Here is a 144,179-nt window from a genome sequence, read left to right as displayed (position 1 = left end):
TAGAATTAACTAAGCTATGTTCTAGTGATTACAAGTTTATAACGTTGAATAAGACAGCTTTTTATGTATGAATCGAATGATGTTATGAACATCATTACTACCTAAAGTTCCTTGGATAAACCTACTAGAAATTATAAAATTGGATCTAGCTTCAAAGGATCCTTGGATGGCTTGAAAGTTCTTGAAGCATAATCATGACACGAAAACAATTTCAAGTAAGATTTCCACTCGAAATAAGATTGTTATAGTTATAGAAATCGAATTAAAGTTTGAATATGATTATTACCTTGTATTAGAAAGATAACCTACTGTAAGTAACAAAGGTTTCTTGATCTTGGATGATTACTTGGAATGGATTTAGAAAACTTGGAAGTAAACTTGCAATCTTGGAAGTATTCTTGATTTTATAAAACTAGAACTTTTGGAATTTATGAAGAACACTTAGAACTTGAAGATAGAACTTGAGAGAGATCAATTAAATGAAGAAAATTAAAGAATGAAAGTGTTTGTAGGTGTTTTTGGTCGTTGGTGTATGGATTAGATATAAAGGATATGTAATTTTGTTTTCATGTAAATAAGTCATGAATGATTACTCATATTTTTGTAATTTTATGAGATATTTCATGCTAGTTGCCAAATGATGGTTCCCACATGTATTAGGTGACTCACATGGGCTGCTAAGAGCTGATCATTGGAGTGTATATACCAATAGTACATACATCTAAAAGCTGTGTATTGTACGAGTACGAATACGGGTGCATACGAGTAGAATTGTTGATGAAACTGAACGAGCATGTAATTGTAAGCATTTTTGTTAAGTAGAAGTATTTTGATAAGTGTCTTGAAGTCTTTCAAAAGTGTATGAATACATATTAAAACACTACATGTATATACATTTTAACTGAGTCGTTAAGTCATCGTTAGTCGTTACATGTAAATGTTGTTTTGAAACCTTTAGGTTAATGATCTTGTTGAATGTTGTTAACCCATTGTTTATTATAACAAATGAGATGTTAAATTGTTATATTATCATGATATTATGATATATAATATATCTTAGTATGATATATATACAGTTAAATGTCGTTACAACGATAATCGTTACATATATGTCTCGTTTCGAAATCATTAAGTTAGTAGTCTTATTTTTACATATGTATTTCATTGTTAATACACTTAATAATATATTTACTTATCATTTAACATAATTAACTAAGTGTATCAATATCTTAATATGATTCATATGTACCTAGTAAGACGTTGTTATAACGATAATCGTTATATATATCGTTTTCGAGTTTCTTAAATTAATAGTCTCATTTTTATGTATATAACTCATTGTTAAAATACCTAATGAGATACATACTTATAATAAAATCATGTTAACTATATATATAACCTTATATATGTCATCGTATAGTTTTTACAAGTTTTAACGTTCGTGAATCACCGGTCAACTTGGGTGGTCAATTGTCTATATGAAACCTATTTCAATTAATCAAGTCTTAACAAGTTTGATTGATTAACATGTTGGAAACACTTAATCATGTAAATAACAATTTCATTTAATATATATATAAACATGAAAAAGTTCAGGTCACTACAGTACCTACCCGTTAAATAAATTTCGTCCCGAAATTTTAAGCAGTTGGAGGTGTTGACTTATCTTCTAGAAATAAATGCGGGTATTTCTTCTTCATCTGATCTTCACACTCCCCGGTGAACTCGGGTCCTCTACGAGCATTCCATCGAACCTTAACAATCGATATCTTGTTTTGTTTAAGTCTCTTAACCTCACGATCCATTATTTCGAAGGGTTCTTCAATGAATTGAAGTTTTTCATTGATTTGGATTTCATCCAACGGAATAGTGAGATCTTCTTTAGCAAAACATTTCTTCAAATTTGAAACGTGGAAAGTGTTATGTACAGCGCGCGAGTTGTTGAGGTAGCTCTAGTTGGTAAGCTACTGGTCCGACAGGATCTATAATCTTGAATGGTCCAATGTACCTTGGATTTAGTTTCCCCCGTTTACCAAATAGAACAACGCCTTTCCAAGGTGAAACCTTAAGCATGACCATTTCTCCAATTTCAAACTCTATATCTTTTCTTTTACTGTCGGCGTAGCTCTTTTGTCGACTCTGGGCGGTTTTCAATCTTTGTTGAATTTGGATGATTTTCTCGGTAGTTTCTTGTATTATCTCCGGACCCGTAATCTGTCTATCCCCCACTTCACTCCAAAAAATCGAAGACCTGCACTTTCTACCATAAAGTGCTTCAAACAGCGCCATCTCAATGCTTGAATGGTAGCTGTTGTTGTAGGAAAATTCTGCTAATGGTAGATGTCGATCCCAACTGTTTCCGAAATCAATAACACAAGCTCGTAGCATGTCTTCAAGCATTTGTATCGTCCTTTCACTCTGCCCATCAGTTTGTAGATGATAGGCAGTACTCATGTCTAGACGAGTTCCCAATGCTTGCTGTAATGTCTGCCATAATCTTGAAATAAATCTGCCATCCCTATCAGAGATAATAGAGATTGGTATTCCATGTCTGGAGACGACTTCCTTCAAATACAGTCGTGCTAACTTCTCCATCTTGTCATCTTCTCTTATTGGCAGGAAGTGTGCTGACTTGGTGAGAAGATCAACTATTACCCAAATAGTATCATAACCACTTACAGTCCTTGGCAATTTAGTAATGAAATCCATGGTAATGTTTTCCCATTTCCATTCTAGGATTTCAGGTTGTTGTAGTAGACCTGATGGTTTCTGATGCTCAGCTTTGACCTTAGAACACGTCAAACATTCTCCTACGTATTTAGCAACATCGACTTTCATACCCGGCCACCAAAAATGTTTCTTGAGATCCTTGTACATCTTCCCCGTTCCAGGATGTATTGAGTATCTGGTTTTATGAGCTTCTCTAAGTACCATTTCTCTCATATCTCTAAATTTTGGTACCCAAATCCTTTCAGCCCTATACCGGGTTCCTTCTTCCCGAATATTAAGATGCTTCTCCGATCCTTTGGGTATTTCATCCTTTAAATTTCCCTCTTTTAAAACTCCTTGTTGCGCCTCCTTTATTTGAGTAGTAAGGTTAGTGTGAATCATTATATTCATAGATTTTACTCGAATGGGTTCTCTGTCCTTTCTGCTCAAGGCGTCGGCTACCACATTTTCCTTCCCCGGGTGGTAACGAATCTCAAAGTCGTAATCATTCAACAATTCAATTCACCTACGCTGCCTCATATTCAGTTGTTTCTGATTAAATATGTGTTGAAGACTTTTGTGATCGGTATATATAATACTTTTGACCCCATATAAGTAGTGCCTCCAAGTCTTTAATGCAAAAACAACCGCGCCCAATTCCAAATCATGCGTCGTATAATTTTGCTCGTGAATCTTCAATTGTCTAGACGCATAAGCAATCACCTTCGTCTGTTGCATTAATACACAACCGAGACCTTGCTTTGATGCGTCACAATAAATCACAAAATCATCATTCCCTTCAGGCAATGACAATATAGGTGCCGTAGTTAGCTTTTTCTTCAATAATTGAAACGCCTTTTCTTGTTCATCCTTCCATTCAAATTTCTTCCCTTTATGCGTTAATGCAGTCAAGGGTTTTGCTATTTTAGAGAAATCTTGGATGAATCTTCTGTAGTAACCAGCCAATCCTAAAAATTGACGTATATGTTTCGGAGTTTTTGGGGTTTCCCACTTTTTAACGGTTTCGATCTTTGCCGGGTCCACCTGGATACCTTCTTTGTTCACTATGTGACCGAGGAATTGAACTTCTTCCAACCAAAATGCACACTTTGAAAACTTAGCGTACAGTTTTTCTTTCCTCAATACTTCTAGCACTTTTCTCAAATGTTCTTCGTGCTCTTGATCATTCTTTGAGTAAATAAGTATGTCATCGATGAAAACAATGACAAACTTGTCAAGATATGGCCCACACACTCGGTTCATAAGGTCTATGAACACAGCTGGTGCATTAGTCAATCCAAACGGCATAACCATAAACTCGTAATGACCATAACGCGTCCTAAAAGCAGTTTTTGGAATATCATCCTCCTTTACTCGCATTTGATGATATCCAGAACGTAAATCGATCTTCTAATAAACCAACGAGCCTTGTAGTTGATCAAATAAGTCATCAATTCTCGGTAGTGGATAACGGTTTTTGATGGTAAGTTTGTTCAACTCTCTGTAGTCAATACATAACCTAAATGTACCATCCTTCTTCTTGACAAACAAAACAGGAGCTCCCCATGGTGATGTGCTTGGTCGAATGAAACCATGTTCTAATAGTTCTTGTAGTTGGCTTTGCAGTTCTTTCATCTCGCTGGGTGCGAGTCTATAAGGAGCACGAGCTATTGGTGCAGCTCCTGGTACAAGATCTATTTGAAATTCAATATATCGTTGTGGAGGTAGTCCCGGTAATTCTTTCGGAAATACATCGGGAAATTCTTTTGCGACGGGAACATCATTGATGCTCTTTTCTTCAGTTTGTACTTTTTCGACGTGTGCTAGAACAGCATAGCAACCTTTTCTTATTAGTTTTTGTGCCTTCAAATTACTAATAAGATGTAGCTTCATGTTGCCCTTTTCTCCGTACACCATTAAGGGTTCTCCTTCTTCTCGTACAATGCGAATTGCATTTTTATAACATACGATCTCTGCTTTCACCTTCTTCAGCCAGTCCATGCCAACTATTACATCAAAACTCCCTAACTCTACTGGTATCAAATCAATCTTAAATATTTTGCTACCCAGTTTAATTTCTTGATTCCGGCATATATTATCTGCTGAAATTAATTTACCATTTGCTAATTCAAGTAAAAATTTACTATCCAACGGCGTCAATGGACAACTTAATTTAGCACAAAAATCTCTACTCATATAGCTTCTATCTGCACCCGAATCAAATAAAACGTAAGCAAATTTATTGTCAATAAGAAACGTACCCGTAACAAGCTCCGGATCTTCCTGTGCCTCTACCGCATTAATATTGAAAACTCATCCGCGGCCCTGTCCATTCGTGTTCTCCTGGTTCGGGCAATTTCTAATAATGTGGCCCGGTTTTCCACATTTATAACAAACTACATTGGCATAACTTGCTCTGACACTACTTGCTCCGCCATTACTCGTTCCGACACCATTTGTTCCTTTCGTTCTGTTAACCCCTGGTCCGTAGACCTCACACTTCGCCGCGCTATGACCATTTCTTTTACACTTATTGCAAAATTTGGTGCATAACCCCGAGTGATACTTTTCACACCTTTGGCATAGCTGCTTCTGATTGTTGTTGTTGTTGCGGTTGTTATTGTTGTTGGGATGATTGTTGTAGTTGCTGTTGTTGTTGTTGTTGTTGTTGTTGTTGTTGTTGTTGTTGGGCCGTTTGTTGTAGTTGCGATTGATGTTACGATTGTTGGGATAATTGTTGCGATTATTATTGTAATTGCTGTTGTTGTTGTATTGGTGATTCTTATCACCGTTTTCCTCCCACTTTCTTTTGACTTGCTTCACATTGGCCTCTTCAGCCGTCTGTTCTTTAATTCTTTCCTTATTCTGGTTCACTAGTTTGTGAGCCATTCTACATGCCTGTTGTATGGAGGCGGGCTCGTGTGAACTTATATCTTCTTGGATTCTTTCCGGTAATCCTTTCACAAACGCGTCGATCTTCTCTTCCTCATCTTCGAATGCTCCCGGACACAATAGGCACAATTCTGTGAATCGTCTTTCGTACGTGGTAATATCAAATCCTTGGGTTCGTAACCCTCTAAGTTCTGTCTTGAGCTTATTGACCTCGGTTCTGGGACGGTACTTCTCGTTCATCAAGTGCTTGAATGCTGACCACGGTAGTGCGTACGCATCATCTTGTCCCACTTGCTCTAGATAGGTATTCCACCATGTTAACGCAGAACCTGTGAAGGTATGCGTAGCGTACTTCACTTTGTCCTCTTCAGTACACTTACTTATGGCAAACACCGATTCGACCTTCTCGGTCTACCGTTTCAATCCGATCGGTCCTTCGGTTCCATCAAATTCCAAAGGTTTGCAGGCAGTGAATTCTTTGTAGGTGCATCCTACACGATTTCCTGTACTGCTAGATCCAAGGTTATTGTTGGTATGTAGCGCAGCCTGTACTGCGAACATATATTTCATAGCATTATTCCTCAAGAAAGACAAGCTTTTAGTTGCAATTGTTCTATTTACAAGTGATATTCGTTTAAATAATAAAAGGTGAAGACAAAAGACAGATTCGACGAATTGAAGAAGCAAACGACCAAAAAGCTCAAAAGTACAAAAGACAATCAAAGAGGTTCCAATTATTGATAAGAAACGTCTCGAAATTACAAGAGTACAAGATTCAAAACGCAAAGTACAAGATATTAAATTGTATGCAAGGACGTTCGAAAATCCGGAACCGGGACATGAGTCAACTCTCAACGCTCGACGCAACGGACTAAAAATTACAAGTTAACTATGTATATAAATATAATATAATATATAATTAATTATATTAATTATATATATATTATATTTATAAATAAATCGTCGGCAAGAAAGACTCCAAAAGGGACTGAGCTGTATTTTTAATCTCCGCGACTCGAGGAGTTTGAAGGCAAAATGTGCCGCGAGTCGCGGAGCCCCAAGTTTTGAAACTCCCTATAAAAGCAACCGAATTCTGAGCATTTTTAACAAATATATATCATTCTATCTATCTATAACGTATATATTTATATTTATATTTTAATTTTAATTTTAATTTTAATTTTAATCCTAATAATAAGGGTATGTTAGCGAATGTTGTAAGGGTGTAAGTCGAAATTCTGTCCATGTAACGCTACGCTAATTTTAATCATTGTAAGTTATGTTCAACCTTTTTATATTAATGTCTCGTAGCTAAGTTATTATTATGCTTATTTAATCCGAAGTAATCATGATGTTGGGCTAATTACTAAAATTGGGTAATTGGGCTTTGTACCATAATTGGGGTTTAGACAAAAGAACGACACTTGTGGAAATTAGACTATGGGTTATTAATGGGCTTTATATTTGTTTAACTAAATGATAGTTTGTTAATGTTAATATAAAGATTTACAATTGGGCGTCCCTATAAATTAGCATATACACTCGATCGGACACGATGGGCGGGGTATTTATATGTACGAATAATCATTCATTTAACCGGACACGGGAATGGATTAATAGCCACTAGAATAATTAAAACAGGGGTGAAATTATGTACAAGGACACTTGGTATAATTGATAACAAAATATTAAAACCTTGGGTTACACTCAGTCGACATCCTGGTGTAATTATTAAACAAAGTATTAAAATCTTGTTACAGTTTAAGTCCCCAATTAGTTGGAATATTTAACTTCGGGTATAAGGATAATTTGACGAGGACACTCGCACTTTATATTTATGACTGATGGACTGTTATGAACAAAAACCAGACGGACATATTAAATAATCCAGGACAAAGGACAATTAACCCATGGGCATAAAACTAAAATCAACACGTCAAACATCATGATTACGGAAGTTTAAATAAGCATAATTCTTTTATTTCATATTTAACCTCCTTTATTTTGTATTTAATTGCACTTCTAATTATAGCACTTATTTATTGTTATTATATTTAATTGCACTTTTAATTATCGTACTTTTTAATTATCGCAAGTTTATTTTATCGCACTTTTATTATTCGCAATTTCATTATCGTTATTTACTTTACGCTTTAATTTAAGTCTTGTATTTATTTTTAATATTTTACATTTGGTTTTAACTGCGACTAAAGTTTTAAAATCGACAAACCGGTCATTAAACGGTAAAAACCCCCCTTTATAATAATAATATTACTTATATATATATTTGTATTTTTATAAAAGTAAACTAATATAGCGTTAAGCTTTGGTTAAAAAGATTCCCTGTGGAACGAACCGGACTTACTAAAAACTATACTACTCTACGATTAGGTACACTGCCTATAGTGTTGTAGCAAGGTTTAGGTATATCCATTTTGTAAACAAATAATTAAAACTTGTGTAAAAATGTATCGTATTTAATAGTTTTTCCTAGTAAAATATAAACTATTTCGTACCCCCACGCTACGACAACAAGTTTTTGGCGCCGCTGCCGGGGACTAGCTTAAAAGCCGGAAGCGCAACGCTACATAAAAAAAAAGATTTTTAGTTTACTTTTATTAAAATTCATTTTTATAAAAGTACGTTTTAAATATTCGAAAATATAAAAAGAAAAACAAAAATTTATATATTTTTAAGAGTTTGTTAAAAGTTTTATAAGTTTATTTATTTTTATTTTAGTTTATAAAAATATAAGTTTTATTTAAATATCTTTTATTTATATAAAAACAGAAAATTAGAAAACATAAAAAAATAAAAAATAAAAACGCGTCGAATTTTTAAACCTGTCAGTTGAATTTTGAAACCCCGCGAGTCGCGGGGTTCGCTGCATCGAATACCGCAAGTCGCGGAGATAACCTGACACGCCGACAGAACCCTAATCAGGCATTAATTACGAATTATTATTATAATTATTAATATAAAACCCTAATTAGGTTTTAATTAAATATGTATTTTAGTTTTTATTAATATTTTGTTTAATTAGTTTAATTAAATTGTAAAATTAATAGTTTTATAAAATAAATAATATAAAAATAATATTTTTATAAAAAAAAAATTGTACTTTTTACAACTTTTTGTATATTTTTATATTTTATCCCTTTTTAATTGTTTTAGCGTAATATTTGTATTTTTAGCTCATATTTAGTTTTAAACTTAGTTTTTGCAATAGTTATTTTTACCTCTAGATTTTTAGACTTTGCCGTAAAATCCCTTAAGTGCTTTTTCTTTAGACTAATATTTAGGTACTTTAGAATTTTGCCTTTTTAAGTTTTAGTTTCTTTTTAAGTTATTTCCATTTGGGATTTAGTTTTCCTGTAAGCTTTAATATTTTTAGACGACTTTTACCTATGTATCAATTATCATTCCAATTAGTAATCTCAATTTGCGATTATAATTTTAAGTTAGTTGTAGTAATAAGGTTAGGTTAGTCAAGTATTTTTAAGTTTTATAAGTTTCTTTAATTTTTCCGTCACCTTTTATTTTTCGACCATTTTTCTTTTTCGACCTTTTTCGACGAACTCTTTTTCTTTCTTATTTCTCGCTATTCTAGTTTTAGGACATAGATTTTTATTCTACTTCTTATCTAAATTTCTTAAAATTACGAAAATGTGTTTTAAGTGGTTAAATTGATAGACATCAAAATTTTCTGGTTCGTAGTAATAGTTGGATTTGTACGTGGACCGGGTTATTGGAGCCAAACAGTCCTCAATTATATTGAGACCAAACGAATCCTGCCCCTCTGCTGCATCTTTTGGCTATTCAATACGTGGGCAAAATCAGAAAAGTCTATTGATTGGATAACTTATTGTAATTTTTCTTTCCTTTTAAAAACTAATAGGATATTCAGTGAATGCACCGAGCAAGACGTTCAACACCTTTTGTACGTTCACCACCTGTAACTAGATCAAGACATTTAGCAAATATTACTGCCGTTGATTTTTCTTTAGAATCGTCATCCAGTCGACCAAGTACTTCAGTTCAAATTTCCGATAATCCATTTTTTGAACCCGACCTCACAATTGAGAATCCGGAGAATATTCAGGAACGATTCGTAGATCCTGAACCACTAAACTTTCCTTCGGAACCACCAATCATTCAAACAGAGATTTTTGAGGAACGAACCATTAAATCAGAATCCTCTAGTGATTCCGATTCAACAAATTCAATTATGGAGAATCTGGAACCTTTAAGTATGGAAGACCGAATGAGAGCTAAACGCACTGGCCAAGGTCACGCAATAACTCATCCAGACATTAATGCACCAGATTATGAAATCAAAGGACAAATTCTACACATGGTGACTAATCAATGCCAATTTAGTGGTGCGCCGAAGGAAGATCCAAATGAACATTTACGAACCTTTAATAAGATATGCACACTATTTAAAATCCGAGAAGTGGAGGATGAACAGATATATCTTATGTTATTTCCCTGGACTTTAAAGGGAGAAGCCAAAGATTGGTTGGAATCGTTACCTGAAGGGGCGATCGATACATGAGACGTTTTAGTTGAAAAATTTCTTAAACAATTCTTTCCGGCATCTAAAGCCGTAAGACTTCAAGCAGAAATTGTTACGTTCACACAAAAGCTGAATGAAACTCTATATGAGGCGTGGACTAGATATGAAAAGTTATTAAGAGGATGTCCGCAACATGGTTTAGACACCTGTCAAATAGTACAAATATTCTACCAAGGATGCGACATCACTACAAGAAAAGACATAGATATAGCAGCTGGTGGTTCTATTATGAAGAAAACCGAAACTGATGCTTACAAAATTATTGATAACACGGCTTCCCACTCACATGAGTGGCACCAAGAAAAAGATATCGTTAGGTCATCTAAAGCAGCTAGAGCCGATTCTAGCCATGACTTAGATTCCATTTCTGCAAAGATAGATGCTGTGGAGAGACGAATGGAAAAGATGACTAAAGATATTCACTCAATACGAATTAGTTGTGAGCAGTGTGGAGGACCACATTTGACAAAAGATTGTCTCAGTATTGAATTAACAATGGAACAAAGAGAGAATATTTCATACATAAACCAAAGGCCTGGAAATAATTATCAGAATAATTATCAACCGCCAAGACCAATTTACAATCAAAACCAGAATTATAACCGAAATATTCCATACAACAACCAACAAGGTCCTAGCAATCAACAAGTATCCAATAATACTTACAATCAGCAAAGACCTAATTTTCAAAACAAACCACCACAACAAACCGATGATAAAAAGCCGAATTTAGAAGATATGATGACGAAGCTAGTTGAAACTCAAACGCAGTTTTTCACATCTCAAAAACAAACCAATGAACAAAATGCTCAAGCATTTAGAAATCAACAAGCTTCTATTCAAAATCTGGAACAAGTAGTAAGTAACCTAGCAAGGTTAATAGGTGAAAGAAAACCGGGAAGTCTACCTAGTGATACAAACGCTAACCCCCGGAATGAAACAGCTAAAGCCATTACCACAAGAAGTGGTACAACACTTAAACCACCTGAAATACCTGTAACTTCTGATGAAGCTATTCCTACTCTACAAGAACAACAACCTGATCAAGATAAGGAAAAAGAACCGGTAGTTGAAAAGGTTAATGAAGATAACACAGCTAAGGATAAACCTTATGTTAAACCATACCAACCACCACTTCCTTACCCGAGTAAAATGAAGAAAGAGAAACTTGAAGCCGAGCAATCCAAATTCTTGGATATGTTTAAACAGATAAATGTAAATCTTCCTTTCATTGATGTGATTTCAGGAATGCCTAGATATGCTAAATTCTTGAAAGAACTAATCTCAAATAGAAAGAAAATGGAAGAACTCTCGGCTGTTACTATGAATGCTAATTGTTCAGCAGTGCTGTTGAATAAGATACCAGAAAAACTATCTGATCCAGGAAGTTTCACAATTCCATGTTTTCTGGGTAGTCTTAGTTCAATAGAAGCATTGGCAGACTTAGGTGCTAGTATAAATCTAATGCCGTATACACTATACACTAAACTAGACCTCGGAGAATTGAAACCAACCAGAATAAGCATACAACTAGCCGATAGATCAATAAAATATCCTAGAGGGATAATGGAGAACATGCTAGTTAAAGTTGGTACTTTAGTATTTCCAGTAGATTTTGTTGTTCTGGACATGGAAGAAGATTCTCAAGTTCCTCTCATATTAGGAAGACCATTCTTAAACACGGCTAAAGCAATGATAGACGTGTTCGGTAAGAAATTGACCCTAAGTATAGAGGACGAGAGTGTTACCTTTTCAGTTGATAGGGCAATGCAACAACCGCAATCTGCAGATGATACATGTTATTTTATTCAAACTATAGATGCACATGCAGAATTATTAGAAGAATTTCCAGAATTACAAGGAACAGGAGAATGTTCTTTAGGAGAAGGTAATGAACAAATTGATGAAGCTGAAATGTTAGCTACACTTATAGCTAATGGATATGAACCAACAACAGAAGAAATTCAAATGCTAAAAGAAGAAGACAGATATCGATATAAATCATCGATAGAAGAACCTCCGAAATTAGAGTTAAAGCCACTTCCAAACCATTTGGAATACGCTTATTTACATGGTGAATCTGAATTATCTGTAATAATATCGTCTTCTCTTACTGAAAATGAGAAATCACAACTCATTTCTGTGTTGAAAGCTCATAAACCAGCCATTGCATGGAAGATTCATGATATTAAAGGAATAAGTCCTTCGTATTGCACACATAAAATCCTTATGGAAGAAGGTCATAAAACGTATGTGCAACGCCAACGAAGACTAAATCCTAATATGCAAGATGTAGTTAAGAAAGAGATTATTAAACTGCTAGATGCAGGTTTAATTTATCCAATCTCTGATAGTCCATGGGTAAGCCCAGTTCAATGCGTGCCTAAGAAGGGTGGCATGACTGTCATTACAAATGAGAAAAATGAGCTTATTCCTACTAGGACTGTAACAGGATGGCGTGTGTGTATTGATTATAGAAAATTAAATGACGCCACCAGAAAAGATCACTTTCCCTTACCTTTCATAGATCAAATGTTGGAAAGATTAGCCTGAAATAGTTACTATTGTTTTCTAGATGGATTTTCCAGATATTTTCAAATTCCAATAGCACCCGAAGATCAAGAGAAAATCACATTCACGTGCCCTTATGGTACTTTTGCTTACAAACGCATGCCATTTGGACTTTGCAACGCCCCTGCAACCTTTCAAAGGTGTATGATGGCGATTTTTCACGACATGATAGAAGAATGCATGGAAGTATTCATGGATGACTTTTCAGTCTTCGGTGATACATTTGAATCATGTCTAGCTAATCTTGAACGAATGCTAATTAGATGCAAAAAATCAAATCTAGTACTTAATTGGGAGAAATGCCATTTCATGGTTAAAGAAGGCATCGTTCTTGGACATAAAATTTCAAAAGAAGGAATTGAAGTGGATAGAGCTAAAGTAGATGTAATTGCTAAACTTCCACATCCCACCAATGTTAGAGGAGTTAGGAGTTTTCTAGGGCATGCCGGTTTTTACCGACGTTTCATAAAAGATTTTTCTAAAATTGTCACTCCTATGAATAAACTCCTAGAAAAGGATGCTCCATTCATCTTTTCCGATGAGTGTATCAAATCTTTTAATATTTTTAAAGAGAAACTCACTAATGCGCCGATCATGATAACACCAAATTGGAATCTACCATTTGAACTAATGTGTGATGCAAGTGATTTTGCAATGGGAGCCGTTTTAGGACAAAGGATTGAAAAACGATTTCAACCTATATATTATGCTAGTAAGACGTTACAAGGAGCACAAACGAACTATACAACTACTGAAAAAGAACTCCTTGCTATTGTCTTTGCTTTTGACAGATTTCGATCATATCTCGTTCTAGCAAAAACGGTGGTCTATACCGACCATTCTGCTCTTAGATACCTATTTTCAAAACAAGATGCTAAACCAAGATTAATCCGTTGGATCTTACTCTTACAAGAGTTTGATATTGAAATCCGAGATAAAAGAGGAGCAGAAAATCTCGCCGCTGATCATCTTTCTCGTCTTGAAAATCCCGAATTAGAAGTTCTAAATGAATCGGCCATACAAGACAACTTTCCTGATGAATATCTATTGAAGATAGATTATAAAGAAATTCCATGGTTTGCAGACTATGCAAACTACTTAGTTTGTGGATTCCTTGAAAAAGGATTATCGTACCAAAGACGAAAGAAATTCTTCAGTGATATAAAACACTATTTTTGGGAAGATCCACATCTGTTTAAAAGTTGTCCCGATGGAATAATACGCCGATGTGTATTTGGAAATGAAGCCAGTAAAATATTAAACCATTGTCACACAGGACCAACAGGAGGGCATTATGGGCCTCAACTAACAGCAAGAAAAGTTTATTATGCTGGATTCTATTGGCCTACAATTTACAAAGACGCACACCTTCTTTGCAAATCCTGTGATGCTTGTCAAAGGGCCGGAAAAATAAGTCAACGTGATGAAATGCCACAAAATGTCATCCAAGTATGTGAAGTATTTGACATTTGGGGTATTGACTTTATGGGTCCATTTCCAAAATCTCATAATAATCTATATATACTCGTAGCCATTGATTATGTATCTAAATGGGCGGAAGCACAAGCTCTCCCAACTAACGATGCACGAGTTGTAGTCAATTTTTTAAAACGTCTTTTTGCAAGGTTTGGAACACCGAAAGCTTTAATAAGTGATCGGGGTACTCATTTTTGTAATAATCAACTTGAGAAAGTTCTTAAAAGATATGGAGTAACTCAAAAAATCTCCACCGCATATCATCCACAAACAAGTGGACAAGTTGAAAATACCAACCGAGCTTTAAAACGTATTCTAGAGAAAACCGTAGGATCAAATCCGAAGGAATGGTCCATTAAATTGGAGGATGCACTCTGGGCTTTTAGAACAGCCTACAAAACTCCAATTGGAACCACACCTTTTAGACTTGTTTATGGAAAAGCATGTCATCTTCCAGTAGAAATTGAACACAAAGCATTTTGGGCTTTGAAGACATGTAATCTTGATTTACATGAAGCTGGACGTCTACGATTAAGTCAACTAAACGAATTAGAAGAATTAAGACATGAAGCATACGAAAATTCGTTAATCTATAAAGAAAGAACGAAGAAATGGCATGATAAAAGAATCAGAAGTTCAAAAGAATTTAAAGAAGGAGACAGAGTTCTTCTTTTCAATTCACGATTCAGGCTATTTCCTGGAAAATTGAAATCAAGATGGTCTGGACCATTCATAGTCAAAAGAGTTTTCCCATACGGAACGATAGAATTAATAAATTCAAATGGGATTGAATTTAAAGTTAATGGTCACAGAGTTAAACATTACATACATGGTCCGATGGAAGTCGACAACGAAGTTAATCATAATTTCGACACCACAGCTAACGAAGTGTGGGGAGAATCAAGTCTTTAAAGGATAATATGTATTTCTGTTAGAGTTAGATTGTCTGTTTTCGTGTAGTTCTCGAAAATGGAACCCGAATGGTCTTTCCCTAGCAGACCCTAAAGAACTAGTCTTCTTCCCCCATTCTGAATTTTTATTTTTTTTAGGAAATGAAGACTGCCTGTGAACTAAACCATGGTCTAATGCTACACGCTTTGATCACTAAACGTAATAATGACACACTACCAAGTGAAATAGTATCAGTAATCAGAGAAAGAATGGACGGAGTTAGAAAAGAATCCAGATGTGAAGATAATAAGTTACAATTTGGTAAAGGAAAATCAAAATCCGCAGCGAAAAGAAGAGCACGACACCTATAAAGATGTCACAAATGCGGAAAATGGTCACATGGAGGTAAATGTTCAAATAATCAAACCTATTCAAATACCGAATTTGTTACTTTATGCAGAGACGGACCGTTCATATGTTTAGAAGAAAAGACACTGAATGCTCGAGGTTACGCCTATGTAGCCATGGAAAACCAATTAAACCAACTATCTTATGAATGGGATAGATCATATAACTAAGAAATCTATTTCACAGGTAAGTCTGTACAGTTTTTATTTTATTTTATTTTTTTTATTTTTAACCTTTTGATAATAAACGCTAATTTGTTCGCTAAAAAGTATTAAATTGGTATTGAATAAAATTAGGTTTGGCGACCGAAATTATTGATATCATACAAAAATTTATTACATCACTGCGAAATTTAACGTTTATTCTTAAGGTATAAATATCTTTAATCAATCAACCCAAAATATTTCAAAAATTCGTCATGAGTTAAATTAGGTTTTGGAACCGAAATTACTTTACCGAAAAGAGGGGCGCATATTTTTGATAATATTTGATTGATTAAAGTGGGATAAAAAGCCAAAAAGATTTTTAATTTTATTTTTACCATGTTTTTAAAATTAATATTTAAATCTTAAATTAATATTGTAAACTTTGTAAAAACAATATTTTTAAAATTGTAAATATTTGAATTTTTAAATTAAGTTTGGTGTGAATTTATAATATTTGAATTTTTAAATTAAGTTTTGTGTGAATTTATAATATGAATTTTTAAATTAAGTTTGGTGTGAATTTTTAAAATATGAATTTTTAATTTTATGCATTTTAAATTGTAAGTTTGGTGTGAATTTTTAATATTAATTTTGAATTTTATATTTAAATTGTGTGAATTTAAAACAAAAATTTACTTTATCTCATTAAGTTAAAAATATGATTTTTAAAATTCGTCGTAAGTTGAAGACTAGGTCTTTGAACCGAAATTACTTTACCCAAGGGAGGGACGAGAATTTTTATTATCATTATTTTTAATCTTATTGAATTAAAGTATGCCAAAAACATAAAAAAATCCAAAAATCTTAGCTTTTAAAACAATCGCCACAAAAAGACAAATTTTAAAATTTTGTCGAAGGACGGACTAGGACATCGATCCGAAATGACCTCGTCCTAAATAACAAGGGAAACAAAATTTTAAATTAATTAATTAATTATTTTAATTAGTATAAGATGTTAAAAAAAAAAAAAAAAAGCAAACTCCGCGACTCGCGGAGTTTGAAGCTTTAAACACCGCGAGTCACGGGAGGATCGGATTACAGAAAAAAAAATAAGAGCTGAAACAGCTCAGTCCACACAACCCACAACACAAAACACTGCGAACAAAAACCCGAAAAATACACCCCAAAATCACAATTTTTAACCGTTAATCATCAAATCTTTTACTAAAATCATGTTGAGAAGGATGCTATCTAGGAATTACTCAAGAAAAACGGTAAATTTCTACACCTAAACACCATTTAATCCGAAATTTGTGTTCTAGAGCAATTTTTTTCCCAATTTGATTTTGATGCTTTTTAGTGTAATTAGGCTTAAATTGTTTATGTATTATGCTTGTATAACCTAGATTGATGCTATTTAACATGATTATAAGCCTTAAACTTCAAATTTTGAGTAATCTAGGGTTTGTGTTCTTGAGCAAATTTGGAGCTTTTTGATTTAAACAGGTTATGGCCGATTTTTGTCATGAATTGTTGCTAAATTAAGTAGTGTAACATGTCTAGGTAGATAAATGATCCAAACTTTGAGCCTAAACATGATTTTGAAAATTAAAGTGGACTTTTTCAAGTCTAAAATTCATGAACTTGATTTTTGAGAGATAATGCCATTTGAAACTTGTTTAATTGCTAGTAATGATTATTTTGACATGTTATTTGAGTTGAATGCTTATGAACTTGGCGAACATTTTCGTATATGCTTATTTGAAAAAGTGTAGATTTGATAAAAATGTGAAAATGAGCTTAAGTTTGATATAAATTGATCATGTCATTGTAATTATTTTGATTGATGATTTTGCTGACACTAATGCATATTTGGATGCACAAAAATTGTGTTTGATGTGTTTTGCAGACTGAAAGGGGTGAATCTTCATCCCAAGCTCGCAATGCTCCTGCTGAGAATGCGGAACAACAGGAGGTGGATAACTACTACAAGCAGGATATACCTCATCCAGTCATGACCGTTTCTGATATGCACTTGGAAGAGTTGCACCCGAACCTGAGATTTGACAGACTTTGGATAGATTATCCAAAATACCAAAGGGGTTTGCATACTCTTCATTCTAAGGTTGTTGAGGTACCGAGGGTCATAGAATGGGGACCCTTAGAAGCTGTAGAATTGGCCGGGCCAATTAGGGAATTACTTGTACAGAGGTATGGTAATTCTACTTTTAATGACTGGGTACGTTTATTCACCATGCGTAGACCTGTATATAAAGTATGGTGTGAAGAATTGTTATGTAGTATAGAATTAAATGATCGGGTAGCTAGTTTAACCGATCGATCATTTATTAGATTTTTGTTAGGAGGTTCGATGCGCCACATGTCTTTACTAGACATGGCTCAGGCTTTACGTATATATACGCCTGAGGAGTTAGCATCTGCCGATTGTAGAGGGTTGATACTAAACGGTAGAAAGATAGATGAAAATTTTGATACACACGGTGTGTGGAGTCAAATGACAAGCCATCACCGTTTCAAAGGGGGAAATTACTCTTATTTGGATATAGATAGAGCTGAATTAAGAGTAATTCATAGGTTTTTAGCTAATTCGATTACACAAAGGGGTAAGAACAAGGAAAAGGTAAATGAACAGGATTTGTTTTACCATATGTGTATTCGAGACCCACAAAGCGCTGTAAGTATACCGTATTGTGTGGGTTATTATTTATCAGCTATGGTTAGGGGGATGAGACCGCATAGCATAATAGGAGGTGGTATTTTTATTACTTTGATTGCTGAATATCTCGGTGTGGATATAAGTCGGGGGGATTATTAGTGGAAGAACCAGAACCCCGCGATACAATAGGTTTAAATGTATACCATGGTGCGAAAGTTTTGAAGAGGCAAAATAACGCTGCAGTACCATACCATGGTAGACATCCACAGGTTGAGAGAAACCAACAGCAAGGTAATGTAGGAGGGGGAAATGAGATGCAATAAATGCAAAGGTTTATAGCTTCACAGGAGTACGAAAATGCTAGACAGAGAGTATTTGAAGATTGGCAAGTTCATCAGAACCAAATCATAGCTCATTGCCAACATATAGGTAGAAACTATATTCCTACACCGAAACCCATATTCCCTCCCTGGTCTATAGAGATGCAACCACCATATCCTACATATAACCCTGCCGAAGCATTCTATAGCACCTATGGTTATGCTTGGAACCCCTATTGGTATCAATATCATCCCTAGTATACTTAGTTTTTTATTTATTTTGTAATTTGTAATGTTGATACGATTAATACTTATGTTAATATTGTAATAGTTTTTATAATTGTCTAACTTTTATTCTTAGATTTTAATAATTTTTGAATGTGGGGTAATATACCAAACTTCAAAAATATGTATATATGTTTGCAGTTTATCTTATGTACACAACAGGGTAAAACAACGCATTTTCAAAGACTGGCATTAAGTTCAGCAAAAGCAACTAATTTTGACGACAAGATGCAAAATTTATGTGAAATAACAACAAGACGGAATGAACAAATGATGTGCACCATTTATCATTCAGCAAACAAACGCCAATATATTTGAAAACTTTTGTAAAAATTTAATCATTTTCACACAAATCACCCTCAATAATTTAAATTGTTACTGATTTCTTGCAAATGAGGGCATTGCAAGATCTTAAGTGTGGGAAGGGGTTAAATTCTTTCGGATTTTAAAATTTTTACTTTATACACTTGGTTACCATTAAAAATACTAGTAAAGCAGTAGTTGTATTAGAATCTAGTGCTCTCTGATAATAAAGAACAACCCTAGTCTTATATACTGACTACCCAATTCTAGTAAAATTTTTAAAAATTTTCAATTAAATGAACTCAAAATCATGTTTATACATATTTATGAACGATAAAACTAGGTTTTAACACCAAAATTATTGTAACCTCGGAAAGGACATAAATTGAAAAACAAACCAAAATGTTAAAATTCATTTAAAATGGAATAGAGGACGATAAAAAGGAAAATAAAAGCCAAGTGTGGGAAAATTTACCAAGTTATTCAAAACATATATCACATATTTTTTTACAAATAACTGAAAATACTTTTGCTTTGGACTAAACTAAAAAGTTTTTACCTGATTTACTGTAAGAAAGATGGATCTACACGATGAATCAATTCCATCATTAAAATGAAGTAAAGTCTTCCGAAAAAGACACGCGCTTCTTGATTTAGGTCATGAAGTTGTCGTCCAGACCAGCTGTAGGTTGACGAAAAATCTAGAAAAGTCATCACTAAAATCAGCAGGAAATCCACGGACCTCAGCATTAAACAGGGTCGCCAAGTGGTCAGATTTATCCTAACCATGAGAAGGATATATCTCGTACAATGGGGGGCACCATGCAAATTAGCTGAATAAGACTAATGAATCAGATCCCCAGAAAGGATAATCTCCTTAAAAGATCAAAAAATCAGCTTTTAAGACTGATATTACTCAATCCTAGAGATTGACCTTAAAGATTGAGAATTACAAACTCATGGAATTCAATGATATCTAAACTCGAGCTTGAACGAGAAAATATTTTGATCAAAATTATAAACCGATTTGTTTTCTGAAAACCCTATTTTCAATGCGTTCATTACCATTGAACGTAAAATCCTAGGAATTCACCTGGAATTCATTAGGTCACCTGAACTAAATTGGGTGTCAACCGTAAGAACGGTGGTTGCATAGCATGGTCAAAGATAAGACCTTGTGCCAAACCGAAAAATTATAAGGGTGAGCTTTACTATTGCTCCTACCAAGGATAGTAATTGCGTCCGACACGTTATAGACCATAATTAAAAGCATGTCAGGGGACATTGCCTTAACAGTTGCTTGTTCAACGCTTTCCTTTACAACCGGACGGTAGTTTACCGAAAGGTAATATACGGGACAAGTAAACTGGACGTGTTGCTTTCCAAATACAAGGTTAGCAAGTGGGTGACACAAAACCGCAAGTTTTGAGCTAAAATTTTCAAATCTGAAACCCACCAAACCCGCAAAAATATTTTGCAAACACCGGTGAAGGGTTATTCCGGAAAACTTATCTAGGGTAAAAACTAGATTTAATTTTCAAAAGATCAAATGTTTTCATAAAGATCCAATTTCCTTAATGGATCTAAATTTTTATAGTCATGTGGGACTGTAAACCATATCGTTACTACCATTGTTTATACCGCCGTATAGAAATCACTGATGTACAAAGTGTGAAGAATAAAGAAGTGATTCTAGTATTTCAAGACGATATTGCTTGAGGACAAGTAACGCTCAAGTGTGGAAATATTTGATAATGCTAAAAACGAACATATATTTCATAGCATTATTCCTCAAGAAAGACAAGCTTTTAGTTGCAATTGTTCTATTTACAAGTGATATTCGTTTAAATAATAAAAGGTGAAGACAAAAGACAGATTCGACGAATTGAAGAAGCAAACGACCAAAAAGCTCAAAAGTACAAAAGACAATCAAAGAGGTTCCAATTATTGATAAGAAACGTCTCGAAATTACAAGAGTACAAGATTCAAAATGCAAAGTACAAGATATTAAATTGTACGCAAGGACATTCGAAAATCCGGAACCGGGACATGAGTCAACTCTCAACGCTCGACGTAACGGACTAAAAATTACAAGTTAACTATGTATATAAATATAATATAATATATAATTAATTATATTAATTATATATATATTATATTTATAAATAAATCGTTGGCAAGAAAGACTCCAAAAGGGACTGAGCTGTATTTTTAATCTCCGCGACTCGCGGAGTTTGAAGGCAAAATGTGCCGCGAGTCGCGGAGCCCCAAGTTTTGAAACTCCCTATAAAAGCAACCGAATTCTGAGCATTTTTAACAAACATATATCATTCTCTCTATCTATAACGTATATATTTATATTTATATTTTAATTTTAATTTTAATTTTAATTTTAATTTTAATCCTAATAATAAGGGTATGTTAGCGAATGTTGTAAGGGTGTAAGTCGAAATTCTGTCAGTGTAACGCTACGCTATTTTTAATCATTGTAAGTTATGTTCAACCTTTTTATATTAATGTCTCGTAGCTAAGTTATTATTATGCTTATTTAATCCGAAGTAATCATGATGTTGGGCTAATTACTAAAATTGGGTAATTGGGCTTTGTACCATAATTGGGGTTTGGACAAAAGAACGACACTTGTGGAAATTAGACTATGGGCTATTAATGGGCTTTATATTTGTTTAACTAAATGATAGTTTGTTAATGTTAATATAAAGATTTACAATTGGGCGTCCCTATAAATTAGCATATACACTCGATCGGACACGATGGGCGGGGTATTTATATGTACGAATAATCGTTCATTTAACCGGACACGGGAATGGATTAATAGCCACTAGAATAATTAAAATAGGGGTGAAATTATGTACAAGGACACTTGGTATAATTGATAACAAAATATTAAAACCTTGGGTTACACTTAGTCGACATCCTGGTGTAATTATTAAACAAAGTATTAAAATCTTGTTACAGTTTAAGTCCCCAATTAGTTGGAATATTTAACTTCGGGTATAAGGATAATTTGACGAGGACACTCGCACTTTATATTTATGACTGATGGACTGTTATGAACAAAAACCAGATGGACATATTAAATAATCCAGGACAAAGGACAATTAACCCATGGGCATAAAACTAAAATCAACACGTCAAACATCATGATTACGGAAGTTTAAATAAGCATAATTCTTTTATTTCATATTTAATCTCCTTTATTTTATATTTAATTGCACTTCTAATTATAGCACTTTTATTTATTGTTATTATATTTAATTGCACTTTTAATTATCGTACTTTTTAATTATCGCAAGTTTATTTTATCGTACTTTTATTATTCGCAATTTCATTATCGTTATTTACTTTACGCTTTAATTTAAGTCTTGTATTTATTTTTAATATTTTACATTTGGTTTTAACTGCGACTAAAGTTTTAAAATCGACAAACCGGTCATTAAACGGTAAAAACCCCCCTTTATAATAATAATATTACTTATATATATATATATATATATATATATATATATATATATTTGTATTTTTATAAAAGTAAACTAATATAGCGTTAAGCTTTGGTTAAAAAGATTCCCTGTGGAACGAACCGGACTTACTAAAAACTATACAACTCTACGATTAGGTACACTGCCTATAGTGTTGTAGCATGGTTTAGGTATATCCATTTTGTAAACAAATAATTAAAACTTGTGTAAAAATGTATCGTATTTAATAGTTTTTCCTAGTAAAATATAAACTATTTCGTACCCCCACGCTACGATAACACATATTCACGGTGTGTCGAGTAGTTGGTGCCATTTCCTTCAAAATAGTCAAATGGAACAAGTTAATCATACAGAATATTTAGAGTAGTTAAGAGTATTTCGTAGCATAATATGAACTCATTTATAGAAGCTTTTTCTTCATATTAGCGTTTTATAAGTTTAAATTCGGGTAGTACCTACCCGTTAAGTTCATACTTAGTAACTAATATACAATTCAACTACTACAATTCTATATGAAAAACTGATTATAATAATATTTCGCGTTCAAACTTTTATACAATATTTTACAAACTTACAATACCGCTTATTTTACATAAAGCATGAAATATAGCACACAATAACTTTGATACAAGATAGTTGTGAAGATAATTCTAGCTAGTACACAAGTCGTTCAGCAAAGGCAATAAAGACACGTAATTCATACGTCCAGAAACAAGTCATGCATTCTGGTTTTACTAGGACTACTTCCCATCCTTGGTCTTGTGGAACATAACCGTTATGGCCGTTGATAAGACAGCGTGTTGTAACGTCGTCAAAGGGACGAGGGTTACGTAATGACCAACAGTCTCGTAATAACCTAAAAACCTCATTTCTTACCCCAATTACCTACTCCGTCACTTGTGGGAACGTTTTGTTTAATAGTTGTAGCCCGATGTTCTTGTTCTCACTTTGGTAAGAAGCGAACATTACTAACCCGTAAGCATAACATGCTTCTTTATGTTGCATGTTAGCTGCTTTTTCTAAATCACGAAGTCCTATATTCGGATATATTGAGTCAAAATAATTTCTTAACCCATTGCGTAAAATAGCATTTGGGTTCCCCGCAATATATGCGTCAAAGTAAACACATCGTAACTTATGGATTTCCCAATGTGATATCCCCCATCTTTCAAACGAAAGCCTTTTATAAACCAAGGCATTCTTGGAACGTTCTTCGAATGTCTTACAAACTGATCTCTCCTTAAATAGTTGTGTCGAGAAATTCTAACCGACTCTAGACAAGATTTCATCAATCATGTCTCCGGGTAGGTCTCTTAAAATATTAGGTTGTCTATCCATTTTGTGTTTTTATACTGTAAAATAGACAAGAGTTAGATTCATAAAAAAAAAATACTTATTAATACAAGCAATTTTTACATATATCATAAAGCATAAGCACACTATATTACATATATTACACCACACGAATACAACTATCTTATTCCGACTCGCTAGTTTCTTCTTCTTCGATTTTGGTTCGTTTTGCCAAGTTTCTAGGGATATATGATGTTCCCCTAATACGAGCTGTCGTTTTCCACAACGGTTTAGAAAAACCTGGTGGTTTAGAGGTTCCCGGGTCATTGTTACAACTTAAGGGCTTCGGGGGTTGACGATACATATAAAGTTCATCGGGGTTGAATTAGATTTCTCTATTTTTATGCCCTTTCCCTTATTATTTTCTTTTGCCTTTTTAAATTCAGTTGGGGTAATTTCTATAACATCATCAGAATTCTCGTCGGAATCCGATTCATCGGAGAATTGGTAATCCTCCCAATATTTTGCTTCCTTGGCGGAAACAAAATTGACCATAATTAACCTTGGTCGGTTGGTTGAGGATTTTCTTTTACTTAACCGTTTTATTATTTCCCCCACCGGTTCTATTTCCTCCTCCAGTTCCTCCTCTTCCAGTTCTGATTCTTCTTCCGGTTCCTCTTTGGGAACTTGTGAATCAGTTCAATATATATTCGACTCTTCGTTATTATTAGGTGAGTCAATGGGATTTGTGCTAGAGGTAGACATCTATCACACAATATCAAACATGTTAAGAGATTAATATATCACATAATATATACATGTTAATAATATATAGTTTCCAACAAAAATGTTAAGCAATCATTTTTAAAGAAAACACGGTCGAAGTCCAGACTCACTAATGCATCCTAACAAACTCGATAAGACACAGTAATGTAAATTTTCTAGTTCTCTAAGACCAACGCTCGGATACCAACTGAAATGTCCCGTTCTTATTGATTAAAAACGTTCCATATTAATTGATTTCGTTGCGAGGTTTTGACCTCTATATGAGACGTTTTTCAAAGACTGCATTCATTTTTAAAACAAACCATAACCTTTATTTCATAAATAAAGGTTTAAAAAGCTTTACGTAGATTATCAAATAATGATAATCTAAAATATCCTGTTTACACACGACCATTACATAATGGTTTACAATACAAATATGTTACATCGAAATCAGTTTCTTGAATGCAGTTTTTATACAATATCATACAAACATGGACTCCAAATCTTGTCCTTATTTTAGTATGCAACAGCGGAAGCTCTTAGTATTCACCTGAGAATAAACATGCTTTAAACGTCAACAAAAATGTTGGTGAGTTATAGGTTTAACCTATATATATCAAATCGTAATAATAGACCACAAGATTTCATATTTCAATACACATCCCATACATAGAGATAAAAATCATTCATATGGTGAACACCTGGTAACCGACATTAACAAGATGCATATATAAGAATATCCCCATCATTCCGGGACACCCTTCGGATATGATATAAATTTCGAAGTACTAAAGCATCCGGTACTTTGGATGGGGTTTGTTAGGCCCAATAGATCTATCTTTAGGATTCGCGTCAATTAGGGTGTCTGTTCCCTAATTCTTAGATTACCAGACTTAATAAAAAGGGGCACATTCAATTTCGATAATTCAACCATAGAATGTAGTTTCACGTACTTGTGTCTATTTTGTAAATCATTTATAAAACCTGCATGTATTCTCATCCCAAAAATATTAGATTTTAAAAGTGGGACTATAACTCACTTTCACAGATTTTTACTTCGTCGGGAAGTAAGACTTGGCCACTGGTTGATTCACGAACCTATAACAATATATACATATATATCAAAGTATGTTCAAAATATATTTACAATACTTTTAATATATTTTGATGTTTTAAGTTTATTAAGTCAGCTGTCCTCGTTAGTAACCTATAACTAGTTGTCCACAGTTAGATGTACAGAAATAAATCGATAAATATTATCTTGAATCAATCCACGACCCAGTGTATATGTATCTCAGTATTGATCACAACTCAAACTATATATATTTTGGAATCAACCTCAACCCTGTATAGCTAACTCCAACATTCACATATAGAGTGTCTATGGTTGTTCTGAAATATATATAGATGTGTCGACATTCTATGGTATCTCAAGATTACATAATATACAATACAAGTTGATTAAGTTATGGTTGGAATAGATTTGTTACCAATTTTCACGTAGCTAAAATGAGAAAAATTATCCAATCTTGTTTTACCCATAACTTCTTCATTTTAAATCCGTTTTGAGTGAATCAAATTGCTATGGTTTCATATTGAACTCTATTTTATGAATCTAAACAGAAAAAGTATAGGTTTATAGTCGGAAAAATAAGTTACAAGTCGTTTTTGTAAAGGTAGTCATTTCAGTCGAAAGAACGACGTCTAGATGACCATTTTAGAAAACATACTTCCACTTTGAGTGTAACCATAATTTTTGGATATAGTTTCATGTTCATAATAAAAATCATTTTCCCAGAATAACAACTTTTAAATCAAAGTTTATCATAGTGTTTAATTAACTAACCCAAAACAGCCCGCGGTGTTACTACGACGGCGTAAATCCGGTTTTACGGTGTTTTTCGTGTTTCCAGGTTTTAAATCATTAAGTTAGCATATCATATAGATATAGAACATGTGTTTAGTTGATTTTAAAAGTCAAGTTAGAAGGATTAACTTTTATTTGCGAACAAGTTTAGAATTAACTAAACTATGTTCTAGTGATTACAAGTTTAAACCTTCGAATAAGATAGCTTTATATGTATGAATTGAATGATGTTATGAACATCATTACTACCTCAAGTTCCTTGGATAAACCTACTGGAAATGAGAAAAATAGATCTAGCTTCAAAGGATCCTTGGATGGCTTGAAAGTTCTTGAAGCAGAATCATGACACGAAAACAATTTCAAGTAAGATTTCCACTCGAAATAAGATTGTTATAGTTATAGAAATTGAATTAAAGTTTGAATATGATTATTACCTTGTATTAGAAAGATAACCTACTGTAAGTAACAAAGGTTTCTTGATCTTGGATGATTACTTCGAATAGATTTAGAAAACTTGGAAGTAAACTTGCAATCTTGGAAGTATTCTTGATTTTATGAAACTAGAACTTTTGGAATTTATGAAGAACACTTAGAACTTGAAGATAGAACTTGAGAGAGATCAATTAGATGAAGAAAATTGAAGAATGAAAGTGTTTGTAGGTGTTTTTGGTCGTTGGTGTATGGATTAGATATAAAGGATATGTAATTTTGTTTTCATGTAAATAAGTCATGAATGATTACTCGTATTTTTTTAATTTTATGAGATATTTCATGCTAGTTGCCAAATGATGGTTCCCACATGTGTTAGGTGACTCACATGGGCTGTTAAGAGCTGATCATTGGAGTGTATATACCAATAGTACATACATCTAAAAGCTTTGTATTGTACGAGTACGAATACGGGTGCATACGAGTAGAATTGTTGATGAAACTGAACGAGGATGTAATTGTAAGCATTTTTGTTAAGTAGAAGTATTTTGATAAGTGTCTTGAAGTCTTTCAAAAGTATATGAATACATATTAAAACACTACATGTATATACATTTTAACTGAGTCGTTAAGTCATCGTTAGTCGTTACATGTAAATGTTGTTTTGAAACCTTTAGGTTAACGATCTTGTTGAATGTTGTTAACCCATTGTTTATTATAACAAATGAGATGTTAAATTGTTATATTATCATGATATTATGATATATAATATATCTTAGTATGATATATATACAGTTAAATGTCGTTACAACGATAATCGTTACATATATGTCTCGTTTCGAAATCATTAAGTTAGTAGTCTTATTTTTACATATGTATTTCATTGTTAATACACTTAATAATATATTTACTTATCATTTAACATAATTAACCAAGTGTATCAATATCTTAATATGATTCATATGTACCTAGTAAGATGTTGTTATAACGATAATCGTTATATATATCGTTTTCGAGTTTCTTAAATTAATAGTCTCATTTTTATGTATATAACTCATTGTTAAAATACCTAATGAGATACATACTTATAATAAAATCATGTTAACTATATATATAACCATATATATGTCATCGTATAGTTTTTACAAATTTTAACGTTCGTGAATCACCGGTCAACTTGGGTGGTCAATTGTCTATATGAAACCTATTTCAATTAATCAAGTCTTAACAAGTTTGATTGATTAACATGTTGGAAACACTTAGTCATGTAAATAACAATTTCATTTAATATATATATATATATATATATATATATATATATATATATATATATATATATATATATATATATATATATATATATATATATATATATATATAACATGGAAAAGTTCGGGTCACATAATTCAAATCACATAATATGGATTTCTCAACCGATTCCTCGAGCTCCAATGGCAGCGTAATCGGAACAAACGAACCAATCAGCCATCATCTATTTCGGATGAATTGGGGATGGGTTCATAGTAAACTTAATCAATGGAGACAAGAAGAAGGTAATCCCTTCCACCAACCGAATTCACCTCTTGGTGAAGAACCTGAAGCAATTACCGGCGAACCCGTTCGGAACACTATTTTCACCCTCATTTTCAGGATATTCAGTCACGAATATATAATATCTAAAATTCTAGATCTTATTCATCCACTTGTCAGAACCGCCAATCATCCCGGAATAATAGAAGAAGTCAACGAGCTTCGCGCTCGAGTGGTGGCTCTGGAGAATATGGTGCGAAACCTACGAACACCAGCAGCAGCACCAGCAGCATAACCAGTACCATCAGCATCACCACCAACAGCATCAGTTTCACCAACAACAACATCCGCATCCCACGCCTCAACATCACACTCAGTACCTCGAACATCAACATCATACGCCCCATAGATACCAAGGAATATTAGTAATAATGAGTTAAGATGTATTGACTCATTCTTCCTGAAGAACTATATATGTATAGTTTATATATATGGATTGGAACAATAATAAATCTTTTCGTACTAAGCTATTACGTGTGAATCTTAACTAGTATGTACTAATTGGTTAATTCATATCACAATATGCTATGATGTATATCCTTTGTTAACGACTTAACAATCGTTAATCACGGCTTCAACACAATAAACTCTGTTTCATAATAAACCAAGTGTATTACTCAAATACAAGATTGATTGTATACTTCCATTTTTGATATATTCGAAACTTTTTAGAAAACCATTATTCGTGTCTTGTGAATTTCACAAGGATTACACGAGCACCAACATCATACACCAAGGTATATCTATAACAATGAACGATGAACTATTGAATCATAACTTCATTAGCGAAATATTTCGAGACAATTATGAAATCTCTAAGATTTTGGAGATTATTTACTCTCGTTTCAACAGCAAATTAAATGAGTTTAATATTATATTACTCATTAAACCTATCTGAAGAATACATATATGAACTATATATCTTCATAAAGATTGTAATTCTTTTGTACAAACTGTTAATTGTGAAAATATTTTAACGGGTAGATAATACCTGAGAAATATTTAGATTTCACATTAATATGTTACACCGTACATTCTACAAATTCTGATCCAATAATCAGTAACTATATCTTCATAAAGATTGTAATTCTTTTGTACAAACTGTTAATTGTGGAAATATTTTAACGGGTAGGTAATACCTGGTCTAAAACTTTGGATATTATTTATAAACCTGTGAATTTCACTCAACCTTTTTGGTTGACACTTTAAGCATGTTTTGTCTCAGGTGATGATTGAGCTAGCTGTTTGCAACTTTGTGATGATAGATTTGATGCTTGCATGGAGTCCACATCGCATATTATATTTTAGTTCATAAACATTTATTTTACGTTTTAATAATAATGTAAACATGTATTACTGCTTCCGCTGTTTTATTAACAAAGGTTTTATTTAAAAAGTCTCATATAGAGTCGTTCTCGTTTATACAACTGTGTTATGATATGATTGGTCACAATTACCCCTGGTCTATTTTGGGGGGTGTGATACTACTGGCCTTAAACTCGTCCATAAGTGAAATTACCAAAGAGCCCTTCAAAATATCTCAATAAATGAAACAGAATCCGGCTACAGTAAAGAGTGCGCCACGCGCACCCCTATGTGTGCGCTGAGCGCACCAAGCTCAGATCACTCTCTGACCTCTGTTTAAATACACAAGGTCACCCACACTTCATGTACCCTATTTACATCTCTGTACAATAAATATTAGGGTCTTACATATTATCATTATTATTATTATTATTATTATTATTATTATTATTATTATTATTATTATTATTATTATTGTTGTTGTTGTTGTTGTTGTTGTTGTTGTTGTTGTTGTTGTTGTTGTTGTTGTTGTTATTATTAGTATTATAATTATAATTAAACAAAATTAGTATTATTATTAAAATGAACATTTTATTAAAATTATCATTTTTATTAAAATTATCATTATTATTATTATTAGAATTATCATAATTTTTATCATAATTATAATTATTTTTAAAATTATTATTATTAATATTACTAACTATTATTTTTAAATGTATTTTGTATATAAAATATAATTATATTTTTATGATCTTAAACTAAAAAGATAGATATTATAAGTTAGATACAAACATTAGATATATAGGAGTATATATAATAAGTATACTACTTTTGCTAATAAAATACTTTTTATTCATTTACGTTTTAATATAACTCAAATTTATTAAAAATATTATCATAGTAAAAATTATGAGTACTTAAAAATATTAATACTAAGTATTTATTCAAAATATTTTAATAAAGTATATAACAAATTATTATGTTAAATTAATAAAATATATAAAATAAATATATTTAAGTAATTATTAATATTAAATATAATATCACAAGTATATTACTAATATCAAAATATATATTTATTTGAATATTATTATATGTGTTAATATACATACATGATATAGGTTCATGAATCCGAGGCCAACCCTGCAATTGTTCAGTTCAGTCGTATGCATATTTTTACTACAGAATATCGTATTGTGGGTTTCATTTGCTCCCTTTTTAAATGCTTTTGCAATATATATTTTTAGAACTGAGAATACATGCGTTGTTTTTACAACTGTTTTACGAAATAGACACAAGTACTTAAAACTACATTCTATGGTTGGATTATTATACCTGATATCACCCTTTTTAGCTTGGTAGCCTAAGAATTTGAGAACAGACCCCAAAATTGACGCGAATCCTGAAGATAGATCTATGGACTTTGACACGTCCCATCCGGGTTACGGATGCTTTAGTACTTCAATTTTATATACGTATGAATGTACCTGTATATTTGGGGATATTCTAGATGCATTTGTTAATGTCGGTTACCAGGTGTTCACCATATGAATGATTTTTGCAGATGAGTGTTCATGCAGTTAACTATAAAACTGAAATCTTGTGGTCTATTAAAATTATGAAAACGATTGATTATGATAAACTAATGAACTCACCAACCTTTTGGTTGACGCTTTTAAGCATGTTTATTCTCAGGTATTAAAGAAACCTTCTGCTGTGCATTTGCTCAATTTAAAGATATTACTTGGAGTCATTCATGGCATATTTCAAAAGACGTTGCATTCGAGTCGTTGAAGTCATTTATAGTTTGGATATATTGGGAAATGGGATGCATATTGTCAACTATCGTTATAATGAAAGTTGTCTTTTAAAAACGAATGCAATGTTTGTAAAATGTATCATAAAGAGGTCAAATACCTCGCAATGTACCATATGTTATTGTATTCGTCCTTATGGATTAGGACGGGTCGCTTCAAATCTTTCCTAATTCGTTGAGCTTTGTCTTGTAGATCCACTTGACACCAATGCACTTACTGTTGTGAGGTAAGTCGACTAGAACCAATGTGTTTTTTGTTTTTATAGAGTTCATATCTTTATCCATAGCCATCTTCCAGCTCTCGTGTTGTGCAGCTTCGTTATAGCTCATTGGATCCGACGAAATCATCAACAACATATTGGCTTCATCTTCAACAGAGTACCCTTCACTGCTGATATAATCATGAGACCCAACAGGAGGTTGCCTATGCTTTTGTGGCCTGCCCTCCCTTGATGTAGAAGTCTCTGGTTGTATGACCGGTTGAACATAATTATCATCATCTCTTGATATGATTAGATCTGTCATTACAGGAACTTCATCATTATCATGATGTTCGAGATTGGTTTCACCCCAATCTAACTCTTCTGATGTGGTAAACTCGCTGTCTTCATTCCACTCCCACGCTAAATTTTCATCAAAAACCACATCCTGACTTACTATAACTTTCTTAGAAACCGGATCAAACATGCGGTAGCCCTTTTATTCTGAGCTAAAACCAAGTAAGAAGCATCAAACACTTTTATCTTCAAGTTTGCTTCTTTTGACATCAGGCACATGTACATAACCAACGAACCCAAACACACGAAAATACTCCACATCAGGTTTCAAACCACTCCAAACTTCTTCCAGTGTCTTATGCTTTACAATGAGAGTAGGTGACCGATTGAGCACATGGTTCACCCATCTCACAGCCTCGGGCCAAAAGACTTTAGGAACATGTTTCTCGGTCATAATTGATCTTACCAGATTCATGATGGTACGATTCTTACGCCCGGCAATATCGTTTTGTTGCGGGGTATATGCATTTGTAAGTTGTCTCTTGATTCCATGTTCTTTACAAAATTCATTGAACTCTCCGGAGTTAAATTCACCACCTCTATCCGTTTGTAGGCACTTAATAGTGGTGCCTGCCTCTTTTTCCACTCGCATTTTAAACAGTTTGAATTTAGAGAAAGCTTCGAACTTCTCTGAGAGAAAAATCGCCCAACATTTGCGTGAAAAATCATCTATAATACAAAAGATGTACCTCTTGTTGCTATTTGAAGGTGATGAATGGGTCCACAAAGGTCGGCATGGAGCTGCAAGACTTTTCACTAGCCTTCCAGGAAGTCTGATTTGGAATGGGATTCCTATGTTGTTTACCTTTCATACACGAATCACAATGAATTTCTTCATCTTTATGGGGCGGTGATAGCTTTAAGACCAAAACGTGTTTGTTTAAGTGGGATTTGGAATGCACTCCAAAAGAGTTTAGCGGGCTAGGCATTGTTCCTCTCCGATTAAAACCTTATCCTTGCTTGCTAAATGGTGGTCAAAGTTTAATGCTAATGACAAGGCTTAATGGAAATCAATTATCATCAAGTCTTTTGACCCTTCTTTGAGTTAAGCTAATGGGCAACGTTTCTTCTTTGAGTTTCCGATACCGGGAGACTTAATTTATCTCCCACACGAAGATAAAATGGTTGTTATACTAGGCCCAACTTGTTTGCGCTGGAAACTTAGTAATTGTATGCAAGTCTCCTTTTGGAATGATGTGTGGATCGAGAATTATACGCTTAGAGATCGTTTTCCGTCTCTTTATCATTTCTGTTTGTAAAGAAGTGTTTGTTAGAAGCTTCCTATAATGCGGAATGAAAGGATCGATGGCTAAATAGAAAAGATAGATATTAAACCTTCTCGGTTTAAATAGGACACAACCTTCTCGGTTGAACAAAAAGACCTTCGCGGCTTTTTTTTTATTCCACGTAACTTTTTATCATAAAACAAAAACTAAACTTTACAATTAAAACCGAAGTCCTTTTATAGCCTCAACCAACTATCCGGCTAAAACAAAATAACAAACTAATTTTTTGATAAACTTCAAGCTAAACAAATTAAAATTATTTATAGATAAACAATAAAACCAATAAAATAGGAAAACTAGTTGGACACCAATTCTAATTCATACTCCGTTTTTCTTTTGCACCATGTCAATCCGGCTCCCTGGTCCATCTTTTCAAACTTGGCCCACTCCTTGAAACACAATCATTAATTGGGCCCATGAAATATCCATCACCATCTTCACGTATATCTGCATCATCCTCCCCTTCTTCAAGAAGACTCGTCCTCGAGGCTAGATCATCGTCACCTTCACCAACATACGGGAACAATTCCGCAACATTAAAATTGGCTAAAATATTGTAATGATCCAGGACTTCAATTTTGTATGTGTTAATTTTTTTCAACACACAAAAAAGATCAACCGTCTCATCTTCACTCTCATGATCGATTGACATTTTTAACCCGTCCTCTTGTGACTCGTCTTCCTCTTCCTCACCGTCGGTATCATAAATAGGGACAGTATCTTCAACCACACAAAGATCAGAAACGTACTCCATGTTAAAAAATTGATCAACCGAATTAACAAAGTCATCTGGTTGAAGCTTTCTTGAAAATTCAAGATTTTCAAGCTTCATCTCTATATTACGCAAGAGATGTTGTATGTCTTCCAAATCTTGAATCTTGCGATTCAATCTCTCGAACTCAGCTTGTTTAGCCATGCTTAAAATCTGATACCACATAATGCGGAATGAAAGGATCGATGGCTAAATAGAAAAGATAGATATTAAACCTTCTCGGTTTAAATAGGACACAACCTTCTCGGTTGAACAAAAAGACCTTCGCGGCTTTTTTTTTATATTCCACGTAACTTTTTATCATAAAACAAAAACTAAACTTTACAATTAAAACCGAAGGCCTTTTATAGCCTCAACCAACTATCCGGCTAAAACAAAATAACAAACTAATTTCACATAATGCGGAATGAAAGGATCGATGGCTAAATAGAAAAGATAGATATTAAACCTTCTCGGTTTAAATACGACACAACCTTCTCGGTTGAACAAAAAGACCTTCGCGGCTTTTTTTTTTATTCCACGTAACTTTTTATCATAAAACAAAAACTAAACTTTACAATTAAAACCGAAGGCCTTTTATAGCCTCAACCAACTATCCGGCTAAAACAAAATAACAAACTAATATTTTGATAAACTTCAAGCTAAACAAATTAAAATTATTTATAGATAAACAATAAAACCAATAAAATAGGAAAACTAGTTGGACACCAATTCTAATTCATACTCCGTATTTCTTTTGCACCATGTGAATCCGGCTCCCTGGTCCATCTTTTCAAACTTGACCCACTCCTTGAAACACAATCATTAATTGGGCCCATGAAATATCCATCACCATACATAGAAGACGTGTTTCCTGATAATGTTTCTATTTAGTGCATATGGTGCTCTGGTTCGGAAGAATTGGTTGACCAACTTTTATTATATTACCCGTGGGTCTTTCAATATTTGGACGGCTCTTTAAATCGTGGAATACTAGATGGTCATCCCGACATATTTGGCTCAATTCACTTATGATTGGTTTTCCGAATGTGCTTAAATGATCTGAAGTTTTGCGGATTTATTGGTCTGGCGACTTTTTGGGCCAGTTGGAATGCAAAAACTAATTTCATTTTCTACTGGAAGCTCTCGTGTTGGTCAAGCATCGTTCGATTCATCAAGTGTTCCTTTGCGCGTCTATCAACAAATTATGTCAGAGACATCAATATTATATATGGGATAATCCATGGATGCTAATTCGTAGCGCTTAATTGTTGTGTTGTACATTTTATGACCATCCTTCTTTGGATTGGATCTTGTAATTCCTTCATCTCTTTGATGAAGTTTTTCTATTTAATACAATTGACCCACTGAACAAAAACGCCATGAAGCATATATTCCATTTAGATTATATTAACCAAAGTGCACTTTCACATATACTTTACATAGCAAACATTGACACCACTCTTGTACTACTGTAAGCAATGTAAATTGACCCATGGAGCAAAATACGTAATATAAAATCATACACAACACGACACCAAGATACGACTTAGATGTGAACCTAATCCCGTACATTTAGAAGCGCTTTGAGGATAGTGTCGGCCATCCCATCAGCAAAAATAAACAAGTGACCAGCACGTGGGAGCTCGTGGTAATTGATCCATGGGAGTTGTTGTGCAATATAACGTTGCAGTTTCACAGGCGTAAACCGATCATCATCACCTTGCCATACATGAACTGATCCTTCACCATCCGGAAATGGGTTCTCGAGTTCCATTGGATCAAATTCCCACTTGCCAAATGCAATCATCAAATCGCGATGAAGTGACTCGTATTCTCCCTGCTGTCTTGGTTGTGTCTTTAACACATTTAAAAAAATAGCACAAGGCAAACTAGCTAAGTAAAATTATACAAAAGCAAATAACTTCCATACTACTATTAATTAAAAAACAACTTGTGATTCAAAAAAATAAAAAAAAATATATATATATATATATATATATATATATATATATTCTAACTGCTGATTTTGACCGTTAAAGAGATTAAAAAGAAAAACCTAAATCCGCCCATTTATAAATTAACGGGTCGAAATTGCTAACACTAATAATTGACGACCCAAAATCTGCAAAGTAGTATAGAAGAAAAGTACCTTTTGTGCTTCGGTTTGACCCTTCAGTTTTGACAAAACCTCCATGTCTGGGGGAGAAAACATTTTAAGGGAATTAGAAGCAACAGCAGAAGCGGGGAACCATTTTTGAGTGTTCCACCAATATGTCAGCCATGGTAGGTGGTGAACAACACGCAGACACCACTGGTCTTGCGTAAACAACTCAGAATATACTTCACTAGATATGTTCAAAGGGAAGCTAGGCCACCAATGATTAACTACCGGAGCAATAAGACCTGCTCCTGCTAGTCTGTTAAATTCACAAATACAACATAAACAAAATTGTAACAACTTCCTACAAAAAAGAATACAAAATGTATCAAATTGAACCCATCTTTTGGTATTTTTGACTTATTACCCAAACTGCCCGACCCAACAATACAGTCACCTCAAATAACATGGTTAAAATGTATTCGGAATTCAATTTACATCACCTGTGAGGGATGTACTTAAGAACGGGCCAAACTAGTTCGCCACCCATAGACATTCCAACTACATAGAACTTAGATCCAAGTTCAAGCTGATCAGCGAGCTCCTCTATGTCCAAAACCAAACTCTTGAGAGTTCGATTGGGATCTGGATCACTCTCTCCGTAACCAGGCCGGTCAAATGCAACAGAGTACACACCTAAATCCTTAATAAGATCCTGTAATATTACACGAAATATATGACCTACAGTTAAAAATGATTAGACATCAAATTTTACACGAAACTGTTTCAAGCAAGCAGATGTGTCTACTATACAACTTTAAACCTTGTAAGAGCGTATATTAAATATGTAAAAAAATAGAAAACAGGAAACGTGTGTAAATCTAACTCATTTGTTGTACAAAAAGTGAAACCTTGAAATAAACAAGTAAAAGATGGATAGATCTCTACCGGAGAGGCAGCAGCAGCAAGAAGATTATGAAGTTTTGAATTAGCAAAACCATGCAAAAAGATGATTTTGTACTTGGCCGTCTCTTTCGGAACACCGTATTCTAGATACGACAAATGTCTTCCGTCACGAAGCTTTATCCTTGGTGATGTAATAGGTGGACCATTGGGAGATCCACATATCTTTGGAGGTGGTGGACGTGTTGCTTGATACGCCCATGCCAAAAACCCCGTGAAAAATACAAGCAGCAATTTCTTAAAAATCCCTAAGTAGTTCACAGAGGACCAGGAATGTTAAGAATTGGATATGTTAACAACAGAGATATGACTTCAAAATTGTTTATGTTAAGTTTTTTGTAAAGGAATACGAGTTCAAATAGTCCTATTTTTTAACCTAACTTCTCCCTTATAATAACTACAGTATATATTAAGGCAGGGTCAATGTTAAGGTTCCATTGTATGTATAATCAATGTATGTATGATGTATCCAACTTTGAAAGTTTCCACTGTATATATCAACTTTCAATATCTGCTATTCTACGTATTCAATGACATCAGCTTCTACATCAGGTAACAGATGATTTTTGGATACCTGGCAGAATAAGTTGCCGATTCATACACCAGACCACTGGTTGACAACTCATAAAAGAGGTCAAAAATCAGATACATACAACATCAAACAGCAATAAATAAATTTTAATAATAAACTTAACCCTAAATCTAATTATGCATAATTGCATATCATCTACGTTCTGTATAACAGAATAGAACCTATATATTCATTAAAATTTCTCATGAACATGCTCAAAACTTTGAAAACAATCATAAATCCTAGTTTCTGAATCAGATTCGAATAATAAATATAATCCAATAATAATCTACTGTATTCAATAATAATCTAGAAAAATCGGAAGATAAAAGAACCTTTTTGAAGAAAAGAAGTGGAATTGGATGAATTGTTCTTCCTGGTGTGTGACCTTGCTGATGCAGCAGAAATCTTTGCCATGTGTGTTGCGATTTTGATGTGAACAAAATAACAATAAATCTAATTTTATTTTATTTATTTTATGTGCATAATCAATTGAACCGGACGACAGTATTTAGGCTTTTGCGCTGGCCACATACTCATCATCTTGACTAGCCGCAGTTGCACGAAAAACTGTTTGAAACAAAATTACAAATATCATCCTTCAACTTTATTTGTATCTACCCCTTACTCCCCAAAGCTTATAATTTGTATATGACAAAATTGCTGAAATAGTCCCTGTGGTTTGTACTAAAATGCTAGTTTCGTCCCTGTGCTTTTTTTTTGATGGATTTGGTCCCGGTGGTTTGTAAAAGTTGCTGATTTAGTCCCTCTGACCGACGGCCGTCAAAAAATGCCGTTAACTCCAGTCATGTGCCAGACATGTGAGGGTATTTTCGTCAGTTTCTTTCCTTTATTTACAATATTGCTGAAATGGTCCCTGTAGTTTGTAACAAAGTTGCTGAATTAGTCCATGTGGTTTGTAACAAAATCGCTGGTTTCATTCCTAGGACCATTTCAACAATTTTGTCTTCCCCACCTTCATCTTTATCCCCAAAAAACTATGAACAAACCCTAATTTTTTCATTTTATTCAATCAGTTTAATTAACATGGTAAAATTAAACCCACCAATTCTTCAAACACTTTAAACAACATATAAATATAAACTTTTTCAAAAACATCCTAAAACCTGCCATTAAAAAAAACATCCGAAAACCAAAAATTAAATAAATTATTATTCAATTCTTTTATTCTTTTCACCATACATATAATATACAAATCAAGAATCTGGGTGTTTTTCTTGAAAATGAACAAAGCAACAATATCCAATTTACAAAATCAAATTACAAAATCTAACTTCATGTTACAAAATTAATTTCATGAAAACTAGATCCAAAAATATATAAATATTGAAATTTTCATTAGCAGCAAGCAAACGAATTAATTCATTTATTTTGATTAAAACAAAATTCACACTACATTACACATGTTCAGACACATATCTATTCAAATTCATCAAATTAGTTGGGTCATTGATTTATTATCCAATCGTAAAAGATAAATCAACCCGGTCCTTCTTAAATGCAATTTGTATCGGATCTGAAACGTGATTCATTGTAGATCTAAAAAAACATATTGGTACCCGAACCGAAACCAGTTTCAGATCTAGTCGGAGTTCTTTCCATTCGCATAAGATACATTAGGATGATGATGATGTCTCGGACCTTGTTGCCGGAACCCATCACTGTCATACTCGAACCGAGTTCAACAACCGCCACCACCTGATGTTGGTCTGATATGACCCAGATCCACCGAGTCTTAAAAAATTTAAGGATTTGTTGTATAAATCATAAATTATACGATCGTAAATAAATTACGTGAATGGATTCGCTAAAACAGAAGTTGAGTTAATCTATGGACGATTGAATTTGTAACTTAATATTGATTTTGATTTTGGGGAAGAAAGTGTTGGGAATGAGTTGAAGAAATTGTTTGTAATGAATTGGTGGGTGAGATTTAAGGTATTTCAGCAATTTTGGGGATAAAGATTTCAGCAATTTTGTTACAAACCACCGGGATTAATTCAGCAACTTTGTTACAAACCACGGGGACCATTTCAGCAATATTGTAAATAAAGGAAAGAAACTGACGAAAATACCCTCACATGTCTGGCACATGACTGGAGTTAACTACACTTTTTGACGGCCGTCGGTCAGAGGGACTAAATCAACAACTTTTACAAACCACCGGGACCAAATCCATCAAAAAAAAAGCACAGGGACGAAACTAGCATTTTGGTACAAACCACAGGGACTATTTCAGCAATTTTGTCTTTGTATATATTAGCCTATTTCTTTTATGCTTATATATACTCAAGAGTGAGTTAAATGAAAGGAAAGGTCAATTTATTTTTGTATTACAATAGAATTTATTTTTGTATTGTATTGTACTCCGTATTAAAAGAAAGGTCAATTTAGTTTTACTTGATAACAATCAACTTCACTTCATTCAATTCTACACATTCACTGTGATTTTTTAGAGTATATTTTCGTTTTTAATTCTTCTATGTTCTATGACAACAATACTACTCAATTTTACCGAAAGTGGGGCATGAGATAGTCATACATTTGTCCAAATGATGGATTGAATTTTTGTATTTACCTAAATAAATCAACTTATGAATGATAAAGGTATAAGAAGCTTCTAAAATTAATCATTGACGATGATAAAATTAAGCACTATGTCCTCTTGTCAAAACAGCATTATATTGTTTTAAAAAGTAGTAGTATTTGTAATACTAACAAAATATTTGCAACCATGGAAGCACAAGGTCCTTCACCTCCCCTCAATCAAGGTGGCTGGATCACCTTCCCTTTCTTCATAGGTTTCTCGATCTCTATCTCTCAATTTGTACACATGCATGCATGCTTAGAGACTTTTTTAAGGCAATCTCTCAAAGTACAGAATTATGAAACTTCTATTGTTTGTTGATTAATTTACATATGCAAACCGGTTAAATTATAACAATACTACAATTTTCACTTGAACTTTAGATAACTGAGTTGTCCATTAAATTTTTTTAATCACGCAAGATGTTACAGAGTAGCTAGTAGCTTGATGTAATTAACCATGCATAATTTAGTTGTATATCTTAAACTTTGGCTGATTGTAGCAACAATGGCTGGTTTGACACTCGCGGTTGGAGGATGGAGTAACAACATTATAGTTTATCTGATAGAAGAGTTTAACTTTAAGAGCGTTGATGCGGCTCAAATTGCAAACATTATCAATGGTTTGCATCAATCTTTTCCCAATTGTCGGCGCAATCTTTGCAGACTCATTTCTTGGTTCTTTTGTTGTCGTCATCATATCATCTTCGTTGTCGTTGGTGGTATGTATTACAATTCGGTTCGATAATAGTAACCTTTGGTTAAATTATATAGTCTTATTTTGAAATAATTTTTTGGCAGGGTGTGATGCTACTGACCCTAACCGCGATACTAGATCCACTAAAACCTCCATCATGTGAAAGTGGATCAAGTTCGTGCCGACAACCTTCAAAACCTCAACTCTTCGTTTTATACACAAGTCTTGCAAGCATAGGAGCCGCAGGGACACGGTTCACATTGGCAACAATGGGAGCTGACCAATTCAATAACACAAATCATCAAGGGGTTTTCTTTAATTGGCACTTTTTTACGTTTTATGCTGCGACACTTATAAGTGTGGTTGGGATCATATACGTCGAAGACAAGGTGAGTTGGGCACTTGGGTTTGGTCTATGTGTTTTGGCTAACCTGTTTGCTTTAGTTATATTTGTGTTGGGAAAACGATATTATCGCTTTCTCAAGCCACAAGGAAGCCCCTTTACGAGGCTCGCGTGTGTTATCGTGGCGGCTTTTCAGAAAAGAAATGTTTTGTTATCATCCAAGTTGGAAGACTATTATCAAGAGCCACAAGAGAGACAAAATAAGATGGTGGAAACAATTACAAGCCCGTCAAACAACTTCAAGTAAGCATCTTTTAATTTGCAGATAACCGACATAGCCTAGTTGTTGGAGATAACCGACATAGCCTAGTTGTTGGAGTTCTTATATTCTCACAAAGTATCTTAGTTAAAACCTCACTAACAGTTTATCACATTTGTGCTTTGTGGTTAGCTTGAACATAAAATACCTTATCCGTTTTTTAGGGTGTGAATTGATTTTTTCCTTGGGTTAATATAGAACAACATAGAGACCAAAAATATTTTTGGATGTTTTGAAAAATACATCATCATATATTATCACTTGTTTTTTGCTCGAAGTTTTGGGATCCTTTGAAAATGAAATAGAAATATTTGCGAAAACTCGAGAAACGACAACTCCTTTTTACAGAGTATATATAGGGGATTTCTAATGAAACAATTAGTACTATTGTGAGTAATTTCCTTATAATACTAACTAGTTTTGGAGCCCTCGCTTCGCGCCGGGGGCTCCGTTTTGAATGCGAGTTAAAAAAAAAGTCTTGATCTATTTTGTAAAAAAGAATTTTTTTTGACATAACATTGAAGGGTTGTTCCTTTTGTGAAAGTTGCTTCTTTTAGCGTTCGGGTTTTATTTAAAAAAAAAAAGTTAGTAAAGTGGGGGTTCGATTTGCATTTTAATAAAAGTTAGTGGGTTAAGTTTGTGAAATTTGAAAAAAATTTACGTATAAAGTGGGGGTTCGATTTGTATTTTAATAAAAGTTAGGGGTTAAGTTTGTGAAAATTGAATATTAGTTAAAAAAAAAGTTAGTAAAGTGGGGGTTCTATTTGTATTTTAATAAAAGTTAGGGGTTAAGCTTGTGAAATTTGGAAAAAAAATATACGTATAAAGTGGGGGTTCGATTTGTATTTTAATGAAAGTTAGGGGTTAAGTTTGTGCAAATTGAAAAAGGAATAGTGCTACTCATTTCCACTTTACCTTAAAAAAGTTAGTAAAGTGAGGGTTCGATTTGTATTTTAATAAAAGTTAGTGGGTTAAGTTTGTGAAATTTGAAAAAAATTACGTATAAAGTGGAGGTTCGATTTGTATTTTAATAAAAGTTAGGGGGTTAAGTTTGTGAAAATTGAATATTAGTAAAAAAAAAAAAAGTTAGTAAAGTGGGGGTTCGATTTGTATTTTAATAAAAGGTATGGGGTTAAGCTTGTAAAATTTGGGGAAAATATACGTATAAAGTGGGGGTTCGATTTGTATTTTAATGAAAGTTAGAGGGTTAAGTTTGTGAAAGTGAAAATTGAATATTAGTTAAAAAAAAAAAGTTAGTAAAGTGGGGGTTCGATTTGTATTTTAATAAAAGGTATGGGGTTAAGCTTGTAAAATTTGGGGAAAATGTACGTATAAAGTGGGGGTTCGATTTGTATTTTAATGAAAGTTAGAGGGTTAAGTTTGTGAAAGTGAAAATTGAATATTAGTTAAAAAAAAAAAGTTAGTAAAGTGGGGGTTCGATTTGTATTTTAATAAAAGGTATGAGGTTAAGCTTGTAAAATTTGGGGATAATATACGTATAAAGTGGGGGTTCGATTTGTATTTTAATGAAAGTTAGAGGGTTAAGTTTGTGAAAGTGAAAATTGAATATTAGTTAAAAAAAAAAAAGTTAGTAAAGTGGGGGTTCGATTTGTATTTTAATAAAAGGTATGGGGTTAAGCTTGTAAAATTTGGGGAAAATGTACGTATAAAGTGGGGGTTCGATTTGTATTTTAATGAAAGTTAGAGGGTTAAGTTTGTGAAAGTTGAGAAAGAAATAGTACTATTCATTGCAACTTGACCTTTAGATATAGGTATATAATATAATATAATAAAAGGTATGGGGTTAAGTTTGTAAAATTTGGGGAAAATGTACCTATAAAGTGAGGGTTCGATTTGTATTTTAATGAAAGTTAGAGGGTTAAGTTTGTGAAAGTTGAGAGTTAAGTGTATAGGTATATAATATAATATAATAAAAGGTATGGGGTTAAGTTTGTAAAATTTGGGGAAAATGTACGTATAAAGTGGGGGTTCGATTTGTATTTTAATGAAAGTTAGAGGGTTAAGTTTGTGAAAGTTGAAAGTTAAGTGTCACTATTCATTGCTAGTTGGCCTTTAGATAATAAAATAAAAAATAAATAAATAAATAAATAAATAAATAAATAAATAATAATAATAATAATAATAATAATAATAATAAAATAAAATAAAATAATAATAATAAAATAATAATAATAATAATAATAATAATAATAATAATAATAATAATAATAATAATAATAATAATAATAATAATAATAATAATAATAATAATAATATAATATAATATAATATAATATAATATAATATAATATAATATAATATAATATAATAATTGGCACCGGTGTTTTGGTCGTACGGCGCCCATGATTCACCAAAACCACATTTAACACCAAATCAAACAAATCACCCCTCTAAACTTTATTCAACATACAACTTCAACCCTCAACATAGGGAACTCAAATGTAAAATTATAATTTAATTAAAAATATTTAAATCAACCCCACCCAACAAGTGTTTTGGTCGTATGGTGCCCATGATTCACCAAAACGACATTTAACACCAAAACAAACAAATCACCCCCTAAACTTTATTAAACATACAACTTCAACCCCCGAACTCAAATGTAAAATTATAATTTAATTAAAAATATTTAAATCAACCCCACCCAAATTTTTAACGGATCCTTATAATACTAATTGGCACCAGTGTTTTGGTCGTATGGTGCCCATGATTCACCAAAACGACATTTAACACCAAAACAAACAAATCACCCCTAAACTTTATTCAACATACAACTTCAACCCCCAACATAGAGGACTCAAATGTAAAATTATAATTTAATTAAAAATATTTAAATCAACCCCACCCAAATTTTTAACGGACCGTATCTTCCCGCTCGATGAGAATTAAATTTCTCCGACGTCACCGTTCAAGTCGAAATAATTTTATGAACACAAGGTAACTAACTATACGCGAAACGGACGCTTTTCAAAAAACGTTAAATATTCCGGGTTATCTTTCATACATACAGATACACGTACAATAATAAACAACTCAAACTAACTACATCATATTGATGGTACCGTCCTCTTTTTTTACGCGATATTCTTGTCGTTAAAAATGCGCAGGCCATTAGGTATATTATGTACTAACCACGTGTATCCAAACACACGCGTAACAACGCGTTTTTAATTCTGTGAATACATAGCGCAACGTTAAATATGAATATGCAACCCGAAAGACCCCGCCGCATCGCACGGGTCGATATTTTTCTAGTTTTGACTATTTTTGACCGCTCAAAATGATGATGTTTTAACTTAAGACATATTATTACTAGAATATCATGATGTTAACTACTAGATCATGTTTTTCATTAATAAGGTAATTAAATGATAAATTACATCAACATCAGTTTCATCAAATAGGGATAATACACGACACTAAGTGTCCAAAGGTATGATGCAAATCAATTATATGAATCTCCACTTCCATTAAATATCATATTTAGTATCAACACATGGATGGGACACCACACTTTTTATGCCAAATTTAGTTGGACAATATCTTATCTTATCAGATTATAAAAATATAAAGATTATTTATTAAAGTTTATCAAATCACAATAGTTGATTACATCGCGAGGTACTTGACCTCTATATGATACATTTTACAAACATTGCATTCGTTTTTTAAAAGACAAACTTTCATTATATCGAAAGTTGACAGACATGCATCCCATTTCATAATATACCAACTATCAACGACTTAATAATAATCTTGATGAACTCAACGACTCGAATGCAACGTCTTTTGAAATATGTCATGAATGACTCCAAGTAATATCTCTAAAATGAGCAAATGCACAACATGCTTTAAAGTGTCAACCAAAAGGTTGGTGAGTTCATTAGTTTAACATAAATAATCATTTCCATCATTTTAATAGACCACAAGATTTTCATTTTCAGTTCTCATAAATATACGTCTCATGCATAGAGACAAAAATATCATTCATATGGATTGAACACCTGGTAACCGACATTAACAAGATGCATATAAGAATATCCCCTATCATTCCGGGAAATCCTTCGGACATGATATAAAACAACATCGAAGTACTAAAGCATCCGGTACTTTGGATGGGGTTCGTCGGGCCCATAGATCTATCTTTAGGATTCGCGTCAATTAGGCGTGCACTAATTCTCAAAATTAGTGATGTTCCCTAATTCTTAGGCTACCAAGCTAAAAGGGGCATATTGGGCTTCAATCATTCAACCATATAATGTAATTTCGATTACTTGTGTCTATTTCGTAAAACATTTATAAAAATTGCGCATGTATTCTCAGCCCAAAAATATGAAGGGTAAAAAGGCAAAGGAAACTCACCATACTGTATTTTGTAGTAAAAATACATATGACTATATTGAACAATGCAGGGTTGGCCTCGGATTCACGAACCTATATCAATTGTATATCTATTAAAACTTATAATAGAAAACTCATAATCTCATTTATTAATTATATAACATTTATGTGTTTGTAGTTATATGAATTTAATATTAATTTTTATTTTATACATATACTTTGTTTATATGTATTATAACTTAAATTATATGTTATATATCTATTTTGTATATATATACATTGAAAATAATTAATATTTATTCATTTAGTTATATTAATATATCTATATATATTTATATATGTTTTAGTATTATATAAAAAAAATATAGTTTGTTATATGTATTTTTGATAAAAAGATAATTTCAATATAATGGTAGTGATAATCATATTAATAAAAATGATGATAATATTAATGATAATACTTTATGTTAATAATTATAATAATATTAATAGTAAAAATAACAATAATAATTATAACTTGATATTAATACAATACTAGAGATAATAATAATAATGATAATAATAATGATACTAATTATAATAACTATCTTAATAATAATAGTGGTAATATAATAATACTTACAACAATGATAATAATAATAATACTAACAATTGTAATTATAACGATATTACTAATATTTAATAGATTTTAGTATGTTAGTAATCATAATAGTTAACTTAACAATACTAATAATAATAATAGTAATACTTACTAATAATAACATTAATAGCAATAGCAATAGCAATAGCAATAGCAATAGCAATAGCAATAGCAATAGCAATAGCAATAGCAATAACAATAACAATAACAATAATAATAATAATAATAATAATAATAATAATAATAATAATAATAATAATAATAATAAAATTTAATTTGAAAACTACCTTTAGAAAGCCCATTTAAAAAAAAAATGCACCAAGCGAGGATTGAACCCGAGACCTCTCGAAACCCGCAAACCTCCTAAACCGTTCCTCTATTCTTGTTTTTCTAATAATAATCCCTACCTCTATTTATTTATCTCGTTTATTATGTTTTTTTCCCATTTCTTCTTCATCTTTTACAAGCAATTCGACCAGAGCAATTTATAACTCGTAACCAAATTATAATTCGTTTGTTTTAAAATACATAAACGAAACAGAACACTCATACATGAGGTATTTTAATTTACAGCAACGAAAAAAAAAAATAGCTGCAGTTTATCGAAGAACATATGAGTTCCAAAAATCGATTTTTAAAATCTAGACAGTTTTGATGTTAATTTCTACATGAAATAGGTAGTATATCCTTCATAGAAACTTCCTCAATCATCAGTTGATCCAATAACATTAAAACGATTTTGAATTTTAGGATGAACAAATTCTTTGACTTTTTAAAATTAAACCTTTGACTCGAAAATTTGTAATCAAAAGAAAGAATTAACATCTGGGATTTTACAGATTGTTTAAACAAATTATTCCAAACAGAACCTCATTATTACATTTTGGAATTTCACTCGATTTCGAAGTTTTTTAAAAAAATAAGAACAACAGAGGTAGCGACCTGTAAAAGATAAAAAAAATAAATAAATTCTCTTTTAATTCAACTGAAATAAACTAGCAATTGATATAGTCAAATTTTGGTGTGATACTCGACTGCCCTTCTGTCAATTTGTTTGTTTTATGCACAAAGTCGACCCTCAGAACAAAAGAAGGACAGAAAAAAATAAAAAAATAAAAAGGGGATTGCAACATCTAACAGAATTTGATCGTATATGATTTGGATTCGAATTTTTAGAGACAAGAAACAAAATATAGATACAGTTTCGATGGCTACATGTAACTGAATTGGATGCTATCGTACATATGATCTTTTTTTTTTATATATATAATTATTATTTGATAATTAAAAAATTATAATTGTATTAATTAAAATAATAATAATAATAGTAATAATAATATTATTTTATCTTTATAATATTAATAATGTTTTCCTAATATATATCTGTATTTATATCCGGATTTGTATATCTCTTATACTTATATATTTATGTTTTATAGGTTATAATTTATCTTATTAATAAATATAATAATAATAATGATATTCTTAATATCATAACAATAATAATACAAATCTATAATAATATAATAGTAATAATAATATTACTAATGATAATCATAACAATTACTATAAGATATATAACGATAATATTTTTAATAACAATAATACTAATAATACTAATATTATTAATAATAATAATACCAGATCAATCTATATATCAATTTCATATCTTTAGATTATATATTTAGATGATATTAATAACACTAATATTGGTATTAATATCGAAGGTAATAACAATATTATTATAACAACTATATTTATACTTGTATTATATATATAAATATCATTCCTTATATTATATAATAACTTTTATTGAATATTTATTGTTTATAAATTTTATCTATAATATACATATAATAGTAATTATCTATAGAAATCTTTCATATTTATATATAGATTCATTTTAAATTACATCTATTAATTTTTGTATCCTATTTTACCTATTTAATTCTAATGTTTAAATTATATTTAATAATTTCAAACTATTTTATATATTCACATATATATATATATATATATATATATATATATATATATATATATATATATATATATATATATATATATATATACATATATATACATATATATATACATATATATATACAAACAATTGTTCGTGAATCGTCGGGAATAATCAAAGGTCAATGAATATATTAAACACAGTCCAAAGTTTTTAAGATTTCAACATTACAGACTCTGCTTATCGTGTCGGAAACATATAAAGATTAAGTTTAAATTTGGTCGGAAATTCCCGGGTTGTCACAGTACCTACCCGTTAAAGAAATTTCGTCCCGAAATTTGAGTGAGGTGGTCATGGTTAACAATAAAAATGTTTTCATGACGAATATGAGTTGATAGATAGATTTTTATCATCATTGAGTAATATGGATAAAACAACTCGATTATTCAAAGAGCACGAATGAAAGCTATCACAAAAGAGTGAAATGAGTATATGCAGGTTTGTCCTAACCGGTGACGTAGTCACTGTTGATTTTAGAAAATAAGGTGCGTCTTAACTTTTGACGTAGTCTTGGTTGAATTTAGAAAATAAGATGCGTCTTAGCTTTTGACGTTGTTTTGCTTGAATTCCGGAATTCAAGGGATTTAAAGAAAATCTCCGAGATCTAAATAAGATCTGATTTCCTAGGGATTAAGGAAATTAGGATCTCTCTAATTAAATGCAGAAATCTGTCTTGGTTTCTTTATCGATTATTTTACTATAAAGTAACTTCTTTCGTTCCATTATTCTCACCATTCCTATACTTTCCTTCTTAGTTCATACATCCAAAAGATTGTGAAAATGCTTAGTCCCATTCTAATCCTTGATATTTTTCTAATTATCACTTCTGTCATCCTTCTTTTCAATCTTTCACCAGAAAAATCTGTTTACTTCTACTATTACCTTGGGGTGATACTATTCTTAATTATACCGTGTCTTTATATTGCTATTCGTATTAATATCCATGGTTTGTAACCTCCGTGTTGTTATTGGGCTTCATATTTTCTCTTATATTTTGGAGCTCTTTGCCTTTTTATTATCCTCTCGATCTCTAGTAAAGCGAGTAATGGTCCAGAATTCGTAAGTATGGAGTTTCGAACGAACTTAATGTTCTAAACGAGAAAGAGCGTAATAGCACGATTTGATTTGTCAAATTATCAGAATCATTGAGAATAGACTATCAGGAATATACTTTCTTGATATGTTCAGAAGTTAATCAGAATGAAAGAGTTATGTAACATGACACATGATGACGTTATAATCTGTGAATCATCATGTTCCATTTAGAAACTCAGCATGTGATAGTGCTCCAAATAAATATATATTTTGTAGAAATATCCTCCCAATATGTAAATTATTTAGTTGTAATTGTCCTATTTTAAGTTGTAATCGTTTATATTAAATAAGTGCGAAGATAAAAGGCGAAAACGACGATTTGAAGACACAAATGACCAAAAAGCTCAAATGTACAAGATACAATCCAAGTGGTTCAATTTATTGATGAAAAACGTCTAAAAATGACAAGAGTACAAGTTACAAAATGCAAAGTACAAGATATTAAATTGTACGCAAGGACGCTCGAAAATCCAGAACCGGGACATGAGTCAACTCTCAACGCGCGACGCAACGGTGCAAAAATTACAAGTCTACTATGCACAAGAATATAATATAATATATAAATATAAATAATTATATTAATTATTTATATTTTATATTTATATATTTATTATGTCGACAAGCTAGGAGCCAAAAGTTTGTGAGCTGGATTTTCAAACTTCACGACTCGCGGAGTTTGAAGGCTTAAAACTCCACGACTCGCGGAGCTGTCAGAAATCAAAATTCCTATAAAAGGCCACGAATTCTGCAAGTATAAATAAATAATAATAATAATACTCTGTAATAAATAAATAAATAAATATATATATAATATATATAGTATAGGGTAGTTTTATATTAGATTAGTTCGGGTTATGTAAAGGTTATTTTACGGGTTTTTGAAGTCGAAATTCTGTCCGTGTACTACTACGCGATAAATAATCAATGTAAGCTATGCTCTCCTTTTTAAATTAATGTCTCGTACTTAAGTTATTATTATGCTTATTTGAGCCGAAGTAATCATGATGTTGAGCTAAATATTGAAGACGAGGTAATTGGGTTTTGTACCATAATTGGGGTTTGGACAAAAGAACGACACTTGTGGAAATTAGACTATGGGCTATTAATGGGCTTTATATTAAATTAACGATACCTCGTTAATTTAATATAAAGGTTATGATTTGACGTATCTATATAGAACCACATACGCTTAATCGGACACGATGGGCGGGATATTTATAAGTACGAATTATTGTTCATTTGACCGGACACGGGGATGGATTAATAGTCAATGGACTCATTAAAACAGGGGTGGATTACATTCAAGGGTAATTGATGTAATTGTTAACAAAGTATTAAAACCTTGGTTTACACACAGTCGATAACCTGGTGTATTCATTAAGCAAAGTATTAAGACCTTGTTACAGTTCGAATCCCCAGTTAGTTGGAATATTTGACTTCGGGTATAAGGTTAAATTTGCCGAGCAGTTTATAATTATGACCGATGAACTATTATGGACAAAAACCAGATAGGTTTCAAATGTAGTGACCCGAACTTTTCCATGTTTATATATATTAATTGAGATTGATATTTACATGATTAAATGTTTCCAACATGTTAAGCAATCAAACTTGTTAAGACTTGATTAATTGAAATATGTTTCATATAGACAATTCACCACCCAAGTTGACCGGCGATTCACGAACGTTAAAACTTGTAAAAACAACTTGACGATATATATATGGATATACATATGGTTAACATGAGATTATGATAAGTAAGTATCTCCATAATTATATTAACAATGAGTTATATACATATAAACAAGACTACTAACTTAAGGATTTCGAAACGAGACATATATGTAACGATTATCGTTGTAACGACATTTAAATGTATATATATCATATTAAGATATATTAATATATCATAATATCATGATAATATAATAATTTAACATCTCATTAGATATAATAAATAATGGGTTAACAACATTAATTGAGATCGTTAACTTAAAGGTTTCAAAACAACACTTACATGTAACGACTAACGATGACTTAACGACTCCGTTAAAATGTATATACATGTAGTGTATTTAGATGTATTAAAATACTTTTGGAAGACTTCAAGACATATATCAAAACACTCATACTTAACGAAAATGGTTACAGTTACTTTCCCATTCTTTTCTTTCATCAAGAATTCTAGTCGTATTCTTACCCGTATTATACACAGCTTCAAAACGTACTTACTATGGGTATATACCAATAGGAACTAGCATGGGATTCCACTCTTGATTATGTCATGTATGACTAATCAATTTTAACTTCTACCATGAGCTAGTCAACTAACTAGAACTCCTTTTAACCCCACTCACCACTCACCAATTAACACTCATCATTCACTCCATTTCACTTCCAAATCTCTTTCTAATTCTCTCTCAACACACCCACACTATTATGAACGTATTTTTCCAGTAGTTAATCATCATCTTCATCAAAAATCACTTCAAGAATCAAGCTATAATCATCATAGGAAGAACACTTCAAGAATACTTCAAAAATCCCTTCAAGTTTACTAATTTACTTCCAAGCTTTCTAATCCATTCCAAGTAATCATCTAAGATCAAGAAACCTTTGTTATATACAGTAGGTTATCTTTCTTATTCAAGGTAATATTCATATTCAAACTTTGATTCAATTTCTATAACTATAAACTATCTTAATTCGAGCAAAAATCTTACTTGAACTTGTTTTTGTGTCATGATCCTACTTCAAGAACTTTCAAGCCATCCAAGATCCTTTGAAGCTAGATCATTTCTTGTCACTTCCAGTAGGTTTACCTACTAAACTTGAGGTAGTAATGATGTTCATAACATCATTCGATTCATATATATAAAACTATCTTATTCGAAGGTTTAAACTCGTAATCACTAGAACATAGTTTAGTTAATTCTAAACTTGTTCGCAAACAAAAGTTAATCCTTCTAACTTGACTTTTAAAATTAACTAAACACATGTTCTATATCTATATGATATGCTAACTTAATGATTTAAAACCTGGAAACACGAAAAACACCGTAAAACCGGATTTACGCCGTCGTAGTAACACCGCGGGCTGTTTTGGGTTAGTTAATTAAAAACTATGATAAACTTTGATTTAAAAGTTGTTATTCTGAGAAAATGATTTTTATTATGAACATGAAACTATACCCAAAAATTATGGTTAAACTCAAAGTGGAAGTATGTTTTCTAAAATGGTCATCTAGACGTCGTTCTTTCGACTGAAATGACTACCTTTACAAAAACGACTTGTAACTTATTTTTCCGACTATAAACCTATACTTTTTCTGTTTAGATTCATAAAATACAGTTCAATATGAAACCATAGCAATTTGATTCATTCAAAACGGATTTAAAATGAAGAAGTTATGGGTAAAACAAGATTGGATAATTTTTATCATTTTAGCTACGTGAAAATTGGTAACAAATCTATTCCAACCATAACTTAATCAACTTGTATTGTATATTATGTAATCTTGAGATACCATAGACACGTATACAATGTTTCGACCTATCATGTCGACACATCTATATATATTTCGGAACAACCATAGACACTCTATATGTGAATGTTGGAGTTAGCTATACAGGGTTGAGGTTGATTCCAAAATATATATAGTTTGAGTTGTGATCAATACTGAGATACGTATACACTGGGTCGTGGATTGATTCAAGATAATATTTATTGATTTATTCCTGTACATCTAACTGTGGACATGTAACAACCCAAACCAAACCACGTCAAAACCCCGTTAATTTTCACAACATAAAAAAAATTTTCTGGTGCAGTTCATTCGCGCGGCGCGCCAGGTGGGCGCGCGGCGCGCCAAATCACCTGGACAGCCCGCTGTCCCCGGAAGTCAATTTAACGAAAATGTTTGACTAGTTCCCGACACATTTAGCCAAAACGCTTTTAACCGTACATTAATATATGTAAAACTAGCACATAACTAAGGTTTGAGCGAGTTTTACAAAGTGGGGCCCACACGTGCCCAAATTACCCTTTAAGTATAAAAATACAATTTTAGACCATAAGACTCTTAATACAAGACAAAGCCGAGCATGGCGATTGGGGGTACGCTACCCAATCCTAATAAATCCAAAAGCAAGCCTTCTACGCAAACTATGCAAGTCCTCTAATCCTTGCGCTTACCCGAGCCACCATCCGCATGCAATCTATAAAAAGAGTCAACAACGAGAGGGTAAGCTAACGCTTAGTGAATGATAATATACTACATACATATATATGTATAAAATGAATACGCCACACAAACAAATACCGCATACCGTAGCATCCAATTATAAAGCAACTACACTAAGCATACCGTACAATCTCTAAGCATCAAGCTAAAGGTACAACAACAAATATGAGTCCACCAACGACAAAGTGAACATCTCCAAATAGCTACACCCGGGGGGGGGGGGTTAGCTACAACACAACAATACATTAATATATATAACAATATAAACGAACAAGGTTAACACCTTAACCCAATACCGAGAACCAAATACCACAATGAAGATTGGCCGAACTACACGAGCCTTAGTAATCCGAACCACACGAGATTACTATCTTCACAGCATCGAGGTTGGCCGAACCACACGAGCCTTAGTAATCCGAAACCACACGAGATTACTACCTCAACAAGATGACCGAACTACACGAGTCACCATGAATCCGAACTACACGAGATTCATTCGATAAGATGACCGAAACTACACGCGTCATCGTGAATCCGAAACCACACGCGATTCACTTCTCCAACTCAAACCCACGGTCACGGGATTATAAAATCCACCACATCGGGGCCACAGCATCCAAATCACAATCATGTGTGATAACGTACCACGAACGAATACTTCGCCAAAGATGGTCAACCAAAACGCACAACCGTGCCAATTGGACTCATACAAAAGTCCATCAAGTCCACCTACATGTGAAGTGAGCTCTATAGCCGAGAATCACTTCACCCGACCCGCACCCATCCTACACATACATATGTACATAGGATAATATCACTCACCTTGAAGTCTTGAAGAGTGCTTCCAAGTAATCCGCAACTCGCCAATGGAAAATACCTATTCCATTATCACAATTACAACAATACAATTAGGATGGATTTACAAACCAACCCAATTCAACACTTAGTGCAATTTCGACCCAATTGCACTTCCAAGCACAAACCGTGCCCGAACTAACCAATAATCACTAACACAAGTGAGAATGGTCCTAATAAGCCAATTAAACCCGAACTCAAGTGTCAAACACGTGTCATACCCATTTAGACACTTAAACCCTAATTTTGACCCATAAAGGTCAAAATCTCGTCCTTTATAAGTTTTGACACCAAAACACATTTAACTCGGTTTAATATTCCAACTTAATCCATTTTAAGTTCATAAACCTCATTAAGTCACCAAATGGGTCATAATCACCACCAAACCCTAATTTGACCCAAAGTCACAATTAGTCAACCAAATACCCTAAATGGGTTTCAACACTTCCATAATCACTAACTTAAGTGATTAAACTCAAATTAAAGTTCTAAACATGGCCAATTAGTTCACCAAACCCAAAATCCACCAACAATTAACAACAAACCCGATTACTAGCTTCACTAAACCCATTTCATCACATAAAAGGGTTTTACAACTAATTAACTCAAAACCCTAACTTGAATATCAAATTAAATAATTGAAATTCGGAGTTTGAGCTTACCAATACTATCACCGTGTAGCCGAGAACGAAAGGAACAACTTTAAAACCCGAGACTTTGAACGATTCGAGCTTCTTCCTCACCAAAACCTCCAATCTCTCTCTAAACTCTTACTCTCTCTCTAAAAATGGATGAAGATGATGAGTGGATGTGAATGGGATCCAAAACTGATCCAAACTAGCTCATAAGCCTCACAAATCCGGCCTCAAGTGAAATTACCCATTTGCCCTTCATTTAAACCAATTAAAAACAAGGGATTCTGTCAGCAGCAAACGGCGCGGCGCGCCGAATCCCCGCGCGGCGCGCGACATAACTGAAACAGATTCTTTTGCATTTTAACTCCCATAAATAGCCAACGAAACCCAATCTCGAATGTTATAAGTACACGAACAAGCAAGATAAATATTCGGGTCTTACAACTCTCCCCCACTTAAACTCGATCACGTCCTCGTGATCCTCATCACTTAACCAAGTGGACCTCACCCTACGGTCCTCGACATAAGTCCCAATCCGACTTTCCTAAGCAATTCCTTCCCAACGAATCGCCTTCCACAACTAAATCGTCACCCGCGATTTATTCAAATCACCATCCGAGCACTAAAACCATGCTCATTCCCTAACATCAGGAAAACTCAACCAATCTCGTACCGAGATATAAATCCCTTAGCGTACTATTACCGAGTACAACGCTAAAAGCAACCAAGTCTCAACCTAAGGTCAACAACCCGAAACGATGAAGACCGAACCAAACGAATCCTTACGGACAACACCAACCACTAACATCCCTTGTAGTGCGCAATACGACCAAAGCGCAACTACCGTAACATCATAACAAACGGCTAAAACCGATAGCGTCCAAAACGATGATGGCAACGCTAAACCAAGGTGTACAAAATCGACTTTCGTCACACCCGTAACAACATGTGAGCGAAACACGGCTATCGCATCACTAATCACACAACATGGTCCTCACGACCCCACCATCGGTGTATCAAACAACCGATAGATCAAACAACACGGTCCTTACGACCCCACCATCGGTGTATCAAACAACCAATGGATCACACAACACACGAAGGCTGGCCGAAAACACACGCGCCTTAGTGAATCCGAACTACACGCGACTCACTACCTTCAACACAACAACAATCGGGAATGGCCGAACTACACGCGCCATAGTGAATCCGAACTACACGAGAGTCACTATCCCGGAGGAATGACCGAACTACACGAGTCAATTGTGAATCCGAACTACACGAGACTCACTCCTCAATACAATGACCGAAACCACACGAGTCATTTGTGAATCCGAAACCACACGCGATCCACTTCCACAATATGATGACCGAAACCACACGCGTCATCGTGAATCCGAAACCACACGCGATCCACTACTATGGCGAAGTCAGCGGACCCGAAGATCATGCTTCACCAAATCTCAACACCGGATAAAGTCAGCGGACCCGAAGATCATGCTTCACCGATCACGTACTCCCGTGATGAAGTCAGCGGACCCTAAAGATCATGCTCCATCACTCAACCGTACCATAATGAAGTCAGCGGACCCCGAAGGTCATGCTTCATAAATCATCAATACCACGATGAAGTCAGCGGACCCTAGAGATCATGCTTCATCGATCACATACGCACTTTCGGCCTCAAACAACGAGTAGTGCAACATCGCGCCCTGCTACACTATAGTGAATCCTAACGGATACCACTAACCATCCCCACAATCGAGCAAGAACCACCTATATCAAACATAGGTACCAAACAATGATTCCCCAAAAGAGAATCCGACACACACCTCCCTTAACCGAAGGATTTCACCTTGCTCACCAAACACGTCCATTATCTCTCAACGAGATTTACCACATTACCACCTCAGTGGTAATTCCAATCCAATATCATAAGTACAATTTAACCAAAATTGTACTCTACCACAAGTTGACCAAAACTAGGTCTCGACGAAATTTCCGGATCTACTAATAGCATCATCCGAAATCTCACACTAAAACTTCCTCGTGCGGGAGTGTAACTCCCCCACTTAGAACCACGTTCCATATCCACAACTCGTACAACCGCACAATGCTACCACAGGTAGACTTTACCAACAATTGGGGTCACACGACCCATTACCACATCTTGCTCCAACCTTGAGCACACGAAGGATTTTAACCAACCCTTAAACACTTTGTACGAAAAGTGTACCGCAACACAATCGGAGTCGAACACCACGCTAGTAGGTATAAAAGAGGCACCTAATGTCGCGTCATAAAGACTCCATTACCAACACACATCGAGATTTAAAACACTCGATCTCAAGGGTTCCAACCAACCGACGAACCTCATGATTCGTCACTTCAACATAAAAGCGAACACGCGCTTAACAACCAAACACCAAAACCATTTCCGTGGCTTGGTAGAAACGTTTCCCAAATACTAAGGAATGCTTGGTTGCACTAAGTCTTACGCCCTTCGCCCGTCAATCAATCATCAACATAGGGTACTTCCATTAGGAACGTCACCCATAGCATAACATGCACAACAAAGGCACGCAACTCAAACTCAAACGGCATTTAATAAATAATCAAAAGACATATTTATCAAAATTAAACGTACCTTAACGTCTCCTGGCCGCACCCGTCCCCGCTAACTTGGGACATTCCGACTTACGATGTCCTTCTTTTTGGCAATTGAAGCACACCATACCATCACCCTTTGGTACCGAACATTCCCAAGACTTGTGACCCCTCACGCCACAATTGTAACATCTGGCCGCACTAGAATCCGATATACTCGTTCGCGTACCACCCGTGCTCACACTCGGACCCTTAGCCCTCTTACTCGGAGCACCATAAGAAACGACCCTTCGCTCACTTGAAGGTTCACCCTTTTTCGATCGTGAATACGACTCGAAACCTCTAGCCAAGTCGAATAATTCCGAAAACGATTTCGCTTGACCCCGGCTAATTTTACCCTTCAAGTCATCGTTCAAGGTCCGATAGAAATCCCCCATTAACAAACGATCATTCCCCAAATACTCCGGACAAAAACGAGCCTTCGCCATAAAGGTCGTCTTAAGAGTACTCAAATCCATAGATCCTTGTCGCAAATTTCTCAACTCATTACGCAATTCCCACAAATCGGCCGAAGTCCGGAACTCCTCGAAGAATTCCTCCTTAAAGTCGTCCCACGATAAAGCCATAAACGTCTCGCCACCGACAAGATCAATCTTACCATCCAACCAATCCCTTGCCCTACCCCGCAACAAACTCGTAGCGAGTCTCGTCTTTCTCTCGGGAGGGCAATCAATAGTACGGAAACACCCTTCGACGTCCGAAATCCAAGTTGTGCTTACCAAAGGATCCGGCTTTCCGTCATACATCGGGGGTTTAGTCCTCATGAAGCTTTTAAGATAACGCTCCATTTCACTACTACTTTGAAGTTCGGAATACTTCCTTTCCATTCTTTCTTCCAACCCACGCATTTGCTCCGCAACGGCGGCCGCAACTCTAGCGTTAAACTCTGCGTCGTTCGTTTCGATCCCACTTCTCGTCGCCATTCTAAGGAATGCAAAACGATTAGATCACGAACGTATAAGTAAACACGCACAACCCCGACCCATCTTGCTAAGCACTCGTCGTACATCACTCGTTAGACACGATTTGCACCCGTAATAAGGTCTGCAAGTTCTTATTACGCACACACGCCGCATCGACTTGTTAGTACAACGACCGCCTCGCTCGATGATATAAACAAACACAACCAAAATTCTACGCGGTACAAACACACGCGAGAATTACTATCACAACACAGGAGCATATTAATAATATCCGCATTACTAATATAAACGTTAGTCAACCTATAAACAAGGCACTAACTAAACCCATTCCGACCCGTAATCCTACAAGTCCCGCAACAAATTAAGCACACACAAAAGTCTAAGTCTAGGCACCTATCTCAAGTCACCTAAATCCCTTAGACCATGCTCTGATACCACTTGTAACAACCCAAACCAAACCACGTCAAAACCCCGTTAATTTTCACAACATAAAAAAAATTTTCTGGTGCAGTTCATTCGCGCGGCGCGCCAGGTGGGCGCGCGGCGCGCCAAATCACCTGGACAGCCCGCTGTCCCCGGAAGTCAATTTAACGAAAATGTTTGACTAGTTCCCGACACATTTAGCCAAAACGCTTTTAACCGTACATTAATATATGTAAAACTAGCACATAACTAAGGTTTGAGCGAGTTTTACAAAGTGGGGCCCACACGTGTCCAAATTACCCTTTAAGTATAAAAATACAATTTTAGACCATAAGACTCTTAATACAAGACAAAGCCGAGCATGGCGATTGGGGGTACGCTACCCAATCCTAATAAATCCAAAAGCAAGCCTTCTACGCAAACTATGCAAGTCCTCTAATCCTTGCGCTTACCCGAGCCACCATCCGCATGCAATCTATAAAAAGAGTCAACAACGAGAGGGTAAGCTAACGCTTAGTGAATGATAATATACTACATACATATATATGTATAAAATGAATACGCCACACAAACAAATACCGCATACCGTAGCATCCAATTATAAAGCAACTACACTAAGCATACCGTACAATCTCTAAGCATCAAGCTAAAGGTACAACAACAAATATGAGTCCACCAACGACAAAGTGAACATCTCCAAATAGCTACACCCGGGGGGGGTTAGCTACAACACAACAATACATTAATATATATAACAATATAAACGAACAAGGTTAACACCTTAACCCAATACCGAGAACCAAATACCACAATGAAGATTGGCCGAACTACACGAGCCTTAGTAATCCGAACCACACGAGATTACTATCTTCACAGCATCGAGGTTGGCCGAACCACACGAGCCTTAGTAATCCGAAACCACACGAGATTACTACCTCAACAAGATGACCGAACTACACGAGTCACCATGAATCCGAACTACACGAGATTCATTCGATAAGATGACCGAAACTACACGCGTCATCGTGAATCCGAAACCACACGCGATTCACTTCTCCAACTCAAACCCACGGTCACGGGATTATAAAATCCACCACATCGGGGCCACAGCATCCAAATCACAATCATGTGTGATAACGTACCACGAACGAATACTTCGCCAAAGATGGTCAACCAAAACGCACAACCGTGCCAATTGGACTCATACAAAAGTCCATCAAGTCCACCTACATGTGAAGTGAGCTCTATAGCCGAGAATCACTTCACCCGACCCGCACCCATCCTACACATACATATGTACATAGGATAATATCACTCACCTTGAAGTCTTGAAGAGTGCTTCCAAGTAATCCGCAACTCGCCAATGGAAAATACCTATTCCATTATCACAATTACAACAATACAATTAGGATGGATTTACAAACCAACCCAATTCAACACTTAGTGCAATTTCGACCCAATTGCACTTCCAAGCACAAACCGTGCCCGAACTAACCAATAATCACTAACACAAGTGAGAATGGTCCTAATAAGCCAATTAAACCCGAACTCAAGTGTCAAACACGTGTCATACCCATTTAGACACTTAAACCCTAATTTTGACCCATAAAGGTCAAAATCTCGTCCTTTATAAGTTTTGACACCAAAACACATTTAACTCGGTTTAATATTCCAACTTAATCCATTTTAAGTTCATAAACCTCATTAAGTCACCAAATGGGTCATAATCACCACCAAACCCTAATTTGACCCAAAGTCACAATTAGTCAACCAAATACCCTAAATGGGTTTCAACACTTCCATAATCACTAACTTAAGTGATTAAACTCAAATTAAAGTTCTAAACATGGCCAATTAGTTCACCAAACCCAAAATCCACCAACAATTAACAACAAACCCGATTACTAGCTTCACTAAACCCATTTCATCACATAAAAGGGTTTTACAACTAATTAACTCAAAACCCTAACTTGAATATCAAATTAAATAATTGAAATTCGGAGTTTGAGCTTACCAATACTATCACCGTGTAGCCGAGAACGAAAGGAACAACTTTAAAACCCGAGACTTTGAACGATTCGAGCTTCTTCCTCACCAAAACCTCCAATCTCTCTCTAAACTCTTACTCTCTCTCTAAAAATGGATGAAGATGATGAGTGGATGTGAATGGGATCCAAAACTGATCCAAACTAGCTCATAAGCCTCACAAATCCGGCCTCAAGTGAAATTACCCATTTGCCCTTCATTTAAACCAATTAAAAACAAGGGATTCTGTCAGCAGCAAACGGCGCGGCGCGCCGAATCCCCGCGCGGCGCGCGACATAACTGAAACAGATTCTTTTGCATTTTAACTCCCATAAATAGCCAACGAAACCCAATCTCGAATGTTATAAGTACACGAACAAGCAAGATAAATATTCGGGTCTTACAGGACAACTAGTTGTAGGTTACTAACGAGGACAGCTGACTTAATAAACTTAAAACATCAAAATATATTAAAAGTGTTGTAAATATATTTTGAACATACTTTAATATATATGTATATATTGTTATAGGTTCGTGAATCAACAGTGGCCAAGTCTTACTTCTCGACGAAGTAAAAATCTGTGAAAGTGAGTTATAGTCCCACTTTTAAAATCTAATATTTTTGGGATGAGAATACATGCAGGTTTTATAAATAATTTACAAAATAGACACAAGTACGTGAAACTACATTCTATGGTTGAATTATCGAAATCGAATATGCCCCTTTTTATTAAGTCTGGTAATCTAAGAATTAGGGAACAGACACCCTAATTGACGCGAATCCTAAAGATAGATCTATTGGGCTTAACAAACCCCATCCAAAGTACCGGATGCTTTAGTACTTCGAAATTTATATCATATCCGAAGGGTGTCCCGGAATGATGGGGATATTCTTATATATGCATCTTGTTAATGTCGGTTACCAGGTGTTCACCATATGAATGATTTTTATCTCTATGTATGGGATGTGTATTGAAATATGAAATCTTGTGGTCTATTATTATGATTTGATATATATAGGTTAAACCTATAACTCACCAACATTTTTGTTGACGTTTTAAGCATGTTTATTCTCAGGTGATTATTAAGAGCTTCCGCTGTAGCATACTTAAATAAGGACGAGATTTGGAGTCCATGCTTGTATGATATTGTGTAAAAACTGCATTCAAGAAACTTATTTTGTTGTAACATATTTGTATTGTAAACCATTATGTAATGGTCATAATGGTCGTGTGTAAACAGGATATTTTAGATTATCATTTTTTGATAATCTACGTAAAGCTTTTTAAACCTTTATTGATGAAATAAAGGTTATGGTTTGTTTTAAAATGAATGCAGTCTTTGAAAAACGTCTCATATAGAGGTCAAAACCTCGCAACGAAATCAATTAATATGGAACGTTTTTAATCAATAAGAACGGGACATTTCAGTTGGTATCAGAGCGTTGGTCTTAGAGAACCAGAAAATTTGCATTAGTGTGTCTTATCGAGTTTGTTAGGATGCATTAGTGAGTCTGGACTTCGACCGTGTTTTCTTTAAAAATGATTGCTTAACATTTTTGTTGGAAACTATATATTTTTAACATATGAATATTATGTGATATATTAATCTCTTAACATGTTTGATATTATGTGATAGATGTCTACCTCTAGAACAAGTCCCATTGACTCACCTAATAATAATGAAGAGTCAAATGTAAATTGGAATGATTCGTGAACTGATTCACAAGTTCCCGAAGAGGAACCGGAAGAAGAGTCAGAACCGGAAGAAGAATCGGAACCGGAAGAAGAATCGGAACCGAAAGAAGAAATAGAACCGGTGGGGGAAATAATAAAACGGTTAAGTAAAAGAGAATCCTCAACCAACCGACCAAGGTTAATTATGGTCAATGGTGTTTCCGCCAAGGAAGCAAAATATTGGGAGGATTACCAATTCTCCGATGAATCGGATTCCGACGAGAATTCCGATGATGTTATAGAAATTACCCCAACTGAATTTAAAAAGGCAAAAGAAAATAATAAGGGAAAGGGCATAAAAATAGAGAAATCTAATTCCAACCCCGATGAACTTTATATGTATCGTCAACCCCCGAAGTCCTTAAGTTGTAACAATGACCCGGGAACCTCTAAACCACCAGGTTTTTCTAAACCAATGTGGAAAATTACGGCTCGTATTAGGGGAACATCATATATCCCTAGAAACTTGGCAAAACGAACCAAAACCGAAGAAGAAGAAACGAGCGAGTCGGAATAAGATAGTTGTATTCGTGTGGTGTAATATATGTAATATAGTGTTCGTATGCTTTATGATATATGTAAAAATTGCTTGTATTAATAAGTATTTTTTATGAATCTAACTCTTGTCTATTTTACAGTTTAAAAACACAAAATGGATAGACAACCCAATATTTTAAGAGACCTACCCGGAGACATGATTGATGAAATCTTGTCTAGAGTCGGTCAGAATTCCTCGGCACAACTATTTAAGGCGAGATCAGTTTGTAAGACATTCGAAGAACGTTCCAAGAATGATTTGGTTTATAAAAGGCTTTCGTTCGGAAGATGGGGGATATCACATTGGGAAATCCATAAGTTACGATGTGTTTACTTTGACGCATATATTGCGGGGAACCCAAATGCTATTTTACGCAACGGGTTAAGAAATTATTTTGACTCAGTATATCCAAATATAGGACTTCGTGATTTAGAAAAAGCGGCTAACATGCAACATAAAGAAGCATGTTATGCTTACGGGTTAGTAATGTTCGCTTCTCACCAAAGTGAGAACAAGAACATCGGGCTACAACTATTAAACAAAACGTTCCCTCAAGTGACGGAGTCGGTAATTGGGGTAAGAAATGAGGTTTTTAGGTTATTACGAGACTGTTGGTCATTACGTAACCCTCGTCCCTTTGACGACGTTACAACACGCTGTCTTATCAACGGCCATAACGGTTATGTTCCACAAGACCAAGGATGGGAAGTAATCCTAGTAAAACCAGAATGCATGACTTGTTTCTGGACGTATGAATTACGTGTCTTTATTGCCTTTGCTGAACGACTTGTGTACTAGCTAGAATTATCTTCACAACCATCTTGTATCAAATTTATTGGGTGCTATATTCCATGCTATATGTAAAATAAGCGGTATTGTAAGTTTGTAAAATATTGTGTAAAAGTTTGAACGCGAAATATTATTATAATCAGTTTTTCATATAGAATTGTAGTAGTTGAATTGTATATTAGCTACTAAGTATGAACTTAACGGGTAGGTACTACCCGAATTTAAACTTATAAAACGCTAATATGAAGAAAAAGCTTTTATAAATGAGTTCATATTATGCTACGAAATACTATTAACTACTCTTAATATTCTGTATGATTAACTTGTTCCATTTAACTATTTTGAAGGAAATGGCACCGACTACTCGACACACCGTGAATATGAATGAAGAGGAATTCCGTACTTTTCTAGCTTCAAACATAGCCGCAGTACAGGCTGCGCTACATACCAACAATAACCTTGGATCTAGCAGTACAGGAAATCGTGTAGGATGCACCTACAAAGAATTCACTGCCTGCAAACCTTTGGAATTTGATGGAACCGAAGGACCGATCGGATTGAAACGGTGGACCGAGAAGGTTGAATCGGTGTTTGCCATAAGTAAGTGTACTGAAGAGGACAAAGTGAAGTACGCTACGCATACCTTCACAGGTTCTGCGTTAACATGGTGGAATACCTATCTAGAGCAAGTGGGACAAGACGATGCGTACGCACTACCGTGGTCAGCATTCAAGCACTTGATGAACGAGAAGTACCGTCCCAGAACCGAGGTCAATAAGCTCAAGACAGAACTTAGAGGGTTACGAACCCAAGGATATGATATTACCACGTACGAAAGACGATTCACAGAATTGTGCCTATTGTGTCCGGGAGCATTCGAAGATGAGGAAGAGAAGATCGACGCGTTTGTGAAAGGATTACCGGAAAGAATCCAAGAAGATATAAGTTCACACGAGCCCGCCTCCATACAACAGGCATGTAGAATGGCTCACAAACTCGTGAACCAAATTGAAGAAAGAATTAAAGAACAGACTGCTGAAGAGGCCAATGTGAAGCAAGTCAAAAGAAAGTGGGAGGAAAACGGTGATAAGAATCACCAATACAATAACAACAGCAATTATAACAATAATCGCAACAACTATCCTAACAATCGCAACATCAATCGCAACTACAACAAACGGCCCAACAACAACAACAACAACAACAACAGCAACCACAACAATCATCTTAACAACAATAATAACCGCAACAACAACAACAATCAGAAGCAGCTATGCCAAAGGTGTGAAAAGAATCACTCGGGGTTCTGCACCAAATTTTGCAACAAGTGTAAAAGAAATGGTCATAGCGCGGCGAAGTGTGAGGTCTACGGACCAGGGGTTAATAGAACGAAAGGAACAAATGGTGTCGGAACGAGTAATGGCGGAGCAAGTAGTGTCGGAGCAAGTTATGCCAATGTAGTTTGTTATAAATGTGGAAAACCGGGCCACATTATTAGAAATTGCCCGAACCAGGAGAACACGAATGGACAAGGCCGCGGAAGAGTTTTCAATATCAATGCGGCAGAGGCACAGGAAGACCCGGAGCTTGTTACGGGTACGTTTCTTATTGACAATAAATCTGCTTACGTTTTATTTGATTCGGGTGCGGATAGAAGCTATATGAGTAGAGATTTTTGTGCTAAATTAAGTTGTCCATTGACGCCTTTGGATAGTAAATTTTTACTCGAATTAGCAAATGGTAAATTAATTTCAGCAGATAATATATGTCGGAATCGAGAAATTAAACTGGTTAGCGAAACATTTAAGATTGATTTGATACCAGTAGAGTTAGGGAGTTTTGATGTGATAATCGGTATGGACTGGTTGAAAGAAGTGAAAGCAGAGATCGTTTGTTACAAAAATGCAATTCGCATTATACGAGAAAAAGGAAAACCCTTAATGGTGTACGGAGAAAAGGGCAACACGAAGCTACATCTTATTAGTAATTTGAAGGCACAAAAACTAATAAGAAAAGGTTGCTATGCTGTTCTAGCACACGTCGAGAAAGTACAAACTGAAGAAAAGAGCATCAATGATGTTCCCATTGCAAAAGAATTTCCCGATGTATTTCCGAAAGAATTACCGGGATTACCCCCACAGCGATCCGTTGAATTTCAAATAGATCTTGTACCAGGAGCTGCACCAATAGCTCATGCTCCTTACAGACTCGCACCCAGCGAGATGAAAGAACTGCAAAGCCAATTACAAGAACTTTTAGAGCGTGGTTTCATTCGACCAAGCACATCACCGTGGGGAGCTCCTGTTTTGTTTGTCAAGAAGAAAGATGGTACATTCAGGTTGTGTATCGACTACCGAGAGTTGAACAAACTTACCATCAAGAACCGCTACCCACTACCGAGAATCGACGACTTATTTGATCAACTACAAGGCTCGTCTGTTTATTCAAAGATTGACTTACGTTCCGGGTATCATCAAATGCGGGTGAAAGAAGATGATATTCCAAAGACTGCTTTCAGAACACGTTACGGTCATTACGAGTTTATGGTCATGCCGTTTGGTTTAACTAATGCACCAGCTGTGTTCATGGACCTTATGAACCGAGTGTGTGGACCATACCTTGACAAGTTTGTCATTGTTTTCATTGATGACATACTTATTTACTCAAAGAATGACCAAGAACACGGTGAACATTTGAGAAAGGTGTTAGAAGTATTGAGGAAGGAAAAACTGTACGCTAAGTTTTCAAAGTGTGCATTTTGGTTAGAAGAAGTTCAATTCCTCGGTCACATAGTGAACAAAGAAGGTATTAAGGTGGATCCGGCAAAGATAGAAACTGTTGAAAAGTGGGAAACCCCGAAAACTCCGAAACACATACGCCAGTTTTTAGGACTAGCTGGTTACTACAGAAGGTTCATCCAAGACTTTTCCAGAATAGCAAAACCCTTGACTACATTAACGCATAAAGGGAAGAAATTTGAATGGAATGATGAACAAGAGAAAGCGTTTCAGTTATTGAAGAAAAAGCTAACTACGGCACCTATATTGTCATTGCCTGAAGGGAATGATGATTTTGTGATTTATTGTGACGCATCAAAGCAAGGTCTCGGTTGTGTATTAATGCAACGAACGAAGGTGATTGCTTATGCGTCTAGACAATTGAAGATTCACGAACAAAATTATACGACGCATGATTTGGAATTAGGCGCGGTTGTTTTTGCATTGAAGACTTGGAGGCACTACTTATATGGGGTCAAAAGTATTATATATACCGACCACAAAAGTCTTCAACACATATTTAATCAGAAACAACTGAATATGAGGCAGCGTAGGTGGATTGAATTATTGAATGATTACGACTTTGAGATTCGTTACCACCCGGGAAAGGCAAATGTGGTAGCCGATGCCTTGAGCAGGAAGGACAGAGAACCCATTCGAGTAAAATCTATGAATATAATGATTCATAATAACCTTACTACTCAAATAAAGGAGGCGCAACAAGGAGTTTTAAAAGAAGGAAATTTAAAGGATGAAATACCCAAAGGATCGGAGAAGCATCTTAATATTCGGGAAGACGGAACCCGGTATAGGGCTGAAAGGATTTGGGTACCAAGATTTGGAGATATGAGAGAAATGGTACTTAGAGAAGCTCATAAAACCAGATACTCAATACATCCTGGAACGGGGAAGATGTACAAGGATCTCAAGAAACATTTTTGGTGGCCGGGTATGAAAGCCGATGTTGCTAAATATGTAGGAGAATGTTTGACGTGTTCTAAGGTCAAAGCTGAGCATCAGAAACCATCAGGTCTACTTCAACAACCTGAAATCCCAGAATGGAAATGGGAAAACATTACCATGGATTTCATCACTAAATTGCCAAGGACTGCAAGTGGTTTTGATACTATTTGGGTAATAGTTGATCGTCTCACCAAATCAGCACACTTTCTGCCAATAAGAGAAGATGACAAGATGGAGAAGTTAGCACGACTGTATTTGAAGGAAGTCGTCTCCAGACATGGAATACCAATCTCTATTATCTCTGATAGGGATGGCAGATTTATTTCAAGATTCTGGCAGACATTACAGCAAGCATTAGGAACTCGTCTAGACATGAGTACTGCCTATCATCCACAAACTGATGGGCAGAGCGAAAGGACGATACAAACACTTGAAGACATGCTACGAGCATGTGTTATTGATTTCGGAAACAGTTGGGATCGACATCTACCGTTAGCAGAATTTTCCTACAACAACAGCTACCATTCAAGCATTGAGATGGCGCCGTTTGAAGCACTTTATGGTAGAAAGTGCAGGTCTCCGATTTGTTGGAGTGAAGTGGGGGATAGACAGATTACGGGTCCGGAGATTATACAAGAAACTACCGAGAAGATCATCCAAATTCAACAACGGTTGAAAACCGCCCAAAGTCGACAAAAGAGCTACGCTGACATTAAAAAAAAAGATATAGAATTTGAAATTGGAGAGATGGTCATGCTTAAAGTTGCACCTTGGAAAGGCGTTGTTCGATTTGGTAAACGGGGGAAATTAAATCCAAGGTATATTGGACCATTCAAGATTATTGATCGTGTCGGACCAGTAGCTTACCGACTTGAGTTACCTCAACAACTCGCGGCTGTACATAACACTTTCCACGTCTCGAATTTGAAGAAATGTTTTGCTAAAGAAGATCTCACTATTCCGTTAGATGAAATCCAAATCAACGAAAAACTTCAATTCATCGAAGAACCCGTCGAAATAATGGATCGTGAGGTTAAAAGACTTAAGCAAAACAAGATACCAATTGTTAAGGTTCGATGGAATGCTCGTATAGGACCCGAGTTCACCTGGGAGCGTGAAGATCAGATGAAGAAGAAATACCCGCATCTATTTCCAGAAGATTCGTCAACACCTTCAACAGCTTAAAATTTCGGGACGAAATTTATTTAACGGGTAGGTACTGTAGTGACCCGAACTTTTCCATGTTTATATATATTAATTGAGATTGATATTTACATGATTAAATGTTTCCAACATGTTAAGCAATCAAACTTGTTAAGACTTGATTAATTGAAATATGTTTCATATAGACAATTCACCACCCAAGTTGACCGGCGATTCACGAACGTTAAAACTTGTAAAAACGACTTGACGATATATATATGGATATACATATGGTTAACATGAGATTATGATAAGTAAGTATCTCCATAATTATATTAACAATGAGTTATATACATATAAACAAGACTACTAACTTAAGGATTTCGAAACGAGACATATATGTAACGATTATCGTTGTAACGACATTTAAATGTATATATATCATATTAAGATATATTAATATATCATAATATCATGATAATATAATAATTTAACATCTCATTAGATATAATAAATAATGGGTTAACAACATTAATTGAGATCGTTAACTTAAAGGTTTCAAAACAACACTTACATGTAACGACTAACGATGACTTAACGACTCCGTTAAAATGTATATACATGTAGTGTATTTAGATGTATTAAAATACTTTTGGAAGACTTCAAGACATATATCAAAACACTCATACTTAACGAAAATGGTTACAGTTACTTTCCCATTCTTTTCTTTCATCAAGAATTCTAGTCGTATTATTACCCGTATTATACACAGCTTCAAAACGTACTTACTATGGGTATATACCAATAGGAACTAGCATGGGATTCCACTCTTGATTATGTCATGTATGACTAATCAATTTTAACTTCTACCATGAGCTAGTCAACTAACTAGAACTCCTTTTAACCCCACTCACCACTCACCAATTAACACTCATCATTCACTCCATTTCACTTCCAAATCTCTTTCTAATTCTCTCTCAACACACCCACACTATTATGAACGTATTTTTCCAGTAGTTAATCATCATCTTCATCAAAAATCACTTCAAGAATCAAGCTATAATCATCATAGGAAGAACACTTCAAGAATACTTCAAAAATCCCTTCAAGTTTACTAATTTACTTCCAAGCTTTCTAATCCATTCCAAGTAATCATCTAAGATCAAGAAACCTTTGTTATATACAGTAGGTTATCTTTCTTATTCAAGGTAATATTCATATTCAAACTTTGATTCAATTTCTATAACTATAAACTATCTTAATTCGAGCAAAAATCTTACTTGAACTTGTTTTTGTGTCATGATCCTACTTCAAGAACTTTCAAGCCATCCAAGATCCTTTGAAGCTAGATCATTTCTTGTCACTTCCAGTAGGTTTACCTACTAAACTTGAGGTAGTAATGATGTTCATAACATCATTCGATTCATATATATAAAACTATCTTATTCGAAGGTTTAAACTCGTAATCACTAGAACATAGTTTAGTTAATTCTAAACTTGTTCGCAAACAAAAGTTAATCCTTCTAACTTGACTTTTAAAATTAACTAAACACATGTTCTATATCTATATGATATGCTAACTTAATGATTTAAAACCTGGAAACACGAAAAACACCGTAAAACCGGATTTACGCCGTCGTAGTAACACCGCGGGCTGTTTTGGGTTAGTTAATTAAAAACTATGATAAACTTTGATTTAAAAGTTGTTATTCTGAGAAAATGATTTTTATTATGAACATGAAACTATACCCAAAAATTATGGTTAAACTCAAAGTGGAAGTATGTTTTCTAAAATGGTCATCTAGACGTCGTTCTTTCGACTGAAATGACTACCTTTACAAAAACGACTTGTAACTTATTTTTCCGACTATAAACCTATACTTTTTCTGTTTAGATTCATAAAATACAGTTCAATATGAAACCATAGCAATTTGATTCATTCAAAACGGATTTAAAATGAAGAAGTTATGGGTAAAACAAGATTGGATAATTTTTATCATTTTAGCTACGTGAAAATTGGTAACAAATCTATTCCAACCATAACTTAATCAACTTGTATTGTATATTATGTAATCTTGAGATACCATAGACACGTATACAATGTTTCGACCTATCATGTCGACACATCTATATATATTTCGGAACAACCATAGACACTCTATATGTGAATGTTGGAGTTAGCTATACAGGGTTGAGGTTGATTCCAAAATATATATAGTTTGAGTTGTGATCAATACTGAGATACGTATACACTGGGTCGTGGATTGATTCAAGATAATATTTATTGATTTATTCCTGTACATCTAACTGTGGACAACTAGTTGTAGGTTACTAACGAGGACAGCTGACTTAATAAACTTAAAACATCAAAATATATTAAAAGTGTTGTAAATATATTTTGAACATACTTTAATATATATGTATATATTGTTATAGGTTCGTGAATCAACAGTGGCCAAGTCTTACTTCTCGACGAAGTAAAAATCTGTGAAAGTGAGTTATAGTCCCACTTTTAAAATCTAATATTTTTGGGATGAGAATACATGCAGGTTTTATAAATAATTTACAAAATAGACACAAGTACGTGAAACTACATTCTATGGTTGAATTATCGAAATCGAATATGCCCCTTTTTATTAAGTCTGGTAATCTAAGAATTAGGGAACAGACACCCTAATTGACGCGAATCCTAAAGATAGATCTATTGGGCTTAACAAACCCCATCCAAAGTACCGGATGCTTTAGTACTTCGAAATTTATATCATATCCGAAGGGTGTCCCGGAATGATGGGGATATTCTTATATATGCATCTTGTTAATGTCGGTTACCAGGTGTTCACCATATGAATGATTTTTATCTCTATGTATGGGATGTGTATTGAAATATGAAATCTTGTGGTCTATTATTATGATTTGATATATATAGGTTAAACCTATAACTCACCAACATTTTTGTTGACGTTTTAAGCATGTTTATTCTCAGGTGATTATTAAGAGCTTCCGCTGTAGCATACTTAAATAAGGACGAGATTTGGAGTCCATGCTTGTATGATATTGTGTAAAAACTGCATTCAAGAAACTTATTTTGTTGTAACATATTTGTATTGTAAACCATTATGTAATGGTCATAATGGTCGTGTGTAAACAGGATATTTTAGATTATCATTTTTTGATAATCTACGTAAAGCTTTTTAAACCTTTATTGATGAAATAAAGGTTATGGTTTGTTTTAAAATGAATGCAGTCTTTGAAAAACGTCTCATATAGAGGTCAAAACCTCGCAACGAAATCAATTAATATGGAACGTTTTTAATCAATAAGAACGGGACATTTCAGTTGGTATCAGAGCGTTGGTCTTAGAGAACCAGAAAATTTGCATTAGTGTGTCTTATCGAGTTTGTTAGGATGCATTAGTGAGTCTGGACTTCGACCGTGTTTTCTTTAAAAATGATTGCTTAACATTTTTGTTGGAAACTATATATTTTTAACATATGAATATTATGTGATATATTAATCTCTTAACATGTTTGATATTATGTGATAGATGTCTACCTCTAGAACAAGTCCCATTGACTCACCTAATAATAATGAAGAGTCAAATGTAAATTGGAATGATTCGTGGACTGATTCACAAGTTCCCGAAGAGGAACCGGAAGAAGAGTCAGAACCGGAAGAAGAATCGGAACCGGAAGAAGAATCGGAACCGAAAGAAGAAATAGAATCGGTGGGGGAAATAATAAAACGGTTAAGTAAAAGAGAATCCTCAACCAACCGACCAAGGTTAATTATGGTCAATGGTGTTTCCGCCAAGGAAGCAAAATATTGGGAGGATTACCAATTCTCCGATGAATCGGATTCCGACGAGAATTCCGATGATGTTATAGAAATTACCCCAACTGAATTTAGAAAGGCAAAAGAAAATAATAAGGGAAAGGGCATAAAAATAGAGAAATCTAATTCCAACCCCGATGAACTTTATATGTATCGTCAACCCCCGAAGTCCTTAAGTTGTAACAATGACCCGGGAACCTCTAAACCACCAGGTTTTTCTAAACCAATGTGGAAAATTACGGCTCGTATTAGGGGAACATCATATATCCCTAGAAACTTGGCAAAACGAACCAAAACCGAAGAAGAAGAAACGAGCGAGTCGGAATAAGATAGTTGTATTCGTGTGGTGTAATATATGTAATATAGTGTTCGTATGCTTTATGATATATGTAAAAATTGCTTGTATTAATAAGTATTTTTTTATGAATCTAACTCTTGTCTATTTTACAGTTTAAAAACACAAAATGGATAGACAACCCAATATTTTAAGAGACCTACCCGGAGACATGATTGATGAAATCTTGTCTAGAGTCGGTCAGAATTCCTCGGCACAACTATTTAAGGCGAGATCAGTTTGTAAGACATTCGAAGAACGTTCCAAGAATGATTTGGTTTATAAAAGGCTTTCGTTCGGAAGATGGGGGATATCACATTGGGAAATCCATAAGTTACGATGTGTTTACTTTGACGCATATATTGCGAGGAACCCAAATGCTATTTTACGCAACGGGTTAAGAAATTATTTTGACTCAGTATATCCAAATATAGGACTTCGTGATTTAGAAAAAGCGGCTAACATGCAACATAAAGAAGCATGTTATGCTTACGGGTTAGTAATGTTCGCTTCTCACCAAAGTGAGAACAAGAACATCGGGCTACAACTATTAAACAAAACGTTTCCTCAAGTGACGGAGTCGGTAATTGGGGTAAGAAATGAGGTTTTTAGGTTATTACGAGACTGTTGGTCATTACGTAACCCTCGTCCCTTTGACGACGTTACAACACGCTGTCTTATCAACGGCCATAACGGTTATGTTCCACAAGACCAAGGATGGGAAGTAATCCTAGTAAAACCAGAATGCATGACTTGTTTCTGGACGTATGAATTACGTGTCTTTATTGCCTTTGCTGAACGACTTGTGTACTAGCTAGAATTATCTTCACAACCATCTTGTATCAAATTTATTGGGTGCTATATTCCATGCTATATGTAAAATAAGCGGTATTGTAAGTTTGTAAAATATTGTGTAAAAGTTTGAACGCGAAATATTATTATAATCAGTTTTTCATATAGAATTGTAGTAGTTGAATTGTATATTAGCTACTAAGTATGAACTTAACGGGTAGGTACTACCCGAATTTAAACTTATAAAACGCTAATATGAAGAAAAAGCTTTTATAAATGAGTTCATATTATGCTACGAAATACTATTAACTACTCTTAATATTCTGTATGATTAACTTGTTCCATTTAACTATTTTGAAGGAAATGGCACCGACTACTCGACACACCGTGAATATGAATGAAGAGGAATTCCGTACTTTTCTAGCTTCAAACATAGCCGCAGTACAGGCTGCGCTACATACCAACAATAACCTTGGATCTAGCAGTACAGGAAATCGTGTAGGATGCACCTACAAAGAATTCACTGCCTGCAAACCTTTGGAATTTGATGGAACCGAAGGACCGATCGGATTGAAACGGTGGACCGAGAAGGTTGAATCGGTGTTTGCCATAAGTAAGTGTACTGAAGAGGACAAAGTGAAGTACGCTACGCATACCTTCACAGGTTCTGCGTTAACATGGTGGAATACCTATCTAGAGCAAGTGGGACAAGACGATGCGTACGCACTACCGTGGTCAGCATTCAAGCACTTGATGAACGAGAAGTACCGTCCCAGAACCGAGGTCAATAAGCTCAAGACAGAACTTAGAGGGTTACGAACCCAAGGATTTGATATTACCACGTACGAAAGACGATTCACAGAATTGTGCCTATTGTGTCCGGGAGCATTCGAAGATGAGGAAGAGAAGATCGACGCGTTTGTGAAAGGATTACCGGAAAGAATCCAAGAAGATATAAGTTCACACGAGCCCGCCTCCATACAACAGGCATGTAGAATGGCTCACAAACTCGTGAACCAAATTGAAGAAAGAATTAAAGAACAGACTGCTGAAGAGGCCAATGTGAAGCAAGTCAAAAGAAAGTGGGAGGAAAACGGTGATAAGAATCACCAATACAATAACAACAGCAATTATAACAATAATCGCAACAACTATCCTAACAATCGCAACATCAATCGCAACTACAACAAACGGCCCAACAACAACAACAACAACAACAGCAACCACAACAATCATCTTAACAACAATAATAACCGCAACAACAACAACAATCAGAAGCAGCTATGCCAAAGGTGTGAAAAGAATCACTCGGGGTTCTGCACCAAATTTTGCAACAAGTGTAAAAGAAATGGTCATAGCGCGGCGAAGTGTGAGGTCTACGGACCAGGGGTTAATAGAACGAAAGGAACAAATGGTGTCGGAACGAGTAATGGCGGAGCAAGTAGTGTCGGAGCAAGTTATGCCAATGTAGTTTGTTATAAATGTGGAAAACCGGGCCACATTATTAGAAATTGCCCGAACCAGGAGAACACGAATGGACAAGGCCGCGGAAGAGTTTTCAATATCAATGCGGCAGAGGCACAGGAAGACCCGGAGCTTGTTACGGGTACGTTTCTTATTGACAATAAATCTGCTTACGTTTTATTTGATTCGGGTGCGGATAGAAGCTATATGAGTAGAGATTTTTGTGCTAAATTAAGTTGTCCATTGACGCCTTTGGATAGTAAATTTTTACTCGAATTAGCAAATGGTAAATTAATTTCAGCAGATAATATATGTCGGAATCGAGAAATTAAACTGGTTAGCGAAACATTTAAGATTGATTTGATACCAGTAGAGTTAGGGAGTTTTGATGTGATAATCGGTATGGACTGGTTGAAAGAAGTGAAAGCAGAGATCGTTTGTTACAAAAATGCAATTCGCATTATACGAGAAAAAGGAAAACCCTTAATGGTGTACGGAGAAAAGGGCAACACGAAGCTACATCTTATTAGTAATTTGAAGGCACAAAAACTAATAAGAAAAGGTTGCTATGCTGTTCTAGCACACGTCGAGAAAGTACAAACTGAAGAAAAGAGCATCAATGATGTTCCCATTGCAGAAAAGTCTATTAATTGGACAACTTATATAAGTTTTTCTATTTTTATAACTAATAGGATAATTAGTAAATGCACCACATTGTAGCTAAAATTTGGCCATCGCAATAAAATGGAAAATTTTGAAAACAAGGCTATGGAAACTCTTTTTGATATCCAAAATCAATTAAATCAATACTCTCAAACGGGTGTTGATGACAATTCGTTCGGTCAATCTTGGATCACGAATGACGAAACAATAACTGGTTGTGAAATCTGTGGAGATTATCACTCAACATGGGAATGTTATTATTACATTCCTATGGAAAATTACGCACCCACGGAACCTGAATGGAACGATTATGAAGAATACAATTCAAATTGGGATTATTTCCAAGAATATATCCAAACTCAACAACCAGAAGACGAGGAAAATTATGTGTCGGAAAATTCTTTAGATTATATGAAAATCAAACTCGAAGAACTCGATGCTCAAAATGAACAAATGAGAGAGTTTGTAAATAGACAAGCTGAAACTCTATCAGATTACACACCTGTTGATCTGAGGAGTATTGTGCAAGAAAATCTAATATCATCGAATTCTGATGAATTCGAGAGCTCCGAAATCACCAACTATCCCGATGATACTTTTTATTCAGTTTTACCAATTTCACAACATATCGACACATTAGCCTCTACCCACGAAATCATCGATCCATCAATGGATGAAGAAGAAGTAAGGGTGACAAATTGGTACTCATGGGAAAACGATAACGTTGAAAATTTTACCCCCGAGACCAAAATGGTGGGACCGATTAATGAAGAAGAATTTGCTTTGATCCCGAAATTCACCATTCCACAACCTTCCAACTCAATATTCTCAATAGACAAGTCATCTACCAAAGATGAACTACAAGCTGTAATAGATATTGACACCTCAAATTTCACCCAATTGGGTAATAGAGGTGAAACCATTAATCCCGAGAATAAAAGGAAGGAAATGTTAGGAATTGTCCATCCTATAATATATATGTCGGTGTATATCGATCCATTTGACCAAGAACCAGAAAAGAGATATATCCATTTACTAAAAGCTACACTTAAAAAAGAATTAAGTAGTGACAATCGGGCGAGTCTAAACTTTAAACCCATTTATATATTTTATACCACCCGAGATGTAAATAACTGGCTCACTATTCTAATTCGTGGAACTTATTCTACCGACTTCACATGTCGTCAGCTAAGTGTGGGGGAGTCTAACCCCACTTAACGTTAAATTAGGGGTTCGGGTTAGTGCATAACTCGTTAATAAAAATGCATGATGAGTTAGGGTAAAAGATGTATTTTCAAATATTAGTAAACAGTTCAGAAAAGCAGCCGTTTTTGAAGAAAAACATGTGTGATAAAACAAGAAGGAATGAACGATGAGGTGCACCATCTATCATCCTACAAATCTATGGTATCTTTAACTACTTTTCTACACTAATCACCCTCATGAATTTATAATTATAGTCTGATTTCATGCAAATGAGGGCATTGCATGATCTCAAGTGTGGGGAAGGGTTATAAATTCTCCCGGGTTTATACTTAGTTTATTTGCCAAATTTTGTGAAAATTTGAAAAATTTTCAACTAAATGAAGTCAAAATCATGTTTATACATATTTATGAACGATGAAAACTAGGTGTTAATACCGAAATTATCGTTACCTCGGAAAGGACGTAAATTGAGAAACACCCTAAAACGATTGAATTCATTTAAAATGGAATAAAGGAGAATAAAAAGGCAAAGAAAGAAACTAAGTGTGGGGAGAATGTACCAAGTTATTCAATTAAAAACTATCTATCACATGTTTCTGTAAAGTTATTGCAGGTACTTTTGTTTTGGACGATTTTAATCAGTTTTACCCGATTTACTGTAATATATTTGAAAGAAAAGATGGATCTACACGATGAATCAATTTCATCATTAAAAGGAAGTAAAGTCTTCCGAAAAAGAAACGCGCTTCTTGATTTAGGTCATGAAGTTGTCGTCCAGACCAGCTGTAGGTTGACGAAAAATCTAGAAAAGTCATCTCTAAAATCAGCAGGAAATCCACGGACCTCAGCATCAAACAGGGTCGCCATGTGGTCAGACTTATCCTAACCATGAGAGGATCTGTCTCGTAAAATGGGGAGGGCGCCGTGCAAATTAGCTTGATAAGACTAATGAATCAGACCCCCAGAAAGGATAATCTCCTTAAAGATTAAAAATCAGCTTTTAAGCCTGATATTACTCAATCCTTGAGATTGACCTTAAAGATTGAGAATTACAAACTCATGGAATTCAATGATATCTAAACTCGAGCTTGAACGAGAAAATATTTTGATCAAAATTAAAACCGATTTGTTTTCTGAAAACCCATTTTCAATGCGTTCATTACCATTGAACGTAAAATCCTAGGAATTCACCTGGAATTCATTAGGTCACCTGAACCAAATCGGGTGTCAACCGTAAGAACGGTGGTTACATAGCATGGTCGAAGACAGGACCTTGTGCCAGACCGAAAAATTATAGGATGATCTTTACTATTGCTCCTACAAAGGATAGTACTAGCGTCCGACACGTTATAGACCATAATCAAAAGCAAGTCACGGGACATTGCCTTAACAGTTGCTTGTTCATCGCTTTCCTTTACAACCGGACGGTAGTTTATCGAAAGGTAATATACGGGACAAGTAAACTGGACGTGTTGCTTTCCTAATACAAGGTTAGCAAGTGGGTAACACAAAACCACAAGTGTTGAGCTAAAATTTTCAAATCTGAAACCCACACAACCCACAAAAATATTTTGCAAACACCGGTGAAGGGTTATTCCGGAAAACTTATCTAGGGCAAAAGCTAGATTGAATTTTCAAAAGATCAAATGTTTTCATAAAGATCCAATTTCCTTAAGGATCTACATTTTCATAGTCATGTGGGACTGTAAACCGCCTTTCAAATGTGCACTTTGCTTTGGAAACCGAAAGTAAATCGGCTATTTGATTGCAAGTGTCATTGACCTAAACCCGAGGCAACTGTGGATGACACACCCACCTTTAACCATGGTTCTATCGTTACTATCATTGTTTATACCACCATATCAAAATCACTGATGTACAAAGTGTGAAGAATAAAGAAGTGATTCGTGTGATGTAGTATATTATTTCAAGTTATGTATTGCTTGAGGACAAGCAACGTTCAAGTATGGGGATATTTGATAGTGCTCCAAATAAATATATATTTTGTAGAAATATCCTCCCAATATGTAAATTATTTAGTTGTAATTGTCCTATTTTAAGTTGTAATCGTTTATATTAAATAAGTGCGAAGATAAAAGGCGAAAACGACGATTTGAAGACACAAATGACCAAAAAGCTCAAATGTACAAGATACAATCCAAGTGGTTCAATTTATTGATGAAAAACGTCTAAAAATGACAAGAGTACAAGTTACAAAACGCAAAGTACAAGATATTAAATTGTACGCAAGGACGTTCGAAAATCCGGAACCGGGACAAGAGTCAACTCTCAACGCGCGACGCAACGATGCAAAAATTACAAGTCTACTATGCACAAGAATATAATATAATATATAAATAATTATATTAATTATTTATATTTTATATTTATATATTTATTATGTCGACAAGCTAGGAGCCAAAAGTTTGTGAGCTGGATTTTCAAACTCCACGACTCGCGGAGTTTGAAGGCTTAAAACTCCACGACTCGCGGAGCTGTCAGAAATCAAAATTCCTATAAAAGGCCACGAATTCTGCAAGTTTAAAAATATAATAATAATAATACTCTGTAATAAATAAATAAATAAATAAATATATATAATATATATAGTATAGGGTAGTTTTATATTAGATTAGTTCGGGTTATGTAAAGGTTATTTTACGGGTTTTTGAAGTCGAAATTCTGTCCGTGTACTACTACGCGATAAATAATCAATGTAAGCTATGTTCTCCTTTTTAAATTAATGTCTCGTACTTAAGTTATTATTATGCTTATTTGAACCGAAGTAATCATGATGTTGAGCTAAATATTAAAGACGAGGTAATTGGGTTTTGTACCATAATTGGGGTTTGGACAAAAGAACGACACTTGTGGAAATTAGACTATGGGCTATTAATGGGCTTTATATTAAATTAACGATACCTCGTTAATTTAATATAATGGTTATGATTTGACGTATCTATATAGAACCACATACGCTTAATCGGACACGATGGGCGGGATATTTATAAGTACGAATTATTGTTCATTTGACCGGACACGGGGATGGATTAATAGTCAATGGACTCATTAAAACAGGGGTGGATTACATTCAAGGGTAATTGGTGTAATTGTTAACAAAGTATTAAAACCTTGGTTTACACACAGTCGATAACCTGGTGTATTCATTAAGCAAAGTATTAAGACCTTGTTACAGTTCGAATCCCCAGTTAGTTGGAATATTTGACTTCGGGTATAAGGTTAAATTTGCCGAGCAGTTTATAATTATGACCGATGCACTATTATGGACAAAAACCAGATAGGTTTCAAATACATCCAGGATAAAGGACAATTAACCCAGGACAATAGATTAAAATCAAAACGTCAAACATCATGGTTACGGAAGTTTAAATAAGCATAATATATTTTATTTCATTTTTCCTCGTACTTTTATTTATTGTCATTTTAATTATTGTTATTTATTTTATATTGTTATTTAAATATCGTCATTTACTATACGCTTCGCTTAAAATATAAATCGACAAACCGGTCATTAAACGGTAAACCCCCTTTTATATATTATTATATATAATTATATATATTTTGTACAAATATAGTTGTTTAAAAATATAGTGTGCAATAAGCCCGCTCCCTGTGGAACGAACCGAACTTACTAAAAACTATACTACTCTACGATTAGGTACACTGCCTATAGTGTTGTAGCAAGGTTTAGGTATATCCCATTTGTAAATAAATAATTAAAACTTGTGTAATTTGTAACGTATTTCGTAGTAAAATATAGTACTATCACGTACCCCCACGCTACCACATCAGCATGACTTATTGTAATATAATCACGTTGATCAAGTGTCATTATATTATACTAACTCATGCATCAGTTCCCAACATTACTTCAATAACATTCATATTTTAAGCTCGAAAGTTTACAGAATATAGAAACTAACAGTTTCTATATGATGTAACACTGATAGCACGAAGAGATTAATGATTTCTGATAAGAATAGTTATGAAAATATCTTCAGAAATATGGAAGATATTTATAATGAAAGATACGATGATATCTTGGAATTTATAATATCGAAGGATGGTGAGGAAAATTTGTCCGCAAGAGTTTGGAGTCAGAAGCAAGGTATTCGCTAAAGATTTCATCAGAAACAGAATCATCAGGATTCTTAATGTACAAGTTTAGTCCTTGTGATTTGTTCAGAGACACCTTCGTAGTTTGCTCAATCAGTTTTTCAGTTTCAAACTTTTTCTGAGCTTTGCCAACATACAATTCTTTATCATCAACTTTTTGCTGTTGAGGTCGTTTACAATTTTTGTTGCTTCATTCAACTTTTCAAAGTTCAGAGTATTGATTCGTAGACTGTGTGCTTTTCAGAATTTCAGAATGAAATATCATAATTCTAAGAGATAAATGTTATATGTATACATTTAACTGTTGATGTAGAAACGCTGCGAGATTAAAGATGCTGATTGATGCTTCCCGGTATTTGATAGGGCAATCATCGTCACATATACTGATGAGTACATGATAGGGTTTTAATGAACGGATATAATAGTTCTTCGGAGAGACTTAAGCTAATAAGTAATGAAGTTGCTGGCAAGTTTACTGCTAATGTGGTGGGATATAAACGATTCCCCGGTAACAATGATGACAGGCAAACTTATATATCGAGGTTATAATAAGGCTAATTCAAATGGAAGTCGAAGTTGATTTGCTGAAGCTGTGACAAACTTGGCTAATTTGAAAAAGAGTTGCAATGTTATTTTTGGTAATAACAATGCCAAAGGAGCTGGCACAGACACGTGTTAAACATTTACACAGGTTCCGAGTGTTTTCAAGTGCATAACTATATGCATCAATCTCTTTTTACGTAGATGAAGTGCGGTTGGTTCATTCTCTCGATTGAGGTGTTTTCAAGAATCATGAAAGGTTTGAATGTAGATTGTAATCGTCAAGATACAAATGAGGTTTAAGATGAGATCAAGTGGCAAACTTGAAGAAATGTTTAGTTTCATATGTTATAATCAATATTTTAATTCATTTTAATTGTCCAATGTTATTAGTCCACAGTCGATAGTCCACAGTCGATAGTCCAATAATTCATATATAGTTTAATATATAATATTTGAATTAATTAATACGTGTCGTGACCCGTGTACATGTCTCAGACTCGATCACAAATCAAAGTATATATATTATTGTAGAATCAACCTCAACCCTGTATAGCGAACTCGATCATTACAGCATATAGAGTGTCTATGGTTATTCCAAATAATATATATAGATGCGTCGATATGATATGTCAAAACCTTGTATACGTGTCCCGATATGTAAAGTGCGTAAAAATAAATAACAGAAATCAAATGACGATAAATAAAATTGCGAGAATGTAAATTGCGATAATTAAATTGCGATAAATAAAATGTAATCAGTTAGCTAGGAGCAATTAGCTAGGAACAGTTAGCGTGGATTCTTAACAAAATTTCTCATAGTTAATTTGTTTGTTTCTAACAAATTTTATTTTTGTCAAATGTTTTCTTCATTATGCCACTTGTTGGATTCTGATAAATCAAAATCCAAATATGAAATTGGATGAAAAGGGTTATTCTGCGGTGAACGGATACGTATATCGGTGGTTGTAAATAGGATAGTAAATGACTGTTGAATTAGATTCGAAGAATGTACAGTGTAACTTATTAATGTGAAATCTAAATATTCCTCGGGTATTACCTACCCGTTAAAATATTTTCATCATTAACAGTTTGTACAAAAGAATTTTTAATTACAATTTTTACGAAAACATATATTTTCATATATATAATTTCTTCAGATGTAATCATGGATTTAATGAGTTAACATAATATTAAACTCATTTAGTTTTCGGTTGGAACTAGAATAAATAATCTCTAAAACTTTAGAGATTACATATTCGTCATGTCGAACGAAGATAAATGAGGTAGAACGATACGTAGAACGAAGATCATACTCGAAGTACAGATGGTGATATTGAGGCATGGATTGTTGATGGTACTGGTGCTGTTATTGATGGTACTGTTAGTGCCGGTGATGTTGCTGAAGCTGGTAGATTTTGCACCATATTCTCCAAATTGATTACTCGAGCGCGAAGTTCGCTAACTTCTTCAATTATTCCGGGATGATTATCGATCGGAACGAGCGGATGAATAAGGTTTAGAATTGTGGATAGAATATAATCGTGTCGAACTACTCTGAAAATGAGGCTGAAAATGGTGTTTCGGATAGATTCGCCGGTAGGTGCTTCAGGTTCTTCGCCAAGAGGGCAATTTGGTTGGTGGAAGGGATCACCTTCTTCGCGTCTTCATAGATTAAGTCAACTACGAACCCATCAGATGAATTGGGGATGGCTGATTGGTTGATTCATTCTGGTGACACTGCTTCCGGAGCTTAGGTGAACATCCATGTCGGAATAGCTGTCGGAATTCGAGGGACTTGAACTAGTTGTGAGTTCCATCAGGTACGGTTAGATAAAGGGTTTTTGATATGAAATAGTTTTCGCATATCGGATGATATTCTAATTACATAGAATACCTGTCTATAGTACAAAAGATCCCGTAAATTACGGAGGGAATTAAGGAAACGTGTCAGATAAAGTCTACAGTAACAGGTATGCTAAGATATGGATTAGCAGATACGCTAAGTTATGAATTTGTCTATACACTATTCATGCAATCAATGCAGTAAGATGTGTCTAGATTAAGAATGATAAGCAGGTAATTTCCTAAGGAGGATAAGCAGATGATTTCCGACTAGAAATGATAAGCAAAACTTTTGACATGCAGACACGGTCGAAGTCCAGACTCACTAATGCATCTAAACAACTATCAGTTAGACACACTAATGCAAGACCTGGTTCGCTAAGACCACCGCTCTGATACCAACTTTCATATAGTTGGGGACACCACACGTCCCACCCAGTGCCTTCCCAGCTAACCGCCTGGTGACCACTGAGTGTACCTCAGACACTGATTTTACGGCCATGCCTCTCGGCAAAGCCAACCATATTCGGACCGCGAGTGGTAAGTGAAATGTCCCGTTCTTATTGATTAAAAACGTTCCATATTAATTGATTTCGTTGCGAGGTTTTGACCTCTATATGAGACGTTTTTCAAAGACTGCATTCATTTTAAAACAAACCATAACCTTTATTTCATCAATAAAGGTTTAAAAAGCTTTACGTAGATTATCAAATAATGATAATCTAAAATATCCTGTTTACACACGACCATTACATAATGGTTTACAATACAAATATGTTACAACAAAATAAGTTTCTTGAATGCAGTTTTTACACAATATCATACAAGCATGGCCCAATAGAAAATGATATAAATTTCGAAGTACTAAAGCATCCGGTACTTTGGATGAGGTTTGTTAGTCCCAATAGATCTATCTTTAGGATTCGCGTCAATTAAGGTGTCTGTTCCCTAATTCTTAGATTACCAGACTTAATAAAAAGGGGCATATTCGATTTCGATAATTCAACCATAGAATGTAGTTTCACGTACTTGTGTCTATTTTGTAAATCATTTATAAAACCTGCATGTATTCTCATCCCAAAAATATTAGATTTTAAAAGTGGGACTATAACTCACTTTCACAGATTTTTACTTCGTCGGGAAGTAAGACTTGGCCACTGGTTGATTCACGAACCTATAACAATATATACATATATATCAAAGTATGTTCAAAATATATTTGCAACACTTTTAATATATTTTGATGTTTTAAGTTTATTAAGTCAGCTGTCCTCGTTAGTAACCTACAACTAGTTGTCCACAGTTAGATGTACAGAAATAAATCGATAAATATTATCTTGAATCAATCCACGACCCAGTGTATACGTATCTCAGTATTGATCACAACTCAAACTATATATATTTTGGAATCAACCTCAACCCTGTATAGCTAACTCCAACATTCACATATAGAGTGTCTATGGTTGTTCCGAAATATATATAGATGTGTCGACATGATAGGTCGAAACATTGTATACGTGTCTATGGTATCTCAAGATTACATAATATACAATACAAGTTGATTAAGTTATGGTTGGAATAGATTTGTTACCAATTTTCACGTAGCTAAAATGAGAAAAATTATCCAATCTTGTTTTACTCATAACTTCTTCATTTTAAATCCGTTTTGAGTGAATCAAATTGCTATGGTTTCATATTGAACTCTATTTTATGAATCTAAATAGAAAAATTATAGATTTATAGTCGGAAAAATAAGTTACAAGTCGTTTTTGTAAAGGTAGTCATTTCAGTCGAAAGAACGACGTCTAGATGACCATTTTAGAAAACATACTTCCACTTTGAGTTTAACCATAATTTTTGGATATAGTTTCATGTTCATAATAAAAATCATTTTCTCAGAATAACAACTTTTAAATCAAAGTTTATCATAGTTTTTAATTAACTAACCCAAAACAGCCCGCGGTGTTACTACGACGGCGTAAATCCGGTTTTACGGTGTTTTTCGTGTTTCCAGGTTTTAAATCATTAAGTTAGCATATCATATAGATATAGAACATGTGTTTAGTTGATTTTAAAAGTCAAGTTAGAAGGATTAACTTTTGTTTGCGAACAAGTTTAGAATTAACTAAACTATGTTCTAGTGATTACAAGTTTAAACCTTCGAATAAGATAGCTTTATATGTATGAATCGAATGATGTTATGAACATCATTACTACCTTAAGTTCCTTGGATAAACCTACTGGAAAAGAGAAAAATGGATCTAGCTTCAATGGATCCTTGGATGGCTCGAAGTTCTTGAAGCAGAATCATGACACGAAAACAAGTTCAAGTAAGATCATCACTTGAAATAAGATTGTTATAGTTATAGAAATTGAACCAAAGTTTGAATATGATTATTACCTTGTATTAGAATGATAACCTACTGTAAGAAACAAAGATTTCTTGAGGTTGGATGATCACCTTACAAGATTGGAAGTGAGCTAGCAAACTTGAAAGTATTCTTGATTTTATGAAACTAGAACTTTTGGAATTTATGAAGAACACTTAGAACTTGAAGATAGAACTTGAGAGAGATCAATTAGATGAATAAAATTGAAAAATGAAAGTGTTTGTAGGTGTTTTTGGTCGTTGGTGTATGGATTAGATATAAAGGATATGTAATTTTGTTTTCATGTAAATAAGTCATGAATGATTACTCATATTTTTGTAATTTTATGAGATATTTCATGCTAGTTGCCAAATGATGGTTCCCACATGTGTTAGGTGACTCACATGGGCTGCTAAGAGCTGATCATTGGAGTGTATATACCAATAGTACATACATCTAAAAGCTGTGTATTGTACGAGTACGAATACGGGTGCATACGAGTAGAATTGTTGATGAAACTGAACGAGGATGTAATTGTAAGCATTTTTGTTAAGTAGAAGTATTTTGATAAGTGTATTGAAGTCTTTCAAAAGTGTATAAATACATATTAAAACACTACATGTATATACATTTTAACTGAGTCGTTAAGTCATCGTTAGTCGTTACATGTAAGTGTTGTTTTGAAACCTTTAGGTTAGCGATCTTGTTAAATGTTGTTAACCCAATGTTTATAATATCAAATGAGATTTTAAATTATTATATTATCATGATATTATCATGTATGAATATCTCTTAATATGATATATATACATTAAATGTCTTTACAACGATAATCATTACATATATGTCTCGTTTAAAAATCATTAAGTTAGTAGTCTTGTTTTTACATATGTAGTTCATTGTTAATATACTTAATGATATATTTACTTATCATAGTATCATGTTAACTATATATATATCCATATATATGTCATCATATAGTTTTTACAAGTTTTAACGTTCGTGAATCACCGGTCAACTTGGGTGGTCAATTGTCTATATGAAACATATTTCAATTAATCAAGTCTTAACAAGTTTGATTGCTTAACATGTTGGAAACATTTAATCATGTAAATATCAATCTCAATTAATATATATAAACATGGAAAAGTTCGGGTCACTACAGTAAGAGCCAATGCTTCGTCACAGGTAACACCGTGAGAACCCCTCTACGATTAAGCCGACGACACAGCTTAAACCAGCTCTGATACCACCTGTAGTTATGAATAGTACTATTTAATTTTTTATTTTTTACAAACCAACCCCCTAACTTTCATTAAAATACAAATCGAACCCCCTACTTTATACCTATAATATAAATTATTATTTATCCCATCACTAACACCACAAACACCCACCACGCTTTACCGACTTCTACACTGCGCTCAAACAGTAGGACCCACATAGGCCACTACTGTGCTACATTTTTTTTTTGTCTCCAACGATAAAAGAAACAATTTTCTTAAAAGGAACAACCCTTCAATAACTAGGATTCAATAATTTTACTAAACTCAATAAAATACATAAAAAATCGAACTCCCGGCGCGAAACGAGGATTCAATAACTAGTATTAACTAATAGAAAAAAGTTATGAATAGTACCAGGAGCATTTTCGACTTTTCACCTTTTTTTTTAATTTTAACTAAATTTCATTTTACCAACAAAGGCCCCCACATTTTTTTGAAAAATTCAAATCGACCCCCTAAACAGGGGGGTAAAGTGTCAAATAACCATTTTTATAAAAAATCTTAAATAAACTCCACTCAAATATTCAACGGGTTATATCTTCTCGCTCGCAACGAGTTAAATTTTTCCGACACCATCGTTAAACTCGAAATAATTTTAGGAACACAATGTCACTAGCTATACGCAAAACGGACGCTTTTTAAAAAGGCTAAATATTTGGGGTACTTTTCATACACATTGATTTTGCGTTAAATTTTTAAAAGTCGACAATTCCATAGCGAAACGCGGAGATGCACATATATTGTTAATTTAAAATAACATTTAAATCTCTCACGGGTTATACCTTTTAGTTCGACTCGAGTTGCGTTTCAACGACATCATCGTTAGCCACAAAATAATTTTACTAAACTCAATAAAATACATTAAAAATCGAACTCCCGGCGCGAAGCGAGGATTCAATAACTAGTTGAAACTAATCCTCAAGAGAACGTAATGTATATATAGACTACAAATCATAAACGGGCTGATGGCCCAAGACTAAATAACGTGAGATATATAAAATTATAGTTAAGTTCTCATCATATGATATGATTATGCATTATTTTTTAGAACCGCAAACACGTACACCTAATTACAAATAGTCCGTACTCGAACTCATAATTTTAAAGTAGATGAGTTACGTCAATTTATGCTAGGCCAAATGATCTTTGGTATGATTATGCATTATCTATAGTTTCTATTATATTGCTAAAATGATGATGTCATTAGGCTAATTCTTTTGTTAAGAAAAAATAAAAAAAAGAAAAAAATCTAAGCATGGTGGGTGATGTCATTAATCTAAATAATTTTGAAATAAAATTAAATCTTATTAATTAATTATAATTATTAAATCTTTTTAATAATTATTTTAATTATTAAAATTAAATAATTTTAATTAATTATTTAAAAGTTATGAATAGTACCAGGGGCATTTTCGATTTTTCACCTTTTTTTTTAATTTTAACTAAATTTCATTTTACCAACAAAGGCCCCCACATTTTTTTGAAAAATTCAAATCGACCTCCCAAACAGGGGGTAAAGTGTAAAATAACCATTTTCATAAAAAATCTTAAATAAACTCCACCCAAATATTCAACGGGTCATATCTTCTTTCTCGCAATGAGTTAAATTTTTCCGACACCATCGTTAAACCCGAAATAATTTTAGGAACACAATGTCACTAGCTATACGCAAAACGGACGCTTTTTAAAAAGGCTAAATATTTGGGGTATTTTTCATACACGTTGATTTTGCGTTAAATTTTTAAAAGTCGACAATTCTATAGCGAAACGCGGAGATGCACATTTATTGTTAATTTAAAATAACATTTAAATCTCTCACGGATTATACCTTTTAGTTCGACTCGAGTTGCGTTTCAACGACATAATCGTTAGCCATAAAATAATTTTACTAAACTCAATAAAATACATTAAAAATCGAACCCCCGGCGCGAAGCGAGGGTTCAATAACTAGTTGAAACTAATCCTCAAGAGAACGTAATGTATATATAGACTACAAATCATAAACGGGCTGATGGCCCAAGACTAAATAACGTGAGATATATAAAATTATAGTTAAGTTCTCATCATATGATATGATTATGCATTATTTTTGAGAACCGCAAACACGTACACCTAATTACAAATAGTCCGTACTCGAACTCACAATTTCAAAGTAGTTGAGTTACCTCAATTTATGCTAGGCCAAATGATCTTTGGTATGATTATGCATTATCTATAGTTTCTATTATATTGCTAAAATGATGATGTCATTATTAGGCTAATTCTTTTGTTAATAAAAAATCAAGAAAAAAAAAAATCTAAGCATGGTGGGTGATGTCATTAATCTAAATAATTTTGAAATAAAATTAAATCTTATTAATTAATTATAATTATTAAATCTTTTTAATAATTATTTTAATTATTAAAATTAAATAATTTTAATTAATTATTTTGAATTAAGTACGAGAAGGTATAAAATTTAGGCAGAAGAAAAATCAATTCTACATTTATTTTTGATTTACACTTTTAAGATAAAATGACAACCAATATTATCTCTTATGATTGGATGTGGATGGTAAATATGCATTTTAGGTGTTTGATGAAATGTTCAGCTGACGAGTTTCTTAGTCGGACTATGTGGTTCCACGGGTCATAAAGTTAAATAATTTTAGCATTTACGTTCACTTAATATCTATCATTAAACTGTTTCGTTTAAAAAAATCGTGGTTCCACATGTCATTTCACTAGTTTACATATGAATAACTTTTAACAACATTCATTCTACTTAATAGCATGATCTCACACAAATATAAGTGAAAAAAGAATGTATGAGCTAACTTTTTTGTGCTACAGGTTCTTAAATCGTGCAGCTCTAATAAAGGTAAGAGATAACAATTTAACTAGCGGGATTAAAAAGCCGTGGAACATATGCACATTGCAACAAGTAGAGGACTTGAAAACTCTAATTAGAATCTCCCCACTATGGTCAACTGGTATTCTACTATGCACTCCAATAGCTATCCAAATAAGCTTAATAGTCCTTCAAGCTTTAGCCATGGACCGCCACCTTGGGGCCAACTTTCAAATCCCAGCCGGGAGTATGATTGTGTTTGTAATGATCACAACCTCCATTACTCTAGCTATCATTGACCGCTTCTTAATTCCCATGTGGCAAAAGGTATTTGGACGATCCCTTACCCCTCTACAACGAATAGGCCTTGGTCACGTGCTAACCATATCTAGCATGGGTGTCTCTGCACTGGTTGAATCCAAACGGCATAATGCAGCTCAAAGCCATAAGCTTACTGGCAATTCGGTTGCACCCATTTCTGTACTCTGGCTTGTGCCTCAATTGGTTCTAGTGGGTGCAGCAGAGGCGTTTCATTTTCCAGGTCAAGTGTCACTGTACTATCAGGAATTTCCAAAATCACTTAAGAGCACTGCAGCAGCAATGGTGGCCTTGTTTATTGGGATCGCGTTTTATTTGGGTGCAGCAATGGTTGATTTGATGAGGAAAACTACAGAGTGGTTGCCAAATGGGATAAACGACGGGAGAATGGATAATGTGTATTGGGCGTTGACCGTTATTGGTATAGTCAACTTCGGGTACTATCTGGTTTGTGCTTGGTTGTATAAGTACCAAAATTTCGAAAAGGCTGAGCATAGTGAATCTAATTCTAGCTAAATGAACCTACGTATGTACTACTAGTTTTGTAGCTAAATGAACCTACGTCTAAAGTAGCTACTGCTAGTTTTTCACAAGTTTGAATAAATCAATAGTTCAAATATTTAGCTAATCTTAACACTCTTGTTTTAACTTTAATGATTCATGAAGCATTCGTCTGTAGATATACAGCAATAAGTTTTGTAGTTTAATCGATCAAAGCCATTTGTGTCTATTTTTACTTGCTCAAAAACGAATTGAATAGAATTCAGTAGGTGCTCCTATATATGTTCTTAAAAGCTTGAAACTAATTTACGAATTAAATAGTACTGTCGTAACCTTTAAACTTCGGTTTACATTCGTTTAATATTTTAGCCCGATCTGCATGTAGTCTCACAATAAAAACTGATACTCCGTATCTTTTTTCCAACCTACACAAAATAAAAACTGATACTCCGTATAGAAATATTTTGTATCTTAACTAATATAGGTGAATAATTTCAAATTATAATGCAAATATTCTAACTTTCTAACCTAACTTATCTATAAAAAGAAAGCTAAAATTAATAGCAACAACAACAACAACAAAACCTAATATCACATAAGTGGTGTATGGGAGAAGTAAAATGTAGACAATCATTTCTCTATCCGAGAATAAAGACAAGTCATTTCTCCAAACAGAGTGAAAAATACTCTCAAAAGTAAAGAAAGTCATCTCTCTATTCGACGGATAGAGAGATTGCTTCCGGGTGGAGAAATGTAGACGATCCTTCCCCTATCCAATAATTAAGTAAACCTATTTAATCTCAATCGCTAAATGCTTATTAAAAAAATTGCCAGTGATTTTGGTAAAATATTTTAATCATTGATTTGAATTTCAACCATTAAATTTAAATTTTAATCATGATAACGCAAATAAGTTTTACTTTCTTATCAAACTAAATTATTATTTATTAAATTAATAATGAAATAGTATTAACCAGGATACAAAGCCCGCGCTTCGCTGCGGGGTAGTTTTAGTCGGTTAAAAAAATGTTAACGGGTCGGTTAACGTTACAGTTGATTGAACGGTAAAAAACGATTAGCGGTCGGACTATTAAATGTTCAAAAATTAAATGAGTAAAAAGTAATGGTAAAAAGTAATGGTAAAAAGAAAGTAATAAAAATTAGGTTTAAAAGTTTTCTTTTATAAAATAAAAGTATACCAAAATACCCAGTGTTGTAAAAAACCCGATTAGTCGCCGATTAATCTCCGATTAATCATTTTTAAGAGCAATCCGTTCCGATTTCTAAAAATCCGTTTAATTAAACAATGAACGTCAATTGATGGGTCAAAATCGAATTTGGTAACCAAAATCGGTCAAAGTAAAAAATGATTAACATTTTAAGATGAATTTTAACTAGAACTTTATAGTTTTAAAGCAAAATGAACAATTAAAGACAATTATGTTAAAGTTTATTTTTATATTTATGATTTTTTTTTCGATATTTACACATATAATTTTTAAAATTTAATATTTAAATGTATACAGTACAATCCGATTAATCCTCGATTAATTCCCGAATTGCCGATTAACCTTTCCAAAGTCCCGACCGATTAATCTCCGAATAGCGAATTTTGCAACCTTGAAAATACCTCCAAAGCTGGGGTATTTTCAATAATGTCACCATGAACAGTAAATGAGATTTAATATATTAGTTAATTTTGAAAACTCACAAGATATAAGTAATCGCAAATTTTTACAACGAAAAAAGGTAAAAATAAAAACAATATCTTACGATAAAGGTAAAAGTAAATATAATACTACGTATAAGAAATCAGGCCGGATAAAGAAAAAAAGTGAGGCGCCCGCTTTTATATGGGAGTCAGTAAATGCTATATCAGATAGTGTCTTAAAATTAATATGGTTGAAATTCAAATCAATGAATAAAATTCACTAAATGTCGAAGGACAAGGGTTTGTCAGCAAAAAAGAAAATTGAACGAGAGTGTGAATGTTGTTTCAGGTTCTGATGTTTCCCAATCGAAGGGATTGGAATCGAAGAGTTTGTTGGAAAATTTGACATGTGTAGCTACGGGTAAAGGTGAGAGTTATTGTCGAGAGGGGATATCGAGTAGAGTTCGTGGGCCCGGAGTGAAGAGATTTGGTACTAAAGGTAAGTCAAAGGATGTGGTAAAAAAGAAGATAGCATCGGGTAAGTCGTCGAGTTTACGGAACAACGTTGAAGATGATGATGAAGAAGGGATTGCGATTCAAAATGCTTTTAGAAACGCTCCGGTGGGAGAGTCTTGTAAGTCGTCTTTGGTGGGTTCGCTTTCGGTTCGTGTGTTTAAAAATTGTGGTTTTTTTGATGAGTATAGATTGCATGGTTTGGGGTCCCTACATTCGGATACTACCGTTGGAGTTGGGATCGGAAAGGGTTCGTCTTTTTCTTTCAAAGTGGGTACGAGCAATGGTGTCACCAACAACAACTTAGGCGATGAGGGTTCTTTGCCTTCTCCCACGGGTATGAAGGAGGATGACTTGGTCGGTTATCGGACGTGTCCCTTGTTGTTCCGTGTGTATCTTCTTTTCGGGCGTGTCCCTTGTTGTTCCGTGTGTATCTTCTTTTCGGTAGTTTGTTACATTGTGTTTTATTGTATGTTTGTTTCTTGGTGCGTGGGAGGCTCGGGCTTAGTTTTCTTTCTTTGGATAGTTTGGTAGGCTTAGTTTTATGTTTTCGAGCATCCTCGTGTTTTTGTTTGACGTAGCTCCTCGAAGTTCTTTTTCTCTTTTCGAGAAAAAGCTTTCGTATAAGGTTTTCGTTTTTCGCCAAAAAAGAAAAAAAAGTAATAATAATAATAATAATAATAATAATAATAATAATTATTATTATTATTATTATTATTATTATTATTATTATTATTATTGTTATTATTATAATAATAAACTTAAAAGTTTTAAAACTTACAAAAAATTAGTGGGAAGCCTAGAGACAATCTGGACCCCCACACCTCTAGCAATAGCAAAACCTATCCTAGTAAAAATATGAGCAGCAGCCCCGGCACCAATATCTTGCGCCATCGAACTCTTCTGAACCCGCTTTAGCAAAGAAACAGCCTCCTTCTCTAATTCCCCAAGGGAAGAAAATGAGAAAGGAATGAAACCATAACCAATCGCCAGACAACTAGATTCGTACTTGACCCGCTTTCGACGAGCCGCATCAATCACAGCACGTCCAGGGACAAAGTCAGAAAGCCCAGACTGTGTCAAAGGAGAAGACCCTGTCAAGTCAACACAAACATCGCGACCACAATCCCAGGAATAAAGTAACACATCTGCAGGTCTGAGGGCCCTGTCGTTCCCTCCAGACAACCCAATGTCAACCTCCTTTCTCGCTGAAATCCCAGAGCGATAACAAACATCAACAAGGGAATCCCGGACAATATTATGTCGATGCTTAATACCCACCATACCAGCACAAGACACCGCGTGATCCCCGAAAATATCCCCAGTAAAAACCCTTGAACAGGCAGAGCATGCCGTCGAGATAGAGAACAATGGAACACCTAACCGGTAGCACAACACACATCGGTAAGTCTTTGCGTTCATCGTCTGACCCAATCCCAAAATAGGGACGACCCTTAGCCAAGCAGAGGTGTGATCACTCTGCTGTGATTTCCATAAGGCCGATTGTCGGGGGGATAACGAAAAAGTGGATTCTGCAGAAGCGGTAACCTTTGTGAAATAAACATCTGCCAATTTCTTCATGAGTATTGGGGCAGCGACCTCACTCGGATTACCTAAAATATCAAACCCAACTGTTTTATTAAACAGGCCCAATGCATCTTCAAAAGCACGACCAAGACCAACAATACTCGCATGACGTAGGAGCTTGGTCTGCAATCCAGCAGACTGTAATCGAGAAGCCAGAAAAGCATAATGACGAACATCTCCCACAAAATAAACACCAAGCCCTCCAAATGCAAATGGCAAGGTGGCAAGCCGCCACTGCCAATCACCAAACCCAGGCCCTGAAGTAGTAACAATACGCTCCAAGGAAGATCGAAGGGCTCCATCGAAAGCGCGTTGAGCCGCCTCAAATATACTAGGAGGACAAGTACGCAAGGAAAAGTAGAGTTTAGAAACTCCCGTACATGCCCTAAGCAACAACAACTCACACTGAGGATCATCAATCTTAGCAACCTTATCCATAAGCGCAATGGACTTGGTCACCCTTTGCATCACCAGTTCACTACTAAAACCAGGATCGGAACTTGCGGGGGCCCCAAGCAACTTAACACCATTTAAAGGCCGAGCAATATTAGGAGGAAAGACACCTACTTGCCTGCTGCGAGGGTCCTCCGTAGGCCAGAAAATTTCTGTTTTTTCAACGTTGAGATGCAGCCCAAAACGAGGCCCATCCTCCATAATCAAATGCAAAACTTTCCCCACCACCAAAGTGTCCCCAATAATAGTACCATCATCCAAATACCACGCCTGAAGACAAACCTCAAAATTATCTCTGATTTTAGAAACCAAGGGTTGTAGGACCAAAGCAAAAAGCAGCGGACCAAGGGGATCACCCTGTTGCACCCCCTGAGAAGACCATAATGTGTGGTTCCCATAATACAATCTGGCAGGATTAGAGTAGCAAAATTCAACCCACCGAGAAATGCTCGGACAAAGGCGGCGAACTTCACGTAACATGACCGTACGATCAACCAGATTGAAGGCATTTTGAAAATCAACTAATAACATAGAGAGGCCAACATCAGAGCCACGATCCTCAATCAGCCGATTCACAGCATGAAGAATAGCCTCACCACCTGAAGAAACACCAACACCAAACTGAAGACCATCGAAGTAACTTCCCAAAGACTGGCCAACCATAGCAGCGCCAACCTTCGAAACAAGACGTCGCCAAACAGTACCCACAGCTATAGGACGAAGACCACCGCCGGGCTTGACAAGCGGTGTGAGGGGAGCACTAGCAATATACTCTCCTATTATTATTATTATTATTATTATTATTATTATTATTAATTTAATAAAACATAAATAAATAAATAAATAAATAAAAACATACGGAGTAAATAAGTAGATAGTACAGTATATCTTACAGTTAACGTTTTTGCTTCAGGCTAGTAGTATATATACAACGTTGATCCATATTGTGAATCCAGAAAAAGAGTCGTCATCGTCATCCTGTTTGATGCGACTCCGATAACACCATAAATTGTTCTCTATCCCTAATTCCATTGCAACAGCAACAACAATGAGCACCATTATAAACCCCCCTATCCACCTTACAACAACAACAACAACAACAACATCTATTTATTTCAATCAAAACCACTTTTCACCTTCCAAATCAATCAATTTCACCCCTTTCACCATTACTGCCTCCGCGTCATCATCCTCCTCCTCATCCTCATCATCCATTCAACGTGGCCACACCGACGGAAAAAACACTTCTCTTCCAAGTAACAACCCTAACATTCTTTTTTAATTGGTTACCTGTTTTAACGGCATTTGGAGTTTATTTGTTTATTTATTTATTCATTCATTATTATAGTTTGTTTGTTTGTTTGTGTAATTGTAACGTTGTTAGGGCCTTTGACATCTACTGATTTAACTGGATTGCCCTCTGAAGGTTCCAGAATTCGTGTTGCTTATCAGGTTACTTAATGATTTTATTATCTGTATGATAGGTTTCACAAAAACTAAAATGAATTAGGGTTTAATTTTATTGATTAACAAACGAGTCCAGCTTTAATTTAGCAATTTTGGCTTTTATTAAAAGCCAGCTTAAACATCGAGCTCGAAATTTATATTCAGCCTGGCTCACCTTTAATACTGCTAGACTTTTCGACATTATTTTGAACCTTGTATAAAAACTCCATATCTAGCTCAGCAACTTGACATTATAGGGTGTAACTGACGAGTGTTTCTAATTCATGCAACTGCACTTTGGAGTGCAGGCGGTCGTTACACATGTTCATATAGGATCATATGAAATCATAGACCGCACGAGGAGTAAAGTGCAGTTGACAGCAGACAGCATTTACTTCTATAGATTTTATTCCGGTTATAGCATTACTCAGATAGTCAGACATGTTTATTCTGTGTCATAATGGCAGGGAGTTCCAGGGGCTTATAGTGAATCTGCTGCAGAGAAGGCTTACCCTAATTGTGAAGCAGTTCCTTGCGAACAATTCGAGACTGCTTTTGAGGTACTATTTATCACAAACATGATTTCATACTATCAATTCTTAAGAATTATTTGTTCTAAAGACACAACTCAGCTAGAAGAGCAACTGGATGGTAGGTTGTTTAACTCATTACAGAATCATGTTTTGTAAAGATAATTTTCATTAACTATAAATTTAGTAATTTACACTTATTTGTAAAGTAGACTAACTTAGATACTGCTGTGTGAAACTTGACATATTGAAAAACAGAAAGTGTCATTGTTGTAGAATCATTTACTTAGAAGCGTCATTGGTACCTATTGGTTCTGGATTAGTAGCTTGGTTATATAAAAATCATGTTGGTTCAAGCTGAGTTTTCACTGCTGCCTGTTTGCTTTATTTACATTTGTAAAGGGATTATACTCATTTGGTCATACCTAACAAGTGATACTTTTGCTTCATAAACTAAGCTAAGTGCTTAAGTAATCTATTGTGATTTGAAGTATGGGTTTATTATTATTTTTGCTTACCCCCCCTCTATGTCTCTTGACTTTATAAATGAAAACTTGTAGCATAGGTTAATATACATCTTTCCAGTGTTCATAAATGGGGTCCTGAGTTAGTTGGATACTTTACATTTGTTGGATTATTGGGATTAGAGATACATGAGTAATGTAGTCTTGGAACCATCCAAAGTATTTTGACAGGACTGGACTTGTTTATTATTTTTTTTTCTCTTCAATTAGAAATATCTTTTGGTAATAATAGTACCGAATTTTCATTTTGGCTTCTGCTGAACAGCTTTTTTGTAGACCACTTTTGTGTTCAGTATTGTTGAAACATATCATATGATCAAAGTAAATCAAAACCACTTCCCTAACAATTACTACACGGGCCTTTAGTATTTTAGTTTCCCAAAAATAAAATGTAGAATTTTTGCTGAAGAAAGTGTCTTTTAACAAAAATGAAAGCATTAGAGTTCCTCCATCGTTGACATACATTGGAAAACTGCAAGTAAGTTGTCGCTGTAAGTTAATTATGCAATCATATGCTCTTAAAAAACATTTAATGTGCGTGGAAAGTGGAAATGAAGACTAATATATGCTTTTATCATTACAATAATTTATGTGTGTTTTACACCTTTGTAATTGTATTTGTTTCCATGCTCTAGACGTTTTACTTGAACTCTGTTATTTTAGAAAATTCCGTCTTCATATCAACATGGTAATCTGAAAAGTACAAAAATTCATGTGTCATAAGTAATCATGGTTTAATTGGTAATTTATGTGTGGCCATTTCACTGACCTGTTGCAATCTATACAGTCTTAAGAGTAGATTAAGCATTAAATTAAAGTGTTCCTAAAACGAACATGATTGGGGTGCATGAGGACATGATGACAGAAAACCTTTGTTTGTTTTACTGTAGGCTGTTGAGCGGTGGTTAGTCGATCGAGCAGTTTTACCTATTGAAAATTCCTTAGGGGGTAGCATTCACAGGAATTACGATTTGTTACTTCGACATAGATTGCATATTGTTGGTGAAGTGAAACTTTCAATCCGGCACTGTTTGCTTGCTAACCATGGTGTTCAAGTTGAAGATCTCAAAAGGGTTCTTAGCCATCCACAGGTATCTTAATTTTTATTGTATTTATCTATTATTTAATAATTTATTTTTGCATTTTTTTAAATTGTACTTCAATGATTGTACAGGCTCTTGCTCAGTGCGAGAACACATTAACAAGATTGGGAATAGTAAGAGAAGCTGTTGATGATACTGCTGGTGCTGCAAAGGTTGTCACAATCTCCTTCGTTTTTTTATGCTGCTAGCAAAAAAGTTTACATAACACAAAAGTTATAACTGTTTCTGACTTTCATTCACTCAACAAATGGAACAAATTTCAGTACCACTAGAATTGTTAAGACTTTTATATGTACATAACTCATACATTTGAATTTTGATGATGCTTTAGTTGTCTATTACAGTAGTCACCAACTCACCATTTTACATTATAATAATTAAATGATTATTAATTTTATTTTTTGTGTCTTCTAACCTTTTAATGGCAGCATGTTGCTCTAAATGAACTCAGAGATACTGGAGCAGTTGCAAGTGCTGCTGCTGCTAAGATTTATGGTTTAAATTTGCTTGTTCAAGATATTCAGGTGACTCTCAAAGTTGTACGATATATATGTATGTATATGTATATGTATATATTTGTGAATTTTATTTGATTGTAAATCAAACTTGTTTGAGTTTTCTTTTCCAGGATTATTCTGATAATGTGACTCGGTTTTTAATGCTGGCAAGGGAACCTATAATACCCCGTACAGATAGACCATTTAAGGTTTGTATAGTGGGAGTACCTGAAAAATTTTGCTATTTTATTTTCTGCACTTATGCCCGTCTAACAAATGAAATTTACTTGTCAGACAAGTATTGTTTTTTCGCTTGACGAGGGTCCGGGGATGCTTTTTAAGGCACTTGCTGTGTTTGCTATGCGACAAATCAATCTTACGAAGGCAAGTTTCCTTCTTTTTTATCAATCACAAGTTACGTTTATTTCTCACAACGTATAGCTGATCATTCAGAATTGATTTTTATCTCAAAGTAGATTGAAAGCCGTCCTTTGCAAAGGCAAGCATTACCTGCACATACTGAAAGTACCAATGGCTTCCCTGGGTATGTAAAAGTACATCTTTATCTTTTTAACATTATTTTTCTTTCAGTTTTATCAAAGGTTGTATAATAAAAATACATCAGTGAGTAACGACCAGTTCAACCTATATGACTCCTTTTCTTTTAAGCTATTTCGGTTTAATATTTTGTGTTTGATCAATTAAAGATAAAGAGAACCTGAACTGACACATTCATAAGTAAATGGGCCAAAATTAACACCTCTTTTATTAATATTTAATGTGTTTCACTTGCCGGTGCTGATATTTGTTTTAATCACATGCAAAATTCATCTATAGGTCATTCCCTTACCTTTTCTATGTTGACTTCCAAGCATCTATGGCAGACCAAAGGGCGCAGAATGCTCTTTCGCATCTTAAGGTTCATTTTGTGTAAATTTAAGTGTTGATTTCAATTGGTAACATCACTGAGTGATTGATTATAATATGTTGCAAAACATTGGCAGGAATTTGCTACTTTTTTAAGCGTGCTAGGAAGCTACCCTGAGGATGTCACCATATGATATGTCCATAAATTGTGCAAGGTAAAGAGTTTACAACCCAACTATAAGTCAATGGTCAATTTTTTTTTTTTTTTTTTTTTTTTTTAACTCTACTGCTCATAAAGGGTAAATCGGGTTGGGAACATGCCATAAATGGCCTAATAAGGACTAGTAAGATGAAGCTACTGAAATTTTATTTCATTTGTTAGCTTATTTGTATCTTAGGAACTCATGTAGGTTTTTCTTTCTTATGTCCTGTTTCTAGGCCTACCCTAAAGACTCACATTCATTATGACAGAGATGATGCCAGAAGATGGAAATGTGACTAACATTCATTCATTACTAGTATGAAAGTCGTCATATTATCAAGAAACGTGTGGAACTATAAGCAATCGAGAACTATTTGAAACTTTTATAGATCAAATAAGACCTTAAAATTCAAGGTTTTTTTTTACCAGTATAGAGAGGTTGCTTTTGTTGATTTCATTTCATTTGAAAGGATTATTAGTTTGTGTACTTTTTGAGTATGCCCAATTGCACCTGTGAGAAAACTGCATAGAAAGGTACGGAGTAGTTTAGTTAGTTGTTGGGAATCATGTACAAGTACACTAGTAGAACTTGCAATTGAAGGTTATTTGGTGTTGTTCAGCCTTCTTGTTCTTTATTTAGTTTGCAAGTAAAGCAATTTTGGACAAACCAGAATACCTTGAAATTTTTGTCATTTATAAATTTATAAATATATAAATAAATAAATAAATATGAAAATGTATAAAACACCCCGGGCATTAATATATCCCTACTATCTTTTTTGATATCTATGGTAATTATGCAATATCAAGTTGTACAATACTTACTATCATAATTATGCAATAACATAATACAACATATTAATATCTATTCCCTTATCTCCTATTGATCAAAGTAGACACTTGCCTCTCATTGGTCAAATTTTTTTTTTTTTGCTTGATTTTGATTGGCCTTTGACTATTCATGTATAGTGGTCAAATATCCAACGACCCATGAACCGACCCGTGCACCGACCCGTGAACCCTTGAACCAACCCGTATTATAACAACCGGTATACCCTTTTTTCCTCACAAAAGTATAAGTCTTGCACCCATACCTCCCACCTTCCTCTCCATCCCTCCCATCTTCTTCAGACATGAACCCATCCCTCCCATCCCCATACCCTTCTCTTCTTCATCTATTAGCTCCTAATCTCTCCCCAAAATATCCTACAGGCTTTAATCTAAAGGTGCTGTAATTGTGAGCTTCTTTGCAGGTAGCATTCAAAATTGACACTAATTCTCCTGCTAACAAGGTAATTGGCTTAATTTTAACTGATTTAGGGCCCAAATTTCTCTCTTTCGTTCTTAATTTCTATACATGTGTTGTTCTAATTTGGGCACTTTTTTTCAGTCTCTTTCAATTGCGGATTTCTTTCTTTCCATGTATGTAATTCCGGTCTTTTTTGTTCTTTTTTAATTCTTCCTTGTATTGTTGACTGCCGTATGTATTCTTCTATGGTGTGGCCTTTTTTTTTAATTTTTCTTCACTTGTGTATAGTGCTGTCTTTTTTTGTGTTCATAATTTTTTTTGGCTAATTGTGGTAATGAGTGGTTCGAGAAAAAGGAAAAAATTTAATTGTAATCTGTATGTGTCTGGTGTTACTGATGTTGAGGGGTTTGGTATGTCTCCGGGACAAGTTGCTAGAAGAGCGTCTCTAAGTCGGCGTGATAATAGTGCATCGTTAGCAGTTGCTTTACATGATGATAATAATACATCATCTTCGATTGTCTTTGATGATCATTACCTCGCTTATGTAAGAGGTATGTACACCTGTTAATGTTCTCATGTTTAGCCTTTATTAATGTTCTCATGTTAATGTTCTCCTGTTTAGCCTTTGATGATCATTACCTTGCTTTTCATCTGTTTAGCCTTTATTAATGTTCTCCTTATTGTGAAATTACTCTAGATGTTGCTGCATGTACACCTGTTATAGCCTCACCTTTACCGCCCCTTTATCCGCCCGCAGTCCCGGCATACAAAACCTCAAGTAAGTTAACCATTGCACCTATGAGTTTCAATTCATATTAAAAAATGGGGTTTTTTTATCTTCATAGTAGCTGCATTTAAATGTCACTAAAATATATGTGTTGTTAACTTCTTTGTTACTAGTGGTGATGCGATACAGGTAACCCTCTGGAACGAGATTGCGACTTCCTTCGACGTGGAAGCTTATGATGCCATGGATAAACCGGTAATCCTTGCGGTTACCTCGTGCCGGCTCAAAATCTATCGCGGTAAACCCCCCCAACTATTTATTTTATTTTTCAAATACATGATACTGTAATTTCACTTTCGATTGAAAAGTTGTTAATTATCATATGAAGGGGAAGTTCAACTAAATGGGACACAAGCGACCCACTGCTATTTCAATCCACCAATTCCAGAGTTTTTCGATTCGATAAATGAGTAAGTAAAAAAACTTTCAATTCGTTCAATACGCAGAGGTCAGTTGCATTTTACATTTGGCGCCCGCCGTTTTAAATGTTAACATATTTCCTTTATATAGGCACACAGAGAGGTTTCTTGCACACCCACCTTTGATAATCAACAGACAAAGATCAAATGACATGGCGATTGAGCGAGTGCGCAACAGATACCCGATTGCAGATCTACTCACACATAACTTACACAACTATAGGGTAAGTATAATATTAAAAAAAAAAAAAAAACACACATGGCTTAAACATCTGTAGGGTGACTTTCATGTTGGAAAAAAAAACTTAAATCCTGAATGCTACTTATATACATCATACACTTGCAAAATGAGAAACTCAACATGCTGCAAACACCAGAATTACAACAACAACAACAACAACAACAATACCCAATCCAGCGAAAGTGGGGTATGGGGGAGGTGAGTGTAGACAATCATTCCTCGTACCCTAGATTAGAAGGAAGTCACTACTCCACCCGCGGGTATAGAACCCGCGCCTAGATAAGGTCGTCCCTCCCTCTACTCTAGCGCAAAAGAGATTGCTTCCTAAAGGACCTCCGGCCCGAAAAGCTCATAAGAACGAAATAGAGAGGGCAAATGATACGTACCTGTACGAGTAATGAGCGCCTAGCAAGAAGCAACCATACACAGTAACCATAAAGGGGACACATATAGCAGTAATGCACAACAGTAGGGCAAAGAGCATGAATAAAATAGTGCACAAAACCATTTAATTTCAGGTAGACATACAGACAAACAAAATATATACATACATACATACATACATACATACATACATACATACATACATACATACATACATACATACATACATACATACATACATACCCACCCACACAGACACACACACCGATATATATATACCACACGAAAGCATGAAAAAATATTTAAAAAAAAAAATTACTGTAAAAGTTCGTTAAACTTATTACCACCTAGACAATTAAACGACCATCAACAGGTACACATGTTTATTGCATCTACCCTGTCATATGAACAACCGACTAAAATTTATCTACTTTTGCAGTCCATCGATTTTACTTCTGAAGCTACCATAGAGCAGGTTGGTGGAAACAGAGATTGGTTCTATAAGAGTTGCACCGAATGTTCGTTCAAAGTCGTTGAGGACCCAGATGAGCCAAACAGCTACACATGCATGACCCACAAGAGACAATCAACCTACAGACCCATGTGAGCACAATGAACTATGTTATAAGCATTTCTGCCTTTTTCGAGATACGAATCGTTAGGCATTAAAAAAAATTTATTCACATAACGATGATTAGCAAATTATTTAACATTGCAACACAAATTCCATCTTTGGTAGAAAAAATATAAACTGCTTAAATATAGTTATGAAGGTCGAAAGGTTTGAGCTTTTACTGCCCCACTACTAATAGATAATTAAGATTTGGAGTTGTTAGTTAATTGTGTTTGTAAATTGAGATATTCATGAGAATTTGATGATTAGTCAGCCCTGAAAATTGGCTTTTATTTGCTGGATTAGGGTCTGCGTTAGAAAAATATGTTAACTGTTGTTTTCCTCGGGTACTGTTTCAAGGCAATTGTCAGCGACACATCAACAACAGACTTTTTTATGTTTTTCTCCGAAGTCGGGAATGAAATTGTAGGCCACACGTGCAAAGAGCTGGTAACAGTTAGAGGATTCGATCAGGCTCATGAATTACCTCCGCTCATTGAAGCAATTCAAGGTCAGACGCACACATTTAAGTTTCGTTACAACCCACTATCAAGGCAACAATATCCAGAATTTACTGTCGTGAAGCTACTAGACGCAATCCCCACTCAAACTGCAACCGCAGGTCATCGGCTGACCCCACAAATACCCAACCCTTGGATACAGGTTAGGTTTCTAAATTAACCTTCTGCTTCTGTAAATGATAAAACTGTGTCGCCTTCATTGATTTCCAGATACAAGTATTTATACACATTGTGAAAAGCTAATTGTCCACTATTGTAGCTAACTAACTATGCTGCTATTCTGGACTAAACTACTGGACTACATATACACACGTGATACATACATTACATAGTACAAATGATAAGTGTACAGTACAAGGTACAATCTAACTAGTAGTACACACTATTACGCCCCCGCAGTCGAAGCGTTCGGAGGGCGAATGCATAGACTGGATCGAAACTCCTCGAATAGTAGTCTCGGTAAGCCTTTAGTGAAAATGTCCACGATCTGAAAACGCGTTGGAACGTGCAAAACGCGAACCTGTCCCCGAGCAACTTTTTCTCGTACAAAATGTATATCAAGTTCAATGTGTTTAGTACGTTGGTGTTGCACTGGGTTACCGGATAAGTAGATGGCACTGACGTTGTCGCAAAAGACAAGCATGGTTTTGTGAAGAGGAAGGTGTAATTCCATCAATAGGTTTCGTAGCCAGCAAACTTCCGCTACAACATTTGCTACTCCTCTATATTCAGCTTCAGCGCTGGATCTAGAGACGATGGGTTGTCTTTTTGAGGACCAAGAGAGTAGATTATCGCCTAGATATACGCAATAACCTGAAGTCGAACGTCTAGTGTCTGGACATCCTGCCCAGTCCGCGTCAGTGAATGCCACTAAGTCACGCGAGTAGGATGGCGTGATGTGAAGCCCCATGGAAATCGTACCCTGTATGTACCGGATGATACGTTTGAGTGCGTGTACATGAGACGTGTAGGGTGCATGCATGTGCAAGCAAATTTGTTGCACCGCGTAAGAGATATCCGGTCGGGTGAAGGTTAAGTACTGTAAGGCACCAGCTAGGCTTCGATATATTGAGGGTTTTGAGTATGGCGTTCCATGTGTGGCACCTTGTTTACCTAAAGTGTCAACAGGTGTAGAACTCGGATTGCACGATAGCATACCTGCACGCGCGATGATTTCTTGGGCATAGGCTTGCTGAGTGAGAAATAAACCTTCTTTGTTACGAGTTACCGATATGCCTAAAAAGGAGTGCAGTGGACCAAGGTCCTTCATCGCAAATTCTTTGCCCAAGAGTTCTAAAAGTTTACATCGCAGGAGGGTAGACGAAGTAACCAAAATGATATCGTCAACGTATAATAGGAGATATTCCATGTCGTTCCCATGATGATAAACAAATAGTGAGTGATCGACTTTGCTGTTAACGAAACCAATAGTAGACACGAAATCTGCAAAACGTTGGTACCAAGCACGAGGCGCTTCCTTGAGACCATAGAGTGATCGTTTCAACAAGCAAACATGATTCGGTTTATGTGGGTCGCGAAAACCGAACGGTTGATGCATGTAAACGGTTTCGGCTAAGTGTCCATGTAAGAACGCATTTTTAACGTCCAACTGGTGAATAGACCAATTGTTTGAAACGGCAATACTCAAAACGGTACGAATAGTAGCGGGTTTGACAACGGGACTAAACGTTTCATGGCAATCAATACCAATTTGTTGAGATCGACCGTCACCGACTAATCTAGCTTTGTATCTTTCAAACGAGCCATCGGATCTTGTTTTGTGCTTAAAAATCCACATAGAGCGAATAACATTCATATGTGATTGACGAGGAACAAGAGTCCATGTCTCATTATCCAAAAGGGCCTTGTATTCGTCGGTCATGGCACGGAACCAATTAGGGTCGGAGAGAGCACATTTAGGATTAGATGGAATGGGCGAGATAGAGGTGGTAACGGAGAGATTTAAAGGCACTTTTGGTTTGACTATGCCTACTTTGCCACGTGTAGTCATGGGATGAGTCGAATGCGTATTGGTAGTAGAAGTGGCGTGTTGAACAGTAGGTATCTAAGGTGAGGTAGTATGAGTGTTTGCATCAGACGTGGAAATGGAAACATGAGAGGTAGGAGACGTTTGAGTAGTAGTATCAGGTGACATATTAGGAGTAGTTGATGGGCTTGGAGGCCCATTATCATGGATGGGAATGTTGACAGGAAGCTGAGAAGGAGGAATATTAGTAATAGGTTGAGTGGAATTAAAGTAAAGGGGATGGAAATTGTTATTTAAAAATTTATAGGTGTCAGTAGAGTGTTGCAATGTGGCAAAAGGAAACACGTCCTCATTAAATATAACGTGACGCGAGATGAAGATTTTATTTGTGGTGGTATCATAACATTTATAACCGTGGTGGTCGTTAGGATAGCCGAGAAAAATACATGGTTTAGAACGTGGTTCTAGTTTGTTGATTGTGGGAGAGGGTAAGAGTGGATAACAGAGACATCCAAAAATGCGTAGTGAGTCATAGGAGGGTGTGCGATGATAGAGTACTTGTGTAGGAGATAGATTGTTAGAATTTGTGGAAGGAAGGATGTTGAGAAGATAGGTGACGGTTTCGAGTGCATGATGCCAAAATTTGGCGGGTACGGAAGAGTGTGTGAGGATGGTACGCATAATATTATTAATTGCACGAATTTTACGTTCGGCTTTGCCATTTTGAGGGGAAGTGTAGGGACACGAAAATCGAAAAGTCATGCCATTTTGAGAACAAAATTTATGAAAATTTTGGTTGTTATATTCGCTGCCATTATCGCATTGAAATGTTTTGATGTTTTTACCGAATTGAGTATCATTTTATGAAAGTTGGTAAAAATAGTGTACACTTGAGATTTATTAGTAATAGGAAAAGTCCATAGAAAATTTGGAAAGTTATCCAGAAATAAAAGGTAGTATTTATGACCACCACTACTAGTGACCGGAGAGGTCCATAAATCACTATGAATTATATCGAATGGAGCTAAAGTTTTGGTAGACGAAGAATAAAATGGAAGTCGTATATGTTTGCCAAAAATACAAGATTGACAAAAAGTATGTTTATTACTAGAATTGTAATGAATACAATGTTTATTTCTAAGCGACTTTATGATATTTGCGCCTGGATGTCCAAGGCGTTTGTGCCATAAGTCTTGTGAAAAAGCAGAAAATGCAGAATGATGATGTAGTGGCGGCAAGGTGGAAGGCTTGAACGGATAGAGCTCACCGGTGCTGTTGCACCGCATTAGAGGGGTCCCCTTCGGAAATTCCTTCAAAGTAAAACCAAACGGGTCAAATTCAATAGATATTTTATTATCAGTAGTTAAACGACGTACATATATAAGATTTTTAATTAAGCTAGGTGAGTGAAGGATATTGGAAAGATAAAGTGGACGATTGTGATTAATAGGAAGAGTGGATGAGCCGTGGCCCAAGATGGGAAGTCCGTGACCATTACCGACTATAATACGTGAAGGTAACCTGTTTGGATAATAAGATGTAAGGATGTCTTGATTACCTGTCATGTGGGAGGTAGCACCCGTGTCCATGTACCAGTTTTCGTCCGGAGGGTGGAGTGTCATAGTATGTAGTGCTTCTTCAATATCAGTTGGAGTGGCAGTAGATTGAACTGAATTAGCATAGTGCTGTTGTGGTCTTGGGCCTAAAATTCCAGGCTGGTTCTGGTTGTAATTGGGCCTGATCCAAGAAGAGGTTGGATATGGGCAAGGAGGAATAGCCCATGAAGGAGACTGCCACATGTTTGGCCCATATGACCACGGTACCTGCGAGTTGAAATTAGGGTTAGATTGAATCGCATAGGAGATGCGACCTCTTCCTCTTGAAGAAGACTGACGACCTCTCCCTCGAGAACTGTTCCGATTGCGACTGTAAGTCGGACGATTGGTAAATTGGTCAGGTGATGGTGCTCGTGGGGATGGTGATGGTGTTGTCACAACAAGGGCGGTGGGATTGGGGCTGGGTGATTGCTTAGCTTTCCTTGTTTCTTCTAAAATCAACATCGACCTTGCTTCAGAGAAGGATGGTAGTTTCTTGGCGTGTGTCATAAGCGAACCGACGGTATCATACCCGTCACTCAGACCAGCGATTAACTGCAGAACGAGTTTATCATCTTCAACTTTGGATCCAACATCACTTAATTGATCGGCTATGTGCTTCATTTCCTAGCAGTAAGCAGACATATTGGGAAAGGAACCGAGTTTGGTGTTGGCGAATTTAGCAGCAAGATGAACAGCTCGTGAGTGTTGGTTATCATGAAAGATAGCCTTGATTCGTTTCCATGTTTGTTGAGCGGTGGATCCTGGAGTGAGTATATTGATCAGCAATTCATTGGAAAGGGTAACATAGATCCAAGATAGAACAATAGCATCGAGTTTGATCCAATAGGCAATATTGGTCGTTTGGGTTTGTCCGGCAGAGGAGGCACCAGACGAGTCATCAGTGGTGGGGATGATGTGGTCAAGAACATCAAAAGCTTGACAATGAATTTTGAATAACTCGGCCCATGAAGAGTAGTGGCTGGTGTTGAGTTCGAGAGTAATTGGAACAAAGTTTTTGATATTGCTAACGGTAATGGCAGGGTGTAATCTGGCAGCAGCCATTGAAGAGATCGAGTGGGAATGAAAAAAGGTTGAAGAAGAGAATGATGAAGAAGAATGGATCGGCTGTTAAAGGTAATTTTTTAGTGGCCTGATACCATGTAAATGATAAAACTGTGTCGCCTTCATTGATTTCCAGATACAAGTATTTATATACATTGTGAAAAGCTAATTGTCCACTATTGTAGCTAACTAACTATGCTGCTATTCTGGACTAAACTACTGGACTACATATACACACGTGATACATACATTACATAGTACAAATGATAAGTGTACAGTACAAGGTACAATCTGACTAGTAGTACACACTATTAGCTTCATATTAATATGTGAACATAATATAATGTAATTACAATTTTACATGTTAGGTTTTGTGATAATATAGTGGTCCTGGTATTGAATTATTAGATAGAGAGTCATATTTTCTGTTCTTATTTTATTTTACCAATTTTCAAACTCCTAAACTAAATATTAGGTTTATGAGTCAACCTGAGTCATGTCATCTGTGTTGTGTGTGTTTAAGTCAATTACATAAGTATCCCCTGTACATTTATACTTAGGGTGCAGTTGATTATATGCAATTCTCAGTCTGCCATGGTCATAACTATCCTCTCTTTATCTCATTTTATCACAATGCCAACTCAAATAGTCAAATATGATCCAAAAATATACACACTGAAGATTAAAGTGTGTTCATGACTTAGTTAACTATTTTCAATCTTTCAAAGGGAAAGTTTAACTGTTAATGTTTGGGATACTGAATACACCAACTGTAAGTATTTATGTTTATCATGTCATTATATTGATCATGTTCCATGAGTTAGTTATGGATTCTGTTAATGATTTCAAAATAAAAGATAAGATTATTAGTATTTGTTTTGATGATTTTAATAAAGATAGGAGGATTGATTATGAAGGTGCTTTTGAAAATTTGAAAAAAGATTTGAACCCTGTTTGTAATGGTGCATTTATTGGGACAAAATGTGTTTTTACAACTGATTTTCAAACTTTGATTGCAGCTTCAGCGTTGACCACGCCACCTGCAACAAACAATCGTTTAGAAACCTGCGAACAACCAAAAGACGGACCATCCAGAGGCACAGCAAGGCGAGCTCTATTCACTTCGGACAGCGAGGACACTGAGGCAAAGCGTATGCGGGGTGAAGGCAGCACGTAGACCACCCCCGACCGTTTGGAACACTCTTTTGGCCTGCATAACTAGGCGTCATCACCTTAAAATATGTAAATTATGTGTGTTGCTTGTGTCGCGTTAGAACACTGTAATTTGTAAGTACTCTTTTGGGCTGCATAGCTAGGCAATATCGACTTAGAATATGTAAATTATGTGTGTCAAGAACGCGAACATCGGTTCCAAACTATGAACAATGTAATATGTAAATTATGTTTGTCACTTTCTAAATCGCTAGCACTTTTCAAGCAGCAACGCGTGATCCCCACCTTTCTTGTTCTATATCAAAAGTGATTGTGGATACATTACCATCCAAACACCCTTTGCATTATGTTTTCAAAAAATTACAACCTCACTGTCTTGTTCTAAAATGCGTGCCAATCTTACATTCTAACTATTCATATATGTCCTAAATAATTGTTCACCTAAAAATAAAATAAAAACTACTCCATAAACTCCTTAATTTATTCTCATTAATTATTTTGAATCATTTATTTATCAAAAAAGGAAAAAAAAAAATATTCAGTCAACATTACCTTGTATAGAAAATGCAAAACTGATATTTATCAAATATATCTTAAATCTCAAACTTTTTTTGTGAGACATTCTTTTCAAAACATGAAATATAAAACACCATTTTAATCTAAACATACATTTATGAAGTTCCACAACATGACCACCCAAGTTAAAAATTACAAGTAATGGTTTTACTTATAACTAGTGATTTAGTTATAATAAATAATCCCTGCAAATATTAAAGATTTTATACTATTAATCAACATTTACATAAAAAAATCTTGTTTCTATTTTAGGTCACTATCTTTTTTTTTTTTTTTTTTTTTTTTTTTTTTTTTGTGGTAGGGATCTTTCCCCACATTATTATTATTATTATTATTATTATTATTATTATTATTATTATTATTATTATTATTATTATTATTATTATTATTATTATTATTATATATTCCTTATTTCCTAATTTCCCATTTTTTAAAATTATCATTACTATAATAAATTTATATATTTTTTATTTTATTATTATTATTTTTTTATGAAAAACAAGAAATGGATTAATAAATCTATAATTTATTTATTAAAATTATCATTACTATAATAAATCTATAATCTATGATAAAAAAAAGTTAAAGTAATTTATATTAAAGTTATCTGTTAAAAAAAAATTATATTACAGTTATACAGAGTAACTATAATTAAAATTAGTTATTAATTATCATTAATTAATTGATTATAATTACAGGTCAATAAACCATTCCAGCTATCCAGCTAGTATAAAGTTCAAAGTTCGTTATTTGTAAATGATCTTACAATTAAACGATAATAACAAATCGAACTCCGGATCTTAAACGCGGATATTATCAAGACCCTGGTTGACTACAAATTAAAGCTTCTAACCTTTTGCAATATCATTCGTCAGTTTGTACATTCAACAGATTTGTCATCTTCTCCTTTGACTGTTGCGATGGTTCTGATGAAAGAATTGTATCCTTTTTCCTTCAAATATCATATATACTGTAATGTAATTTGGTGTTTTCTCTGCTTTTTTTTTATAAGTTTTCGAGTCAATTAATCAATTATGAGTAATTCTTTTGCTAATTATGACATGGGTTTTGTGTGTATATGTATAAAGTTTCAAACTTTCTCAACCAATTACATATGTTCATATTCCCAATTCAATACTTTTTAGGGTTATTTACTATGAAATTGATTCATATTAAAGCTTTGTACATTGCTTTTATAGGAAAGTGTAGTAATAATTTTACTTGGAGTTTTCTTAATTTGTTGTTCCTCTGAAAAAGTCGGATCGTCATGCCATTGTCATTAGAAGAGGTATCATCACAAAGCTGTACTTCAATTGAACTTTTTGTATGGTTTTTGTAGTGTTTCAATGGGTAGAGAAATTAAAGGCAAGTTTGTATATGAAATTGCAGTATCAAGTAGCTCAGATGTATATGGTAATGAAAATGCAGCAGCAAAGTAGTAACGAAACCGAAGGGGTGGATGTTTTAGAAAATCGATACTTTGAAGATAGTGTGTTTGGAAAGGGTCGATACACATCCAAAGTATACCGCCTCCAAAGGTAGTTTAGACCACATTCATGTTTTTTAATAAACTAGAGATAATAGTGTTTGGGATCCAAGTATTCAACATACCCTTTCCTGGCCTTATCCTCGTTGGCTGACCCGCTCATATGCCACCTCTGTAGTATACTACTATAAATCTAGGCCCACAAGGTCATTATGTTTTGTTGCACCATTTTGGTAATAAGTCGTAAGTCAACGTTATATAATGTGTTGGTCAAATGTGCAGCAAGGCTCCTATTTGGCTTAGTGCGTTCGCGCCAACTCATGCCCTCACGATGCAAGAGGAAGCTTGGAATGCATACCCAAAATGCAAAACAGGTTTGCTTGGTTGACTTGATTCCCTTAATCATATAAGTAATTTCTAATTTTATGGGAATTTTATTTACACGTTTTAATTGTCTTATGAAACTACGCTGAATATCGGCAGTAATTAAGGTAATAATTTATCATTTTCTCAATTTACCGACTTATTTTGGTTAGTTTTCATTAATTGTATGTTAAATTTTTTGTAACTCTTGTTTTTGCTTTTGTGCAGTGTCCATATTTTACGAGCTTTACGTTAACCATAGAAACTATTCATAGAGCGGACAATGGACACTCAGAAAATGTAACCATAAGTTTCACTTTAAGACATTAGCAGATAGGTTTTTTAAAGATTCGTTCTACAATATAGTTCTAACGTACAATTGTTTGTGTAGGTTCACTGTCTAACCCAAAAACAATTAGACGATTGTGAGGTTGAAATAATTGATATTGCAACAACATCTGACGATTATTGGAGTTATGTAATTGGTAGCAATGGGGTTGACTTTTCCAAATTCCGCTCTGTAAAAACCGGTCGTGGCCCTCTCTTACAAGGATGGCAGGTTGTTACTGTGTACTTACTCTTCGGCCTTAAATAATGTCCTTAAAGATAATGGTTGAGGTGGCAAAATGGACTGGTTGCGTAATTAGTCAAAACGGGTAGTTTTTAGTACTGGTTCAAAACGGGTTGAATCGGGTTGGCATCTCTACTTCTCAAATTTTGTGAAAACATTGATTTAAAGGTTTTATGTATCAATAATACATTAGATGACGTGTTAGAGATACTGAATTAAAACAAAGGGTTGAAATTGTTACCTCGAGATAATAGGTTTGTTTCTTGCGTTTTATAAAATCATCGTGTAATGCTTAATTGGTATGATTGGATGTAATTATTTTCAGGATCAGTGTAAACCAGTTATGACTGCATACAAATTGGTGACAGTAGATGCTCCATATTGGGGTTTTGGTGCTCGTCTTGAGCAAGCGTTAATTGCGGTATTTTTTTGGCCTTAATCTTCTATGTATACAGTTCTAAAGATAACATGTTTGAGAAATTATAGTTCCTTTCTAAATTTACAAATTTGGCCTTTGCACACTCTTTGATAAATTTGCCTCATATATAGTATACTTAAAGGTGGTTGTTTTGACCCAATTATCTATAATGGCTAACCGAGGGTGGTATCAATAAAACCTAGTAAAATGAAATGGGTCACATGAGTAGACTGGGACAAAAGACGCCCAAAATGTATTCAAATGCTTACAACCTCCTATCTATTAATTAAAATGTTGTATATTAATCATATTAACAATTTAGTAATTATTTGTATTTATCAATTTCATTTTATACAATTAAAAAAAAACGAAAACACCAGTCAATACGCCCATTTTTGACCAGATTAATGAATAATGACTACTCCGTATTTATTATAACCCAACCTTGCTTTGGACCTTTACCAGAGTCCGACCCGCCCATTCTGGAATTATACAATGTATAGTATGATAACTGTTGAAAAGCAAATACTTTTTATAAACAAGCATGCTTAATAAAATCTTGTTTTTCTCTTAATGTATGATACTATGATTTACATGCTTTTTGTAGGGTGAAAGGGCGTTGTTTCTTGAAAGCCATCGTAATTGTTTTGCTTGGGTAGACGAATGGTATGGCATGACAATGAAGAAGATACGTGATATCGAAAAACAAAGTATTCCATCATTTCATGAGGTAATTAACTAAAACCAAAAATATACAAAGCTCGTTAGAACTTTTAGCAGGGCACAAGTAACTGGAACAAAATTGTTGTGATGTAGGAGTCTATCTCAAGCCCGTTCTAGCTCTTTTATGATGATGACACAGACCACAATCGCAGCAAGCTTTTTCTTTTTGGTTCTTTAGACCCATGGCTTCTGTTCAAGTAGGCAACAACATGCTAACCTTGGATATAATTATTTGATTGTGTCGACAGTATATACTTATTCATTTTTACAAAAATATACTTTGTACATATTTATCCAGAGTGAGTGTCTGCAACTTGTTAAAAGTTGAAACTCTATATTACACATGAGCTCACGCGCACACACATAAAAGCATATGCCTGGTGACATGAGAAAATATTGATAAAATGTTCAGAAAGCATTCTGTTTGATACTTTGATTCAAAAAATTACCTCACTTCAATCGCGCTCTTAGTTGTCTATTATTTTTCTTCAGAGTTCAGAGGAAGTATACGGTCCTAATTATCGTTTTTAGTCAGATGAGTTAAATATAACTTTCTTGTGGCAGTCATTGTGAATGAGCAAGTACTATATCGCGTCCAATTGATATGTTTGAACTAAAGTTTCTTCTTCAAAAGTATGGATCACAATTTTTTTCCAAAGATATTCATGTTTCTGAAATGGATATCACAAGAAGAACCCTTGTTGTTTTTCCTTGGTGACAAGTATGAATTCTATCATGTATAAAACAGAGCGAAAAGCTAAAATTAGTGAAATCACAACATATACACATCTAATGGGTTCTATATGAGCAAACATGAAACTATAATTTAGGAGAAAGGAGATCACTTATTACCCATAATATCAATGGACCAGATCAAGCGTAACCATCATTATCATAATTTGGTTAAATGAGCAAACATGAAACCAAGATCGAACCTAAGGTACAAACAATAAACGCCTTTGATTTCGTGGTTGACTTGCGTTGCACACCCACCTAAAGAAAACTAGTATCAAGCTTTTCAAAATAAACCAAGCAATGAATTGGGGAAATATCACATAAGATTCGCATCCAGTATATAACAAGCAAAACGGTTCCAAAGTGAGCAAAAGCGAATTAGTATTCTCTGTGGCAAATCACAAAAGACAATGTTTCTCAAAAACAATATCAAATTTTTGGAATGCGAGACTCAAAACTAAAACATGTCTCTCCATCCATATGTACCAAAATCACCATGACACAATCATCTTGAAACTTATTACGCACTGTATATGAGAAAAGCTAAAAACACAAATGATTGTCACAGAAATTGCAGGGAGTTTGAATCTCGCATACTTGATTAAACCAGATCATCCTCTCTGATATCCACCACCAGAGGGATGAGGAGCATTTAGCTTATCAAGCACGGTATTGAAATCAACAGTCTGTCCACTTTCATCTAGCCTCTGAATCACATTAATCACATCTTCACCCCTGTATCCCATACTTCCCAACTTGTCGATCAGTTCATTGTAAGGATGGTTGCGCATAAACTGCGGAGGAGGACGTGCCATCATACTATTTTGTTGTGGTGGATTTGGAGGGTACACTGATTGTGGGAAGTGACTTGGGTGGTTTGGATGTTGTTGGGCCCGCCCCCCTTCACTCCCATACATCATATAACTACTCCCTTGGGGCCCCGGCCCGCCACCTACATACCCATCACCAGGTTGACCACCAAAACCAGGCTTCAAATGCTGAGGTGGTTGTTGTGGTTGTGGCTTTGGCTGTGGCTGATTTGCCGGTCCAGGCCCACCAAACCCGTATGTCATTGCTTGGCTAGAGGTAGGCTGGGGAATCCCAGAGTAAGGCATTTGCAATGGCATACTGTTTGGGAGGATTTCAGGATTGACTTGTTGATAAGGGAACACTTGAGGCGATGAGGGTCTAACCGCAGGCAGAGGCGGTGGCGCCTGTTGTGTCACCTGCTGGGACCACTGCTGCTGATACTGAGGTTGTGGTGGTTGCTGTGGCTGTGTCTGGGTCACTTGAGATCGTTGAGGCGGTGGGTTCTGGTAATGGGGATCCGGTTGCAGATAGTGAGTCTGAGTGAGTTGGGCTGGCCCAGGAATATTTGGCAGCTGAGCTGGAGATAAATAATACGCCTGTTGCTGTTGCTGTTGCTGAGGCATGGGCTGAGGTGGCAATTGTAGTTGCGGAGCTGCGGGTTGTGGGGCCACTTGATGGGGAATGGCAAGAGCTAACTGCTGATTATTCCCATCACTTGCATTCTCATTTCGTTTAGTCTCGGAAGGAGGAGTCGATGTTTCTTCACTTTTGTGAGAGTCATGACCAGAAGAGGAAGAAGACTCCTTTTGTGCAAGTTGGAGCTTAGCGAGTTCTTTTTGAGTATCTGAAAGTTCTTGCTTATCTCTTATGATTTGTATGGATCTATGAACCTGCATCAACAATCATGTGTATCAAGTATTAAAGGTACTTACTTTTACAAGTTCATGACAAAATGGATTTGACTTGTTAACATAACGACACACACACACACACACACACACACACATACCCACCTCTTGAACATGCTTCTCTAAAAACTTGAGCTTTGCCTCTGACTCTCCATGATCACGAGCTAGATCAGAACGCATCTCTCCAATAGACTTATCAACATTATAACAGTATAACTCCAACTGAGACAGACGGGAACTAAGTCCCTCAAGAAAACGCATCAGGTTTTCAGTATGTTTCTTCACGGATCTCTCCACAGCAGCAATGATTACATCTTGGTTACCGGGATCATCTGGCGAATTATACAGTACGGATGGTCTACTCATCCTACTTTTGTTAAATTCCTACAATAAGTCAGCATTAATAAATAGCTATAAACGCCCATACAAATTCATAACAATCTCCATCATACACAAGATCTATCCAGCAATTGCATGACACTTACGAAATAAAACCATAAAAAGAAGCTACATAGTACTAAATAATTGGTCAACAAAATGTACTTTTGGATGAAACTATTAGTTAGCACCAAATACAACTAGGTGTTAAGACTAGCATTAAACAAAGCATACTGTAGCAACATACAATTTACATCTAACAGAAGCTTATATATCCAAAAGAAATATTGATGACCTAAACAAAAATCAAATCATAAAAGTGTAAATGATCAAATCAATTCAATCTTATGTTCTGAAAAAAAGAAGACCGAAAGTAAAGTGGCATCAGTTGGATGTAAAGCTAAAGCATAAAAGAAAGAAAACAGTAAAAACCTTAGATGAATTAGTAGAAATGGCGTTTGAATCGGAGTGAGTTCCGTTGGGATTGTTTTGTTGATTTGTGTAATCTTCGTAAGAGCAGAGGATATCGTCTGATGATGCAAAATCGAATCCTTTTGATGATCCCGAATCCATCTAGGGCTTTTTTAAGATTAATTGATAGATTTGATCTTGATGTTGATCACAAAATAAAGGGTTATTAGAAATTAGGGTTTGAAAGGTAAAACAAGAGATATAATATGATGTGTGTTTTTATTTGCTTTCGACAAACTCACAAAAGGAGAGGAAGAAGGGTTTGTTTCGTGGCGTGGGATTTGGAGAATCGTTTTGTTTATTCATCAATCTAATTTAATTAATTAATTTATATTTATTTATAATTTGTAATTATATATTTATTAATCCTCCCTCCGTCCCAAATCTATTGTTCCTAGATAAAAAACATACAGTTTAAGAAAAAGTACCTGATACATGTACTTTTCTGTTAACTTTTCAGTTTTACCCCTTACTTTTTACCCATCTTTTTGTCTTACATGTATAAAGTAGGGGCACAAAAGAAATTTAGCACATTATTCTTTTCCATTTATGAAAATAACAATTAATTTGAACATCCAAAAAAGAAAAGATAGACAATAAATATGGGACTGAGGGAGTATTAACTACGGAGTAATTTACTAGTAATTTATTTGGTTTGTTTATTTAAAAATGGTACTTCCTCTACAAAAGTATTCAACTCAATTCCGAAATCAATGACCGGATAATTTTTTCACAAAAACATATGATTAAAAAACATATGATTGCCCTTCAATCGACAAATGGTTCTTCCTTGTGACTACGTACCCACCCACTCCAATCTAGGCATAAGCAAATAAACTGAAATTCCGAAATCGAACTAGTACTGAACAAGTTCCTGTACCGTAACCGTATTGAAAGGGATTTAGTATAGGTCGCATAAATTTGACCTTTTCGATTTTGGGAATAACCAGTACGGAACCGGTGTTTTAATCGGGAAATTGGTACTGACACCAAATTCAAAACTCCATATAGCGATATGTAACTAGACTTTATGTTACATGAATTTTTTTTTGTTACATGATTTTTTTTCTTTGTCACATGAATTTTTTCTGATTTCATTTTTATAAACACATCATGTATGCAATTTTTATTATCGAGTTGATAGAATGAACAGTAAATTTTCATCGAACTGATCCAATGAACGATTTAATTCCTGGGGTGTGTTTGGATGACGAGCTTATGAGAGTTTGTCGGAGCTTGAGCTTATGATTTAATAAGCTACAAGTCATAAGCTTTGTTTGGTTGACATTAAAAGTAGAGGTTATTAATTTCATAAGCTCTTAAAAAAAAAAAATAAGCTCCAGCTACCAGCTTTAAAAATAAGCTTCATTTCCAGCTCTATCTCAAAAGTTCCAGCTCCTACTACAAGCTATAAGCTCCAGCTCCAGCTAGTTTCATTCAAATACACCCCTGAACCGATTTTTAAAATGTTGTACCCAAGTATATTCAAAACTATATATTGATATGATTCAGTGATGGGAGTGAATAATCTATAGTCGATATATTGACAACAAAAAGAAACATATACTATGTGTTAAACAGATTATGCAATTCACACATCTTCAAACATATACAGTATATAATTTAAAGTTTTCTCTACTCTTACTGGTATTAAGCAACTACAACTTTGATTGAAATTTGTGAATTACCAATGTAGCCTGCCACTAGGTATCAGTACGTATGACACGATAAAATTTGTTTATTACTGTAGGCAAAATTTAACAAGATGACTTAGATGTCTCTCAAGGGGTGTGTTTGGGTGAGGAGCTTGTCGGAACTTATTGGAGCTTATAGGAGCTTGAGCTTATGATTTTAATAAGCTCCAAGTCATAAGATTCGTTTAATAGACAAAAAAAGTAGAGCTTATGAAAATCATAAGCTCATGAAAAATAAGCTACTTTTAGTAGCTTATGAAAAAAAGTAGAGCTTATGAACTGAAAAATAAGCTCCAACTAGTTTACCAAACACTTATAAAAAATTATAAGCTCCAGCTACCGGCTTAAAATATAAGCTACAGCTCTAGCTCTATCTCATAAGCTCCAGCTCCAGCTACAAGCTCCAGCTACTTTCATCCAAACATACCCAAGATATATAAATATCAAATCAAACACGGGTGGAACATAGTGTTACCCAAAGAGGTATCCTAAACGGAAAATAAAATTCTACACTAAAAAATTCCAAAAAATATCCCATCGACTTTAAGCACTAAACTTTTCACAGTTCACTTGATTATCTTTATCTTTATATTACTTTAAAACGTATTCGTATTTCACACAAAAGTGATTTTTTTATGTTTTAAATTAGTTTTTTTCAAATAAAGCTTATAAGAAACACCAACCATTTGAATATTTATTGAAACCAAAATGAAATGTAATCAATCAAATTAATTTGATAATGAGAACTTTGTTGGGAAGTTCTTATGAATAAATCCCGTGTTTACAACATAAAAACATATTGAAGGTAGAACTTTAAACAAAACAAAAAACTTATGATTAATTTATGTTTAAATTTGTTTCCAAATCAAATACATACGGGGTAGTACATCGAAGTATCCCAGTATGTGGGTCACGGAAAGGCGGCTGAACCCAAACAGCACTAGCCCTAGGTGCGTATATATAGTATGGATCATACGATCTCATATGTGGGTACGAGTTTAATATAACAGGCGGGACCCTAACTTTGGGGTCTGGTAGCACTGTAGAAGGATGCAATCCTCCTTTCAGATGCAGATGCAGTATCACTTGGGTTAAGAGCATACATCTATGCACAAGAAAGAGCAACTTTATGAAGTAAGTAATGTGTACAGTATGTATGAGAAATTATTTCAATCATAAAAAGTGAAAAAGTTGAGAAATGACTCGATTGTAGACTAGACTCACTAATGGATCCTAACGACCCGTTAGACACACTAATACAACTTAATCTTCTACAACCAGCACTCTATTACCAAGAGGCACAAAGTCCGGTCAACGCCCTCTATATGCGACGTTTTAATAAAAATGCCATCCATTCAAAAAGTATTTCAAAATATAACGTAGGCAAACCCGCCAAAAGTATACATTCTAAAATGTAAAAGAGTATTGAAAAAGTATATGAATGCATAAGTAAAATGTTTAACAAAGCGATAAACACCAATGTAGACCGACCATGCTCGACCTATAACAGTACGCGTGGAAGCAAACTAAGTACCTGAGAATAAACATGCTAAAAGGTCAACAAAGATACTAGTGAATTCACAAGTTTAATTTATAAGAAAGTGTATAGACCACGAGATTTAGTACAAAATAGTTTGCAAAAGTATATAAAACATGAGCATCCGAAATACGAAGTTTAACACCACACATAGTATCCTATGCGATTTCCTTTTACCTTATAATAATAGTGCACGCCTGTCTAAGTGAAACGTTAACGAAGTAATATACACCACAGTTATTGTAGTGTGGAGTTGTCAAACCCGATATATCTCGCGCTTCATATAAGTAATTTAAAGTATTCGAGCTATGGGCTTTGTAGACAGTAACTCACGTATATAAAAGTTTAAGTACTCGTGTCTATAACGTAAAACATGTGACGACCCGGGAATTTTCGACCAAATTTAAACATAATCTTAATATGATTTCGACACGATAAGCAAAGTCTGTAATGTGAAATCTCATAAACTTTAAAACTATACTCATGTATTCAAATACCCTTTTGACTATTTCCGACGATTCACGAACAATAGTTATAAATAAATATATGTAAACATATATGTAGATATATAAGTTTTTATATTAAATTAAAATAATGAAATACAATATTGATTATCAGAGTTAATTAAGTAAAAATACATATAGACAATAAAAAGTTGTTATGAATCTATATGTATGATCTAAATTCATAATTAATGTAATATATAAATATAAATAATAAATATTCAATAAAGTTTATATTATAATGATACATGATTAATAAATTATGATATTAAAGATAGTAAATGTAATTACAAGTTTTAAAGATATAGTATCATAATATTATTGTTATTGTTATTATTAATACTAATATCAATGTTAGTATTAATTATATTATTATTATTATATATAATACATAAATATGAAATTTTATACAATTGATTTGTTATATAATTACTATTGTTATTAGTATTATAAGTATTATTGTTATCATTATCCATATCGTAATTAGTAATAAGATTACAATTTTAGTTATTATTAATGAATACGAATTATTAGTATTATTAGTCCCATTATTAATATTAAAAATTAAAGTATGTATAATTAATAATATTATGTTTTCTTTATACATACATATATATATATATATATATATATATATATATATATATATATATATATATATATATATATATATATATATATATATAATATATGTACGCAGATATATACAGAGATATATGTTAACAGATTACTATTAATATTTTTAGATCATTATTAATAATATAAGGATTAATATTAATTAGATTTAAATTATATATATATATATATATATATATATATATATATATATATATATATATATATATATATATATATATATATATATATATATATATATATATATAACAATTATATATAAAAGGAAATATATGAAAATCAGTCACATATGATAAAGTTAGTACGATTTTGTTACCAGTTGCCATCTGACTGTATTAAACTCTTGGCCTGGTCTCCAATCAGTTACAAGTCTAGATCAAAATTATCTGTATAAAACAAATCCAGTACAAGTTGATTTAAACTTTATTATATATTTTTTTGTCTGTTGAAAGATGCTTGTCGACTACCTTTTGTATATGAATTGTTCAATGACCTTGTTTAATTTATTCAGTTCTAGCATCACCCTTATCACATATCAATCACAAGTAACTGAATTTGTTGAACTAAAACAGAAAATTTAAAAGCTCAAACCATTTTTTCCTCTGTTCTTCATCTTTTCAGCCAAAATTCGATTTTGTATTTGATTTCAAAAACTAAGAATGTAGAGTTGTTAGGAATCATACATGTAAACTTTCTTCAAAGTCTCAAATCTCAATTTATTATATCCACTTCGAATTTTTTAGTCAAAGTCTTTATTTAAAAAGTCAAACTTATTGTTCTTCAATCGAATTCGAGCTATGTGTTATGATTCAAGTCAAATTAATGATTTGGAAGGATCATAAGAAGTATTTAAAACATATTTCGTGTTGTAACCATCATCCCAAACGTTCAAAAAAATTGAAAACATTTTTTTTTCCATTTAAACTGCGACAGCAGTATAGCTGCCATGGAACTGTTTTTTTTAATTTTGTTTTTCTTTTATTTACCTTCTTTTTCGAGTTCAACTAAAAAATAAACAAGTGTTATTGATTTATGATTATCTGTAAATATTTACATCCATGTTGTGAGGGTTGATACGTCCTCTAATCGAATTAATTGAGAAGAAGAAGAAAGAATGGAAACGGATGAATATAGGATACATATTTATTTTTCGGGGTATTATAGCAGATAAAACAGAAATGGAGTAATGGTTGAGGGTGTTGCGGGTGAGCGAAGGGTCGTGGGTTCGAGTCTCCAATGGGACAGTATATTTTTTTTGGGAATTTCCTACTACTACTACTACTACTACTACTACTACTACTACTACTACTACTACTACTACTACTACTACTATAAAAAAGGTAATGGTAGTTTCCTTTAGTTAGTATTTTCATAGTGTTTGTTTTTCAAATATGACATATATTATTATTTTGTTATTTGTTATCCGAAAAGTTATATTCTATATCTGGGTATACTTGAAGTTAACATATATTGCAAAGTGTTATGCTAATAAAAGGTTTTATCACCTAAATGTTTATTATTCAACTTTTATTATCTCAGAACCAACAAAATAAAAAACTTCAGATTTTGCCCGCAAGATACAACGTACTTTTGCCCTCTTACTTTTTAGGAGACGCAAGGTGTTGTTGTGAGCTTGCTTCTCGACAGACGCAAGGACGCAAAGTGTCTCTTGCGACCTTGCTTCTCGGCAGACGCAATGTGCTTCTTGTTTTCGCCTGCATATCATAATCCATGTTTCTTTCAGACATTTCATCAGACACCTTACGTGCAATTTCCGTATAGCTTTAGTTAACATAGCATTGTTGAATAATCTACGATGGCTATTGCATGGGACCTCTGACCTTCGTGTTTTGCATGTATGATTCAACAATGTTATGTTAATTAAAGCTATACCAAAATTGCATGAAATGCTCAGTTCATATCGATTATAAACGTTTCATATTAATTGGTTTCATTGCGAGGTTTTGACCTCTATATGAGACGTTTTTCAAAACATGCATTCATTTTAAAAACAAACCATAATCTTTATTTTATCGACAAAGGTTTAAAGACATAACATAGATTATCAAGTAATGATAATCTAAAATACAACGTTTACACACGACCAATTACATAATGGTCAATAATAATTTGTTACAACAAGATGTTTTCCGAATGCAGTTTTTAAACATTATCATACAAGCATGCTGACTCCAAATCTTGTCTTTAAATAGCATGCAACAACGGAAGTCTTTAATAGTCACCTGAGAATAAACATGCTTAAAACATCAACAAAAATGTTGGTGAGTCATAGGTTTAACCTATGCAAATATTCGTAATAATAGACCACAAGATTTCATTTTCATAACAAGGTGCAGGTCTGGTCACTGCCAAAAATCATTCATATGATGAACACCTGGTAACCGACATTAACAAAATGCATCTAGAATATCCCTAAAATAGAACCACTCGTCTGTAGAGAAAATCAAAGTACTAAAGCAGTTTAAATTCTCTGACTGAGGCGTGTCAAAGCCCATAGATCTATCTTTAGAATTCGCGTCAATTAGTGGCAACTATAATAAACACTAATTCTTAGGCTACCAAGCTCAAAAGGGCGATATTCGGTATAGTAATCCAACATAGAATGTAGTTTCAAGTACTTGTGTCTATTTTGTAATATATTTATAAAGCTGCATGTATTTTCATCCCAAAAATGTTAGATAGTAAAAATGAGACTATAACTCACTTTCACAGATTTTCAATTCGTCGAAAATCAGACTTGGCCACGAATCGATTCACGAACCTATAACTAATATATAAATATATATCAAAGTATGATAGAAATACATTCACATCATATTTTTATTTACGTGTTGATGATTTAAGTTGTTAAGTTAGCAGTCCAACGTTAGTAGTCCACAGTTAGTAGTCCAATGTTAGTATTACATATATGGTCCAATATATCACCCTGAAATAATCAAGACGTATTGTACAAGACTCAATCATGACCCAAGGTACAACTATTGTCTTAGAATTAATCTAGACGTATTGTGTACATGGTGTCTTTTTATTTATCCGACGTATTGTGTAACTATTGTCTTAAATAATCAAGATTATATTGTATTGTATCGGACTTAACCAAGACTAGTATATTACAAGGAAATACTCATTACATGATTAAATACATGTATAATACAAGAAAAGTTAGCTATGATATGGTTAGTATAGATTTATCAAAATAATCCCGTAGTCATTTTAGCCATTTCTAACCAATATTGTTTTGCCCATAACTTCTTGATTACAAATCGGTTTTGAGTGAATCAAATTGCTATGGTTTTGTAATGAACTCTATTTTCTAAAATTAAACTGAAAAAGTGGTGGTTTATAGTCGGATTTACAGATTACAAGTCGAATTAGAAAGAGGTTGTCATTTCCGTCGAAAGAACGACATCTTGATGACCATTTTGAAAAATATACTTCTATCTTGAGTTTAACCATGATTTTTGGATATATTATCATGTTCATATGAAATAACATTTTCCCAGAAAACAAACTTTAAATTCAAAGCTTAAGATAGCTTTTAAATATCCAACCCAAAACAGGCCCCGGTTTTACTATGACGGCGTATGCTCAGTTTTACAGTGTTCGTCGTGTTTACAAGTTTTAAATCCTTATGTTAGCATATCATATAGATATATTACATGTGTGAGGTTGTTTTTAAAAGTCAAGTTAGAAGGATTAACTTTGTTTACGAACAAGTTTAGAATTAACTAAACTATGTCTAGTGATTACAAGTTATATTCTTCGAATAATAAAGTTATATAAGTATGAATCGAACAAGGTTATGAACAAGGTTACTACCTCAATTTAGAAGATAAACCTACTGGAAATGACAAGAAATAATCTTGAGCTTGAAAGGATCTTTGATGGCTTGGAAACTCTTGAAGTAGAATCATGGAATGAAAACAAATTCAAGTAAGATTACTACTTGATTTAAGATAGTTATAGTTATAGAAATCGAATCAAAGCTTGAATATGAATATTACCTTGATTTAGAATGATAACCTACTGTAAATAACAAAGGTTTCTTGATCTTAGATGATTACTTGGAATGGATTAGAAAGATTGAAAGTAACCTTACAAACTTGAAAGGATTTTCGAAGTGTTCTTGAATGATTGTTTTTATGATGATTATAGATTATAATCAAAGCTTGTATTTGATGAATTCTTGCTGGAAAAATAGTAGATTGACGTTCTTGAAAGAGTGTGTGTGTTTTGAGAGAGAATTAGAAAGAAAATTGGAAAGAAAATGAAGTGAGTGGTGAGTGGTGAGTGGTGAGTGGGGTTAAAAGGAGTTCTAGTTTTGTTTTCTTGCTCATAAGTCATGCTAGTTGTCTAATGGTTGGTTCCACATGTTTTTTGACTCATTAAGGGCTGCTAAGAGCTGATCATTGAGTGTACATATCAATAGTATATACATCTAGAAGCTGGGTATTATACGGGTGAAAATACCATAGGAATACGAGTAGAATTCTTGAGAAAATCGAATGCGATTAAGAGTGTAGTTATCTTTGTTGTGTATAAGTATTTTGATATATGTAATCAAGTCTTTCAAAAGTGTATTAATACATCATAATACGATACACATGTATTCCTTATGATTTAGGGTTTATTTCGTCGTTAATCGATACATATATGTATTGTTTCGAACCTTTAAGTTAGTAGTTTCATTTTAAGTACATAGTTCATTGTTAATACACTTAATGAGATACTTAGTTATCATTTTATCAAGTTAGACATAGTGCATTAATATATCTTAATACAATACATATGTATTTATTTTAATTAAGACGTTTATTACGTCGATAATCGTTACATATATATGTCGTTTCGAAACCCTTAAGTTAGTAGTCTCATTTTATGTATCTAACCCGTTGTTAGTATACTCAATGAGATACTTACATATCATTTTATAGAGTTATATATATATATATATATATATATATATATATATATATATATATATATATTTATATATATATATATATATATATCTCATTATATCATTTTATCAAGTTATGACGTTCGTGAATCGTCGGACAAACTGGGTGGTCAAATGTTTACATAAAACCCGTTTCAATTAATCAAGTCTTAACAAGTTTGATTACTTAATATGTTGGAAACATTTATGCATGTAAATATTAATCTCGTATATATAATCATGGAAAAGTCCCGGTCATTACAGTACCTACCCGTTAAATGAATTTCGTCCCGAAATTTTAAGCAGTTGTAGGTGTTGACGCATTTTCTGGAAATAAGTGCGGGTATTTCTGCTTCAACTGATCTTTACCCTCACATGTGAACTCGTGTCCTCTATGAGCATTCCATCGAACCTGATTGGTATTTTGTTTTGCTTAAGTTCTTTAACCTCACGATCCATTATTTCAATGGGTTCCTCAACGAATTGTAGTTTTTTGTTAATCTTAATTTCGTCTAAAGGGATAATGATATCTTCTTTAGCTAATTATTTCTTCAAACTCGAGACGTGAAAGGTGTTATGTACGCTGGTGAGTTGTTGAGGTAATTCAAGTCGATAAGCTACCGGCCCAACACGATCAATAATTTTGAATGGACCAATGTATCTCGGGTTTAGTTTCCCCCGTTTACCAAAGCGAACGACGACTTTCCAAGGTGATACCTTAAGCATGACCATGTCACCAATATCAAATTCTAAAGATTTTCTTCTAACGTCCGCATAGCTCTTTTGTCGACTCTGGGCGGTTTTCAACCGTTGTTGAATTTGAATGATTTTCTCGGTAGTTTCATGGATAATTTCTGGACCCGTAATCTGTTTATTGCCTACCTCGCTCCAACAAATTGGAGACCTGCAGTTCCTACCATAAAGTGCTTCGAACAGTGTCGCATCAATACTTGAGTGGTAACTGTTATTGTATTAAAACTCTGCTAATGGTAGATGTCGATCCCAACCATTTCCAAAATCAATAACACATGCTGTGTTTGTATCGTCCTTTCACTCTGCCCATATGTTTGTGGATGATAGGCAGTACTCATATCTAGACGAGTTCCCAATGCTTGATGTAACGACTGCCAAAATCTTGAAATAAACCTTCCATCACGATCAGAGATAATAGAGATTGGTATCCCATGTCTGGAGACGACTTCTTTCAAGTATAATCATGCCAGTCTCTCTATCTTATCATCTTCTCTCGTTAGTAGAAAGTGTGCTGATTTGGTAAGACGATCGACTATTACCCAAATCGTATCATAACCACTTGCAGTCCTTGGCAAGTTAGTAATGAAATCCATGGTAATGTTTTCCCATTTCCATTCCTGGATTTCATGTTGCTGAAGTAGCACTGATGGTTTCTGATGTTCGACTTTGACTTTAGAACAAGTCAAACATTCTCCTACATATGTAGCAATATCGTCTTTCATACCCGGCCACCAAAAATATTTCTTAAGGTCTTGGTACATTTTCCTCGCTCCGGGATGTATTGAGTATCTTGTTTTATGTGCTTCGTTAAGTACCATTTTCCTCGAATCCCCAAACTTTGGTACCCAATTTTTTTCAGCCAAATACCGAGTTCTGTCTTCCCAAATATTAAGCTGTTTCTCCGATCCTTTAGGTATTTCATTCTTCAAATTTCATTCTTTCAAAACTATTTGTTGCGCCTCTTTTATTCGAGTAATAAGGTTAGTATGAATAATTATATTCATAGCTTTTACTCGGATAGGTTCCCTTTCTTTTCTACTTAAGGCGTCGGCTACAACATTTGCCTTCCCCAGGTGGTAACGAATCTCACAGTCATAATCATTTAGCAGCTCAACCCACCTACGCTACCTCATGTTCAGTTGCTTTTGATCAAATATATGTTGAAGACTTTTGTGATCGGTATATATGATACATTTGACCCCATATAAGTAATGTCTCCACATTTTTAATGCAAAAACAACAACACCCAATTTCAAATCGTAAGTCGTGTAGTTCTGCTCGTGAATCTTCAATTGTCTAGATGCATAAGCAATTACCTTCGTTCATTGCATTAATACACAACCTAGACCTTGCTTTGAAGCGTCACAATAAATCACAAAATCATCATTCCCTTCAGGCAATGACAATATAGATGTCGTAGTTAACTTTTTCTTCAAAAATTGAAACGCTTTCTCTTGCTCATCCTTCCATTCAAATTTCTTCCCTTTATGCGTTAATGCAGTCAAGGGTTTTGCTACTTTGGAAAATTTTGGATGAATCTTCTGTAGTAACAAGCCAATCCTAAAAATTGGCATATGTGCGTCGGAGTTTTCGGGGTTTTTCATTTTTCAACGGTTTTAATCTTTGCCGGATCAACCTGAATACCTTCTTTGCTCACTATGTGACTGAGGAATTGAGCTTCTTTCAACAAAAATGCACACTTAGTAAACCTAGCGTACAGTTCTTCTTTCCTCAATAATTCTAGCACCATTCTCAAATGTTCTCTGTGCTCTTGGTCATTCTTAGAGTAAATAAGTATGTCATCAATGAAAACAATGACAAATTTGTCTAGATATAGCGCACACACTCGGTTCATGAGGTCTATAAACACAGCTGGTGCGTTAGTCAATCCAAATAGCATAACCATAAACTCATAATGACCGTAACGCATTCTGAAAGCAGTCTTTGGAATATCATCCTCCTTCACCCGCATTTGATGATAACCGGAACGTAAATCAATCTTCGAATAAACCGACGAACCTTGCAGTTGGTCAAATAAATCGTCGATTCTAGGTAGTGGATAACGGTTCTTAATGGTAAGCTTGTTCAACTCTCATTAGTCAATACACAATCTGAACGTACCATCCTTCTTCTTGACAAACAACACCGGAGCTCCGCATGGTGATGTGCTTGGTCGAATGAAACCACGCTCCAAAAGTTCTTGTAATTGACTTTGTAATTCCTTCATTGCGCTGGGTGCAAGTCTGTAAGGAGCACGAGCTATCGGTGCAGCTCCTGGTACAATATCTATTTAAAATTCAACGGATCGGTGTGGACATAGTCCCGTTAATTCTTTCGAAAATACATCGGGAAATTCTTTTGCGACGGAAACATCATGGATGTTCTTTTCTTCGGGTTTGACTTTCTCGACGTGTGCTAGAACAACATAGTAACCTTTTCTTATTAACTTTTGCGCCTTCAATTTACTAATAAGATTTAACTTCGCGTTGCTCTTTTCTCCGTACACCATTAAGGGTTTTCCCTTTTCGCGCATAATGTGAATCGCATTCTTGCAACAAACGATCTCTGCTCTCTCCTTTTTCAACCAGTCCATGCCAATTATCACATCAAAACTCCCTAACTCTACTGGTATCAAGTTAATTTTAAATATTTTGTCAACCAGTTTAATTTTTCGGTTCCGGCATATTTTATCGACTTTAATTAATTCACCGTTTGCTAATTCGAGTAAAAACTTATTATCCAATGGCGTTAAAGGACAACTTAATTTGGCACAAAAATCTCTACTCATATAGCTTCTATCCGCACCCGAATCACATTAAACATAAGCATGTTTTTCATCAATAAGAAACGTACTCGTAATAAGCTCCGGGTCTTCCTGCGCTTCCGCCGCATTAATGTTGAAGACTCTTCCACGGCCTTGCCCATTATTATTCCCTTGGTTTGGGCATGCTCTGCTGAAATGGCCCGGATTTTCGCATCCGTAACAAATAATAGAATTATTTGTTCTGTTATTTTTATTGGCCGTCGATCCATAGACGTCACTATTCGTTACACTATGACCATTTTTGTTACAATTGGTACATACTACCACACAGAACTTATTCGGGTGGTATCCTTCACACCTTTTGCATGGAATTTTCTGCCTCTTGTTGTCATTGTTGTTATTGGGATTATTGTTGTTGCGGTTATTGTTGTTGTTGGGATTACGATTGTTGTTGTTGCGATTGTGGTTGTGGTTAATGTTGCGATTGTTGTTGTGATTGTTGTTGTTGTATTGGTGACCTTTGTCACCGTTATCTTCCCACTTCCTCTTACCTTCTTTTATTTTGGCCTCCCCGGTCGCCAATTCCTTATTTCTTCCTTCAATCTGGCCCATGAGTTTGTGAGCCATTCGACTTACCTTCTGCATTGAGGTAGGTGCGGATGCACTTACATTCTCCTGAATCCTTACCGGCATCCCCTTCACATATGCGTCAATCTGTTCTTCTTCGTCTTAAAACACTACTGGGCACAACAGAGATAACTCTGTGAATCATCGCTCATATGAGGTGATATCGTACCCCTGAGTTTGTAATTCTCTAAGCTCTATCTTGAGCTTATCAAATTCATTCCTGGGACAGTACTGCTCATTCAACATGTGTTTGAATGCTGACCATGATAGTGCGTAAACAGTATCTTGTCCCACGTGTTCGAGATAGGTGTTCCACCAAGTTAACGCAGTACCTGTGAAAGTATGCGTGGCGTACTTCACCCTATCTTCTTCAGCACATTTGCTTATAGTAAACACAGATTCGACCTTCTCTGTCCACCGTTTCAGTCCGACTGGTCCTTCAGTTCCATCGAACTCCAGAGGTTTACAGGCACTGAAAGCGTTGTAGGAGCATCCTACATGGTTTCATGTGGAGTTAGTTCCACTGCTAGACCCCGAGTGATTGTTGTGCAGAGCAGCCTACACTGCGGCTATGTTTGTTGCGAGAAAATTACGGAATTCTTCCTCGCTCATATTCAAGTTCTGTCGAGTAGTCGGTGCCATTTCCTTCGAAAATAGCCAAAAGAGTTAAGTTAATCATATAGAATATTAGGAGTAGTCAATAGTATTTTGTAGCATAATATGAACTTATTATAAAAGCTTTTTCTTCATATTAGCGTTTTATAATTGTAATTCGGGTAGTACCTACCCGTTAAATTTCATACTTAATAGCTAGTACAAAAATTAACTACTACTATTAAGATAATATTCTACCATGAAAAACTTAATTCATCAATACTTCACGCTTAAACTTCTGGTACAATATCTTACAATCATACAATACCGCTATATTACATACAACATAGCACATGATAACTTTTATACAAGGTGTGAAGTAATGGTAGCTGTTGAGACGAATCTAGATAGACTCAATTCATTCAGTAAAAACACGCAACTCATAGGACCAAAAACAACACACGCACTCTGGTTTTACCAATACAATTTCCCACCCTAGGTCAAGTGGAAAATAACCTTTGTGGCCCTTATTAGTGTAGCACGTTGCGGCGTCGTCAAAAGGATGGCAGTTACGCAATACCCAACAGCGTCGTAATAAATCAAGAACCTTGGTTCTCACCTCAACCACCAAATCCGATACCAGCGAAAATGTTTGATTAAGGATTTGTAATCCCATGTCTTTTTCCTCTGTTTGGCGAGAGGCAATCATAACCAACCCAAATACATAACATGCTTCTTTTAGTTGCATATTTGCAGCTTTTTCTAAATAATGAAGTCCTATACCGGGATATATAGAATCAAAATAAGTTCGCAAACCATGGCGAAAAATCGCATTAGGGTTTCCATAATGTATAGCCATAAAGAAAATACGGGCCAACTTACGGTTTCCCCAAGGTGAGATACACCACCTATCAAAGGAAAGCCTTTTATAAACCAAGGCATGTTCGGAATGCTTATCAAATGCCTTGCAAACTAATTTCGCCATAAACAATTGAGCCGATGAATCCTGACCAACTCTAGACAAGATTTCATCAAGCATTTCCTGCGGCAGATCTTCTAAAATATGCGGTTGTCTAACCCTAACATCCATTTTCATATTTCGTTTTATACTATAAAAGAGACGAAAATTATACTTAGATCTATAGAAGAAGATGATGGTAAATAACAAGGCATAACAAGCAATTTTCACATATAGCATAAAAGTACAAGCACGTTATAATACATATATTACAATGCATGGTAAGAGTAAATGACTGCAACTCCTTATTCAGACTTATTTGCTTCTTCTTCCTCGGACTCAGTTAGTTTTGCTAATTTCCTAGGGATAAATCCCCCAGTCCTAATACGAGCAGTCATTTTCATACCCTTTTCAGAAGGACCTAGTCTCTGAGATGTTCCAGGTCAATAATTAAAGTTTAAATGATACGGATGTTTACGGTATGAATGGTCAGGGTTATTCCTGATAACTAATGGTCCATCAGGCCTGGGATCGGATTTCTCTATCTTGATAGATGGAGATTTTCCCTTATTGTTTTTCTTTTCTTTAAACTGAGCCGGTGTAATTTCTATCACTTCATCGGAATCCTCATCGGGATTCTCTTCCGGTTCCTTAGGAAATTAGGAATCTTCCCAGTATTTTTCTTCCTCAGCGGAGACACCATCAACCATTTTTAACTTTGGTACATTGGTTGAAGATTTTGACTCAATATCTGAGTCGCTTGAGTGACTACTATAATCGGAGTTGTTTGATAGCCTAGCATGATCGGATGAAGTCATCTAACACATAATGGCAAGCACGTTAAGAGATTAATATATCACATTATATTTACATGTTAAGAATATATAGTTTCCAACAAAAGTGTTAAGCAATCGTTTTTAAAACAGGCACGGTCGAATTCCAGACTCACTAATGCATCCTAACAAACTCGGTTAGACATACTAATACAAATTTCTGGTTCTCTAAGACCAACGCTCTGATACCAACTGAAATGCCCCATTCATATCGATTATAAACGTTTCATATTAATTGGTTTCATTGCGAGGTTTTGACCTCTATATGAGACGTATTTCAAAGCCTACATTCATTTTAAAAACAAACCATAACCTTTATTTTATCGACAAAGGTTTAAAGACATAATGTAGATTATCAAGTAATCATAATCTAAAATACAACGTTTACACACGACCAATTACATAATGGTCAATAATAATTTGTTACAACAAGATGTTTTCTGAATGCAGTTTTTAACATTATCATACAAGCATGCTGACTCCAAATCTTGTCTTTAAATAGCATGCAACAGCGGAAGTCTTTAATAGTCACATGAGAATAAACATTCTTAAAACGTCAACAAAAATGTTGGTGAGTCATAGGTTTAACCTATACAAATATTCGTAATAATAGAAAACAAGATTTCATTTTCATAACAAGGTGCATGTCTGCTCACTGCCAAAAATCATTCATATGATGAACACCTGGTAACCGACATTAACAAAATGCATCTAAAATATCTCCAAAACAGAACCACTCGTCTGTAGAGAAAATCGAAGTACTAAAGCAAATCAAATTCTCTGACTGGGGCGTGTCAAAGCCCATAGATCTATCTTTAGGATTCGCGTTAATTAGTGGCAATTATAATAAACACTAATTCTTAGGATACCAAGCTCAAAAGGACGATATTCGGTATAGTAATCCAACATAGAATGTAGTTTCAAGTACTTGTGTCTATTTTGTAAAACATTTATAAAGCTCATGTATTCTCATCCCAAAAATGTTAGATAGTAAAAATGAGACTATAACTCACTTTCACAGATTTTCAATTCGTAGAAAATCAGACTTGGCCACGGATCGATTCACGAACCTATGACAAATATATAAATATATATCAAAGTATGATAGAAATACATTCACATCATATTTTTATTTACGTATTGATGATTTAAGTTGTTAAGTTAGCAGTTTAACGTTAGTAGACCCCAGTTAGTAGTCCAATGTTAGTAGTACATATATAGTCCAATATATCACCCTGAAATAATCAAGATGTATTGTACAAGACTCAATCATGACCCAAGGTACAACTATTGTCTTAGAATTAATCTAGACATATTGTGTACATGGTGTCTTTCGATTTATTTGACGTATTGTGTAACTATTGTCTTAACTAATCAAGATTATATTATATTGTCTCGGACTTAACCAAGACTAGTATATTACAAGGAAATACTCATGACATGATTAAATACATGTATAATACAAGAAAAGTTAGCTAGGATATGGTTATTATAGATTTTATCTAAATAATCCCGTAGCCATTTTTGCCATTTCTAACCAATATTGTTTTGCCTATAACTTCTTCATTACAAATCGGTTTGAGTGAATAAAATTGCTATGGTTTTGTAAAGAACTCTATTTTCTAAAACTAAACTGAAAAAGTGGTGGTTTATAATCGGATTTACAGATTACAAGTCGAATTAGAAAGAGGTGGTCATTTCCGTCGAAAGAACGACATCTTGATGACCATTTTGAAAAACATACTTCTACCATGAGTTTAACCATGAATTATGGATATATTATCATGTTCATATGAAATAACATTTTCTCAGAAAACAAACTTTAAATTCAAAGCTTAAGATAGTTTTTAAATATCCAACCCAAAACAGCCCCCGGTTTTACTATGACGGCGTATGCTCAGTTTTACGGTGTTCGTCGTGTTTACAAGTTTTAAATCCTTATGTTAGCATATTATATAGATATATTACAAGTGTGAGGTTGTTTTTAAAAGTCAAGTTAGAAATATTAACTTTGTTTGCGAACAAGTTTAGAATTAACTAAACTATGTCTTAGTGATTACAAGTTATATTCTTCGAATAATAAAGTTATATAAGTATGAATCGAACAAGGTTATAAACAAGGTTACTACCTCAAGTTTAGAAGGTAAACCTACTGTAAATGACAAGAAATAATCTTGAGCTTGAAAGGATCTTTGATGGCTTGGAAACTCTTGAAGTAGAATCATGGAATGAATACAAATTCAAGTAAGATTACTACTTGATTTAAGATAGTTATAGTTATAGAAATCGAATCAAAGCTTGAATATGAATATTACCTTGATTTAGAATGATAACCTACTGTAAATAACAAAGGTTTCTTGATCTTAGATGATTACTTGGAATGGATTAGAAAGATTGAAAGTAACCTTACAAACTTGAAAGGATTTTCGAAGTGTTCTTGAATGATTGTTTTTATGATGATTATAGATTATAATCAAAGCTTGTATTTGATGAATTCTTGCTGGAAAAATAGTAGCTAGATGTTCTTAAAAGAGTGTGTGTGTTTTGAGAGAGAATTAGGAAGAAAATTGGAAAGGAAATGAAGTGAGTGGTGAGTGGTGAGTGGTGAGTGGTGAGTTGTGAATGGTGAGTGGGGTTAAAAGGAGTTTTAGTTTTATTCTCTTGCTCATAAGTCATGCTAGTTGTCTAGTGGTTGGTTCCACATGTTTGTTGACTCATTACGGGCTGCTAAGAGCAGATCATTGAGTGTACATAACAATAGTATATACATCTAGAAGCTGGGTATTATACGGGTGAAAATACCGTATGAATACGAGTAGAATTCTTGAGAAAATTGAATGCGATTAAGAGTGTAGTTATATTTAATGACTATAAGTATTTTGATATATGTAATCAAGTCTTTCAAAAGTGTATTAATACATCATAATAAGATACACATGTATTCCTTATGATTTAGGGTTTATTTCGTCGTTAATCGATACATATATGTATTGTTTCGAACCTTTAAGTTAGTAGTCTCATTTTATGTATATAGTTCATTATTAATACACTTAATGCGATACTTAGTTATCATTTTATCAAGTTAGACATAGTGCATTAATATATCTTAATACGGTACATATGTATTTATTTTAATTAAGACGTTTATTATGTCAATAATCGTTACATATATATGTCGTTTCGAAACCCTTAAGTTAGTAGTCTCATTTTATGTATCTAACTCGTTGTTAGTATACTTAATGAGATACTTACATATCATTTTATAAAGTTAGATATATATATATATATATATATATATATATATATATATATATATATATATATATATATATATATATATATGTCCATATATATCTCATTATATCATTTTATCAAGTTATGAGTTCGTGAATCGTCGGACAAATTGGGTGGTCAAACGTTTACATAAAGCCCGTTTCAATTAATCAAGTCTTAACAAGTTTGATTGCTTAACATGTTGGAAACATTTATGCATGTAAATATTAATCTCGTATATATAATCATGGAAAAGTCCGGGTCATTACAATACCTATGTGATGACCCAGGAAATTTCGACCAAATTTAAACTTAATCTTCTAAACATATCAAGAAAATATGTTCTTGATAGTTCTATTCTCAGTGATTCTGGTAATTTGACAAATCAAATCGTGCTATTACGTTCCTTCTTGTTTAGAACATTAAGTTCATTCGAAACTCCATACTTACGAATTTTGGACCGTTACTCGCTTTACTAGAGGTCGAGAAGACAATAAAAAGGCAAAGAGATCCAAAATATAAGAGAAAATATAAAGCCCAATAATAACCCGAAGGTTACAAACCGTGGATATTAATATGAATAGTAATATAAAGACACGGTAGAATTAAGAATAGTATCACCCCAAGGTAATAGTAGAAGTAACCAGATTCTTATGGTGGAAGATTAAAAAGAAGGATGATAGAAATGATAATTAAGAAAATATCAAGGAGTAGAACTGGATGAAGCATTTTCCCAACCTTTTAGAAGTAAGAATTAAGAATGAAAGTATCGGAATGATGAAAATAAGGGAACGGAAGAAGTTCATTTATAGTGAAGATACCAGACAAAGCAATCGATACAGATCATCGCATTTAATTATTGAGATCTTAATTTCCTTACTCGCCGAAGAATCAAATCTCTTAGATTTCAAAGATTTCCTTTAAATCTCTTGAATTTCGGAATTCAAACGTGACCACATCAAAGGTTAAGATGCACCTTATTTTCTAAATTCAACCAAGGCAACGTCAAAAGTTAAAACGAAACTTTATTTATTCATTTCACTCTTTTGTGATAGCTTCATGCGTGCTCTTCGAATAATCGAATTATTTTATCTGTATTATTCAATAATGATAAAACTCTATTTATCAGCTCATATTCGTCAGGAAAACATATTTATTGTTAGCCATGACGACCTTACTCAAATTTCGGGACGAAATTTCTTTAACGGGTAGGTACTGTGATGACCCGGGAAATTTCGACCAAATTTAAACTTAATCTTTATATAATTCTGACACGATAAGCAAAGTCTATAATGTTGAGTCTCGAAAACTTTGAACTGTGTTCATGTATGCATTTGCCCTTTTGACTTCTCCCGACGATTCACGAACAAATATGTGTAAATGATTTTGTATATATATTAATAGTAACTTAATTATTTTATTTATCATTTTACATTCTTAATTCCAATTGATTAAAGTGTATTTTATTAATTCAAATTATTATATGTACACTTTCATTTATATATATATGAGTTATAATTAGTTATAATATATAATTATTTGTTATTATTATTGATATTATCATCAATAATATTAGTATTATTATACTTAGTATTATTGTTATATTATTGTTATATATTTTTAGTAATAATCATCATTATCATAATATTTTTATTATTACTATTATATTTGTATTACTATTATTTATTAAGAGTATTATTATCATAATTAATAAGATTAATTTATAATCTATAAAAAATAAATATATAGATGTAACAGATATATATATATATATATATATATATATATATATATATATATATATATATATATATATATATATATATATATATATATATATAACAATAGGATATAAACACAGTTATATAAAAAAAAATCGATATGCAGAGTTATATAAATACATACACATTATTAGGATTTTAATTAATCACAATTATTAACTATTAACACATAAGATCAAACGTATGAATTAAACTTTACAGCTAATACTACAGTATCTGATTTGTTTGATATCCCCAGTTGTTAAATATCACTCTCAAAATCGTACCAATAAGATGAATTAAAGCTACCTAATTATTCTCTATATCTTCCTGATTTAAAATCCTGTTTGCAATCGTACCATTCGGTTACCTGTCGATTTCAATGAACAAACACAAACAATTGTGATTAACTATGTACTACATCACTCCCACATTCACCATCATATATGCTAGCTGCTATCTCATCCGTTTCTGTCTAACCAAGCACGACACCATCAAAACCCAATTAGTGTTTCTTCCTATCATTCAAACAGACTGCAGCTACCATGAATCTTTTCTGTAACCACCTTAAAACATGATCAACTTATCTATGATTTCTTTTCTTTCTGGCTCCATTAAACCACAACTCCAACGACATGAACCACTACCTTCTATGATGAAACCCATTAACAATTCACGGTTTCTGTTTAGGACCTTCAAACCGAATCACTACCACCATTATGATCAATGTTTTACGGCTCTAACTGCACCCTTCGATCACCAAACCAAAACCCTTTTATTTCCCTGCTTCTTATTCGAATACAAACATCAAAACCCATAACTTTCTTCTTCGATTACTGTCTTTACTACTACTACTTTCTGTTTCTGATTCGAAGAACATCTCCACAAAACCCATCACCACTATCATCAAAAACCACTTTGAGTAGTTAGAAAATTACTGCTATTCTATTTTCCTTCCTTCTATGATTGATCACACCACACCTTCATCAACCACCTGTTATTTTGCTACTGCTATTGTTGTTTAACCAAAACCAGTTCACCACCATTTTCCTTTATTATATGGTTGCTCGTTCACAAACATCATCAAGATACCAACAACCTTCACCACTGTTTCTGCTCATCGCTATTAAACTACTACAGGTTGTTCTCTTGTTATTGTTTGATCAATCACAACCCACACACCACAAACCCATTCAAACTCACCACCACCAAATTTCCTTTTGTAATTATTATTTATTTGCGGTATAAAAAAAGAGACAAAAGGGTATAGAAGCATGTGGATATCGCATGTAATTTTTTTTCTTTATGATGTTGGCAGACACTTATCAAGTGGGATTACCCCACTTACTAATCCTTTTCGTTAATAAGGACAATGAAAGGTATTAAAGTGAAACTCATATATGGCAATTTAGTTGTTTCTTTTATTTCTTGGGTGTCCACTGATTCGATTATGAAAAGCAAATGCATAGAATCGATACTTTTTATAATGGACTATCATGAAGAGGGGTCAAGATGGTATCCAAAGTTATGAGTGTCCCTGTCATTTTTTTTATTTGAAAACCGTCCCAACTTCTATAAAGTAGCAAAAAGAAACGAACCCTTTTTACTTGTTTAATCAAATTGGCCGATTTGTATATTGTTAGAACGTGTATTTGTTGAATGGGACGGGATCCCATACATGGATCGATGGATGATTGATGATGATTAAAATGACCACAATGAATGACGTGGGATTTAGAAGATATAAATAATGATACGATAACAATAATGATACGTGATTTTATGATATGGATGTATGATGATAAGAACGATGATGTGTGAGGATGAAGTTCATGTTATAAAAGATGATGATTGATGAATGGAGTAGATGATGATGATAAGTAGGGTACGATGATGATGAAATAATGATAAGGGCCTGCGTAATTTTAGTTTGTTCTGCTGATTCGTTTACATCATTTCAAACGATTTACTCTTTTCATAGATTCAGATTTTTAGCAGGCTCACTAATTAATCATGATTGGGCTTTTTAATTGATTAGGTTTGAAATCTTGTTGTTGGATCGAGTTACTGTTGGGCCGTATACCTACTGATGGGCCGCTATATTCGGTTTTCTATTTGGGCCAAAAAGCCTAAACCTAATCAGATGATAGAAGGAGAAAAACTGTACGGGATAAATAAAATTATGGTTCGAACATTATAAGATAAACAGAATTGGAAGAGTGGTAAAGGGGTTGTTATGGGCGAGCTAGAGGTCTTGGGTTCGAGCCTTGTCAAAGGCAATTATGTTCTTTTTGGAGACTTTTCATATGTGAGGTAGTATTATTATTATTACTCTTTTTATTATCATTATTATTATTATTTTAACATTAATATTATTTTAACATTATTATTATTATTATCATTAAAAGCATCATTAAAATTATCATATTTATTAAAAGTATTGTATTATTAAAAATTATCATTCTTTTTAAAATTAGTACTTTTATTAAAAATTATTATTATTATTATCATTATTAGTAGTATCATTATTTTTACTATTATAAGTATTATCATTTTTATTATTATTATTTTATGTTATCATAACAAATAAACATCTCTAAGAATATATATATTATAAGATATTAATATAATTATGTATGAAAACATTTACACATTGTAGTATAGTATATATAAAAATAAATAGATTCAAATCAATAATTAACATAACTTAAAACTTTAGTTGTTCGATTATAAGTATAAGTGTTAATATATATACTTGATATAGGTTCGTGAATCCAAGGCCAACCCTGCATTATTCAATTTAGTCATATGTATTTTTACTACAAAATACAGTATGGTGAGTTTCATTTGCTCCCTTTTACTCTTTACATTTTTGGGCTGAGAATACATGCAAATATTTTATTAATTGTTTTACAATATTTATATGCGTGAGTTTCATTTGCCTTTTTACCCTTTATATTTTTGGGCTGAGAATACATGCAAATGCTTATTTAACTGTTTTACAATATTTATATGCGTGAGTTTCATTAGTCCCTTTTTAAATGCTTTTGCAATATATATTTTTGGGACTGAGAATACATGCGCTGCTTTTATAACTGTTTTACGAAATGGACACAAGTAATTGAAACTACATTATATGGTTGAATTATCGAAATCGAATATGCCCCTTTTTATTAAGTCTGATAATCTAAGAATTAGGGAATAGACACCCTAATTGACGCGAACTCTAAAGATAGATCTATCGGGCCCAACAAGCCCCATCCAAAGTACCGGATGCTTTAGTACTTCGAAATTTATATCATGTCCGAAGGAGGATCCCAGAATGATGGGGATATTCTTATATGCATATTGTGAATGTCGGTTACCAGGTGTTCAATCCATATGAATGATATTTTTGTCTCTATGCATGGGACGTATGTTTATGAGTAATGGAAATTATGAAATCTTGTGGTCTATTAAAATTATGAAATGATTATTTATGTTAAACTAATGAACTCACCAACCTTTTGGTTGACACTTTAAAGCATGTTTATTTTCAGGTATGAAAGAAATCTTCCGCTGTGCATTAGTTCATATTAGAGACATTACTTGGAGTCATTCATGGCATATTTCAAAAGACGTTGCATTCGAGTCGTTGAGTCCATCAAGTTTATTATCAAGTCAATTATAGTTAGATGTATTATGAAATGGTATGCATGCCGTCAACTTTCGATGAAATGAAAGATTGTCTTTTCAAAAAACGAATGCAATGTTTGTAAATGTATCATATAGAGGTCAAGTACCTCGCGATGTAATCAACTGTTGTGAATCGTTTATAATCGATATGGACTTCGTCCGGATGGATTAGGACGGGTCTCTACAGTTGGTATCAGAGCGGTGGTCTTAGTGAACCAGGTCTTGCATTAGTGTGTCTAACTGATAGTCGTTAGGATGCATTAGTAAGTCTGGACTTCGACCGTGTCTGCATGTCAAAAGTTTTGCTTATCATTTTTGTCAGAAATCATCTGTTTATCATCCTTAGGAAATTACCTGCTTATCATTCTTAGTCTAGACACATCTTACTGCAATGATTGCATGAATAGTGTATAGACAAAATTCGTATCTTAGCGTATCTGCTAATTCATATTTTAGCATATCTGTTACTGTAGACTCTGCCTGAAAACTTCCGTAGATTCCTCCGTAACTTATGGGATTTTAGTATTATATATGCATATGTAAATTATGTATTGCAGGGTACTAATCTACATCTTGTAATCTAATTCTTATCGAAAATCCTTCATCTAATCGTACGAGATGAATCCCTCAACCAGTTCAAGTTCCTCGAATTCTGACAGCTATTCCGATATGGAAACACACTTGAGCTTTGAAAGCAGTATAACTGGAATGGATCAACAAAATTAGTCATCACCAATTCGGGATGAATTGGCGATGGGTTCGTAGTCGACTAAACCAACAGAGACAAGA

The 144,179-nt window shown here is 34.3% G+C and overlaps 7 protein-coding genes across 8 annotated transcripts; 3 read left to right on the top strand and 4 right to left on the bottom strand.

Moving 5' to 3' along the window:
- Window positions 1–35,805: 35,805 nt before the first annotated feature.
- LOC139886396 (uncharacterized) lies at window positions 35,806–38,611 on the bottom strand. Its single transcript, XM_071870209.1, has 5 exons — window positions 38,393–38,611; window positions 37,472–37,734; window positions 37,027–37,238; window positions 36,575–36,842; window positions 35,806–36,280 (listed from the first exon to the last, which is right to left on the bottom strand). Exons 1-5 carry the CDS (start codon window positions 38,472–38,474, stop codon window positions 35,984–35,986), a joined length of 1,122 nt encoding a protein of 373 aa, XP_071726310.1. The 5' UTR covers window positions 38,475–38,611; the 3' UTR covers window positions 35,806–35,983.
- Window positions 38,612–40,802: 2,191 nt separating this feature from the next.
- On the top strand, window positions 40,803–92,060 carry LOC139856800 (protein NRT1/ PTR FAMILY 2.7-like). The gene is given in 5 exon segments (XM_071845508.1): window positions 40,803–40,879; window positions 41,168–41,289; window positions 41,291–41,386; window positions 41,466–42,007; window positions 91,161–92,060. Coding segments are annotated over 5 exon segments (1,659 nt in total). The 5' UTR covers window positions 40,803–40,812; the 3' UTR covers window positions 91,993–92,060.
- Window positions 92,061–97,059: 4,999 nt separating this feature from the next.
- Window positions 97,060–101,969, top strand: LOC139856777 (arogenate dehydratase 2-like). 2 transcript variants are annotated; one of them, XM_071845498.1, is made up of 12 exons: window positions 97,060–97,437; window positions 97,566–97,633; window positions 98,095–98,187; window positions 99,572–99,772; window positions 99,856–99,936; window positions 100,213–100,308; window positions 100,413–100,490; window positions 100,576–100,665; window positions 100,758–100,825; window positions 101,119–101,200; window positions 101,286–101,363; window positions 101,620–101,969. In XM_071845498.1, the coding sequence occupies exons 1-11, from the start codon at window positions 97,230–97,232 to the stop codon at window positions 101,340–101,342; spliced, it is 1,122 nt and encodes a 373-aa protein (XP_071701599.1). In that variant the 5' UTR covers window positions 97,060–97,229; the 3' UTR covers window positions 101,343–101,363; window positions 101,620–101,969. The 2 variants fall into 2 exon arrangements, with proteins under 2 accessions (XP_071701599.1, XP_071701598.1); XM_071845497.1 differs by having other exon boundaries at window positions 101,587–101,969.
- Window positions 101,970–109,773: 7,804 nt separating this feature from the next.
- Window positions 109,774–110,211, bottom strand: LOC139840601 (uncharacterized). Its single transcript, XM_071830879.1, has one exon. The coding sequence runs from the start codon at window positions 110,209–110,211 to the stop codon at window positions 109,774–109,776; it is 438 nt and encodes a 145-aa protein (XP_071686980.1).
- A 2,535-nt stretch (window positions 110,212–112,746) lies between these two features.
- On the top strand, window positions 112,747–115,808 carry LOC139856761 (uncharacterized). Its single transcript, XM_071845496.1, has 10 exons — window positions 112,747–112,900; window positions 113,218–113,248; window positions 113,350–113,498; window positions 113,729–113,820; window positions 113,930–113,937; window positions 114,038–114,109; window positions 114,201–114,368; window positions 114,706–114,801; window positions 115,406–115,528; window positions 115,615–115,808. Exons 1-10 carry the CDS (start codon window positions 112,881–112,883, stop codon window positions 115,636–115,638), a joined length of 783 nt encoding a protein of 260 aa, XP_071701597.1. The 5' UTR covers window positions 112,747–112,880; the 3' UTR covers window positions 115,639–115,808.
- Window positions 115,809–116,382: 574 nt separating this feature from the next.
- On the bottom strand, window positions 116,383–119,073 carry LOC139856745 (uncharacterized). Its single transcript, XM_071845494.1, has 3 exons — window positions 118,785–119,073; window positions 118,080–118,358; window positions 116,383–117,956 (listed from the first exon to the last, which is right to left on the bottom strand). The coding sequence occupies exons 1-3, from the start codon at window positions 118,923–118,925 to the stop codon at window positions 116,868–116,870; spliced, it is 1,509 nt and encodes a 502-aa protein (XP_071701595.1). The 5' UTR covers window positions 118,926–119,073; the 3' UTR covers window positions 116,383–116,867.
- A 14,236-nt stretch (window positions 119,074–133,309) lies between these two features.
- LOC139840532 (putative F-box protein At1g67623) lies at window positions 133,310–133,876 on the bottom strand. The gene has a single exon (XM_071830820.1). It carries the CDS (start codon window positions 133,874–133,876, stop codon window positions 133,310–133,312), a length of 567 nt encoding a protein of 188 aa, XP_071686921.1.
- Window positions 133,877–144,179: the final 10,303 nt, after the last annotated feature.

Source organism: Rutidosis leptorrhynchoides, chromosome 1 (assembly GCF_046630445.1).
Source record: "Rutidosis leptorrhynchoides isolate AG116_Rl617_1_P2 chromosome 1, CSIRO_AGI_Rlap_v1, whole genome shotgun sequence".
NCBI lineage: Eukaryota > Viridiplantae > Streptophyta > Magnoliopsida > Asterales > Asteraceae > Rutidosis > Rutidosis leptorrhynchoides.
This window is presented reverse-complemented; position numbering and strand designations above follow the sequence as displayed.

What these genes read in the sequence shown, in the direction of transcription:
- LOC139886396 (XM_071870209.1), bottom strand. Translation starts at nt 38,474, where the DNA reads ATGGCAAAGATTTCTGCTGCATCAGCAAGGTCACACACCAGGAAGAAC. An exon ending in TTGCTGCTGCTGCCTCTCCG is followed by an intron (nt 37,239 to 37,471) that starts GTAGAGATCTAT and finishes GTAATATTACAG; the next exon opens with GATCTTATTAAGGATTTAGG. An exon ending in CTTAAGTACATCCCTCACAG is followed by an intron (nt 36,843 to 37,026) that starts GTGATGTAAATT and finishes TGAATTTAACAG; the next exon opens with ACTAGCAGGAGCAGGTCTTA.
- LOC139856777 (XM_071845498.1), top strand. Translation starts at nt 97,230, where the DNA reads ATGAGCACCATTATAAACCCCCCTATCCACCTTACAACAACAACAACA. An exon ending in AAAAAACACTTCTCTTCCAA is followed by an intron (nt 97,438 to 97,565) that starts GTAACAACCCTA and finishes TAACGTTGTTAG; the next exon opens with GGCCTTTGACATCTACTGAT. An exon ending in GTACAGATAGACCATTTAAG is followed by an intron (nt 100,491 to 100,575) that starts GTTTGTATAGTG and finishes TTTACTTGTCAG; the next exon opens with ACAAGTATTGTTTTTTCGCT.
- LOC139840601 (XM_071830879.1), bottom strand. Translation starts at nt 110,211, where the DNA reads ATGGCTGCTGCCAGATTACACCCTGCCATTACCGTTAGCAATATCAAA.
- LOC139856761 (XM_071845496.1), top strand. Translation starts at nt 112,881, where the DNA reads ATGGTTCTGATGAAAGAATT. An exon ending in TTGAGCAAGCGTTAATTGCG is followed by an intron (nt 114,802 to 115,405) that starts GTATTTTTTTGG and finishes TGCTTTTTGTAG; the next exon opens with GGTGAAAGGGCGTTGTTTCT. An exon ending in GTATTCCATCATTTCATGAG is followed by an intron (nt 115,529 to 115,614) that starts GTAATTAACTAA and finishes GTTGTGATGTAG; the next exon opens with GAGTCTATCTCAAGCCCGTT.
- LOC139856745 (XM_071845494.1), bottom strand. Translation starts at nt 118,925, where the DNA reads ATGGATTCGGGATCATCAAAAGGATTCGATTTTGCATCATCAGACGAT. An exon ending in TTTCTACTAATTCATCTAAG is followed by an intron (nt 118,359 to 118,784) that starts GTTTTTACTGTT and finishes GACTTATTGTAG; the next exon opens with GAATTTAACAAAAGTAGGAT. An exon ending in TAGAGAAGCATGTTCAAGAG is followed by an intron (nt 117,957 to 118,079) that starts GTGGGTATGTGT and finishes TTGTTGATGCAG; the next exon opens with GTTCATAGATCCATACAAAT.
- LOC139840532 (XM_071830820.1), bottom strand. Translation starts at nt 133,876, where the DNA reads ATGGCGAAATTAGTTTGCAAGGCATTTGATAAGCATTCCGAACATGCC.